At 45.9% G+C, this 144,179-nt stretch overlaps 2 protein-coding genes and 1 long non-coding RNA gene across 4 annotated transcripts in view; all 3 read left to right on the forward strand.

Annotated features, from left to right (window-relative positions):
- The first annotated feature begins 3,801 nt into the window (after positions 1 to 3,801).
- On the forward strand, positions 3,802 to 35,222 carry LOC139257015 (uncharacterized). Its single transcript, XR_011592216.1, has 3 exons — positions 3,802 to 3,885; positions 15,466 to 15,622; positions 34,978 to 35,222. It is a non-coding gene; the product is annotated as an uncharacterized lncRNA (long non-coding RNA).
- A 1,882-nt stretch (positions 35,223 to 37,104) lies between these two features.
- LOC139257014 (uncharacterized) lies at positions 37,105 to 108,460 on the forward strand. 2 transcript variants are annotated; one of them, XM_070874362.1, is made up of 4 exons: positions 37,105 to 37,218; positions 42,652 to 42,763; positions 105,077 to 105,256; positions 107,108 to 108,460. In XM_070874362.1, the coding sequence occupies exons 1-4, from the start codon at positions 37,128 to 37,130 to the stop codon at positions 107,361 to 107,363; spliced, it is 639 nt and encodes a 212-aa protein (XP_070730463.1). In that variant the 5' UTR covers positions 37,105 to 37,127; the 3' UTR covers positions 107,364 to 108,460. The 2 variants fall into 2 exon arrangements, with proteins under 2 accessions (XP_070730463.1, XP_070730462.1); XM_070874361.1 differs by lacking the exons at positions 37,105 to 37,218; positions 42,652 to 42,763 and adding an exon at positions 100,588 to 100,995.
- Positions 108,461 to 143,368: 34,908 nt separating this feature from the next.
- Positions 143,369 to 144,179, forward strand: part of LOC139257016 (cytosol aminopeptidase-like) — a gene marked incomplete at its 3' end in the record, with an annotated part of 31,840 nt that continues 31,029 nt past the window's right edge. The window contains exon 1 of the mRNA XM_070874363.1: positions 143,369 to 143,494. Within this exon, the coding sequence (XP_070730464.1) occupies positions 143,384 to 143,494 (111 nt within the window). The remainder of the gene's footprint in view (positions 143,495 to 144,179) is intronic.

Consider the following 144,179-nt stretch of genomic DNA (forward strand, 5'->3'; position numbering starts at 1 on the left):
TCATCAGTCATTGAAAGCTGGCATACAGGTGCAGCAGGCGGTGAAGAAGGCAAATGGCATGTTGGCCTTCATAGCTAAGGGATTTGAGTTTTGGAGCAGGAAGGTCTTACTGCAGTTGTACAGGGCCTTGGCGAGGTCTCACCTGGAATATTGTGTTCAGTTTTGGTCTCCTAATCTGAGGAAGGACATTCTTGCTATTGAGGGAGTGCAGTGAAGGTTCATCAGACTAATTCCCGGGATGGCAGGACTGACATATGAGGAGAGACTGGATCGACTGGGCCTGTATTCACTGGAGTTTAGAAGGATGAGAGGGGATCTCGTAGAAACGTATAAACTTCTGACGGGACTGGACAGGTTAGATGCGGGAAGAATGTTCCCGATGTTGGGGAAGTCCAGAACCAGGGGACATAGTCTTAGGATAAGGGACAGGCCATTTAGGACCGAGATGAGGAGAAACTTCTTCACTCAGAGAGTTGTTAACCTGTGGAATTCCCTGCCGCAGAGATGCCAGTTCACTGGATATATTCAAGAGGGAGTTAGATATGGCCCCTACAGCTAAAGGGATCAAGGGGTATGGAGAGAAAGCAGCAAAGGGGCACTGAGGGATTGATCAGCTATGATCTTAGCAAATGGTTGTGCAGACTTGAAGGGCCAAATGGCCTGCTCCTGCACCTATTTTCTATGTTTCTATGTTTCTGTCAGACATCAAGGCAAAGAAATAACTTGCATGTGATTGGGATCAAAAGTCTGCAATGTTTGCAGTGCATTTAGGGTGTGATTAGAGTGGGCACGTTGGATTTTGGGGTTGGACCCAGTTCTGCCATGTGTTTGACACATTTTGACTGTGCCAGAGTTTGCTGAGCCATTTGGAGGCAGGCAGTTTTTGTGTCTGCCCAATTTCCAGACGCTGTTAGCAAAAGAAGAGAGAATTCCCAACAGTTCGACTTCTGTTGCTCCAGTATCATATACTCATGCATGAAGTTTTTTTCTACTCCATGGAAAATTGAATCATACCATATTATAGAGACAGTACAGATTTGTAGAACATCAGAAATCGGTCAGATTAAATACTTACACCAGTCAAAACCTAATCACTAAATTGATATATTTCATTACAAATTATTTTCATAAAACCATACAGCCCATCATGTCTAAGCCGGCTCTTTGAAAGAACTATGCAATTAACCCCACTCCCCTGCTCTTTTCCCATAACGCTGCAGGTGTTTTCTTTTTCCAATATAGATCCAATCCCCTTTTGAAAGTTATTATTGAATCTGCTTCCACCACCCCTCCAGGTAATGCATTCCAGATCATCATAACTTGTTGCATAAAACTATTTTTCATTTCCTCCAAGGATTTTTCTCAATTATCGTAAATCTGTGTCCTCTGGTTACCGACCCCCCTGCCAGTGGAAACAGTTTCTTCCTATCGACTCTATTAAAATTGCTCATAATTTTGAACACCTCTATTAAATCTCTCCTTAAACTTCTCTGCTTTAAGGAGCACAATTCCAGCTACTCCAGTCTCTCCACATAACTAAAGTCTCTCATCCCTGGAATCATTCTGGTAAATCTCCTCTGCACCCTCTCCAAGGCCTTAACATCCTTCTTAAAGTGTGCTGCCCAGAATTGGACCCTCACTGAGGCTGAACCCGTGCTTTATAAAGGTTTAGCATAACCTCCTTGCTTTTGTGCTCTATGCCTTTATTTATAAAGTAAAAGGATCCAGTATGCTTTTTTAACATCTTGCTCTCCCTGTCCTGCCACCTTCAAAGATTTGTGTCTGTGAACCCTGGTAAAACATTTTTGCATTGCAGGTTCTATTGTGGAGAGGCTTATTTGCACTGTGCTTCTGACTGATTGGCACTCCATTATCACATGACCTGATTATTGATGGTACTCTTGGAGGATAAGCCACACTCAGAAGTTTCTCTGGAGTGTGTAATTGGAACCGCCCAGCCCAAGTTCTGAGTGACCTTGCAAAATGTAATTCGAGCCATTTTGACTTCAGAATCATCTGCAAGCAGTCACAGAGAGGATAGAACTCCCAGCAAAAGCTTCCCAAACTCCTGTCCCACCCGAAGTGCATGCATCTCAAAGCCGAAGTTCCTTACCCCAGTACAGGTGCATGATCTTGCCGCCCCCGCCCTGCCATAGATGGGGCATTGTGTGTGGGTCACGGATTGTTAACAGGCTTATTGATTATGAGTGAATAGTGACAGTGTCATGATTTCCGGATTTCATCCACTGTGGTGTAAAGGGGATTGGAAGTACGTGATACGTCTTCCCTGAATTCCCTCCGATCCCCCTTCCCGCTTCCCCATCTCTCTCACCCCCCCATGTCTCTCCCTCCCCCCGCCCGTCTCTTTTTACCCCCGTGTCCCTCTCTCTCTTCCCCCCACACATGTCTCTTGCTCTCTTCTCCCCTCCGTGTCTCTCTCTCTCTCTCTCCCATGTCTCTCTCTCTCTCCCCCCATGTCTCTCTCTCTCCCCCCGTGTCTCGCTCTCCCCCCCATGTCTTTCTCTCTCCTCCCCCCGTGTCTCTCTCTCCCCCCACCGTGTCTCTCTCTCCCCCCCATGTCTCGCTCTCTCCTCCCCCCGTGTCTCTCTCTCTCCCCCCCCGTGTCGCTCTCTCTCCCCCCGTGTCTCGCTCCTCCCCCCGCCCGTGTCTCTCTCTCCCCCCCGTGTCTCTCTCTCCCCCCCATGTCTCTCTCTCTCCTCCCCCCGTGTCTCTCTCTCTCCTCCCCCCGTGTCTCTCTCTCTCCTCCCCCCGTGTCTCTTTCTCTCCCTCCCCCCCGTGTCGCTCTCTCCCCCCCCCCCGTGTCGCTCTCTCTCCCCCGTGTCTTGCTCTTCCCCCCACACATGTCTCGCTCTCCCCCCGTCCCTGTCTCCCCCCCCGTGTCTCTCTCTCCCCCCCATGTCTCTCTCTCTCCTCCCCCCGTGTCTCTCTCTCTCCTCCCCCCGTGTCTCTCTCCCTCCCCCCCGTGCCGCTCTCTCCCCCCCCCGTGCCGCTCTCTCCCCCCCCGTGTCGCTCTCTCTCCCCCGTGTCTTGCTCTTCCCCCCACACATGTCTCGCTCTCCCCCCGTCCCTGTCTCCCCCCCCCGTGTCTCTCGCTCTCCCCTTACTCGGCGCCTCTCCCCCCCACCACCTGTCGCCTCTCTCCCCCGCCCTCTCTCTCCCACTAGCTCCGATGTTTTCTCTCCCACAGAAGCCTGCAATAATGCAAAGGCTGGAAGCAATGTTTCAGCAGCAGACTACATGCGGACTCGTCAGGGCCCCACTTCCGGTTCCAGTTCCGGGTCCGAGGAGTCTGCGCATGTGCGAGAAGTGTCGGGGGCGGAGTCCAGAGGTCGCTGGCGCTGAAAAACCACAGTGCATTTCGACACTCTGTTCTATTATAGTAAAGCATTAGATTGTCGACTGCGGAAGGCCACTGGTTCAGAATGTCAGCTAATATTTGCATTTCATGTTACCTGACAGGAAGAGTTTGAGTGTCAGTCAGGTGATATGGATGTTGGTTGGGGAAAGACTGAGTAAATACAGAAAGTGCTGGAATACTCAGCAGGTCAGGCAGCATTTGTGGAGAGAGAAACAGAGTGAACATTTCAGGTCGATTACTTTTTGAAATGTTAACTTTGTTTCTTTCTGCACAGATGTTGCCTGACCTGCTGAGCATTTCCAATACTTTGTTTATATTTCGGTTTTCCAGCATCCGTAGTATTTTGCTTTTGTTAAAGTTCTGAGTAGTTTTGTTATGTAGAACATACTTTTATTGGAAACCTACATCTTATTGTTTACTTAGGTGTCCAAAGACCTTAAATCGACTGTAACAAAAGCATTTGGAATCTTTGAGTCCAAGCTTGAATTTGACCTTCATGAAAAGAGGTAAGAATCCAGAATCACAAGGTAAATACTGATGAGGACGGCCATTTAGCGCACCTTATCTCATCCATCTTATAAACTTACAAATCCCCAATCACAGCCTTCAACCGTCTCTTACATTGCCAGATTTTCAGAGGAAAGCTCTGCTCTCAGCATAGAGTCTCACATGATTGCAGCACAGATTGGAGAATCAGGCACGGAGGTTAGCACATTCAGTTTGTGCACTTCCGATTCTCCAGGCATTGAAACGATGGCTGGAAAATCCAGATTGATGACCTCTTCATTATTGCCATTCAAAAATGACACAAATCTGTAAGAACCTCTGCTGGTAAGGAATAGCGGTGAAATCTCTATACTAATTTCTAATTGGCAACGTGAAGCTAAAATCAAACCCTTTTAATCAAACCCTTCATATATTAAGTTTAAATATTAGAGTAATGTTTACCCCCAAGTAAATAGAAATATTATGTGTACTATTTGGGATCAAACCCCCTCTCTCGGATTATGTGTGACAAAAGCTTTTCCTGTGGAATAGTGGAATTTAAAATTCTGCCCACAATTTATTTCCATGAGACAAAAGTAAATTTGGGGGGATGTAATCTATGACTCATAGATAATGTAAGTATAACCAAATTACGTAACTTAGGGTCATATTTTCTTCTGTTCTCAAAAAAAGTGTTTAATGCCCTTTTTTCCCATGAATTAAAACCTGCTAAAAAGTGGCAGATACGTGCTGTTTTCAAACATGCAATCTCATTGAACAACAACTTGTATTTATATAGAACCTTTAACGTAGTGAAACGTTCCAAGGCGCTTCACAGAAGTATTATGCGCGAAAGATTTGACACCGATCCGCATAAGTAGAAATTAGTGCAGGTGATCAAAAGCTTGGTCAAAGAGGTGTGTTTCAAGGAGCATCTTCAAGGTGGAAAGAGAGGTAGATAGGCGGGGAGGTTTTGGCCGGGAGTTCCAGAGCTTGGGGCCTAGGCAACAGAAGGCACGTCCACAATTGGTTGAGCAATTATAATCAGGGATGCTCAGGAGGGCAGAATTAGAGGAGCACAGACATTTCTGCAGGGTTGTGGGGCTGGAGGAGATTACAAAGATAGGGTGGGGTGAGGCTATGGAGGGACTTGAAAATAAGGATGAGAATCATAAAATTAGGCATTGCTTAACTGGAAGGCATAGTAGGTCAGCGAGCACAGGGATGATGGGTGAGTGGGACTTGGTGCGAGTTCGGACACGGGCAGCCGAGTTTTGGAACACCTCTAGTTTACGTAAGGTAGAATGTGGGAGGCCAGCCAGGAGTGCGTTGGAATAGTCAAGTCTAGAGGTAACAAAGGCATGGTGAGGGCTTCAGCAGCGGAAAGGCTGAGGCAAGGGCAGAGACGGGCGATGTTACGGAGGTGGAAATAGGCGGTCTTAGTTATGCTGCGGATATGTGGCCGAAAGTTCATTTCAGGGTCAAATATAGCACCAAGGTTGCGAACAATCTAGTTCAGCCTCAGACAGGAGCTGGGGAGGGGGATGGAGTCAGTGTCTAGGGAATGGAGTTTGTGGTGGGGTCTGAAAAGAATAGCTTCGGCCTTCCCAATATTCAATTTGAGAAAATTTCTGCTCATCCAGAACTGGATGTCGGACAAGCAATCTGACAATTTAGAGACCGTGGACGGGTCGAGAGAACTGATAGTGAGGTTGAGATGGATGTCATCAGAGTACAGGTGGAAACTGACGCTGTGTTTCTGGATGATGTCATCAAGGGGCAACATGTAGATGAGAAATAGGAGGGGGCCAAGGATAGCTCCTTGGGGGACACCAGAGGTAACGATGCAACACAAATTTATTTGTGGGAGCGACAAAAAAAGCCATTCATGGTGCGATTATAGGAATAAATCCTGTAACATTTCTCAGTTAATGAGTCACTTAATTGGTACAAATTATGCAAATGTTGATAATCCAGCTAAAGAGGTGAAAAATTTCTCAGAAACACTGAGCAGCAACTTTGAAAAGCTCCTTTTTCCTGTGAGATTCCCAAATACTGGTGAATTGTGTAATGGAGAAATGTCAGACCTTTTAGTGCCGAAGACGGGTAATCATGCTGCAGAGGAGGCAAGTATGGCAATATGTCTCTAACCACCAACACCACAGACCATGAGCTGAATTGGACCAGACACATCAACACCTTGGCTACAAGAGTACACAAAGGCTGGTTACTCTGCAACGAATGGCTCATCTTCTGATCCCTCAAAGCCTATCCATCATTGGGAAGGTACTTCCTCCTTGAAATTGGTTTTCTTTTTATCGTGCCATGGAATTGCTTTTTTACATAGAAACATAGAAACATAAAAAATATGTGCAGGAGTAGGCCATTCGGCCCTTCGAGCCTGCACCGTCATTCAATGAGTTCGTGGCTGAACATGCAACCTCAGTACCCCATTCCTGCTTTCTCGCCATACCCCTTGATCCCCCTAGTAGTAAGGACCTCATCTAACTCCTTTTTGAATATATTTAGTGAATTGGCCTCAACAACTTTCTGTGGTAGAGAATTCCACAGGTTCACCACTCTCTGGGTGAAGAAGTTTCTCCTCATCTCGGTCTTAAATGGCTTACCCCTTATCCTTAGACTGTGACCCCTGGTTCTGGACTTCCCCAACATTGGGAACATTCTTCCTGCATCTAACCTGTCTAAACCCGTCAGAATTTTAAACGTTTCTATGAGATCCCCTCTCATTCTTCTGAACTCCAGTGAATACAAGCCCAGTTGATCCAGTCTTTCTTGGTATGTCAGTCCCGCCATCCTGGGAATCAGTCTGGTGAACCTTCGCTGCACTCCCTCAATAGCAAGAATGTCCTTCCTCAAGTTAGGAGACCAAAACTGTACACAATACTCCAGGTGTGGCCTCACCAAGGTCCTGTACAACTGTAGCAACACCTCCCTGCCCCTGTACTCAAATCCCCTCGCTATGAAGGCCAACATACCATTTGCTTTCTTAACCGCCTGCTGTACCTGCATGCCTACCTTCAATGACTGATGTACCATGACACCCAGGTCTCGTTGCACCTCCCCTTTTCCTAATCTGTCACCATTCAGATAATAGTCTGTCTCTCTGTTTTTACCACCAAAGTGGATAACCTCACATTTATCCACATTATACTTCATCTGCCATGCATTTGCCCACACACCTAACCTATCCAAGTCACTCTGCAGCCTCATAGCATCCTCCTCGCAGCTCACACTGCCAGCCAACTTAGTGTCATCCGCAAATTTGGAGATACTACATTTAATCCCTTCGTCCAAATCATTAATGTACAATGTAAACAGCTGGGGCCCCAGCACAGAACCTTGCGGTATCCCACTAGTCACTGCCTGCCATTCTGAAAAGTACCCATTTACTTCTACTCTTTGCTTCCTGTCTGACAACCAGTTCTCAATCCATGTCAGCACATTACCCCCAATCCCATGTGCTTTAACATTGCACATTAATCTCTTGTGTGGGACCTTGTCGAAAGCCTTCTGAAAGTCCAAATATACCACATCAACTGGTTCTCCCATGTACACTCTACTGGAAACATCCTCAAAAAATTCCAGAAGATTTGTCAAGCATGATTTCCCTTTCACAAATCCATGCTGACTTGGACCTATCATGTCACCTCTTTCCAAATGCGCTGCTATGACATCCTTAATAATTGATTCCATCATTTTTATATTATATCAGCCAAGTTTTGTCGTGACAGCACTCATGAGTGCATGTTGGGCACATGGTTCTCTGAATTGTACCACAGGTTGGTAGGGTATGGGTTTGCCTCCACAATTTCATAATGTAAATTTTTAATCTCACAGACCAATGCCACACGATATCCAGCTGGACAGTGATTCAGGTCAACATTACAGATAAGCAGGCAGATATACTTCCCACACAACTACTTGTGTGGGAAGTGTATCCACCTGCAGCACCTGACAGACTGCATTGCGGCACTGGAGCTGCAGGTGGATTTACTCTGGAGTATCCACGATGCTGAGAATGACGTGAATGACGTTTCGTGAGTTGACCACACCGCAGGTAAAGTGTACACACCCTGATAGGGGATGGGTGGCCAACAGGAAGAGCAGTGGAAGGAAGGTAGTGCAGGGGGCCCCTGCGGTCATGCCCCTGCAAAACAGATACATCGCTTTGGGTACTATTGAGGGGGATGACTCATCAGGGGAGAGCAGCAGCAGCCAAGTCCATGGCACTGTGGCTGGCTCTGCTGCACAGGAGGGGAGAGCTAGAGTGATAAGGGATTCAATTGTAAGGGGAATAGATAGACGTTTCTGCGGCTGCAATTGAGACTCCAGCTTGGTATGTTGCCTCCCTGGTGCAAGGGTCAAGGATGTCTCGGAGCGGGTGCAGGACATTTTGAAAAGGGAGGGTGAACAGCCAGTTGTCGTGGTCTATATCGGTACCAACGATATAGGTAAAAAACGGGATAAGGTCCTACAAGCTGAATTTAGGGAGCTATGAGTTAAATTAAAAAGTAGGACCTCAAAGGCAGTAATTTCAGGATTGCTACCAGTGCCACGTGCTAGTCAGAGCAGGAATCACAGGATAGCTCAGATGAATATGTGGCTAGAGGAGTGGTGTAGAAGGGAGGGATTCAAATTACTGGGACATTGGAACCGGTTTTGGGGGAGGTGGGACCAGTACAAACCGGACGGTCTGCACCTGGGCAGGATCGGAACCAATGTCCTAGAGGGAGTGTTTGCTAGTGCTGTTGGGGAGGAGTTAAACTAATATGGCAGGGGGATGGGAATTTATGCAGGGAGACAGAGGGAAGTAAAATAGGGGCAGAAGCAAAAGATAGAAAGAAGAAAAGTAAAAGTGGAGGGCAGAGAAACCCAAGGCAAAAATCAAAAAGGGCCACATTGCAGCAAAATTCTAAAAGGGAAAAGTGTGTTAACAAGACAAGCCTGAAGGCTCTGTGCCTCAATGCGAGGAGTATTCATAATAAGGTGGACGAATTAACTACACAGGCAGCAATTAATGAATATGATACCATTGGCATCATGGAGGCATCGCTCCAGAGTGACCGAGGCTGGGAACTCAACATCCAGGGGTATTCAACATTCAGGAAGAATAGACAGAAAGGAAAAAGAGGTCGGGTAGCGTTGCTGGTTAAAGAGGAAATTAACACAATAGTAAGGAAGGACATTAGCCTGGATGTTGTGGAATCTGTATGGGTGGAGCTGCGGAATACCAAAGGCCAGAAAACGCTAGTGGGAGTTGTGTACAGACCACCAAACAGTAGTAGTGAGGTTGAGGACAGCATCAAACAAGAAATTAGGGATGCATGCAATAAAGGTACAGCAGTTATCATAGGCGACTTTAATCTACATACAGATTGGGCTAACCAAACTGGTAGCAATACGATGGAGGAGGATTTCCTTCAGTGTATTAGGGATGGTATTCGAGACCAATATGTCGAGGAACCAACTAGAGGGCTGGCCATCCTAGACTGGGTGATGTGTAATGAGAAAGGACTAATTAGCAATCTTGTTGTGCGAGGCACCTTGGGTAAGAGTGAGCATAATATGGTAGAATTCTTTATTAAGATGGAGAGTGACACAGTTAATTCAGAGACTCGGGTTCTGAACTTAAGTAAAGGTAACTTCGATGGTATGAGATGTGAATTGGCTAGAATAGACTGGCAAATTATACTTAGAGGGTTGACGGTGGATAGGCAATGGCAAACATTTAAAGATCACATGGATGAATTTCAATAATTGTACATCCCTGTCTGGAGTAAAAATAAAACAGGGAAGGTGGCTCAATCGTGGCTAACAAGGGAAATTAAGGATAGTGTTAAATCCAAGGAAGAGGCATATAAATTGGCCAGAAAATGCAGCTGAGGACTGGGAGAAATTTAGAATTCAGCAAAGGAGGACAAAGGGTTTAATTAGGAAGGGGAAAATAGAGTATGAGAGGAAACTCGCCAGGAACATAAAAACTGACTGCAAAAGCTTCTATAGTTATGTGAAGAGAAAAAGATTAGTGAAGACAAACGTAGGTCCCTTGCAGTCAGATTCAGGTGAATTTGTAATGAGGAACAAAGAAATGGTGGACCAGTTGAACAAATACTTTGGTTCTGTCTTCACGAAGGAAGACACAAATAATCTTCCGGAAGTACTAGGAGACCAAGGATCTATTGAGAAGGAGGAACTGAAGGATATCCTTATTCGGCGGGAAATTGTGTGAGGAAAATTGATGGGATTGAAATCCCAGGGGCATGATAGTCTGCATCCCAAAGTACTTAAGGAAGTGGCCATAGAAATAGTGGATGCATTGGTGATCATTTTCCAACATTCTATCGACTCTGGATCATTTGCTCTGGACTGGAGGGTAGCTAATGTAACACCACTTTTTAAAAAGGGAGGGAGAGAGAAAACGGGTAATTATAGACCGGTTAGCCTGACATCAGTAGTGGGAAAAATGTTGGAATCAATTATTAAAGATGAAATAACAGCACATTTAGAAAGCAGTGACAGGATCGGTCCAAGTCAGCATGGATTTATGATGGGGAAATCATGCTTGACAAATCTTCTGGAATTCTTTAAGGATGTAACTAGTAGAGTGGACAAGGGAGAACCAGTGGATGTGGTGTATTTGGACTTTCAAAAGTCTTTTGACAAGGTCCCACACAAGAGATTGGTGTACAAAATTAAAACACATGGTATTGGGGGTAATGTACTGACGTGGATAGAAAACTGGTTGGCAGACAGGAAGCAGAGAGTCAGAATAAATGGGTCCTTTTCAGAATGGCAGGCTGTGACTAGTGGGGTACCGCAAGGTTCAGTGCTGGGACCCCAGCTATTTACAATATACATTAATGATTTGGATGAAGGACTTGAGTGTAATATGTCCAAGTTTGCAGATGACACTAAACTGGGTGGCCTTGTGAGCTGCAAGGAGGACGCTAAGAGGCTGCAGGGTGAATTGGACAGGTTAGGTGAGTGGGCAAATGCATGGCAGATGCAGTATAATGTGGATAAATGTAAGGTTATCCACTTTGGGGGCAAAAACACGAATGCAGAATATTATCTGAATGGCAGCAGATTAGGAAAAGGGGAGGTGCAACAAGACCTGGGTGTCATGGTACATCAGTTATTGAAAGTTGGCATGCAGGTACAGCAGGCGGTGAAGAAGGCAAATGGTATGTTGGCCTTCATAGCTAGGGGTTTTGAGTATAGGAGCAGGGAGGTCTTACTGCAATTGTACAGGGCCTTGGTAAGGCCTCACCTGGAATATTGTGTTCAGTTTTGGTCTCCTAATCTGAGGAAGGACGTTCTTGCTATTGAGGGAGTGCAGCGAAGGTTCACCAGACTGATTCCCGGGATGGCTGGTCTGACATATGAGGAGAGACTGGATCGACTGGGCCTTTGTTCACTGGAGTTTAGAAGGATGAGAGGAGATCTCATAGAAACATATAAAATTCTGACGGGACTGGACAGGTTAGATGCAGGAAGAATGTTCCCGATGTTAGGAAAGTCCAGAACCAGGGGACACAGTCTAAGGATAAGGGGTAAGCCATTTAGGACTTAGATGAAGAGAAACTTCTTCACTCAGAGAGTTGTTAACCTGTGGAATTCCCTACCGCAGAGAGTTGTTGATGCCAGTTCGTTGGATATATACAAGAGGGAGTTAGAAGTGGCCCTTATGGCTAAAGGGATCAAGGGGTATGGAGAGAAAGCAGGAAAGGGGTACTGAGGTGAATGATCAGCCATGATCTTATTGAATGGTAAGTACTGTCTCGAAGGGCCGAATGACATACTCTCGCACCTATTTTCTATGTTTTTATGGTTCTAATTCCATTCTTCTCAGCTGCAGCCTGAAAACCTTTGCTCTACATTACATTTTCCAGCTTACATATTGCCTGGTATCTGAGTAATTCTGAAAGTTTGGAGATGGCAATATGAAAGCTTAAAACAAATTAAACATGTAAATAATTCGTAAACCACAACACCCAAATTCTTTATAAAATATAGCTTTGTTTTCTCTTTGGTTTGTTTCTATCTATATATTTTCAAATCGGTCAGAGGGACGATTTTGCCAATGGGGGAAAGTTGGGTGCAGGCGGCATTGGTGGTGTGCACTGTAAGTGGTTTTGCCCCTGGTGGTTTCGAATCACCCCTCTTACAGTATTTCTAGACACAGGTGTTATAGTCGTGAACAGTAATATACAGTCACATACAAATCTTTTCGGTCGCCACCATCACAATGCTTTTATTCAAGTTAAAACACACCTGCACCCAGTAAAAAGATACCCTGGTAATGTAATACAAACAAACACAGTACAACACACAGTCTGGCCTGTCTAAAATGACCCATAACGCGAAGTACCCATATCTGAAACACCCCTGCTCAGATTCAAAATAGCACCACTGGATCTGTGCAACAGAATGTGCATATGCTTATGATCCTTGCAAAAACCTCCCCACTAAAACCCCTAAAGCTTGATTGGACACACGACACCCTTTCACACTATGCGGTGGTCTTAAAGATGTGTGGACTGGGGTAAATGCTCACCAATTACCCTTCTGGCTTACTCGCTGCTTCTCCCGCTGAGGCGTATCTTCTGGGTCTTCAAGTCCAGTCTCAAGGTCAGCTTCCCAGTCGAAGTAGCAAGGCTCTCTGGTGTTTCTTCTCTCCATCCCAGATGGAGTGCTCAGTCCTTGTGCATTGCAAGCAGGCTTAAGAGAGGGGGAGAGAGAGAGAGATGGCAGCCAAAACTGCCTCTCTTATACTTGCAAAAATGCTCCTTTTTACGCCAAAAGTCCACCTGTACTTCCCCTGAGGCTGTCCAACTGAAAAGCAAACTCAAGTCTGTGGCTTGTTCATTTGTCAACTGGGCTGTACCACGATGTGTGGCTCCGATGGGTCTGTGGTCGAATAACTTTCCTTTGTCTTTCGATGGCCTGAAAACGCAGCCACTTTACTTAATGTCGCATTGATTGCTTCTCATTCCATGACAAAAGGCACCCATCAACCATGATGTTCCTGCTTTTAGCCATTCTCATTCCCGCCCAGCTGATGTGTATTCAAGTTAAACATGTTTGGACCTGCCCCAGGTCAGTGCTGTCCGCTCTCTGCAGTAACAGAAAATGTTACCAAGCAATTTAAGTTTTTGCTGTCGATGTTTGCTGAATCTTATAGCACTCCCAGCTGCAGCCCACCCTCTGATAGCAATCTTCCATTAATGGGCTTGTTAAGCCCGCCCTGCGAGGTTCCCAACCAATTAACAGGAAGCTGGTCTGATGATGTCATCTAATGACATATCATCAGCTGGTTTTCTTAAAGGGACCATGGCCACATTCATTTTGACAGTTCTTCTGTCAGTGTTCTACAGCATTGAACTGCTGCAAACACTGAGAAACACTGCACAAAGGTATACGGCTGGACCCAGGCTCTCCCATGACTCCCTCCAGATGCTTATAGAGGGAGTCACAGCACGCAGAGAGGTTCTCTTCCCTTCCAATGTATGGAAAAGACCTCTCCAGGACACCAACGCAGCCACATTGCACAGGAGGGCACAAGCAGGGATGTCGTCAGGTGCTGGTTACAGTGGCACAAACCTTTCAATGATCTTAGTGGATCACGAAACGTTACTGCAAAGCCAAACTCAGCCTCATCCTGCTGTGCCATTCATCACATCCCCATCACTCTGCATTCCGTACCCTACTCCTGCACAAACTTACTCACACCAATTTACCTTGCACCTCCACCCATCCCGCTATCCACATTATCACTTCCCCATCTCACTAGCCACCATTCACTCTCACCCTCATCCTTGTCCAATCATACCAACTAATAACTCGCAAGGCTAGGCACTTGGGTTTTAGCCAATCTTCATGTAAAGTTTCTGCTAATGTGTTGTCAAACATTGAAATCTTTATTTTGAACACTTCGTGTTCTTGGACAGATTTGTGTGCACCTTTGGAAGTGGCTTAGTGAGTTGTAGTGAATGGTAAGACATAACGGTACCCTTCACAATGGTGATGAGTGTGAAAGGAATGGTTTGGGCATTGCAGGAATGCTCTATGGAGCTGGTGTGGGGCCAAGGTGCACAGCATCAAATGAAGTAAATGTAGCCATGGTGTGGCCATCCCTGGCAGCAATGTGGTTGGGTGCTGATGCCCCGTGTTCTGTGCAGCACCAGGTGATTGCGGAGAAGGTTGGTGTTATTGTTGGCGACGCTCGTGTGCCTGGTGATTTTGGTGTTGGTGCTGATCGTGGTGGGATTCCATGGACCAAGGTGAGATTTTTTCAAGGGCACCAATGCTGTTGGAGTAGATGGCAGGTGAGGTTGAAATGACAGAAGAGATCTGTCAATGGTAAGAGAGATTGTTCCAAGGAGATGACAGTGAATGGACAGTTCACTGCAAACACTTCCAACTGCATTCGGCTCAAAAGTTTCTTCCAGTTCCTGAAGGCTTCAGATTCTGACATTGGAAAGTGAACAGCTGTGAAATTATAACTTTTGTCCCACTTCTTCAGCTGTCAACTTGCCAAAGCAATAGAGTCATTGAGAACCTGACTCCACTTACCCCTGCCGTGTTCCCCGAGGTACGGCAAACCCGTCAGAAGGTTGGTAAGATTGTAAGTGCCTGCTTTAAATGCTCTTAAGTAGCATTCAACTACCCCTTAACGACTTTAATTAACTGACCTGCCGCTTGCTGTCAGGTCTGTGATCCGCACGCAGACTTGTCAGGTCAGAAACTCACACAGAGGCAGGTTTAGAGCAGGATCCCGACCCGCTGTCAATCAGAGCCGCCTCCAAATCTGCACTCGCAGGGCTGGGAAGATGCCGGCCAGGGTGTGGGTGTTGCACTACATGCTCTATTTGAATCATTGTCGTGGAGTATTTAAAATAAATACTCAACACCAGATCTGGGTTTGAAGATTCAAATAGTCTTTATTTTACACCGGTGGGGAACTTGCCTGCTGGTTGTCTGTTGCCAGGCCTCTCCAATGATACAAAGTTCCAAGAAACCTTTTATACACTTAATGATACATGTCAGCCTCGTGCACGGCCCCCCTGTGCCGTTTAATTGGCCCAAAGCCCGTGTGCACAATTGTTGCTTGACGAATTCCCTTTCGCATCACACAATCAGTCGCCTTTGTCTCATACTAAATGGAGTTTTTCCAACATGAGACTTTTGACCTCTTGCCCTGTTTAGCTGCCCTTCTGGACCTCCTGTGGTTCAACAGTTTGGCTATTTGTGGTTCAATAGTTTGGCCTCCTGTGGTTCAACAATTTGGCCTCCTGTAATTCTTAACCCTTTAATTATAATAGAGCTCGAAAGCCCCACTTCATACTTTACACTATGTTTTAAATAATTTTGTAAAGAAGCTGTCATCTAGTTTTTGCATAAAGCAAAAGGAAATAACACACATCTATCCAGCCTTATCTGCCAACCTACTTATAGTTTATTTATGGGTAAACAGATATGTTAATTACGATCTGATCATTAATAAACTTAAATTTTGTCCTGTAATGCTCCCCTTTCATTATGTAAAATATGCTAACTCAATTTATTTTTCATTTTAGATGGAAGTCCTTCAGAGGAAAGATTAGAACTCAGGGCAAGAATCCAAAGCCAAGAATATGGCAGCTGGTGACCACATCTCTGAAAAATTAATTAAAGATAAAGCAATTTGAGGAAAACAAAGAATTAAAGTCTGACTTCAGCAATATGATCAAAATGGTATGTTAGAATTTCATATTTAGAACTAAAATTTCCACTTGGTGGGAACACTCTTACTATCACGAGCTGGTTGTGTAGTAACTGGGAAAACCAACATCCAGTGATGTCATCCGACCCCATTCATTTTTTGACTGGGCTTAATCCTTCAATTAGACATCTTGGGGGTAATGTACTGACGTGGATAGAAAACTGGTTGGCAGACAGGAAGCAGAGAGTCGGGATAAACGGGTCCTTTTCAGAATGGCAGGCAGTGACTAGTGGAGTGCCGCAGGGCTCAGTGCTGGGACCCCAGCTCTTTACAATATATATATTAATGATTTAAATGATGGAATTGAGTGTAATATCTCCAAGTTTGCAGATGACACGAAACTGGGTGGTGCTGTGAGCTGTGAGGAGGACGCAAAGAGGCTGCAGGGTGACTTGGACAGGTTAGGCGAGTGGGCAAATACATGGCAGATGCAGTATAATGTGGATAAATGTGAGGTTATCCACTTTGGGGGCCTTTATACACTGGAGTTTAGAAGGATGAGAGGGGATCTCATAAAAACATATAAGATTCTGACGGGACTGGACAGGTTAAATGCGGGAAGAATGTTCCCGATGTTGGGGAAGTCCAGAACCAGGAGACACAGGATAAGGGGCAGGCCATTTAGGACTGAGATGTGGAGAAACTTCTTCACTCAGAGAGTTGTTAACCTGTGGACTTCCCTGCCGCAGAGAGTTGTTGATGCCAGTTCATTGGATATATTCAAGAGGGAGTTAGATATGGCCCTTATGGCTAAAGGGATCAAGGGGTATGGAGAGAAAGCAGGAAAGGGGTACTGAAGGAATGATCAGCCATGATCTTATTGAATGGTGGTGCAGGCTTGAAGGGCCGAATGGCCTGCTCCTGCACCTATTTTCTATGTTTCTATGTTTCCTCATTCACTAGTGAATGCTTGCTTAATAAAATCTCTGAGCGGGAGTTTAGTTAAGTTGCATCCTACTTGCTAATAAGGGCCTGCAGTAGTATTGAAGGATTTCCAAATCTTTGGGCAGAAATCTCACCCAGCATTACTTCCACCCGTTTACATTGCACATTAAAGGTAAGCTGTATGTGGAAGGGAGTTCTTAATGTGACAAGAGAGGTTTGCTTGGGTTTTTGGGGAGGGTTGTTATCTTTTGTTTTTATCAGAACAGGTATGGTGTTTATGTTGATAGGAAAGCAGCCAAATGAATGTTTTGAAAATCACCAGAAAGCCGACTGAAGATAAATTATTTGTAAAAGTTCAACAGAACAGGAAGATCTTTAAAGAAGAGATCTGTGTGAGACGGCTGTTAGAATACAAACTTTCACTGCAGTTCAGGGAGCAACAGGTATCTAATTTCAAACTAAAAATTCCAGCGGTCACATTTTCAGCTGCCTTGGCCCTACGTTCTGGAATTCCCTCTCTAAACCCCTCAACTTTCCCTCCTCCTTTAAGACCTTCCTTATAACCTACCTCTTTGACCAAGCTTTTAATCACCCCTCCTAATAGCTCCTTTTTTGCCATCGTGTTGCTTTTTGTCCAATTATGCCTCTGTAAAGTACCAAGGGCCAATTTTCTATGTTAAAGGAGCTATATATTCTCAAGCTGTTGTCCTTAGTTGATTCTTCCATAATTCGATTGATACCATAAAATGCCAGAAATTATGGTGGAATTTGTGGAATAACGCTGGGAATGTGCCAAAAAGGTCAATAATTTTTGGATCGAATGATAGGTGGAATAGGAAGCAGAAACATTTATACTGGTGCATCCTTTGAGGTTGGAAATAGCCTCAATGTTGGAGCAAAGTAGGAGGAGCTTTATTCTACAGCTGGCCTGTGTTACAGCTGCCCTTTAGTGTATGATGTTGACAATGGGGAAATTATTCCATTCCACAATATTAACATCTCTTACCTGGATGAGCCCAAAATAAAATAGAAAACAAAATATGAAATATTAAGATACTCGGAATGTGGCCACCCTTTGCCCAGTATATAAATTCACTGAGTGCATTGTGCAATGCAAATCATTAGATTCCAGGTTTGATTCCTGGTTTATGCTGAAGGCAAATTCAGCCAAGGTGCGAGTGAGGTACCACAATTTTCCTCGTTATTTATAGGTGAGGGAAGAGAAAAATCGATCACTAATCAACATCTCCTGTTGGATGTGCATGTGTCGATTTCAGGCAAAGATAGGATCAGGAAGGGCTCCAATGACCCGATAGCGAACCATCCCCAAAAGCCATGGCAGGATATGCAGCCTTGTGTAAGTGATAGGATGCTCCCACCCAGGACTTGTCCTGCTGACCCTGCCAAGGAGAAATTTGTTGATTTAAATACTGCCAAAGGAACCGGCCTGCCCCAGAGGCTGCATACTGCAGTGGAAGAATCTTACCCCCTCCCCAGAAAGTGGCAGTAACTACCTGCCAGGCCACAATTCAGGCCTGGACTCCAGGTCGACCTCACTTGCGCCATCTGCTCCGCCACTGAGAGGCCACGGACAATGGGAACTCACTCGCCAGATGTCCCAGATCCCTCACTCTCCTATGCCATTGGAATTTAGATTAAGGTGTGATCTGTTCGAAGTTTTCAAGATATTAGGAGAACAGATAGGGTAGATGGAGAGAAACTATTTCTGCTGGTTGGGGCAACTAGGACTAGGGGACATAGTCTAAAAATTAGAGCCAGACCTTTCAGGAGTTAAATTAGGAAACACTTCTACACACGAAGGGTGGTAGAAATTTGGAACTCTCTTCCACAAATGGCAAATGATGCTAGATTAATTGTTATTTTTAAATCTAAGATCGACACATTTATGTTAACCAAAGGTATTAAGGGATATGAGGCAAAGGCAGGTATGTGAAGTTAGATCACAGATCAGCCATAATCTCATTGAATGGCAGAACAAGCTTGAGGAGCTAAATGGCCTACTTCTGTTACTATGTGTTGTGTATGGAGAAAGAGTCAGGCTGAACACTGTGAGCTCAAAGTAACGTATGACCTTAGTCTTTTATTGCAGGTCTCCAGAGTGCCTCTCCAACCTATGAAGCCTTCTTAAAGACCTGTGCTCCCAAGGGATTATGGGATTCCTTGGGATTCCCAGGGATGAGCCCTCTGGTGGCTGTACAGAGTAAATACAAGTTTACATATATAACAACACTCCCCCCCGCACAAAGTCAATACTGTAACTATTTACAATGTGAGTCGATCTGGGGCCCTTCTTGCCCTGGTTGATCATCTCGGTGTGAAAACTGGTGTTGTTGAATCATTTGTTGGGCCCTCGCTGGGCTGTTATGCAGCTGGCCTTGCTGGGCTGCCTGGTGTGTTATCCCCTGCTGGGCTGCTTCCTGGTCAACCGTGGTGCCGGTTGCCACTGGTGTGTATGTTGGGGGATCAAAAAAGGTAGGGTCCAAGGTGGGTTGCTCAGGAAAGTCCGTGAATCTGAGTTTGATTTGGTCCAAGTGTTTCCGGTGAATGAGTCCATTTGAAAGTTTGACCCGAAACACCCTGCTCCTCTTTTGGCCACGACAGTGCCGGGAAGCCACTTGGGACCTTGTCCATAATTTAATACAAATACAGGATTATTGATTTCAATCTTGCTTGACTTATTTGCGCAATCATGGTATGGACTTTGTTGAAGCCGCCTGCTCTCTACCTGTTCATGTAGATCAGGGTGAACTAACGAGAGCCTTGTCTTAAGTGCTCTTTTCATGAGCAGTTCAGTAGGTGGGATTGCAGTGAGTGAGTGAGGTCTCATGCGGTAGCTAAGCAGGACTCGGGATAGGCAAGTCTGCAGTGAGCCTTCAGTTACCCTCTTCAAGTTTGCTTGATGGTTTGCACTGCTCTCTCTGCCTGACCATTGGACGCTGGTTTAAACGGGGCAGATGTGACGTGCTTGATCCCGTTACGGGTCATGAATTCTTTGAACTCAGCACTGGTAAAACATGGCCCATTGTCGCTCACCAGGCAAACATGGCTCGCAGGCTTTCAGTAGTGGCAGCGGACGTGCTAGCCGACCTTATCTCACATTTAATCCATTTGGAGGACGTGTCGACAACCACAAGGAACATTTTACCCAAGAACGGGCCTGCATAGTCGACGTGTACCCTAGGCCATGGTTTGGAGGGACAAGACCATAAACTTAGCGGCCCCTCCCTGGGTACATTGCTTAACTGCGAGCATGTATTACATCTGTGAACGCAGGACTCTAAGTCCGCATCGATACCGGGTGACCACACGTGGGATCTGGCTATCGCTTTCATCATTACGATGCCTGGGTGGGTACTCTGGAGGTCCCCTTCTTGGAGACCACTACTCGATTGACCCACAGAAGGCAGTCTGCCTGAATAGACATTTCATTTTTGCGCCGTTGGAACGACTTTATCTTATCCTGCATTTCCACTGGGACACTGGATCAGCTCCCGTGATGCACACAGCTTTTGACTAGAGATAATAAGGGGTCCTGGCTTGTTCTGGTTTTGATCTACCGGGCAGTGACAGGTGATTGCTCACTCAAATTCTTCCATAACCATGGCTAGATCTGCGGACTGCGCCATTTCCACCCCTGTGGTGGGCAATGGCAGCCTACTAAGAGCATCGGCGCAGTTTTCTGTGCCTGGCCCGTGGCGGATGGCGTAGTTGTATGCGGACAACGTGAGTGCCCATCTCTGGATGTGGGCCGATGCGTTGGTATTTATCCCTTTACTCTCGGAAAACAGGGATATAAGTGGCTTATGGTCAGTTTCCAATTCGAATTTTAGCCCAAACAGGTATTGATGCATTTTCTTTACCCCATAGACATTAACGTTAACGCTTCTTTCTCAATCATGCTGTAAGCTCTCTCAGCCTTAGACAGACTCCTGGATGCATAAGAAGACAGACTGTAGTGTAACAAAATTTGCAGATGACACAAAGATTAGTGGGAAAGCGGGTTGTGTAGAGGACACAGAGAAGCTGCAAAGAGATTGAGATAGGTTAAGCGAATGGGCTAAGGTTTGGCAGATGGAATACAATGTCGGAAAATGTGAGGTCATCCACCTTGGAAAAAAAACAGTAAAAGGAAATATTATTTGAATGGGGAGAAATTACAACATGCTGTGGTGCAGAGGGACCTGGGGGTCCTTGTGCATGAATCCCAAAAAGTTAGTTTGCAGGCGCAGCAGGTAATCAGGAAGGCGAATGGAATGTTGGCCTTCATTGCGAGAGGGATGGAGTACAAAAGCAGGGAGGTCCTGCTGCAACTGTACAAGGGATTGGTGAGGCCACACCTGGAGTACTGCGTGCAGTTTTGGACACCTTACTTAAGGAAGGATATACTAGCTTTGAGGGGGTACAGAGACGATTCACCAGGCTGATTCCGGAGATGAGGGGGTTACCTTATGATGATAGATTGAGTAGACTGGGTCTTTACTCGTTGGAGTTCAGAAGGATGAGGGGTGATCTTATAGAAACATTTAAAATAATGAAAGGGATAGACAAGATAGAGGCAGAGAGGTTGTTTCCATTGGTTGGGGAGACTAGAACAAGGGGGCACATCCTCAAAATACGGGGGAGCCAATTTAAAACCGAGTTGAGAAGGAATTTCTTCTCCCAGAGGGTTGTGAATCTGTGGAATTCTCTGCCCGAGGAAGCAGTTGAGGCTAGCTCATTAAATGTATTCAAATCACAGATAGATAGATTTTTAACCAATCAGGGAATTAAGGGTTATGGGGAGCGGCCGGGTAAGTGGAGCTGAGTCCACGGCCAGATCAGTCATGATCTTGTTGAATGGCGGAGCAGGCTCGAGGGGCTAGATGGCCTACTCCTGTTCCTAATTCTTATGTTCTTATGTTCTTTTGTTGCAGTTTCCCGAAATCATTAGCTTGTTCAATACACACCCGACGCCATATGATGATGCATCACATGCTAGTACCAAACGCTTACATGGATAGAAATATAGACACATAGAAAATAGGTGCAGGAGTAGGCCATTCGGCCCTTCGTGCCTGCACCACCATTCAATAAGATCATGGCTGATCATTCACCTCAGTACCCCTTTCCTGCTTTCTCTCCATACCCCTTGATCCCTTCAGCCGTAAGGGCCATATCTAACTCCCTCTTGAATATATCCAATGAACTGGCATCAACAACTCTCTGCGGTAGGGAATTCCACAGGTTAACAACTCTCTGAGTGAAGAAGTTTCTCCTCATCTCAGTCCTAAATGGCTTATCCCTTATCCTTAGACTGTGTCCGCTGGTTCTGGACTTCCCAAACAATGGGAACATTCTTCCTGCATCTAACCTGTCCAGTCTCCTCAGCATTTTATATGTTTCTATGCGATCCCCTCTCATCCTTCTAAACTCCAGTGAATACAGGCCCAGTCGATCCAGTCTCTCCTCATATGTCAGTCCTGCCATCCCGGGAATCAGTCTGGTGAACCTTTGCTGCACTCCCTCAATAGCAATAACGTCCTTCCTCAGATTAGGAGACCAAAACTAAACACAATATTCCATGTGAGGCCTCACCAAGGCCCTGTACAACTGCAGTAAGACCTCCCTGCTCCTATACTCAAAACCTCTAGCTATGAAGGCCAACATACCATTTGCCTTCTTCACCGCCTGCTATACCTACATGCCAACTTTCAATGATTGATGTACCATGACACCCAGGTCTCGTTGCACCTCCGCTTTTCCTAATCTGCCGCCATTCAGATAATATTCTGCCTTTGTGCTTTTGTCACCAAAATGGATAACCTCACATTTATCCACATCATATTGCATCTGCCATGCATTTGCCCACTCACCTAACCTGTCCAAGTCACCCTGCAGCCTTTTAGCGTCCTCCTCATAGCTCACACCGCACCGAGCTTAGTGTCAGCTGCCAACTTAGAGATATTACACTCAATTCCTTCATCTAAATCATTAATGTATCTTGTAAATAGCTGGCATTCCAGCACTGAGCCCTGCGGCACCCCACTAGTCACTGCCTACCATTCTGAAAAGGATCTGTTTATCTCGACTCTCTGCTTCTTGTCTGCCAACCAGTTCTCTATCCACATCAGTACATTACTCCCCATGCCATGTGCTTTAATTTTGCACACCAATCTCTTGTGTGAGACCTTGTCAAAAGCCTTTTGAAAGTCCAAATACACCACATGCACTGATTCTCCCTTGTCCACTCTACTAGTTACATCCTCAAAAAATTCCAGAAGATTTGTCAACCTTTCATAAATCCATGGTAACTTGGACCAATCCTGTCACTGCTTTCCAACTGCGCTGCTATTTCACCTTTAATAATTGATTCCAACATTTTCCCCACTACTGATGTCAGGCTAACCGGTCTATAATGCCCCGTTTTTTCTCTCCCTCCTTTTTTAAAAGTGCTGTGATATTAGCTACTCTCCAGTCCATAGGAACTGATCCAGAGTCGATCGACAGTTGGAAAATGATCACCAATGCATCCACTATTTCTATGGCCACTTCCTTAAGTACTCTGGGATGCAGACTATCAGGCCCCTGGGATTTATCGGCCTTCAATCCCATCAATTTCCATAACATAATTTCCTGCCTAGTAAGGATTTCCTTCAGTTCCTCCTTCTCACAAGACCCTTGGTCCCCTAGTATTTCCGGAAGATTATTTGTGTCTTCCTTCGTGAAGACAGAACCAAAGTATTTCTTCAACTGGTCTGCCATTTCTTTGTTCCCCATTACAAATTCACCTGAATCTGACTGCAAGGTACCTACGTTTGTCTTCACTAATCTTTTTCTCTTCACATAACTATAGAAGCTTTGGCAGTCAATTTTTATGTTCCTGGCAAGCTTCCTCTCATACTCAATTTCCCCCCTCCTAATTAAATCCTTTGTCCTCCTCGGCTGAATTCTAAATTTCTCCCAGTCCTCAGGTTTGCTGCTTTTTCTGGCCAAATTATATGCCTCTTCCTTGGATTTAACACTATCCTTAATTTCCCTTGTTAGCCACGGTTGAGCCACCTTCCCCGTTTTATTTTTACTCCAGACAGGGATGTACAATTGTTGAAGTTCATCCATGTGATCTTTAAATGTTTGCCATTGCCTATCCACCGTCAACCCTTTAAGTATCATTTGCCAGTCTATTCTAGCCAAATCACGTCTTATACCATCAAAGTTACCTTTCCTTAAGTTCAGGACCCTAGTCTCTGAATTAACTGTGTCACTCTCCATCTTAATAAAGAATTCTACCATATTATGGTCACTCTTCTCCAAGAGGCCTCGCACAACAAGATTGCTAATTAGTCCTTTCTCATTACACATCACCCAGTCTAGGATGGCCAGCCTTCTAGTTGGTTCCTCGACATATTGGTCTAGAAAACCATCCCTAAAACACTCCAGGAAATCCTCCTCCACCGTATTGCTAGCAGCTTGGTTAGCCCAATCTATATGTAGATTAAAGTCGCCCATGATAACTGCTGTACCTTTATCGCACGTATCCCTAATTTCTTGTTTGATGATGTCCCCAACCTCACTACTACTGTTTGGTGGTCTGTACACAATTCCCACTAGCATTTTCTGCCCTTTGGTATTCCGCAACTCCACCCATACAGATTCCACATCATCCAAGCTAATGTCCTTTCTTACTATTGTGTTAATTTCCTCTTTAACCAGCAACTCTACCCCACCTCCTTTTTCTTTCTGCCTATCCTTCCTGAATGTTGAATACCCCTGGATGTTGAGTTCCCAGCCTTGGTCACCCTGGAGCCATGTCGCCGTGATGCCAATTTTATCATATTCATTAATTGCTGCTTGTGCAGTTAATTCATCCACTTTATTACGAATATTCCTCGCAGTGAGGTACAGAGCCTTTAGGCTTGTCTTTTTAACCCACTTTGCCTCTTTAGAATTTTGCTGTAATGTGGCCCTTTTTGATTTTGCCTTGGGTTTCTCTGCCCTCCACTTTTACTTTTCTTCTTTCTATCTTTTGCTTCTGCCCCCATTCTACTTCCCTCTGTTTCCCTGCACAGGTTCCCACCCCCCTGCCATATTAGTTTAACCCCTCCCCAACACACTAGCAAACACTCCCCCAGGACATCGGTTCCGGTCCTGCCCAGGTGCAGACCGTCCGGTTTGTACTGGTCCCACCACCCTCAGAATCGGTTCCAATGTCCCAGGAATTTGAATCCCTCCCTTCTGCACCACTCCTCAAGCCACATATTCATCTGAGCTATCCTGCGATTCTTACTCTGACTAGCACGTGGCACTGGTAGCAATCCTGAGATTACTACCTTTCAGGTCCTACTTTTTAATTTTACTCCTAGCTCCCTAAATTCAGTTTGTAGGATCTCATCCCGTTTTTTACCTATATCGTTGGTACCTATATGCACCATGACAACTGGCTGTTCACCCTCCCCCTCCAACATGTCCTGCAACCGCTCCGAGACATACTTGACTCTTGCACCAGGGAGGCAACATACCATGCTGGAGTCTCGATTGCGGCCGCAGAAACGTCGATCTATTCCCCTTCTTTTTCCTGCCTTCCTGTGCAGCAGAGCCACCCATGGACTTGGCTGCTGCTGCCCTCCCCTGATGAGTCATCTCCCCAGCAGTACCCAAAACGGTGTATCTGTTTTGGAGGAGGATGACCGCAAGGGACCTCTGCACTACCTTCCTTCCACTGCTCTTCCTGTTGGTCACCCGTTCCCTATATGTCTGTGTAACCTTTATCTGCGGTATGAACAACTTACTAAACGTGCTATTCACGGCATCCTCAGCATCACGGATGCTCCAGAGTGAATCCACCCACAGCTCCAGTGCCGCAATGCAGTCTGTCAGGAGCTGCAGCAGGATACACTTCCAGCACATGTAGTCGTCAGGGACACTGGAAGCGTCCCTGAGTTCCCACATAGCACAGGAGGTGCATGACACGTGTCCGAGCTCTCCTGCCATGACCTAACCCCTAGATTAACTTAATTTGGCAACAATAACAATAAAGGTTATCTACTGATAAAGGAAAAGAGAAAGAAAAACTACTCACCAATCACCAGCCAATCACTTACCCCATTGGCTGTGACGTCACCTTTCGATTTCTTTCTGCTTCTTTGTTTACCTTCTGTCTCTGCACCAGCTGGCCTCTCCGACGCCTCCTTGACTCTCGGACCTTTTATAGGCCTCCGACTTCCCGGACTCCCACTGCTCAAACTCCCGCCTCCTGAATTCTCGAGCTTTTTATAGGCCTCAGACTCCCCGGACTCCCGCTGCTCGAACTCCTGCCTCATCGACTCTCCGGCCTTTTATAGGCCTCTGACTGCCCGGACTCCCGCTGCTCGAACTCCCGCCTCCTCGACTCTCGGGCCTTTTATAGTCCTCCGACTCCCTGGACTCCCACTGCTCGAACTCCTGCCTCCTCGACTCTCCGGCCTTTTATAGGCCTCTGACTGCCCGGACTCACACTGCTCGAACTCACACCTTCTCGACTCTCGGGTCTTTTATAGGCCTCGGACTCCCCAGACTCCCGCTACTGATCATACAACACAAGCAATTTGTTTGAGCATAATAATTTTCTTGCTTTTACAAAGGCATTTTCTTGGCTTTTGCCCCTTTTTGCCCCTTTTTGTAGTAAGACATGTAGTGGTTCTAAGAGTGTGCTGAGATCCGGTAAGAGGTTACCAAAGTAGTTCAAGAGTCCCAGAAACGACCGCAGCTCCATCACGTTCTGTGGCCTCGGTGCGTTCTCAATTGCCTCTGTCTTTGCCTGATGCCGTCCGCCGCAATCCTCCTTCGCAAGAACTCCACTTCAGGCACCAGGAAAATGCACTTGGAGCATTTTAATCTGAACCCCATGCGGTTGAGTCAACTAAGAACCTCCTCCAGGTTCTGCAGATGCTCGACTGTGTTCCGAACTGTGACCAAGATGTCGTCCTGGAAGACCACATGTGTGCGGGACCGACTTCAGTAAACTTTCCACATTTCTCTGGAATATCGCCAAATGGGCATCTATTATAAACAAAAAGATCTTTGTGCGTGTTGATGCAGGTGAGGGCCTTCGATGATTCCTCCAGTTCCTGCGTCATGTCGGCTGAAGTCAGATCCAGCTTCGCGAATGTCTTTCCTCCCACCAGCGTAGCAAAGAGGTCATCGGCCTTTGGTAGTGTATATTGGTCCTGCAGGGAAAAACGATTGATAGTTACTTTGTAATTGCCACAGATTCTGACGGTGCCGTCTCCCTTTAGGACTGGGACAACAGGACTGGCCCACTCGTTGAACTCGATCGGTGAAATGATGCCCTCTTTTTGCAGCCGGTCTAGCTCAATCTCTACCCTTTCTCTCATCATGCACGGTACTGCTCTCGCCTTGTGATGAATGGATTGCGCCCCCAGAATTAGATGGATCTGCACTTTTGCTCCTTTGAATTTCCCGATGCCTGGTTTGAACAGCGAAGGAAATTTGTTTAAGACCTGGGCACACGAAGTGTCATCAGCAGGCGATAGCGCTCGGACGTCGTCCCAGTTCTAGCGTATCTTTCCCAGCCAGCTCCTGCCGAGCAGCGTAGGACCATCGCCCGGTACCACCCAGAGTGGTAGCTTGTGCACCACTCCATTGTAGGAGACCTTTGTGGTAGCACTGCCAATTACAGGAATCAGTTCTTTTGTGTAAGTTCTTAGTTTCGTGCGAACTGGAGTTAAGACTGGCCTTGAGGTCTTGTTGTACCACAACCATCGAAAGTCTTTTTGCCCATGATGGATTGGCTCGCGCCCGTGTCCAGCTCCATTGACACTGGGAGTCCATTTAGTTCAACATTCAGCATTATCGGGGGACAATTCGTGGTGAATGTGTGTACCCCATGTACCTCTGCCTCCTCGATCTGAGGCTCTGGTTCATCGTGATCCTCCGTGGATCTGTCCTCCTCTGCAACGTGGTGGTTTTCAGGTTTAACAGGCTTTGCAGTTCGCCTGCACACTCGTTGGAGGTGTCCCATTGTTCCACAGCCCTTGCAAATGTACTCTTTGAATCGGCATAAATGGAAACGATGATCACCCGCGCAGCGCCGACAAGGTATTAATGGCCTTGCATTCATCACCCTTGATGGTGGACTCAGACATCTGTGGATGTGCAGCTGCAGGTATGTGTGACTTTTTCGTACGTTACGATTTGAAAACAACATCACTTTGTTCACAGTACTTGTAGCAGCACTTGTGTACTGAGAGATTTGCTTTGTATTGTCACTGGTGGCAACGAATGCCTGGGCTATCGCTATGGCCTTACTCAAGGTTTGGGTCTCCCCAGTCAAAAGTTTGCGAAGTATGGTTTCATGGCCAATGCCAAGTACGAAAAAGTCTCTGAGCATGTGCTCCAAATGTTCTTCAAATTCGCAATGTCCTGCAAGGCGCCTTAGCTCAGTGACATAACTCACCACTTCCTCACCATCAGAACGCTTTCCTTCGGGTTCAAATGCTCTCAGACCAGTGTGCACAAATTGTTGTACGATTTCTCCGTGGGTTTCGCTGGAGTGAGCAGATTCTTCATGAGGCCATACATTGGTGGCCCACAGAAGGTGAGGAGGATCGCCCTTCGTTTGGCAGCACTCTCTTCCCATCTAGCTCGTTGGCCAAAAAGTATTGGTCGAGTTTCTCCACAAAAGTTTCCCAGTCATCTCCCTCCGAGAATTTCTCCAGGATGCCCACTGTTCTCTGCATCTTTGGGTTCACTATCTGTATCTCGTTGCCAGTTGTTTGTATGGAGAAAGAATCAGACTGAACACTGTGAGCTCAAAGTAACGTGTGACCTTAGTCTTTTATTGCAGGTCTCCAGAGTGCCTCTCCAACCTGTGAAACCTCCTTAAATATCTTTGATCCCAAGGGATTATGGGATCCCTTGGGACTCCCAGGGATGAGCCCTCTGTTAGCTGTACAGAGTAAATACAAGTTTACATATATAACACTATGTTCCTCACATCATCATAGGCAGTCCCTTGATATCAAGGAAGACTTGCTTCCACTCTAAAAGTGAGTTCTCAGGTGGCTGTACAGTCCAATGTGGAAATTACAGTCTCTGTCACAGGTGGGGAAAACAATGATTTAAAGAAAGGGTGGGTGCTGCATATGGTTCACCGCACGCTCCTTCCGCTATCTGCGCTACGGGACTCGAGGTGCTCAGTACCCTCCGGAATGTTCTTCCTCCACTTTGGATGGTCTTGGGCCAGGGATTCCCAGCTGCTGGTGGGGATATTGCACTTTTTCAAGGCGGCTTTGAGGGTGTCCTTGAAACATTTCCTCTGCCCACCTGGGGCTTGCTTGCCGTGTAGGAGTTCCAAGTAGAGCACTTGCTTAGGGAGTCTCGTGTCGGGCATGTGGACAATGTGGCCTGCCCAACGGAGCTGGTCGAGCGTGGTCAGTGCTTCGATGCTGGGGATGGCCTGAGCAAGAACACTGATGTTGGTGCGCCTATCCTCCCAGTGAATTTGCAGGATCTTGCCGAGGCAGCGTTGGTGGTACTTCTCCAGCGCTTTGAGATGCCTGCTGTATATGGTCCACGTTTCTGAGCCATATAGGAGGGCGGGTATTACTACTGCCCTGTAGACTATAAGCTTGGTGCCAGATTTGAAGCCCTGGTCTTCGAACACTCTATTCCTCAGGCGACTGAAGGCTGCGCTGGCACACTGGAGGCAGTGTTGGACCTCCTCATCGATGCCTGCCCTTGCTGATACTCGGCTCCCAAGGTATAGAAAATGGTCCACATTGTCCAAGGCCTCACCATGGATTTTGATAACCGGGGGACAGTGCTGTGTGGCGGTGTCAAGGTTGGTGGAGGACCTTTGTCTTACGGATGTTTAGTGTAAGGCCCATGCTTCATACGCCTCGGTGAAGGTGTTGATGATGGCTTGGAGTTCGGCCTCTGAGTGTGCGCAGAGGCAAGCGTCGTCCGCGTACTGTAGCTCGTGACAGAGGATAGGGCGACCTCAGTTCTAGCCTGGAAGTGGGGAAGGGTGAACAGGTTCCCATTGGTTCTATCGTTTCATTCCACTCCAGCGGGGAGCTTGTTGAGAGTGAGATTAAGTATTGCAGCAAGGAAGATCGAGAACAGCGTTGATGCGATGACCAGCCCTGCTTGACCCCAGTCCAGATGTGGGTTGGGTCTGTGGTGGATCCGTTGGTCAGGATCATGGCTTGCATGTCATCATGGAGCAGGCGGAGGATGGTGACAAACTTTTGGGAGCAGCCGAAACGGAGGAGGACCCTCCATAGTCCCTCGCGGTTGACAGTGTCAAAGACCTTTGTGAGGTCAAAGAAGGCCATGTACAAGAGTTGGTGCTGTTCCCAGCATTTCTCTTGTAGTTGTTGCGCGGTGAAGATCATGTTCGTTCTATCCCTTAGTGGGCGGAATCCGCATTGCGACTCTGGGAGGAGCTCTTCAACCACAGGGAGAAGACGAGATTGAGGAGGATTCTTGCAATGACTTTCCCAGTGGCCGACAGCAGGGAGATTCCTCTGTAGTAACTGCAGTCGGACTTGGCCCCCTTTTTAAAGATGGTCACGATTACGGCATCTCTGAGATCTCCTGGCATGCTCTCCTCCTTCCAGATAAGAGAGATGAGGTCATGCATTCGTGCCAATCATGTTTCTCCACCATACTTTAGTACCTCGGCTGGGATTCCATCTGCTCCTGATGCCTTGTTGTTTTTGAGCTGACTTTTCTACCTTGTGCAGGGCTGGGGTTTTGCTGAGATGGTGGCGGATTGCATGCTGCGGGATGGAGTCAAGGACACTTGTGTCAAAGGCAGAGTCTCGGTTAAGGAGATCTTCGACGTGCTCCTTCCAGCAGGCCCTGACTGCCTCGGTGTCCTTAATGAGTGTCTCTCCGTTGTTTGCCAGCAGTGGGATCGGGCTTTGGGTGCTTGATCTGTAGGTGGGCTTGACTGCGCTGAAGAATCTTCGCATGTCGTGGTTGTTCCTATGGATCGGCTGTCATGTTGGTCTGAAGTTGTGGCCTTCTGTTGTTTCCCGTTGAGCTGCTCTGGGTTGCTGCCCATGGTGATATCACAGATCCCCAGTGCAGAGCAGAAGCCTCATCTCACAGGCCTTCCAGCAGATAACGAAATTGATCTTTTTATAAAATAAATCATAATTTGATGTTAAATCCGATTTTGATGAGTGCTTCTTTTTCAGTTTAGGTTAACAAAAATTTTCAGACATTTTTTTCAGTGGTTTTACATTTTTCAAAAGAGAGTATAACTTTTTTTAACACACAATGTGGAGGTACTATTGTTTTATTTTTAATAACACAGAGTAGCGATAGTAATTGTGATGCTATGAACATTTCTCTGTGACTGTGTGGCAAGGAATCGTTTTTATTATAGTAGTAGGCGGGTTTTGGAATGTAATGTCTGATTGCTAAAACATCATAACCCAATGTACAGCTTCAAAAATACTGCTAAGGCAGCGTAATTTTCGTTTAAGTTTGGAGGATTTTTTGCTGTCACAGTGAGCAAGATTTCACAGAATTACACAGATAATGTTCATCATAGGAACAGACCATTCGGCCCAATTGGTTCCATGCAGGTTTTTATGCTTCACATGAGCTTCCTCCCACCCTACTACATTGAACCCCATCAACATATCCTTCCAGGATAGAGATTTATGACAACATAAATGTCAAATGTTAAGCTTTCCTGCTGGTGGCCAAAACTAGTGGGAGGACAGAAGATTGAAAAGCTTTAAAAAGCCAGCAAAGAATGACTAATAAAATGATTAAGAAAGGGAAGATAGACTATGAAAGTAAACTAGCACAAAATATAAAAACAGATAGCAAGAGTTTCAATAGGTATATAAAAAGGAAAAGAGTGGCTTAAGTAAATGTTGGTCCCTTAGAGGACGAGACCGGGGAATTAGTAATGGTGAACATGGAGATGGCAGAAACTCTGAACAAATACTTTGTATCAGTCTTTATGGTAGAGGACACTAACAATAACAACAGTGGATAGTCAAGGGGTATGGGAGGGAGGAACACAATCACAATCACTAAGGAGGTGGTACTCAGTAAGATAATGGGACTAAAGGCAGATAAATCCCCTGGATCTGATAGCTTGCATCCTAGGGTCTTAAGAGAAGTGGCGGCAGGGATAGTGGATGCACTGGTTGTAATTTACCAAAATTCCCTGGATTCTGAAGAGGTCCCAGCAGATTGGAAAACTGCAAATGTAACGCCCCTATTTAAAAAAGGAGGCAGACAAAAAGTGGGGAACTATAGATCAGTTAGCTTAACATCTGTGGTTGGGAAAATGTTGGAGTCCATTATTAAAGAAGCAGTAGCAGGACATTTGGAAAAGCATAATTCAGTCAGGCAGAGTCAGCATGGATTTATGAAGGGGAAGTCATGTTTGACAAATTTGTGGAAATTCTTTGAGGATGTAATGAACAGGGTGGATAAAGGGGAACCAGTGGATGTGGCGTATTTGGACTTCCAGAAGGCATTTAACAAGGTGCCACATAAAAGGTTACTGCATAAGATAAAAGTTCACGGGGTTTGGGGTAATATATTAGCATGGATAGAGGATTGGCTAACTAACAGAGAGTCAGGATAAATGGTTCATTCTCGGGTTGGCAATCAATAACTAGTGTGGTGCGGCAGGGATCAGTGCTGGGACCCCAACTATTTACAATCTATATTAACGACTTGGGAGAAGGGACCGAGTGTAAAGTAACCAAGTTTGCTGACGATACAAAGATGGGAGGAAAAGCAATGTGTGAGGAGGACACAAAAAATCTGCAAAAGGACATAGACAGGCTAAGTGAGTGGGCAAAAATTTGGCAGATGGTGTATAATGTTGGAAAGTGTGAGGTCATGCACTTTGGCAGAAAAAAAAGAGCAAGTTATTATTTAAATGGAGATAGATTGCAAAGTGCTGCAGTACAGTGGGACCTGGAGGTACTTGTGCATGAAACACAAAAGGATAGTATGCAGGTACAGCAAGTGATCAGGAAGGCCAATGGTATCTTGGCCTTTATTGCAAAGGGGATGGAGTATAAAAGCAGGGACGTCTTGCTACAGTTATACAGGGTATTGGTGAGGCCACACCTGGAATACTGCGTGATGTTTTGGTTTCCATATTTAAGAAAGGATATACTTGCTTTGGAGGCAGTTCAGAAAAGGTTCACTAGGTTGAGTCCGGAGATGAGGGGGTTGACCTTTGAGGAAAGGTTGAGTAGGTTGGGCCTCTACTCATTGGAATTCAGAAGATTGAGAGGTGATCTTATCGAAACGTATAAGATTATGAGGGGGTTTGACAAGGTGGATGCAGAGAGGATGTTTCCACTGATGGGGGAAGACTAGAACTAGAGGGCATAATCTTAGAGTAAGGGGCCTCCCATTTAAAACTGAGATGAGGAGAAATTTATTTTCTCAGAGGGTTGAAAATCTGTGTAATTCGCTGCCTCAGAGAGCTGTGGAAGCTGGGACATTGAATAAATTTAAGACAGATAAACAGTTTCTTAACCGATAAGGGAATAAGGGGTTATGGGGAGCGGGCAGGGAAGTGGACCTGAGTCCATGATCGGATCAGCCATGATCGTACTAAATGGCAGAGCAGGTTCGAGGGACCGAATGGCCTACTCCTGCTCCTATTTCTTATGTTCTTATGTTCTTATGTAATATGCATACACCCCTGGAATTATATTTGATTAATTAAAACAAAAATATTGAGTTATTGTTACATGGTGTTTAAAAATAAACCACTGTGCTTTCTTTGTTTGATGACTTTCTGTATCTGTGGTCCAGCTTCTCAAGGGTGACTAGAGATGGATAATAAATGTCGGCATTGTCAGCGATGCTCACATCCCAAGAATGAATTATAAAAACTCCTGTAATCTGAAATTCATAGGAACGCTGGGTGCTCTAAATCCAGGGAGTAATTTTGCAAATCTCCACTGCTATCATGGAGACTCACTAGAGAGACTCACTAGAAACTCAGTTGAGATGTCTAGAAATCATGGGGCTGATTTTCATTATTGTCAGAACAATGGTGTCACCAGTCCGATGCGGAGCCAGCATTCGCAGGCAATTTGGCGATTGAGGGAGGGGCAAAATCTTGTAGCTCCCCCTTCATGGGACCTCAATTCTCCTGCATTAATGAGGTGCCACCTGAAAGCAGGTTAGAAAATAATATTCTTAAAGCCACAGGATCAATCACCTGCCCATCCACTTCAAATTTATGAAGCATGGGCAATGTTTTACAGTGAGGAATAAGCGTGTTGTGTAAAACATATAAACAAATAATAGGAAAAATTATACTCATGTTAACTGTCGATCTTTTTAACTTGTAGCTAATAATGGATATTTGTAGCTTAGTAAGATTTTTTAAATATTTCTGTTTCTACATTTTTTATATAAAGCAAGCAATTATGAGTCTAGATTTTTACCCATATTATAGCGTGAATACACACTGAAGACATACACAGTTTTTCTTACTCAATAAGGAAACATTGGCCCTGAAATTGCGGCCTCTCCGGGTGCGTATGATGTGTGCAAGTGCCCAAAGAGGCCCCGCAAGTTCCGGGTTTAGGCACACGAGCATGCGCCTGAACCCGACACATGCGATTGCATGCACCCCTGGGAGAAGGGCCTTCACGGGCTGAGATTTGAGTTATTTGCTCAACTGTTGCCCAGCAAATTTCCTTCAAATTCTTATGCCTGGTAAAAGCAGGCATAAGGTCTGCTTTTACCACGTATGAGTTTTAATAGATAGAAAAATAAATGTTGTTACTTATCTTTATATTAAAAACACTGTCTATGATGGTAAGTTTATTTTTAACACTATTAAAACATTTTTCTTTTAATTAAAAAAAAATGAAATTTTCTCTAAAACATTTAATGCAATCTCCCTTAATTTTTAAAAAGTAGTGTTTTTTTTATTTATGTTTGTGGGTGTTATTTATTTTTAGGGGTATTCTCATTGAGAGTAATGGGAGCTCGGAGCTGCTATTACTATGAATGAGAATACTACATTGTGATTGCTGGTCTAGTCCCACGTGATCCCAGGATGCACATATCCTCCTGGAATAAGTGGGCCTCTGCACTGGGCTGTGCATCGAGGCCGCGGGGTAGAAGTCTTTGTTCCTCCGGGACATTTGTAAATATTTTTGTGGTCGGCGGCATCCACCCGCGGGAAGCCTCCGACCGCAATTTCAGGGCCATTACTAATTCATTTATAAATTGTGAGATTTGTACAATGGCAGAGAGCTTCATCCACTGTCAGCGCAAATGATAAAAAATTGTAGGTCGTGCATGCACAAATTTTCAATTTGCTCTGCCCGTTGGCGAGGCTCCCTGCAGCACCAATAGTTAACACCCACCTGATGTCCAGATTATGTTATCAATGATGACTGACAGTGGATGTATTTATTTTCAGGTTGACGCTGCACTGAAGGGTACAAGAACCACATCTTGAGCCACATTCAGGATGTGGGCGATGGTGGCAAGGCTGCATTTATTACCCATCGCAGGTTTCCCTGAGAAAGCCTTTTCTTTCAGTACTGCACTGAAGTCTGAGCCAAGACTATGTGCTGCACTCATTAGGCCCAAGTTTCCACATGATTCACGCCTGATTTTTAGGAGCAACTGGTGGAGAACGGACTATTTTAGAAATCGCAATTCTCCACATTATTTTTTCTGCAGTTCTAGTCAGGTAGAACAGTTCTAGTTTGGAACAGAATTTTTTCTTCAAAAGGGGGTGTGTCCGGCCACTGACGCCTGATTTGAAAGTTTCCACAGTGAAAATGTACTCCAAAGTAAAGTAGAATGGAGCCAGTGAAGATTTTTGTAGAACTGAAAAAACCTGTTCTACACATTAAAAAATCAGGCGCAGGTTACAAATTAGGCGTCCAGAACGAGGTGGGGGGAGGGAGGGGGAAGGGAACTCATTAAATTCGACAATAAATCCTTATTTATACTTCTACAAATATTATACAAATAAATCCAACCTGAATAAACATTTATAAGCCAAGAAAAGATTAAATAAACCATCTTCCTACCTGTGTGAAAGTGCTTCAGCCAGGGAGAATTCTGCAGCTGTTCGTGCCGCTGAGCAAGAGAGGGAGGGAGAGAGAGGGAGGGAGGGAGGGAGGGAGAAGAGAGACGGGGGGGGAGAAGAGAGAGGGGGGGAGAGAAGAGAGAGGGGGGGAGAAGAGAGAGGGGGGGGAAGAGAGAGGGGGGGAAGAGAGAGGGGGGGGAGGAGAGAGGGGGGGAAGAGGGGGGGGAAGAGAGAGGGGGGGGAAGAGAGAGGGGGGGAGGAGAGAGGGGGGGAAGAGGGGGGGGGAAGAGAGAGGGGGGAAGAGAGGGGGAGGTCGGGGAAGAGAGGGGGGTTCGGGGAACAGGAGCGGGTGTCAGGTCGGGGGGGGAGCGGGTGTCGGGTCGGGGGGGGAGCGGGTGTCGGGTCGGGGGGGAGCGCGTCTCGGGTCGGGGCGGGGGGGGGGGAGCGGGTGTCGGGGGGGGAGCGGGGGTCGGGTCTGGTCGGCGGGGGGCGGGGGGGAGCGGGTGTCAGGTCGGGGCGGGGGGGGGGAAGAGCGGGGGTCGGGGGGGGAGCGGGTGTCGGGTCGGGTCTGGTCGGCGGGGGGCGGGGGGGAGCGGGTGTCGGGTCGGGGCGGGGGGGTGAGAGTAAGGGTCGGGGGGGGGAGCGGGTGTCGGGTCAGGTCTCGGGTCGGGTCGGGTCGGGGGGGGGGTGCGGGCCTTGGGTCGGGGCGGGGAGCGGGTCTCGGGTCGGGGCGGGGGGGGGGAGAGCGGGGGTCGGGGGGGGAGCGGGTGTCGGGTCGGGTCTGGTCGGCGGGGGGCGGGGGGGAGCGGGTGTCAGGTCGGGGCGGGGGGGGGAGAGCGGGGGTCGGGGGGGGGAGCGGGTGTCGGGTCGGGTCTGGTCGGCGGGCGGCGGGGGGGAGCGGGTGTCGGGTCGGGGCGGGGGGGTGAGAGTAAGGGTCGGGGGGGGGAGCGGGTGTCGGGTCGGGTCTGGTCGGCGGGGGGCGGGGGGGAGCGGGTGTCGGGTCGGGTCTGGTCGGCGGGGGGCGGGGGGGAGCGGGTGTCGGGTCGGGGCGGGGGGGGGGGAGAGCGGGGGTCGGGGGGGGAGCGGGTGTCGGGTCGGGGCGGGGGGGGAGAGTAAGGGTCGGGGGGGGGAGCGGGTGTCGGGTCGGGTCTGGTCGGCGGGGGGCGGGGGGGAGCGGGTGTCGGGTCGGGGCGGGGGGGTGAGAGTAAGGGTCGGGGGGGGAGCGGGTGTCGGGTCGGGTCTGGTCGGCGGGGGGCGGGGGGGAGCGGGTGTCGGGTCGGGGCGGGGGGGTGAGAGTAAGGGTCGGGGGGGGAGCGTGTGTCGGGTCGGGTCTGGTCGGCGGGGGGGGCGGGGGGAAGTGAGTGTCGGGTCTTGTCGGGGGCGGGGAGCAGGAGCTGGCCGTGGGAGGAGCCTCATTCACGCAGACCCAGTGAGGCCATTGGGTCAGGGCTAGGGGCTGCGTGCTTCGGGCCCCTCCCACACAGTTCGGCGCCTGGAGCTACTGCACTTGCGTGCCGACTGTAGCGCGCATGTGCAGAGGTCCCGGCACTGTTTTCAGCGCCGGGACCTGGCTCCGCCCCCCCACAGCTCGTGCTGGCTGCGCCGAGTGCTACAGGACCTGTAAGTAGGTGGAGAATACTGAGGATTTTTTTAGGCGCCGTTTTAGGCGCGAGAAATGGGCGCCCAGCTCGGAGGGGCGCCCGTTTTTTTTCTTGTGGAAACTTGGGCCCCTAGAGTGGGACTTAAACCCGCAACCTTAGATGTAATCACATGCTGTAAAAAAGATTTAAATTGCGATTATTTCCTCCAAGTTTGGAATTTTTAATATGAACTAGCTAGAAGTACTTTATATTGAATGTACTTTTCCTTTGCGCTGCTTTGCTTTAGGATTTTTTAATTTTTATACGGCAAGAGAGACTGAAAGTTTGCAGATTAAAGAGACTTGGTTGATAGGAGACTGGAAATTGTTCATTCCCTATTGAGCAATGGAATATTAATCACTTTTTTGGACTGGAAACAGAGAATTCAAATTTACACAACTTATAAGAGCACTTGTAGCTACAAGTTTTCAGTTCGACAGCGATGGCAAAGCTTGCTTTACTTACTGTGGGTGTGATCTTTGTATTTGTTTTCTTTTGGTCCTGATAATCAAAGATTTAAAAATGTTACTAAATGTGGACGTGCATTTTTCATATACAATGGATCAGCGACACATTATGAAATGTCTTTTTATTATTCATTTCGATTTCTTAAGTAGTTTAGATGTCAGAAGAAAGGCAAGCGAGAAGACTGCAATACCAAGGATTTAATGTTAACAGGATGTGACTCATCCTAGGTTTGCAATTCAGGGGAGCAGAAGTTCTGTTACAAGATTTTTCACTGAAGTGAATAAAGGAAATCACAAAGCTTCTGCTGATTTATATTGTTTTACTAAAACATTATTACTTTATATAGAATGCTTTCAGTTTCATCAATGATATCAGGAAAATGGTGATCATTGTATGCCTGGCTTATTTTTTCTGTTAACAATAAAAAAAATCTACCTTAAGCATGGATATCTGTCTTTCACTTAGAAATTCAAATAGTGCGTGCCATTCTGAAGACATTTTTTATATTTATATATGGGATGTGGGTCACACTGGCAAGACTGCATTCATTGCCCATTCCTAGTTATCCTGAGACAGTGATGGTGGGCATTTTCCTTGAACTGCTACAGTCCTTGTGGTGATGGTGCTCCCACAATGGTTTATATAGGGATTTGCAGGATTTTGACCCAGTGATTTTGAAGGAACAGCGTTAAATGTCCAAGTGTGACTGGGAGCCAATAGTTTAATTGGTCATTTATCTCATTGCAATTTGTGGGATCTTACTGTGTAAAGAATGGCTGCTGTGTTTCACTGCAACAGCCACTGTACTTCAAAAATTGGCTGTGAAGTGCTTTGGGACATCCTGAGGTCGTGAAAGGCGCTATATAAATGGGGGGAAGGTGAACAGTCATGTCGTTGTCTATATTGGTACCAATGACATAGGTAGAAAGCGGGATGAGGTCCTGCAGGCCGATTTTAGGGAGCTAGGAAAGAGATTGATAATCAGGACCTCAAAGGTAGTAATCTCTGGATTACTCCCAGTGCCATGAGCTAGTGAGTGCTCGGAGGATAGAACAGATGAATGCATGGCTGGCGGGATGGTGCAGGAGGGAGAGCTTTAGATTCCTGAGGCTTTGGGACTGTTCTGGGGGAGTTGGGACTTGTACAAGCTGGACGGATTGCACCTTAACAGGGCCGGGACCAATTTCCTCACAGGGAGGTTTGTTAGTGCTGTTGGCAGAGGGATGGGAACCTAAGCATAGATTCAGAAGGGAAAGCAGTTTGGAAAGCAGAGGAAACAAAAGCTAGAAAATAGACAACAAAGCGGTTTGGCAATGCTTAATGGTATATACTTCAATGCAAGGAGTCTAGTAAAAAGGCAGATGAACTGAGAGCACAGATAGACACGTGGAAGTATAATATCATAGCTATTACTGAATTCTGGCTGAAAGAAGGGCAGGGATGGCAGCTAAACGTACAAGATTCTGAGGGGGATTGGCAGAGTAAATGCTGGGAGGTTGTTTCCCCTAGCTGGAGAGTCTAGAACTAGGAGGAATAGTCTCAGTATAAGGGGTCAGTCATTTAAGACTGAGATGAGGAGGAATTTCTTCACTCAGAGGGTTGTGAATATTTGAAATTCTCTACCACAAAGGGCTGTGGATGCTGAATCGAGTATATTCAAAACTGAAAGAGATAGATTTTAGGACTCTAGGGGCATCAAGGGATATGGAGATCGGGTGGGAAAGTGGTTCTTATATAGGCCATGATCTTATTGAATGGTGGAGCAGGCTCAAGGGGCTGTATGGCCTACTCCTGCTACTAATACTTATGTTCTTAAATATTCTTGGTTTCAGGGCTTTCGGACGAGATAGATAGTGGGATAAAAACAGAGGAGGTATCACAATATTGGTTAATAGGCAATTACAATTGTGAGGAGGGTGACATGTTAGAAGGATCATCAAATGAGGCCATATGGGTTGAACTGAAGAACAAAAATGAGACAATCACATTGCTGGGAGTGTACTATAGACCCTCAAATAGGCAGAGGGAGATAGAAGAGCAAATATGTAGGCAAATATCTAAGAGCCAAAGCAATAGGGCAGTAATAGTAGGGAATTTCAACTACCCGAATATTAACTTGGATAGAATCAGTGTAAAAGATATAAGGCTAGACTTTCCATAAGTTTTGCATCACTACCGCCCACTTAATATCCATTTTAACACTGAGATGAGGTATAACGCCCAGATAGTGCCCATTTAGCAAAAAAATGGAAACTTACACCCATTTATCGCTCACTTATCGCCCATCATTACTTTCGGCATATAGTTAACGCCGAGAATTAATAATACTGCCCGCCCAATTTTTTTTGCCGTAAATGTCAGAAAAATGGAAACTAATGCCCATAATATCGCCGAGTGTTACTTTGAATCTCGCCCACATATCGCCGAAAATATCGCTTGTCGAAACAAATGCTGAGAAAAAGCTGCTCTCTCCTGACCTTGACCCTGCGGTATGGACGCACTTTTGTAAATCGGAGGACTTTTCATATAAAAGGCTGCTTCAACTTCTGGGGAGTTTTGATGTAATCTGCAGTTATTTTAAGGTGATTTGAATATCTGAACAAACATACAAACATCTTATACAATGGACGAATTGAACGGGGTAGCATAAGGCAAAAAAGGGAAGTATATGTCAAATACCGAGAGCTAAATACTGCAGAAAGCTTAGAAGAGTATAGAAAGTGCAGGGGAGAAATTAAAGAGAAAATTAGGAAAGCAAAGAGAGGGCATGATTGGCTAGTTAAATCAAGGAAATCCCAAAGATGGTTTATAAATACATAAAGATCAAGAGGATAACTAAAGAAAGTGTAGGGCCTATTAGAGACCAAAAAGGTAACATTGGTGTGGAGGCAGAGATGTGGATATGGTTCTGAATGAATACTTTGCTTCTGTCTTCACAAAAGGGACAATGCAGCATTGTAGTTAAAGAGGAGGGGTGTGAAATACTAGATGAAATAAACATAATGAGAGAGGAAATATTAAGGGGTTTAGCATCTTTGAAAGTGGATAAATCCCCAGGCCCGGATGAAATGTATCCCAGGCTATTATGAGAAGCAAGGGAGGAAATAGTGGAGGCTCTCTCCATCATTTTCTAATCCTCTCTGGCTAGAGGTGTGGTGCCGGAGGACTGGAAGACTGCTAATGTTGGACCATTGTTTGAAAAAGGAGAAAGGGATAGACTGAGCAAAGACAGGCCAGTCAGTCTAACCTCAGTGGTGGGCAAATTGTTGGAAAAAATTCTGAGAGACACTATTAATTGTCATTTTGAAAGGCACGGATTAATCAAGGGCAGTCAGCATTGATTTTTTAAGGGAAGGTCATGTCTGACTAACTTGATTAAATTTTTTGAGGAGATAACAATTCGATGAGGGTAGCACATTTGATGTAATCTACCTTGATTTTAGAAAGGCTTCTGACGAGATCACATATGGCAGATTGGCCAGTAAAGTAAAAGCCCAGGATCCAAGGGAACATGGCAAGTTGGATCCAAAATTGGCTCAATGGCATGAACCAAAGTATAATGGTCAATGGGTATTTTGTGACTGGAAGGCTGTTTCCAGTGGGGTTCTGCAGGGCTCAGTACGAGGTTCTGGTGAGGGAGTATAAACAGATAGGGACTAAATTAAAAAGCAGAACCACAAAGGTAATAATTTCTGGATTATTACCTGCTCCATGAGTAAATTTGCATTGGGTAAATAAGATCAGAGAGACGAATGCGTGGCTCAAAGAATGGTGTGGAAGAAATGGGTTTCGATTCATGGGGCACTGGCACCAGTACTGGGGTAAGAGGGAGCTGTTCTGTTGGGACAGGCTTTACTTGAACCGTGCTGGCGAATCGAATAACTATGTCTGTAGAGAGGGCTTTAAACTAAATAGTGGGGGGGGTGGGGGGAAGGGTTCAGGTGAGCGGAAATTTAAAAAGTCAAAGAGAAAGGAGAAGACAATAGAGCAGGGTAGCGATGGGAGAAATTATAACCAGAGTGGTGACAGGAAGAGACAGAATGTATAAAAATAAGAGTGCATCAGAAAGTGGGGTCAAAGCAGGGGAAAATGGTAAAAAGACAAAATTAAAAGCCCTTTATCTGAATGTACGCCGCATTCGTAACAAGATAGATGAGCTGACAGCATAAATAGATATAAATAGGTATGATCTGATAGCCATTACAGAGACGTGGTTGCAAGGTAACCAAGGCTGGGAACGAACTATTATGGGGTATTTGACAATTCCGAACGATAGACAGAAAGGAAAAGGAGGTGGGGTAGCTCTGTTAATAAAGGATGAGATCAGTGCAGTAGTGAGAAATGATATTGGCTCAGAAGATCAAGATGTAGAATCAGTTTTGGTGCAGATAAGAAATAATAAGGGGAAGAAGTCACTGGTGGGTGTAGTCTAAAGGCCCCCTAACAGTAGCTACACTGTTGGACGGAGTATAAATCAAGAAATAATGGAGGCTTGTAAGAAAGGTACGGCAATAATCATGGGCGATGTTAATGTTCATATTGATTGGACAAATCAAATTGGCCATGGTAGCCTTGAGGAAGAGTTCATAGAGTTTATCCGGGATGGTTTCCGTGAACAGTACATTGTGGAACCAACTAGGGAGCAAGCTGTCTTAGATCCGGTTCTGTGTAATGAGACAGAGTTAATGAATGATCTCATAGTAAAGGATCCTGGATCCTCTAGGAAAGAGTGATCATAGCATGGTTGAATTTCAAATTCAGTTGGAGGGTGAGAAATTTGGATCTCAAACCAGTGTCCTGATCTTAAATAAAGGCGATTACAAAGGTATGAAGGCAGAGTTGGCTAAAGTGGACTGGGAAAATAGATTAAAGGATAAGACAGTTGATGAGCAGTGGCAGACATTTAAGGAGATATTTCATAACTCGCAACAAAAATATATTCCAGTGAGAAGAAAAGACTCTAAGAAAAGGAAGAATCATCTGTGGCTAACTAAGGAAGTAAAGGATGATATCAAATTGAAAACAAAGGCATACAATGTGGCCAAGATTAGTGGGAGGTAAGAGGATTGTGAAATTTTTAAAAACCAATGAAGAATGACTAAAAAAAAATAAAGAGAAAGAAGATGGATTATGAGAGTAAACTAGCAAGAAATATAAAAACAGATAGTAAGAGCTTCTACATGTATATAAAAAGGAAGAGAGTAGCTAAAGAAAATGTTGGTCCCTTAGAGGATGAGACTGGGGAATTAATAATGGGGAACAGGGAAATGGCAGAGTCATTGAACACATAATTTGTATCGGTCTTCACGACAGAAGACACTAAAAACATCCCAATAATGGATAATCAAAGGGCTATAGGGACGGGGGAACATAAAACAATCACCAAAGAAAAAGTACACAGTAAAATAATGAGACTAAAGGTGGACAAGTCCCCTGAACCTGATGGCCTGCATCCTAGGGTCTTAAAAGAAGTGGCTGCAGGGATTGTGGATGCTTTGGTTGCAATCTACCAAAATTCCCTTGATTCTGGAGAGGTCCCAACAGATTGCAAAACCACAAATATAACGCCCCGATTTTAAAAAGAAGGCAGACAGAAAGCAGGAAACTATAGCCTAACATCTGTCATTGGGAAAATGCTGGAGACCAATATTAAGGAAGCAGTAGCATGACATTTGGAAAAGCATAATACTGTCAAGCAGAATCAGCATGGTTTTATGAAAGGGAAATCATGTTTGCCAAATTTGCTGGAGTTCTTTGAGGATGTAACGAGCAGGGTGGATAAGGGGGAACCAGTGGATGTGGTGTATTTGGATTTCCAGAAGGCATTCAATAAGGTGCCACATAAAAGGTTACTGCACAAGATGAAACCTCACAGGGTTGGGGGTAATATATTAGCATGGATAGAGGATTAGCTAACTAACAGAAAACAGAGAGTCGAGATAAATGGGTCATTTTCCCATTGGCAAACGTTACTAGTGGGATGTCACAGGGATTGGTGCTGGGACCTCAACTATTTACAATCTATATTAATGACTTGGATGAAGGGACAGAGAGTAATGTAGCCAAGTTTGCTGATGATACAAAGATGGGTGGGAAAGCAAGTTGTGAGGACACAAAGAATCTACAAAGGGCTATAGACAGGCTAAGTGAGTGGGCAAACATTTGACAGATAGAGTATAATGTGGAACAGTGTGAGGTTATCCACTTTGGCAGGAAAAATAAAAAAGCTAATTATTATTTAAATGGAGAGAGATTAAAAAATGCTGCAGTACAGAGGGACCTGGAGGTCCTTGTGCATGAAACACAAAAAGTTAGTACGCAGGTACAGCAAGTAATCAGGAAGGCAAATGGAATGTTTACCTTTATTGCAAGGGGGATGGAGTATAAAAGCAGGGAAGTCTGGGGTGTAGTTAATCGAAGAACTTTTTATTTAATTTGATTAGGTTTGAGGTACTTAAGTGACAAACAATGCAATTATGATGTGTATATAAGTCTCAATTGAATTAGATTATTTCAAGTTGTACAGATTGAAATGTTTAAAGACTATGTTTATATCTGTTTTGGAGGACCATGCACTGTACCATTTCATTTTGACTGCAGTGTGATTTATTTCTTGTTTTTGAATTTACAGAATATTGGTGAGACCACACCTAGAGTACTGCATACAGTTTTGGTCTCCTTAATTAAGGAGGGATATACTTGCATTAGAGGCAGTTCATAAAATGTTTACTAGGTTGATTCCTGTGATGAAGGGGTTGACTTATGAAGAATGGTTGAGCAGGTTGGGCCTCTAGTTATTGGAGCTTACATAAATGAGAGGTGATCTTATTGAAACATTTAAGGTACTGAGAGGGCTCGACAAGGTAGATGCAGAGAGGATGTTTCCCCTCATGGGGGAATCTAGAACTAAGGGGCATAGTTTCAGAATAAGGGGTCACCCATTTAGAACTGAGATGAGGAGGAATTTTTTCACTCAGAGGGTTGTAAATCTGTGGAATTCTCTGCTGCAGAGAGCTGTGGAGGCTGGTCATTGAATATATTTAAGGTGGAGATAGACAGATTTTTGAAGGGTTATGGGGAGCAGGCATGGAAGTGGAGCTGAGCCCAAGATCAAATCAGCCATGATCTTATTCTTATGTAATGGCGGAGCAGGATCGAGGGGCCAATTGGCCTACTCTTGCTACTATTTCTTATGTTCATATGTCCCTTGCTTTTTGTGGTATATATGTCAATGATTTAGACTTCAATGTAGGGGGCATGATTAAGAATTTTGCAGAATTTTAGGGTAAAAAGGAGGCTTCTCTCCTTCAAGGTGGACTAACTGATATAGTTAATTGACACCTTGCCCAGATTCCCACTGTATAACGACCACGGAAGTAAACAAACGAAACCTCAGTTTTACCGGTTTTATTACGAGCAATGCACGGGAAGGTTCAGCCTAAATCCTCCGAAATACAAGAGTTTTCAAGTACAATTTATACAGGTTTTGGAGAGGAGCTATTCTCCTACAAAATCATCGATAGGTCTATTGCTATCAGCGAAGTTACATTGATTTGTCGACTCTTATCAGACGGACTCTGAGTGGTAAATGCAATTGTCCATCTCTCATCATTGTTTTGTTCCATCTTGCCCTCTACCCCAGTCTATCCGATGCCTAGGGTGGTTGTACTGGCTTCTTTATCTCTTCCTCAGGGACTTTTAAACAAACTGCTGACTTCGGCTGTTTAAGTATTACTAAGGTTAAGCTATAGTTTAATGTGAATAATTCTGCTATACCTAAACAAGCAAGTGTTACAGATATAGGCAATTTATAAGTTCACTACCTTCAGCATAAATCTGACCCCCTATTTGCATCCCCTACAATTTATCCCTTATAATTCCCCCCTAATGGCCCTTGGCTATATGCCGAAGATAGGCCATTTCCCAATTAATTTCTCATGGGTGGGCTTCCAGGGTTGTCCTTTCGCTTGGGAAGCGCTACTTCCCGAGCTGCAGGATCTACCTGTTGGATTTCCCATCAAGGTGATACTGAGTAAGTCCTTTCTGCCAGACTGTCCGATTTTCCTTTATTCAATGTTTTAACTGTAGTACGGGCTAGGGCCTGCCTCTTACGTCGGTTACACCTTTTTGCAGGATAATACAACAAGGTGAGTTCCCTTGCACTACAACCAATACATTTAGTCCAGCATAGTTTGTGTATAAGCCCTTTTTAGCCAACATTTTCTTGGTGTTCGAATCTTTCCTCCACTTGGGGTCTTCTCTATTCTGCCGAATCAATTTCTCTTTTGCCCCAGCGTTCATAGTTGGACACGTTTGTGGTGCTGGGGGTATGATGGTCGAGGTCCTGGTAGTGCTCACTGTTGCTAAAGTTGTTGTGTATGCATGCCTGCTTACTGTGTGATGTCTGTAACACTGTTATGCCACACTGAATGTACCCTTATACTGTACACGCCTTACCTGTACACCAGAGGGTGCTGCTGCTGGAGACCTAAGGGTTACCTGCACACTGCAGTATAAAAAGGAACTCACAGCTTGTTGTCCTCACTCAGGAGCTGCTAATAAAGGACTACAGGTCTACACAGTTTAAGTATCATACCCTGCCTCGTGGAGTCATTACTAAAGGTGCGCACATACACTACAAAAGTAGTGGGTGGGGTCGTGGTGGTGCGTCTATCTCGGGAGATATCCCTCCACCACCATTCAGAGATGTTGAGTGAAACCTGCACCCACTTCCCCCGGGGGCAGTATCTCTGTCCCTCCGGATTATGAAACACACCGTGGTCTTATTCCCACTAATTATTGGTCCCGTATTCCTGGCCCATCCCCAATGTTGTTTTGTTTCCTTGTTACGTTGTTTTATGCCCGTTATTTAAGTCTACTGTTGCTCCGTCTGTCACCATCAGTGTTATTGATTCTTTTTAAACTAATGTTGCCCGAGTCCCTGTAATACAGGCCTTGCCGTCCCTCAACCTGTTGTCCTTGATATGAGGTTACGTTACCCCACGTTGTTTCCACAAGCACTAGAATCCTGCAAAAAAACAATATTTCCCGGTCGTCACCAGTTAGTTAGTGACCATTCTTTTTTAACTGGGTCCAGTGTTTCCACTTGCCGATACCCCTTACAACTACCATAATTTACCATTATTACCTGATAGGGTCCGGTCCATTTGGGTGCAAGCCCGGACCTCACTGGAGTAATCACCTGACTGCCTATTTGGGGTGTTTGGACCTTCTGTTTCTTAGTGTCGTTCTCTAAGTCCTTGATTAAACTACTGTTAGCCTGTACCTTTAAATCATGTAACTGTTCAGAGAGTTCCATTCCAAATTTCCGTATTCTGTCTTTATATGGTCCTGCGTCCTCGCTTCCTGAAACCAAGACTTCTGGCAGTCTCATTGCCCTTCCAATCATTAGTTCAAAGGGTGTCAGTCCTGTCGTCCGACTTGGGTTTGCCCTGAGCTTCATCAGTACTCGGGGTAACATCTCTACCCAACCTTTTCCAGTTTCCTCGATTGTTTTAGCTAGGGCTGTTTTTAAGGTCCTATTCATTCATTCCACCAATCCGGAGGATTCTGCATGGTATGGGATATGGAACCTTTGCCTAATCCCTAGTAAAGCGCAGGCCTGTTTCATCAACTGCCCAGTGAAGTGTGTACCTTGATCTGAGTCCAGCCGTAGTGGCATTCCCCATCGGGGTAATATTTCTTCTACTCGGATCCTGGCCACGGTTTCTGCTGAACAATTTCAAGTGGCGAAAGCTTCTACCCACTTCGTAAACTGGTCTGTTATAACTAGGCAATATGTCTTCGCCTTGTTGCTGGGCAACGGTCCAGTAAAATCTATCTGCAAGTTTTCCCAGGGTCCTTTCGGTCGGGGCTGATTTCCCATTCTGACCTTTACTTTCCCCCCTGGGTTGCATTTTGCGCATATCACGCACCTCCTACATTGGTCCTCTATATCTCAAACCATTCCTTTCCACCACCAGCATCTGGACATCGAGCTTATCATGTTGGTTCTACCTGTATGGACATACCCGTGGTATAAATTTAGTAGACTCCCCTGGATGCATTCCAGGGCCACCACATTCCCATCTTTCCTCCATATCCCGTCGGTCCCTTGTTGGTCCCCTCTCTGCTTCCACCTCTCCTTTTCCTGTGGAGGGGCTTCTCCCTGTACTTTAAGCATGTTTACTTCCTCAGGCCCAATTGTACCTACTCCGACTTAGGCTTCCCTGGCCAGTGTACCTGTCTCTGCCACTCACTTGGCTGCTTCATCTGCCCATCCATTCCCCTGTTGATGTTGATCGCACCCTCTTGGGGTAGGAGGGAGGCTTCCACTAATTCTTTAACAATCTCCTCATCTTTAATCGTCCCTCTTCCTGAGGACAAGTATCCCCATCTGCTCCAGGCTATCATATAATCATGCACTACTCCAAAAGCATATCGACTGTCTGTATAGATGTTTACATAGAAACATAGAAACATAGAAAATAGGTGCAGGAGTAGGCCACTTGGCCCTTCGAGTCTACACCACCATTCAATAAGATCATGGCTGATCATTCACCTCAGTACCCCTTTCCTGCTTTCCGTACCCCTTGATCCCTTTAGCCGTAAGGGCCATATCTAACTCCCTCTTGAATATATCCAATGAACTGGCATCAACAACTCTCTGCGGTAGGGAATTCCACAGGTTAACAACTCTCTGAGTGAAGAAGTTTCTCCTCATCTCGGTCCTAAATGGCTTACCCCTTATCCTTAGAATGTGTCTCCTGGTTCTGGACTCCCCCAACATCGGGAACATTCTTCCTGCATCTAACCTGTCCAGTCCTGTCAGAAATTTATATGTTTCTATGAGATCCCCTCTCATCCTTCTAAACTCCAGTGAATACAGTCCCAGTCGATCCAATCTCTCCTCATATGTCAGTTCTACCATCCCGGGAATCAGTCTGGTGAACCTTTGCTGCACTCCCTCAATAGCAAGAACGTCATTCCTCTGATTAGGAGACCAAAACTGAACGCAATATTCCAGGTGAGACCTCACCAAGGCCCTGTACAACTGCAATAGAACTTCCCTGCTCCTATACTCAAATCCCCTAGCTATGAAGGCCAACATACCATTTGCCTTCTTCACCGCCTGATGTACCTGCATGCCAACTTTCAATGACTGATGTACCACGACACCCAGGTCTCGTTGCACCTCCCCTTTTACGAATCTGCCGCCATTCAGATAATATTCTGCCTTTGTGTTTTTGTCACCAAAGTGGAAAACCTCACATTTATCCACATTATACTGCATCTGCCAAGCATTTGCCCACTCACCTAACCTGTCCAAGTCACCTTGTAGCCTTTTAGCATCCTTCTCACAGCTCACACCGCCACCCAGCTTCGTGCCATCTGCAAACTTGGAGATATTACACTCAATTCCCTCATCCAAATCATTAATGTATATTGTAATGAGCTGGGGTCCCAGCACTGAGCCCTGTGGCACCCCATTAGTTACTGCCTGCCATTCTGAAAAGGACCCATTTATCCCGACTCTCTGCTTCCTGTCTGCCAACCAGTTCTCTATCCACGTCAGTACATTACCCCCAATACCACGTGCTTTAATTTTGCACACCAATCTCTTGTGTGGGACCTTGTCAAAAGCCTTTTGAAAGTCCAAATACACCACATCCACTGGTTCTCTCTTGTCCACTCTACCAGTAACATCTTCAAAAAATTCTAGAAGATTTGTCAAGCAGGATTTCCCTTTCATAAATCCATGCTGAATTGGACCGATCCTGTCACTGCTTTCCAAATGTGCTGCTATTTCATCTTTAATAATTGATTCCAACATTTTCCCCACTACTGATGTCAGGCTAACCGGTCTCTCTCTAACACGTTTTCTCTCTCCCTCCTTTCTTAAAAAATGGTGTTACATTATCTACCCTCCAGTCCATAGGAACCAATCCAGAGTCGATAGACTGTTGGAAAATGATCACCAATGCATCCACTATTTCTAGGACTAATTCCTTAAGTACTCTGGGATGCAAACTATCAGGCCCCAGGGATTTATCGGCCTTCAATCCCATCAATTTCCCTAACACAATTTCCTGCCTAATAAGGATTTGCTTCAGTTCCTCCTTCTCACTAGACCCTCGGTCCCCTAGTATTTCCGGAAGGTTATTTGTGTCTTCCTTCGTGAAGACAGAACCAAAGGATTAGTTTAACTGGTCCGTCATTTCTTTGTTCCCCATTATAAATTCACCTGAATCTGACTGCAAGGGACCTGCGTTTGTTTTCACTAATCTTTTTCTCTTCTCTTATCTATAGAAGCTTTTGTAGTCAGTTTTTATGTTCCCAGCAAGCTTCCTCTCATAATCTATTTCCCCCCTCCTAATTAAACCCTTTGTCCTCCTCTGCTGTATTACAAAATTCTCCCAGTCCTCAGGTTTGCTGCTTTTTCTGGCCAATTTATATGCCTCTTCCTTGGATTTAACACTGTCCTTTATTTCCCTTATTAGCCACGGTTGAGCTACCTTCTCCATTTTATTTTTACTCCAGACAGGGATGTACAAGTGTTGAAGTTCATCCACGTGATCTTTAAATGTTTGCCATTGCCTATCCACCATCAACCCTTTAAGTATCACTCGCCAATCTATTCTAGCCAATTCACATCTCATATCATCGAAGTTACCTTTCCTTAAGTTCAGGACCCTAGTCTCTGAATTAACTGTGTTACTCTCCATCTTAATAAAGAATTGTACCATATTATGGTCACTCTTCCCCAAGGGGCCTCGCACAACAAGATTGCTAATTAGTCCTTTCTCATTACACATCATCCAGTCTAGTTGGTTCCTCGACATATTGGTCAAGAAAACCATATTAATACACTCCAGGAAATCCTCCTCCACCGCATTGCTACCAGTTTGGTTAGCCCAATCAATAGGTAGATTAAAATCGCCCATGATAACTGCTGTATCTTTATTGCATGCATCCCTAATTTCTTGTTTGATGCTGTCCCCAACCTCACTATTATTGTTTGGGGGTCTGTACACAACTTCCACTAGCATTTGCCACACGCTCCTTTCGCTGCCCGCATTTGATTTCTGCATGATCTCGGCGACGATACTCGAAGAGCTCAGCGCCCTCCCGAATGCACTTCCTCCACTTAGGGCGGTCTGTGGCCAGGGACTCCCAGGTGTCAGTGGGGATGTCGTACTTTATCAGGGAGGCTTTGAGGGTGTCCTTGTAACGTTTCCTCTGCCCGCCTTTGCCTCGTTTGCCGTGGTCGTGTTCCGAGTAGAGCGCTTGCTTTGGGAGTCTCGTGTCTAGCATGCGAACTATGTGGCCTGCCCAGCGGACCTAATCAAGTGTGGTTAGTGCTTTCATGCTGGGGATGTTGGCCTGGACGAGGACGCTAATGTTTGTGTGTCTGTCCTCCCAGTGGATTTGCAGGATCTTGCAGAGACATCGCTGGTGGTATTTCTCCAGCGATTTGAAGTGTCTACTGTACATGGTCCATGTCTCTGAGCCATACAGGAGGGCGGGCATTACTACGGCCCTGTAGACCATGAGCTTGGTGACAGTTTTGAAGGACTGGTCTTCAAACACTCTTTTCCTCAGGCGGCCGAAAGCTGCACTGGTGCACTGGAGGCGGTGTTGGATCTCGTCGTCAATGCCAGTTCTTGTTGATAGGAGGCTCCCGAGATCGGGGAAGTGGTCCACGTTGTTCAGGGCCACGACATGGATCTTGATGTCTGGAGGACAGTGCTGTGAAGCGAGGACAGGCTGGTGGAGGACCTTTGTATAGCAAGGTGCTTAACCCGGGTAGGAAATTACCAAAATAATTGAGGAGTCCCAGGAATGACCGCAGCTCCATCACGTTCTGTGGTCTCGGCGCGTTCTTGATGGCCTCCGTCTTGGCGTTGGTTGTTCTGATGCTGTCTGCCGCGATTCTTCTCCCTAAGAACTCAACCTCTGGTGCCAGGAAAACACACTTCGAGCGTTTCAACTTAGTCCCACACAATCTAATCGACTTAGAACCTCTTCCAGGTTCTTCAAGTGTTCGATGGTGTCCTGACCTGTGATCAATATGTTGTCCTGGAAAACCACGGTGAGCGGAACCAACTTTAGCTGGTTCTTCATGTTCCTTTGAAAGATAGCCGCGGATGCTCGAATCCCAAACGAGCATCTATTATAGATGAACAGACCTTTGTGCATGTTGATGCAGGTGCGACCTTTCGAAGATTCCGCCAGCTACTGCGTCATGTAAGCTGAGGTCAGATTCCACTTGGCAAACGTCTTTCCTCCTGCCAGGGTCGCAAATAGGTCGTCTGCCTTGAGTAGCGGGTACTGGTCCTGCAGCGGAAAACAGTTAATCGTTACCTTATAGTCCCCACAAATTCTAACTGTGCTATTGCCCTTGACGACCGGAGCAATCGGACTGGCCCACTCGTTGAACTCCACCGGCGCGATGCTGCCTTCTCGTTGCAGCCTGTCCAGCTCGATCTCCACTTTCTCTCGCATCATGTATGGCACTGCCCGTGCCTTGTGATGGATGGGTCGTGTACTGGGAACCAAGTGGATCTGCACCTTCGCCCCCAAGAAACTTCCAATACCTGGCTCAAACAACGACGGAAACTTGCTCAGAACCTGGGCACATGAGGCGTCGTCGATAGACGAGAGCACTCGGATGTCGTCCCAGTTCCAGCGGATTTTCCCCAATCAGCTTCTGCTGAACAGTGTAGGGCCATCTCCTGGTACAATCCATAGTGGGAGTTCATGCACTGCTCCATTATAGGAGACTTTTACTGCTGCGCTGCCAATTACAGGGATCAGTTCTTTGGTGTAGGTTCTCAGCTTGGTATGAATGGGGCTAAGCTTGGGTCTGTGTGCCTTGTTGCACCACAGCCTGTCAAAGGCCTTTTTGCTCATGATAGACTGACTCGCACCCATGTCCAGTTCCATGGATACTGGAATTCCGTCCAGTTCGACTTTTAACATGATCGGTGGAAATATGTGGTGAAGGTGTGTACCCCGTACACCTGCCTCCTCGGTTCGAGTCTCTAGTTCAGTTTGATCTGCCATGGATCGATCTTCCTCTGCAATGTGGTGGTTTGCAGCCCGTCTGCACATTCGCTAGAGGTGTCCAATTGTTCCACAGCTTTTGCACACATAGTATTTGAAGTGGCATTGATGGGCTCAATGATCACCTCTGCAGCGCCAACTAGGTGTTAACTGCCTCACATTAACATTTGATGGCTCTGGGTCATCTGAGGTCATGCAGCTGCAGGCATGTACATTCTGCCATATGCATTCCTGCCTGAAAACTATGTTACTTTGTGTACAGTAATTGCCGAAACCCCTTTATGCAGCTATCATGTATCTCACACTACTATACATAACTGTATCTTACCATGCTATACATGACTGTAACCAGAGATGACCTGTAACCATAAGCTTACCTTACCACCAGGGGTGCACTTGCAGGAGACACTGGATACCTGTCCCAGACAGGTATATAAGGACAGGTCTCAGGCAAGTGAGGCATTCGAGAGCTGTGTAATAAAGGTGCAGGTCCTGAGTGACCTTGACTTCAGCATGTGCCTCATGTGAGTCTGTACTGCGGGAACAGGACTTTACAGTGGCGACGAGTTACGGGATTACAGAATCCACAGAATGGCGAACAATGGCACAGATGAAAAATACAATGCTGGAGATAATTGGGAGGACTTTATAGAAAGGCTCCAGCAAAGCTTTGTAACCAAAGACTGGTTAGGCGACGACAAGGCAGACAAGAGAAGAGCCCAACTCTTGACCAGCTGTGGCTCAAAAACATACGTTTAAATGCAGGACCTGCTGGCACCCGAGAAACCAGCAAGCAAGTCGTTTGAAGAGTTGAGCACACTGGTGAGAGACCACCTGAAGCCAGCGAGCAGCCTACACATGGCCAGACACAGGTTCTACAACTACAGACGCTGTGTGGGCCAGAGCATACCCGACTTCGTGGCGGAACTTCGGAGGTTGGCTAGCTTATGTGAGTTCTCCGATGAACTAAGGAGAGAAGTACTGAGAGACTTTTTTATTGAAGGAATAGGCCAAGCAGGCATATTCCGAAAGCTCATCAAAACCAAGAACTTGACCCTAGAGGCAGCAGCACTGGTTGCACAGACATTCTTGGCAGGAGAAGAAGAAACGAGGTTGATCTACACTGTGGGTACGACAACTAACGAAACATCGGAACAAGGGGTTCACAGCGTGAAACAAGCCGCTACCCCCACACACAGATAAAGGCAGGAGAGCAGGCCCTCAACAGCAGACAGTGGCGGCAGAAGCCATCAAGGGCCACATGAATGGCCGTTCACACCTCATCAACCCACAATGCGAGCAATCGACTACAAACTGAGAGAAGCTCAAGAGAGATCAGCCAGACGCAGCTCATTCTTTGGAAACAATGGAAGCAGTCTGTGCTGGAGATGTGGGGGAAGGTACTCATCAAGGGGGTGTCGATTTCAGCATGCTGTTTGCAGAAACTGCGACTATACAGGGCATCTGGCCCACATGTGCAGACAAATGGCAGCTCGGCTGGTATACGAATCGGAAGGGTCGGAAAGCGGACCAGAAGACGGTGGGGACAGTACCTGGGACACCGATGTACAGCGGGTCAACACGATCAATGGCCACTGCTCCTACAACAAGATGCCTCCAATAATGATGAGGGTCTTACTCAACGGGATACCCATCAACATGGAGCTGGATACGGGAGCGAGTCAATCTCTCATGAGCGCTCAACAATTTGAACAGCTGTGGCCGCACAAAAGAGACAGACCAAAATTCACAAGGGTCGACACCAAACTAAGGATCTATACCAAAGGAATCGTCCCAGTCCTCGGCAGCGCCATGCTCTCAGTCACACACAAAGGGACAGTGAACCGACTTCCCCCGTGGATTGTCCCCGGAGACCCCCCAGCACTGCTGGGGAGAAGCTGGCTGGCAAAACTAAACTGGAAATGGGATGATGTTCACGCCATTTCGTCAGAGGAACGGACCTCCTGCTCAACAGTTCTAAGTCAATTTGAACATCTCTTTCAGCCAGGTGTGGACACCTTCAAAGGGGCTAAAGTCAAAATCTACATCACAGAGGATGCTAGACCAGTCCATCACAAGGCTAGAGCTATGCCCTATGTGATGAGGGAAAAGATTGAACATGAACTGGACCGGCTTCTGCGGGAAGGCATTATCTCACCTGTGGAATTTAGCGATTGGGCAAGTCACATCGTCCCAGTCATGAAGCCTGATGGATCCGTACGAATCTGTGGGGACTACAAATCTACCATAAACAGAGTCTCCCTACAGGACCAATACCCGCTGCCCAGAGCGGAGGACTTATTTGCCACATTAGCTGGAGGAAAACTTTTCTCAAAACTAGATCTCACATCTGCGTATATGACGCAAGAATTGACCGAGGAATCCAAGCTACTCACCACCATCAACACACATCGAGGCCTTTTCATGTACAATCGATGCCCATTCGGCATCAGGTCGGCAGCTGCCATATCCCAGCACAACATGGAGAGTCTGCTCAAGTCCATCCCGGAGACGGTTGTATTTCAAGACGACACACTTATCACGGGCAGGGACACCGACTCCCATCTCCGCAATGTGGAGGAAATACTAAAGCGGTTGGATCGGGTAGGCCTAAGAGTTAAGAAATCCAAGTGCCTGTTTCTCGCGCCTGAGGTTGAATTTTTGGGCAGAAGGATTGCCGCTGATGGAATCCGCCCAACAGAGTCCAAAATAGAAGCAATTCGCCTGGCACCCAGGCCCCGGAATGTCTCAGAACTGCGCGCCTTTCTCGGGCTACTCAATTACTTTGGGAACTTTATGCAGAACTTAAGCACACTGCTGGAGCCTCTCCATGTGCTACTCAGGAAGGGGTGCGATTGGTTTTGGGGGGACGCCCAGGAACACGCCTTCAATAAGGCACGCATCCTTCTGTGTTCCAACAGTGTTTTGACTTTCTTTGATCCAGGTAAAAAGCTAGTTCTTACATGTGATGCGTCAGCATATGGGGTCGGGTGCATTTTGCAACATGTCAATAGCACGGGTAAATTACAACCCATAGCTTATGCCTCCAGGTCACTTTCGCGGGCGGAGCGCGGGTACGGAATGGTGGAGAAGGAGGCGCTTGCGTACGTGTACGGTGTCAAAAAGATGCACCAATACCTTTTCGGGGCCAAGTTCGCGTTAGAAACCGACCACAAGCCCCTCATGTCCCTACTATCTGAAAGCAAGGCAATAAACGCCAACGCCTCGGCGCACATTCAACGGTGGACACTCATGCTGGCGTCTTACGATTATACTATAAGGCACAGACCAGGCACAGACAACTGTGCCGACGCGCTTAGCAGGCTACCCCCTGGCCACCATAGAAGGATCTGACGAACAGGACTGTGAGATAGTCATGGCAATCAATGCCTTTGAGTCCACAGGTTCGCCCATGACGGCTCGCCAAATCAGACCCCATGTTATCCCTAGTAAAAAGATGTGTCCTAACCGGTGACTGGGCAGAGGCTCGCGATGCCTGCCCCGAGGTGCATGCCTTTCCATAGGCGCATGCATGAGCTGTCACTTCAAGCAGACTGCCTAATGTGGGGCAGCAGAGTAGTTATGCCTCTGCGAGGCAGAGAGGCATTTGTCCAGGACCTCCACCGCGAGCACCCGGGGATCGTTCTCATGAAGGCCATAGCCAGATCCCACGTCTGGTGGCCTGGCATTGACGCAGACTTGGAGCTCTGCGTCTGACGGTGCACCATTTGTGCCCAACTCAGTAATACCCCCAGGGAGGCCCCCCGAGCCCCTGGCCCTGGCCCACCAAACCGTGGTCGCGGGTACACATCGACTATGCGGGCCCATTCATGGGCAAAATGTTCCTCGTAGTTGTAGATGCATTTTCTAAGTGGATCGATTGCACCATTTTAAACTCAAGCACCACCTCCACCACTATGGTGAGCCTTGGAACTATGTTCGCAACGCACGGCATTCCTGACATATTGGTCAGTAATAATGGTCCGTGCTTCACCAGCGCAGAATTCCAAGATTTTGTAAGTGACCACGGTATAAATCACGTTAGGACAGCACCGTTCAAGCCGGCCTCCAACGGCCAGGTGGAGCGAGCAGTGCAGATCATTAAACAAGGCATGCTCAAAATCCAAGGTCCCACGCTGCAGGGCCGCCTGTCGCGACTGCTGCTGGCATACAGATCTCGCCCGCATTTATTGACTGGAGTTCCCCCCACGCAACTATTAATGAAATGTACCTTAAAGACAAGGCTCTCATTAATCCTCCCAGACATGCATGAAATCGTTGAGACAAAGCGCCGTAAGCTAACCGAGTACAATGACCGAAATTCGAGGGGGAGGTGGAATGAGATAAGGGACAAAGTGTTTGTGCTAAACTATTGCAGGGGTCCCAAATGGTTTGCAGGGACAGTAACAGGCAAGGAAGGAAACAGGCTACTGGTGGTACAAATGGACAGCATGTAGACCAAGTCAAAAGTAGATTTACCAACAACACTGCTGAACCAAAGGCAGACTACAATGTGGAACTCACACCACGCCTGGTGGACAGACAGAGGGAACAACCTGAGGAAAAGGCAATCCAAACAGATAGTCCAGGCGAGACACCAACAATCACACTGAATGAAACAGACAGCCCAGGCGAGATACCAGCAATCACCCCGAAAGAACAACAGGCACCAAGGCAAACAACTGAACCACAACTAAGACGCTCCACGCGAGAGCGTAGACCACCTGAGAGACTGAACCTATAAAGACAATAAGACCTTGGGGGAGGGTGATGTCATGTATCTCACACTGCTGTACATAACTGTATCTTACCATGCTATAAATGACTGTAACCAGAGATGACCTGTAACCACAAGCTTACCTTACCACCAGGGGTACACTTGTAGGAGACACTGGATACCTGTCCCAGACAGGTATATAAGGACAGGTCTCAGGCAAGTGAGGCATTCGAGAGCTGTGTAATAAAGGTGCAGGTCCTGAGTGACCTTGACTTCAGTATGTGCCTCGTGTGAATCTGTACTGAGGGGACAGGACTTTACAGCGGCAACATTTTTTTGGTGTTATCACTGGTGGACATAAATGCCTGGGCTATTGTTATGGCTTTGCTCAGGTTCGGTGTTTCAACAGTCAATAGTTTGCGAAGGATAATCTCATGGCCAATGCCAAGCACAAAAAAGTCTCTTAGCATTTGCTCCAGGAATCCATCGAATTCGCAATGTCCTGCAAGGCGCCTTAGTTCGGCGACATAGCTCGCCACTTCCTGGCCTTCAGACCGTTGACATGTGTAAAATTGATACCTTATTATCAGAGCACTCTCCTTCGGATTTAGGTGCTCCCAGACCAACGTACACAGTTCTTCATACAATTTGGTTGTTGGTTTCACCTGAGCAAGAAGGTTCTTCACGAGGCCATAGGTTGTTGCCCCACAGACGATGAGGAGGATCGCCCTTCGTTTGGCAGCGTTCTCATCCTCTTCCAGCTCGTTGGCCACGAAGTATTGGTCGAGTCACTGCACGAAGGCCTCCCAATCGTCCCCTTCTGAGAATTTCCCCAGGATACCAACAGTTCACTGCATTTTTGTGTGATGGTTCGTTATTTTGACGCCAGTTATGTTCATAATAAAGTAATGTAACTGAGTACTGTAGATGTGAGTAAGTGTGACCTTAGTTCCTTTATTCTAACTCCAGAGTGCTGGTACAGCATGGGCGACCTGCTTATATACAGTGCTCCCAAGGGATGCTGGGATCCCTTGGGACTCCAACAGGTACTCCCTCTGATGGTGGTATGATACTGGTTACATAGGGTTGCATACATAACAGGCCCAAAATTCATTCGCTATATCCAGCACGGTGAATATCTTATGTTCTGGATCCAGGCCATTAAAAATTGTGGCCGGACTTGCCACTATTGGGTGTTCTCGGGGAGTCACCTTATTCAGGGCGGTATAATCGATAGTTAGTCGGTAAGACCTGTCGGGTTTCTTTCCTGGCCACACAGGTGAATTAGTGGAGGCTATTGCCTGTTTCACTACCCCTTGCTTCTCTAATTCCTGCACTATCTGACAGACCGCTTCCTCAGCTTCGGATCTTAATGGGTACTGTCGGTGAGCTTTGTGTTCGGGTCCGTAAATTTTGATGGGTGGTATCTCTGCTAATCCACAATCTTGCTTGTATTGTGCCCACAGAGTCGGGTATAATTGACACACGCTACCCCATACACCCTTTGTTTCTCACTCAGGCTGGATTGGGGGTATTCCGGCCACTCGTTGCTGCTGGTGTCCCGGGTGTTCGAACTTAATTCGGTTTTCGTGCTTATCCCCCAAAATTATCCGGTTACGTTGGGGATCTATCAGTACTCCTATCTCCCTTAAAGTATCGATGCCCAATATGGTGCCTTCTGTGTTCTGACAGCACCAGAACTGAGTAGGTAACATTACCCCCTGTACTTCTAATAACACCATCTCACTTAGAGTTGCTTTCTAATATCGCCCACCTACTCCTTGTATGTTTGCAGTCCTGCGGATCCGGGGCAAATCTAAGTTGGTTATGGAAATAGACGCTCCTGTGTCTACTAGCATATCCCAGTGCGGCCCCCTAACACTGCACTAATAAACATCCTTGGATACCTCCGCCGTGGGCCGGCAACCCCTAGCGTGTACTTGCTAATCGGAGCATATTGATGATATCCTCGTTAGAGGGTGTCTCAGGTTGGGGCTGTGGTGGCAGTGGTGCTGGTACCTGTCTGAGCATGTCCATCAGCTCTTCCCTGGTTAATGGTGTTCCTTTCTTTGCCTGTTGGGGGCCTCATCTTCCCGCGCCTCCTCCCTTACTCCAGCAATCTTTGGCCAAATGTCCAAGTTTACCATAATTTTGACATCTCCCTTTAGAAATTCCGTAACCTCTCCTTTTCTGCAGGCAATCCCTACTGAAGTGGCCTTCAGGATTGCAGTTAAAACATATCAGGGGAGCTGCGCTACCGCTGTTGCTGCTATTTTTGCTATTTTCTCCCTTTGTTCTAACTTCAACTCCTCTACATGTTCTGCCCATTCCAAAGTTTCATCGTAATCATCTCCTATCTTAAATCCTAACTTAATTATCTTTTGATGTGCCTCTCTTAGTCCATCTTTAAACATTTTCAAGAATGCTGCATCATTTTTGTCGGGGTCATCAGTCCCAGAGTGATCTTTGTATTCAATCCACTTTCGTTCCCCGTACTCCCCTACCCTTTCACCTGCCTTTTGAGTCACATTCAGTATTCTACTCCAATTGGTCCTAATTGGTCCCCAGCATCTTTCCATCCCGTATTTGAGGAATTCCCATCTTTGCATTTTGCTAGATCCGCTCTTCCATTATTCTGCCATTCCCCATTTTATACCTCTGGTGTCGCTTTATGCCAATTTATCGGACCCGTTTTGGCTTTTACCAGATTATGAATGTCTACTAAGGTTAGGTTATGGGCGTCTAGCAGTTCTTCCACCTTTTGCCAGAATTTTGTATTCCTACTATTTGCTTTAGGGGTTGGTAACTCATTCAATAGAATTTGTCTCTCCTGTGGGCTGAGGGTACCTTCTGTGTGGTAATCTGGGCTGCTTTACATCCATTGGAGGGAATGGTGGTAGTGCATATCGGTGCCGCTGATACATAGCCATTATCATGTGCTGCGGGCCACTCTACTCTGCACTCGTTATCCCAGACTGGTTTACTGTTAGGTTGGGCTTGTGGATTACACTTACCCACCATGGGGTGTATTGGCTCTATTGCCGTAGGTGATGGTGCTATGGCTGTGCACTGCACTATCCATCTGGTGCTGTCTTTATCTCTTCCAACTTATTTATCTTAGCTTCTAACTCTTGAATTTGTTTTGTTTGAGTATCTATCTGTCCTCTGTAGCAGGCGAGTATTATTACATAGGCTTTCTTCGTTTTATTTTTATTCTGACTATCCCACCATTTCCTCTGTCTGTCAGGTGAGTATTTTTTCTTTTATTAATAAATCCAAATTAATAATGTCCAGTATAAAACAGCTGTCAATGGAAAGGGTTAACTCCTTTACAGGTTTGTAAGAAAGCCTGACGTTATTACGTGGCTTTGCGTAATCATTCAAAAACATTTTCCCAAGGGCTAAACTTTCCACAAGGTGGCTAAGGCACCAAAAAATGGGCCTTGTTCCAGCGATATGGGACGTCTCGGCCTTGCTGATCGCCGGCACAAGACCCATTTTTTTTTTTGCGATTTTCCACTCGGCCTTACCCCGGTGATATCAAATGGGCGATGTGATTTTTCGGCGATCTCACGATCGCCCACCGAAAACAAAAGTTTAAAAAAAAACTTCCCTATCAATGCTATTCTGCGTATGTGTGGGATTTTATTTTTGGTTGAGTTTCTTTGCTGCATTTTGAGAGGTCATCACACATACTCAAAAGGCACAGGGAGGGTCAGAGAGAGAGAGTGCAGACAGAGCGAGTGAAGGAAGGAAGAGAGGAAGAGGAGATTTGTTGGTCTGGTTGGAGTGTAGCAATCCTGAAAATAGTTGTTTGGAGTAAAAAATACTTAATATTATCTTACTTTACAGTGTTTTATTGCACTGAAATTACAGAAAATATGTTTGAAATTCTAATAGTGTACTATATATACATACTTTAAAATGGAGGGTGAGAGTGAGAGGAAGAGGGCAAAACCCTTCAGCGAGGAGGCCAAAAGACTCTGGTAAATATTGTCCGGGGCAGGTGGGCCGACTTGTCACGGGGTGGGCAAGGGAAACCTCCATCCTGTGCGTACAGCAAAATATGGATGGAGATTGCCGATGTCGTGACATCGGCATCAAATGAAGTAAGGACACCTGACCAGTGCCAGAAAAGATGGAACAACTTGTTTGCAGCAGCGAGAGTAAGTTGCATGTTATATTTTAAATGTTACATATGTAATATTTTAATGATGCATGCAAATTTTAATTGGAATCTTGAATGTCATTTCTTTATAGAATTAATTAATTCAATTATGAATTAATTTATGCATCCTAACAGTAAGTTGAATTTTATATTATGAAATATTGTTCATATGCAATGCAATGCAAATTTTTAATCGAACATTGCATCTCTGGCATTGAATTTAAATCTGTCATTCTTAAATGTGTATTAGCATGTCCATTAGCTTATGCCATGCCATGTTCTCTTATCATTTGCAGAAGAAGATATCTATCAATCAAGCAGAGCAGCAGCTCTGTTCATATACAGCCGCTGTCAGAATATGAGGAGCTTGCGGTTGCTTTAGTGGGACCTGACAGCCGTTTAGTCACGACCCTTGGTGTGGCCGAACCCATCCTTGAGTCTTGTGAGTAATGGGAACTGTGCAATGTGTCAAACATTATGAAAGACATTTTAAAAATCTATATTAGTTACGCATGTAATGTCCTGCAATTATAATGCAATATGCAATATACTTTTGATGTACTCTTGATGTACGAATGATGTCATGGCAGCCCTGGTGGACCCTTGTGCATATGGGGTATTGAAAATTATTGTTATGTTATAGGTTATTGAAAAATATTGATATGTGTGTTTACTATTAATGAGCACAGTTAATGTCCTAATAAGTTGTTTAGAAATGTCATTCATCTTTTTAAGGTCGAGTTGTGTCAGTGGAGCCATCCACTCCTCCTGCACCATCTGCAGCATCAACTACCTCGGAGGAGGAAGAGGAGGAACATGAGGCAAGAGTTAGTGTGGAGGAAGAGCAGGAGGTGGAGGAGGAGAAGGAGGAGGAGGAGGAGGAGGATAGAAAATTTTTTGTGGGGGGGGGGAAATAACCTGCGGCCATCTCTATTGAGATAGATGAGGCACTGGGACCAAGCGGTGTGCAGGTGGCAACGCCAAGGCATGAGATTTTGCACATGCCAATGACACGGAGGTTAGGTCAGCGAGGTGAGCAATCGCCTACCTCGGGGGGGCAGGTGGAGTGCTTGATTTCCCTGTGCAGGGAGATGATCGTGATCGGTCGCGGCCTTATCCAGGGGTTCGAGGGTTTCTTCACAAACTGGAGCCAATTCTCCACAAACTGGAGCCAGTTCCCAACAACCTGGAGCCAGTTCAGCACAAACTTCTCCAACTGGTCTTCCGTGCAAACCCAGATAGTACGGGAAGCGCTGGAGGCGATCTGCGAACAGACCGCCGCAACCAATGCCCTTCGGCATGCGTTGCTGGCTGGACATGGCGCTGCACCCCAAGGCGTCGTGTTGGCTCGCAACGAGACCCCTAGCACTCAAGTGAGTATGGAGGACACAGTTCCTCCTGACTCAGAAGTGGAGCCTCAGGCTTCTGTTTCCACTCCTTCACCTCCACCACTGCAGGAAATCTTGCCGTCCCATGCTGCACAACGCATTCGTGTCGGTCAGCGTAGACCAAAACGGGCGGGTGGAGTAAAAACACGGGGTGGGAAAAGACCTGGAGGGAAACGTGGCCACAGGAAGGGAGGGTGGTTTGTTTACATTGTTAAATTGTGTTTTGTTCATGGTTGTTTGAAAATTGTTAACGTTTTTTTCATGGTTGTTCGGGGTTTGGGAGAAGGGTGGGTTGGGGGCAGGAGTGGGGGGAGGGAGGGTGTTGTTTACTAATTTTTTTTAAATTCATTCGTTTGTTGTGTTAATAAAAAAAATTATTTAATTCAACAATTGTTATGCCTTCTCTCTTAGTTACATTAAGGATAACATTTTCATATAATATATTTACAGTTGTTCATCATTATTTGTTTAGTCTTTTATTGTAGCCGGACTTTACTTAAACTTTACTTAAACTAAGCATTAATACCGATGCCAGGCCAGTGCAGGCAAGACAAAAATGAAACCCCATGCAAATGAAACTTTTGATTAACACTAACTGTAAATGAACTATTGAATATCCACAATGTAAGTTCATGCAAAGCATTCATTAATGAGTTGCTATCGTAACAGCTTAGCAGCCGTGTAACTGCCACTGAGTACTGGTCTTCAGGAAGGAGGTGGTGGTACCGATGCTAGATCGCCAGGCTGATTGCGCTCCATTTGGTCCTCGCCTGCATCCTCTTCCGCCTCTTCCTCCTCTTCATCCTCGCCGGCTGGCTCTTCTGTCTCCCCTTCTTCTGGAGGTGAACCTGCAGCCCGATCTGGCATTACTTGTCCTCTCCTTATAGCTAGGTTATGCAGCATGCAACATGTTGTGTATGGTGAAAGAGTCAGACTGAACACTGTGAGCTCAAAGTAAAGTGTGACCGTAGTCTTTTATTGCAGGTCTCCAGAGTCCCTCTCCAACCTGTGAGGCCTCCTTAAATACCTGTGCTCCCAAGGGATTATGGGATCTCTTGGGACTCCAGGGGTGAGCCCTCTGGTGGTTGTAAAGTGTAACTACAAGTTTACATACACAACAACACTCCCCCCAAAGTCAACAGTGTAACTATTTTACAATGTGAGTCGATCTGGGGCCCTTCTTGCCCTGGTTGATCATCTCAGTGTGAAGGCTGGCATTGTTGAATTAGTTGTTGGGCCCTCGCTAGGCTGCTGTGCAGCTGGCCTTGCTGGGCTTCCTGGTGTGTTGGGCCCTGCTGGGCTGCTGTAGATGATGGATTCTGCTTCGTGGTCAACCGTGGTGTCGGTTGCCACTGGTGTGTATGTTGGGGGATCAAAGATGGTAGGGTCCAAGGTGGGTTGCTCAGGATAGTCCGTAAATCTGAGTTTGATTTGGTCCAAGTGTTTCCGGTGAATGAGTCCATTTGAAAGTTTGACCCGAAACACCCTTCTCCCCTCTTTGGCCACGACAGTGCCGGGAAGCCACTTGGGACCTTGTCTATAATTTAATTCAAATACAGGATCATTGATTTCAATCTTGCGTGACACATTTGCGCTATCATGGTATGTACTTTGTTGAAGCCGCCTGCTCTCTACCTGTTCATGTAGATCAGGGTGAACTAACGAGAGCCTTGTCTTGAGTGCTCTTTTCATGAGCTGTTCAGCAGGTGGGATCCCAGTGAGCAACTGGGATCTCGTGTGGTAGCTAAGCAGGACTCAGGATAGGCGAGTCTGCAGTGAGCGTTCAGTTACCATCTTCAAGCCTTGCTTGATGGTTTGCACTGCTCTCTTTGCCTGACCATTGGACGCTGATTTAAATGGGGCAGATGTGACATGTTTGATCCCGTTGTGGGTCATGAATTCTTTGAATGCAACACCGGTAAAACATGGCCCGTTGGCGCTCCATCTTATTTCTCATTTCTTTTTATGGTTATATACCTTTTATAAAGTCTCACGTTTTACTTAAAAGGTTATGAGGGAGGCAGTTCAACTCTCAGTTTACAGCAAATTGTTGTGGCAAACATGGCCCGCAGGCTTTCAGTAGTGGCAGCGGATGTGCTAGCCGACATTATCTCACATTCAATCCACTTGGAGTACGCATCTACAACCACAAGGACATTTTACCCAAAAACGGGTCTGCATAGTCGACGTGTACCCTAGACCACGGTTTGGAGGGCCAAGACCATAAACTTAGCGGCGCCTCCCTGGGTGCATTGCTTAACTGCGATCATGTATTACATCTGTGAATGCAGGACTTTAAGTCCGCATCGATATCGGGCCACGACATGTGGGATCTGGCTATCGCTTTCATCATTACGATGCCTGGGTGGATACTGTGGAGGTCACTGATGAAGATGTCTCTGTCCTTCTTGGGAACCACTACTCGATTGCCCCACAGAAGGCAGTCTGCCTGTATAGACATTTCACCATTGCGTCGCTGGAACATCTTTATCTCTTCCTGCATTTCCACTGGGCCATTGGACCAGCTCCCATGAAGCACACAGTTTTTGAGGGGTCCTGGCTCGTCCAGGTTTTGATCTGCCGGGCAGTGACGGGTGATTGCTCACTGTCAAATGCTTCCATAACCATGGCTAGATCTGCGGGCTGCGCCATTTCCACCCCCGTGGTGGGCAATGGCAGCCTACTGAGAGCATCGGCACAGTTTTCTGTGCCTGGCCTGTGGCGGATGTCGTAGTTGTATGCGGAAAACGTGAGTGCCCATCTCTGGATGTGGGCCGATGCATTGGTATTTATCCCTTTACTCTTGGAAAACAGGGATATGAGTGGCTTATGGTCAGTTTCCAATTCGAATTTTAGCCCAAACAGGTATTGATGCATTTTCTTTACCCCATAGACACACGCTAACGCTTCTTTCTCAATCATGCTGTAGGCTCTCTCAGCCTTAGACAGACTCCTGGATGCATAGGCAACCGGTTGCAGTTTCCCGAAATCATTAGCTTGTTGCAACACACACCCAACGCCATATGACGACACATCTCATGCTAGTACCAAACACTTACATGGATTATACAACACAAGCAATTTGTTTGAGCATAACAATTTTCTCGCTTTTACAAAGGCATTTTCTTGGCTTTTGCCCCAAACCCATTCGTCCCTTTTTCACAGTAAGCTATGCAGTGGTTCTAACAGTGTGCTGAGACCCAGTAAGAAGTTACCAAAGTAGCTCAGGAGTCCTAGAAACGACCACAGCTCCATCACGTTCTATGGCCTCGGGGCGTTCTCGATTGCCTCCGTCTTCGAATCAGTGGGCCTGATGCCGTCCACCGCGATCCTCCTCCCCAAGAACTCCACTTCAGGCACCAGGAAAACGCACTTCGAACATTTTAACCTGAGCCCCATGCGGTTGAGTCGACTAAGAACCTCCTCCAGATTCTGCAGATGCTCGACTGTGTCCCAACCTGTGACCAAGATGTCGTCCTGGAAGACCATGGTGCGCGGGACCAACATCAGTAAGCTTTCCACGTTTCTCTGGAATATCGCCACCGCTGATCGAATTCCAAACGGGCGGCTGTTATAAATGAAAAGACCTTTGTGCATGTTGATGCAGGTGAGGCTCTTCGATGATTCCTCTAATTCCTGCGTCATGTAGGCTGAAGTCAAGTCCAGCTTTGTGAACGTCTTTCCTCCCACCAGCGTTGCATAGAGGTCGTCGGCCTTTGGTAGTGGGTATTGGTCCTGCAGGGAGAAATGATTAATTGTTACTTTGTCATCGCCACAGATTCTGACGGTGCCGTCTCCCTTCAGGGCAGGAACGATTGCACTGGCCCACTCGTTGAACTCGATCGGTGAAATGATGCCCTCTCGTTGCATCTGGTCTAGCTCGATCGCTACCCTTTCTCTCATCATGTATGGTACTGCTCTCGCCTTGTGATGGATGGGTCGCGCCCCCGGAATTAGGTGGATCTGCACTTTTGCTCCTTGGAATTTCCCGATGCCTGGTTCGAACAGTGAAGGGAACTTGTTTAAGACCTGGGCACACGAAATGTTGTCAACGGGCGATAGCGCTCGGACGTCGTCCCTGTTCCAGTGTATCTTTCCCAGCCAGCTCCTGCTGAGCAGCGTGGGATCATCGCCCGGTACCACCCAGAGTGGTAGCTTGTGCACCGCTCCATCATAGGAGACCTTTACGGTAGCACTGCCGATTACGGGAATCAGTTCTTTTGTGTACGTTCTTAGTTTCGTACGAATTGGAGTTAAGACTGGCCTTGAGGACTTGCTGCACCACAATCTTTCGAAAGTCTTTTTGCCCATGATGGACTGGCTCACACCCATGTTCTGTTCCATTGACACCGGGAATCCATTTAGTTCAACATTCAGCAATATCGGGGGGCAATTCATGGTGAATGTGTGCACCTCATGTACCTCGGCCTCCTCGGTCTGAGGCTCTGGTTTGTCGTGATCCTCTGTGGATCTGTCCTCCTCTGCAACATGATGGTTTGCAGGTTTAACAGGATTTGCAGCTCGCCTGCACATACATTAGAGGTGTCCCATTGTTCCACAGCCCTTGCAAACGTACCCTTTGAATCGGCATGAATGGAAATGATGATCACCCCCGCAGCGCCAACAAGGTGTTAATGGCCTTGCATTCATCACCCTTGATGGTGGACTCAGACATATGCGGACGTGCAGCTGCAGGTATGTGTGATCAGCCCTGTACGTTACGATTTGAAAACAACATCACTTTGTTCACAGTACTTGTAGCAGCACTTGTGTGCTGAGAGATTTGCTTAGTATTGTCACTGATGGCAATGAATGCCTGGGCTATAGCTATGGCCTTACTCAAGGTTGGGGTCTCTACAGTCAAAAGTTTGCGAAGTATGGTTTCATGGCCAATGACAAGTAGAAAAAAGTCTCTGCGCATGTGCTCCAAATGTCCTTCAAATTCGCAATGTCCTGCAAGGCGCCTTAGCTCGGCGACATAACTCGCCACTTCCTGGCTTTCAGAGCTTTTGTAGGTGTAGAACCAGTACCTTGCCATCAGAACGCTTTCCTTCGGGTTCAAATGCTCTTGGACCAGTGTGCACAAATCATCGTACGATTTCTCTGTGGGTTTCGCTGGAGTGAGCAGATTCTTCATGAGGCTATACGTTGGTGCCCCACAAACGGTGAGGAGGATCGCCCTTCGTTTGGCAGCATTCTATTCCCCATCCAGCTCGTTAGCCACGAAGTATTGGTCGAGTCGCTCCACAAAAGTTTCCCAATCATCTCCCTCTGAGAATTTCTCTAGGATGACCACTGTTCTCTACATCTTTGTGTTGGCTATTAGTATCTCGTCGCCAGTTGTTGTGTATGGAGAAAGAGTCAGACTGAACACTGTGAGCTTAAAGTAAAGTGCTTTATTGCAGACCTCCAGAGTGCCTCTCCAACCTATGAGGCCTCCTTAAATACCTGTACTCCCAAGGGATGAGAACACAATACACCACAATAAACTCAGTGACCTGATCAGGGTGGTACTATAGGCTGCCTCCAGAATGATCCAGGCATCTGAAGTGCTGCTTTAGGACTCCAATTGTCTTTTTGATGATGTTGCGTGTGGCTATGTGACTTCCATTGTAATGCTTCTCTGCTTCAGTGACAGGATTACGCAGAGGGTTCATGAGCCAACTGTCAAGGTCATATCCTTTATCCCCCAGCATCCAACTGTGACCTTCTGGCTGATTGACAAACAGGTCAGGGATAGCACTCTCACATAGGATGTGCGCATCATGGATGCCACGAGGAAATGTAGCTTTTACTGTAATGAATGTTTGGTTGTGGTCGACAACAAGCTGCACATTTAGGGAGTGGAACCCCTTTCTGTTATGAAACACCTCTGCGTTCTTTAAAGGGGTTTTCAGGGCAATGGGCAAGCAGTCTATTGCTCCCTGTACCTTGGGGAAGTGTGATATTCTGTAGATACCCAAAGCCCTCTCGGTCTGTGCCTCCCTGGTCATTGGGAAGCTTATGAAGTCCATCCTGCGAGCGTAAAGGGCTTTAGTCACCTGTCGAATGCAGCAGTGTGTAGCGTGCTGAGAGATATGGCAGAGGTCGCCAGCTGAAGCCTGAAAAGATCCCGATGCAGCAGTAACCTTCATCTCAACGGACAGTGCGGTTCTGATGGTGCTGGAAGGCTGCAGATCATCCTTCACGAGTTGGCATATCTCATCGATGACCTCCTTCCGGAATCGCAGCCTCCTAAGCCAAGCGTTTTCAGACAAGTTCAGGTAAGATTGCTTTTCCAAGTACCTTCGTTGGCTGGACGGTCGCCTCCTCTGTCTTCGTCTCAGTCTACGCATTACTCTGCCACCTCTTCGATTGATCCTTTCAGTAACCAGTGTGTGAGCTGTTACAAGTAATGGCAGGGAAAGCACAGGCCCCATCACTATCAATAATTACTTTTGATTACTTTTGATTACTTTCACTAAATTAAACTAATCTCTCTACTCTCTAATCACTGTACTCTCTGTACTCTCTACACTGTATACCAGTCAGTTTAATAGGCCCCAACAATATCAGTAATTCATTTCACTATATATAAAAGCACTTTTCAAAAAAAAATGCCGATACAATACCTAATTATTATTTATACCCTTATCTAATATTCTGAGTTGAATTATTTTTAAATAACTCTCTAAATAACTCACAACTATTTAGCTCCTTCTTTTCTGTTGCCTCCACCCTTCCTACGATCTTCAAAATGGCGTCCGTAGTGCCCATTTCCTTCTGTTAAGCCCAGTAAAAGCAACTATTTCTCAGCGATCTTTTGGGCCTTGCATCAGCCCAGCGAAGTGCATGCTAGGTGCCGAAACTTGGGATGGGCCTTGTGTGGGCGACCAGTTCGGCAATCATTTTGGCGAAGTGAGCCGAAACTTGGGCACTTGTTTTTTCAGTGATGTTTTGGGCCTAGTTTCCACTTTTTCCTCAAAATGGGCGACAGAGGTCCGTTTTGGGCGATAGATGGGCCTTAGATGGACGATGTGAAGTGGAAAGTCTAACCTCAAGTCTTTGTGCCTTCAAAACTTGCTTAGAGATTAGGAATCTGTTAAAACAGCAGAAATCATATGTAAAGTTGTCAGAATAAAACCTTCTCATCAGGAAAAACAGCATGTTAGATTAAACTCCAATTTCTCTAAACTTCTAATTCAAATACTTGCCAAAGATTTTTTCATTGATTTAAAATGAGACCACACATTTTTAATAGCTATTTTGTTTACTGAAATCCAATTTTCACACAAGCTATATACATTCCAGCATTTCATATTTACGGTCCCGTTCACTGAGCAAATCTTGTGTTTTATTTCTCTCGGCACAAAATCTAAACTTCCGTGCCGGTTCCATCTTTTTCAAGAATTCTCTAATTTCCAGTTTTTTCCTTCCTTTGCTGAGTTCTGATAGCTTAGATTTTTTTTTCCCTTTTGAATCCGAACTCAATCATTTTTTTTTGATGACCTTCCTCTAGTCCATAGTTAAACACCTTTGTTTATCTTTCTTGGCACAAAACTTCTGTGTCGGGTTTAACTCGTAAGTTTTTATATTTAAACCAGTATCTTTTTCACAGCCAATTTAAATCGCCTTTCTTCAAATTAGGTTTTGTATTTTGATCATCTTCCTCCAGTCCATTTTCCTAAACAACTTTGTTTCTCTTTTTAGCAGTTGCAGCTTTCAAGGTCACATTTTTATCTTTTGATAAACTGTCCTTTGTAAATTCAATGTGTTTTTCCAGCATTTTTCTTTTCTTTTATTAATTTTCCACTTTTCTCAGCCAGCATTTTCTCCCACTGGCCAGTTTTCCTAGGATCCTGGGGTCCCATCCCACTTTTTAGGTTGTATTCCTTCTTTATTTGTGCTGCGCACGATCAAAACCGGCTTCTCCGTGTTATTACTGTGTCACGCTTCGGGACATTATTTTTCCTCTAACGATCGCTGAGGTTCTCTCCCCCTTAGGTTGTATTCCTTCTTTTTCAGGCATTACATCTATCCCACCCTTGGTTTTCATCCTTCCATGGTTCGCCATAACTTGTTCTACAGATTATCCCTTCTAATTCTTTTTACCGATTACCTCCTTCCCCGTCAATGCTACAGCTGTGGGTGGTATTGTAAAGTCCTGTCCCCTCAGTACAGATTCACACGAGGCATGTAGTGAAGTCAAGGTCACTCTGGACCTGCACCTTTATTTCACAGCTCTGGAATGCTGCACTTGCCTGAGACCTGTCTCTTGCAAGTGCACCCCTGGTGGTAAGGTATGCTGGTGGTTACAGGTCATATCTTATTACAGTCATGTATAGCATGTTAGGATACAGTTATATATAATAATGTAAGATACATGACCACCCTCCCCCAAGGTCTTATTGTCTTTATAGGTTCAGTCTCTCAGGTGGTCTGCGCTCTCGCGTGGAGCGGCTGAGTTGTGGTTCAGTTGTTTGCCTTGGTGTCTGTTTTTCTTTGGGTGTGGTTGCTGGTACCTCGCCTGTGCTGTCTGTTTCGATTGGTGTGATTGTTGTTGACTCGCCTGGGCTGTCTGTTGGGATTGCCCTTTCCTCAGGTTGTTCCCTCTGTCTGTCCACCAGGTGTGGTGCGAGTTCCACATTGTAGTCTGCCTCTGGTTCCACAGTGTTGTTGGTAAATCTGCTTTTGACTTGGTCTACATGCCTCCGGCAGATTTTGCCATTATCCATTTGTACTACCAGTAGCCTGTTTCCTTCCTTGCCCGTTACTGTCCTTGCAAGCCATTTGGGATCCCTGCCATAGTTTAGTACAAACACTTTGTCCCCTATCTCATTCCATCTCCCCCTCGAATTTCTGTCATGGTACTCAGTCAGCTTACGGCGCTTTGCCTCAACGATTTTGTGCATGTCTGGGAGGATTAATGAGAGCCTTGTTTTTAAAGTCCTTTTCATCAACAGTTGCGCGGGGTGATCCCAGTCAATGAGTGCGGACGAGATCTGTATGCCAGCAGCAGTCGCGACAGGTGACCCTGCAGCGTGGGACATTGGATTTTAAGCATGCCTTGTTTAATGATTTGCACTGCTCTCTCCGCCTGGCCGTTGGAGGCCGGCTTGAATGGTGCCGTCTTGACATGATTTATGCCGTGGTCAATTATAAAGTCTTGGAATTCTGCGCTGGTGAAGCACGGACCATTGTCACTGACCAATATGTCAGGGATTCCGTGCGTTGCAAACATGGTTGCGAGGCTCTCCACAGTGGAGAAGGTTGTGCTCGAGTTTAAAATGGTGCATTCGATCCACTTTGAAAATGCATCTACAACTACGAGGAACATTTTGCCCATGAATGGGCCTGCATAGTCTACGTGCACCCGCGACCACGGTTTGGTAGGCCAGGGCCAGGGGCTCAGTGGAGCCTCCCTGGGGGCATTGCTGAGTTGGGCACAAATGGTGCACCTTCGGACGCAGAGCTCCAAGTCCGCGTCAATACCAGGCCACCAGACGTGGGATCTGGCTATGGCCTTCATGAGAACGATCCCCGGGTGCTTGCGGTGGAGCTCCCGGACAAATGCCTCTCTGCCTCGCAGAGGCATGACTACTCGGCTGCCCCACATCAGGCAGTCTGCTTGTAGTGATAGCTCATGCATGCGCCTGTGAAAGGGTTTTAATTCCTCGGGGCAGGCATCGCGAGCCTCTGCCTTGTCACCGGTTAGGACACATCTTTTTACGAAGGATAATGTGGGCTCGCTGGCCGTCCAGGCTCTGATTTGGCGAGCCATCATGGGCGAACCTGTGGACTTAAAGGCATTGATTGCCATGACTATCTCACAGTCCTGTTCGTCAGACCCTTCCGTGGTCGCCAGGGGTAGCCTGCTGAGCGCATCGGCACAGTTGTCTGTGCCTGGTCTGTGCATTATGGTATAGTCTGTACCTGGTCTGTGCCTTATGGTATAGTCGTAGGACGCCAGCATGAGTGCCCACCGTTGAATTCGCGCCGAGGCATTGGCGTTTATTGCCTTGCTCTCGGATAGGAGAAATGTGAGGGGCTTGTGGTCGGTTTCTAATGCGAACTTGGCCCTGAAAAGGTATTGGTGCATCTTTTTGACACTGTACACGCATGCGAGTGCCTCCTTCTCTACCATTCCGTACCTGCGCTCCGCCCACGAAAGTGACCTGGAGGCATAAGCTGTGGGTTGTAATTTGCCCGCACTATTGACATGTTGCAAAATGCACCCGACCCCATACGCTGACGCATCGCATGTGAGAACTAGCTTTTTACCTGGGTCAAAGAAAGTCAAAACACTGTTGGAACACAGAGAGTTGCGTGCCTTATTGAAGGCGTGTTCCTGGGCGTCCCCCCAAAACCAATCGCACCCCTTCCTGAGTAGCACGTGTGCTTAAGTTCTGCATAAAGTTCCCAAAGTAATTGAGTAGCCCGAGAAAGGCGCGCAGTTCTGAAACATTCCGGGGCCTGGGTGCCAGGCGAATTGCTTCTGTTTTGGACTCTGTTGGGCGGATTCCATCAGCGGCAATCCTTCTGCCCAAAAATTCAACCTCGGGTGCGAGAAACAGGCACTTGGATTTCTTGATTCGTAGGCCTACCCGATCCAACCGCTTTAGTACTTCCTCCAAATTACGGAGATGGAAGTCGGTGTCCCTGCCCATGATAAGTGTGTCGTCTTGAAATACAACCGTCCCCGGGATGGACTTGAGCAGACTCTCCATGTTGCGCTGGAATATGGCAGCTGCCGACCTGATGCCGAATGGGCATTGATTGTACATGAAAAGGCCTCGATGTGTGTTGATGGTGGTGAGTAGCTTGGATTCCTCGGTCAATTCTTGCGTTATATATGCAGATGTGAGGTCTAATTTTGAGAAAAGTTTACCTTCAGCCAATGTGGCAAATAAGTCCTCCGCTCTGGGCAGCGGGTACTGGTCCTGTAGGGAGACTCTGTTTATGGTAGATTTCTAGTCCCCACAGATTCGTACGGATCCATGATGCTTCATGACTAGGACGATGGGCCAGTCACTAAATTCCACAGGTGATATAATGCCTTCCCACAGAAGCCTGTCTAGTTCATGTTCAATCTTTTCCCTCATCACATAGGGTACAGTTCTGGCCTTGTGATGGACCGGTCTAGCATCCTGTGTGATGTAGATTTTGACTTTGGCCCCTTTGAAAGTGCCCACACTTGGCTGACAGAGATGTTCAAATCGCTTTATAACTGTTGAGCCGGAGGTCCGTTCCTCTAATGACATGGCATGGACATCATCCCATTTCCAGTTTCGTTTTGCCAGCCAGCTTCTCCCCAGCAGTGCTGGGGGGTCTCCGGGGACAATCCACAGGGGAAGTCGGTTCACTGTCCCTTTGTGTGTGACAGAGAGCATGGCGCTGCCGAGGACTGGTACGATTTCTTTGGTGTAGGTCCTTAGTTTGGTGTCGACCTTTGTGAGTTTTGGTCTGTCTCTTTTATGCGGCCACAGTTATTCAAATTGTTGAGCGCCCATGAGAGATTGACTCGCTCCCGTATCCAGCTCCATGTTGACAGATATCCTGTTGAGTAGGACCCTCATCATTATAGAAGGTGTCCTGTTGTAGGAGCAGCGGCCATTGATCATGTTGACCCGCTGTACATCGGTGTCCCAGGTACTGTCCCCACCATCTTCTGGTCCGCTTTCCGACCCATCCGATTCGTATACCAGCCAAGCTGCCGTTTTTTTGCACATGCGGGCCAAATGCCCTGTATATTCACAATTTCTGCAAACAGCCTGCTGAAATCGACATCCCCTTGACGAGTGCCCACCCCCACACCTCCAGCACAGACCTGTTCCATTGTTCAAAGTGTTCCCAAAGAATGGGCTGCGTCTGGCTGATCTCTCTTGAGCTTCTCTCAGTTTGTAGTTGATTGCTCGCATTGTGGGTTGATGAGGTGTGAAAGTACGTTCCTGTGGCCCTAGATGGCTTCTGTTGCCACTGCTTGCTGTCGAAAGCCTGTTCTGCCGGTTTTGTCTGTGTGTGGGGGTAGCAGCTTTTCTAATGCTGTGAACTACTTGTTCCATTATTTCGTTTGTTGTCGTACCTGCATTGTAAATCAACCTCGTTTCTTCTTCCCCTACCAAGAATGTCTGTGCAACCAGTGCTGCTGCCTCTAAGTTCAGGTTCTTGGTCTCTATGAGCTTTCGGAATATGCCTGCGTGGCCTATTCCTTCAATGAAAAAGTCTCTCAGCATTTTTCTCCTCAGTTCATTGGAGAACTCACATAAACTAGCCAACCTCCGAAGTTCCGCCACGAAGTCGGGTATGCTCTGGCCCACACAGCGTCTGTAGTTGTAGAACCTGTGTCTGGCCATGTGTAGGCTGCTCGCTGGCTTCAGGTGGTCTCTTACCAGTGTGCTCAATTCTTCAAACTACTTGCTTGCTGGTTTCTCGGGTGCCAACAGATCCTTCATTAAAGTGTATGTTTTCGAGCCACAGCTGGTCGAGAGATGGGCTCTTCTCTTGTCTGCCATATCATCACCTAACCAGTCTTTGGTTACAAAGCTTTGCTGGAGCCTTTCTATAAAGTCCTCCCAATTTTCTCCCGCATTGTACTTTTCATCTGATCCGTTGTTCGCCATTCTGTGGATTCTGTAATCCCGTAACCCATCGCCGCTGTAAAGTCCTGTCCCCTCAGTACAGATTCACACGAGGCATGTAGTGAAGTCAAGGTCACTGTGGACCTGCACCTTTTATTTCACAGTTCTGGAATGCTGCACTTGCCTGAGACCTGTCCTTATATACCTGTCTCTTGCAAGTGCACCCCTGGTGGTAAGGTATGCTGGTGGTTACAGGTCATATCTTATTACAGTCATGTATAGCATGTTGGGATGCAGTTATATATAATAATGTAAGATACATGACAGTTTGGGAGGTACTGGTGGTCCGAGAATTTGGGAGGCCCGGAGGTCCGAGAGTTTGGGAGGCCCGGAGGCCCGAGTTTGGGAGGCCCGGAGGTCTGAGAGTTCGGGAGGCTCGGAGGTCTGAGTGTTCGGAAGGCCCAGAGGCCTGAGAGTTTGGGAAGCTCGGAGCTCCGAGAGTTCTGGAGGTCAGGAGTCCAAGAGTTTGGGAGGCCCGGAGGTTGGCAAGGAGTTCACTTCAGGTGAGGAGCTCACAGCCCTTGTCTGGGCAGCTAAGTCATTGGCTGTTTGATTGATAAGTATCTTTCTTTCTCAGCCTTAAACAACAACCCAACTTGGGAGCAGCAAGGCAGCATCACAGACAGCGTAAGGCTGAGGTCCAACAAAAAACTGGGACCTAAAGAACAGGTGGTGGATGGAGAAAGCACAGGAGATACAACAGATGGCTGACAGCCATGACGTGCGAGGATTCTTCATCGCAGTCTGTTATGTATGCAATAAAGGTACAAACTGAGTACTGTTTAACTAAGCAAGGTACAACCTTGCTTCTGCTTTATTACGGCCCAAAGTGCCTGATTCACAAAATGGCTGGCCTTTTATACCAGAGCAGCACCATGTGCGTACTGCTCAGTGCCCTCCAACAATGACACCATCTGCTGGCTACAAACACCATGTACATACTTGACAATACCCTCCTCTGAGATCTTATCACAGTCTTTCACAGGTTGAGACGGTCTGGTGCTTTACGTTCCTGGGTTGACCGTCTCAGTTCGATTCCGGCATTGGATGAATGTGTGGAGTCTGTTGTGGCTGGTGGCTGGATGGCTGACTTGTTGGGGGTGGCAGTGGCCATGTCAGGAATTGCAAGTCCATTTGTATTGAACAAGTCTGTGATGGAAATCCTGGGTTCACTGATGACCTTTGAGTCCACTGAAGGTTGCTAGTAGGTTGGTTGGTCGTCGACGGTTTCTTCGTCCGACTGTTCTGGCTTATCTGTGTGCCTCAGCTTTGTTTGATTCATGTTTCCTGCAAGTTTGCCCATTCTTGAGCTTAATAACAAATACTCTGTTGCCCTCCTTGGCCATGACCGTACCAGCGATCCATTTGGGACCCTGACCATAATTCAACACATATACAGGATTATTAACAGAAATCTCGCATGACACAGTTGCACGATCGTGGTAACCTTATTGACTCTATCTTCTGTATTCAACATGATTACTTAAATCCGGGTGTACAAGGGATAACTTGGTCTTTTCATCATGAGTTCAGCAGGCGAAACCCCTGTGTGTGTGTGGGGTCTTGTCCTGTAACTCAACAGTATGCAAGACAAGCGGGTCTGCAGTGATCCTTGGGTTACTCTCCTCATGCTTTGCTTGATAATTAGTACTGCACGTTCTGCTTGCCTGTTGGACGCAGGCTTGAACGGTGCTGACCTTACATGTTTTATGTCGTTAAGTTTTACAAACTCCTGAAACTCCTGACTGGTGAAACATGACGCATTGTCGCTCACCGCTATGTCAGGCAGACCATGTGTCGCGAACATGACATTGAGATTCTCTACGGTTGCCGTGGACGTACTGGATGACATGATTATGCATTCTATCCATTTTGAATAAGCATACACCACCACTAAAAAAATCTTGCCCAGGAAGGGACTTGCAAAATCTATGTGGATCCTGGACCAAGATTTGGATGGCCATGACCACAGACTCAGCGACGATTCCGCTCGTACTTTGCTGAGCTGCATGCAAGTGTTGCACTGATGCACGCATGATTCCAGCTCAGAATCAATTCCTGGCCACCATACATGGGACTTTGCGATGTTCTTCATCATCACTATACCAAGATGTGTACTGTGTAACTCACGCACGAACTTCTCTCTCCCTTTCTTGGGCATTGCAACGCAATTGCCCCACAATATGCAATCTGCTTGAATAGGCAGTTCGTCCTTGCGACAACTGTATGGTTTGGCCTCCTCGCACATTTGCTTAGGTATGGCAGACCAATCCCCTTTGAGGATGCAACCCTGTACCACCGATAAAATCGGGTCCTGGCCAGTCCAGGTCTTAACTTGTTGAGCCGTGACAGAGGTTCTTTCACGCTCAAAAGCATTCATGATTAACATTAGATCCGCTGGTGTGGGCAACGGCAACCGGCTCAAAGCATCGGCACAATTCTCTGTGCCAGGTCTGTGGCAAATGACATAATCATAGGCAGATAATGTTAGCGCCCACCTTTGGATGCAGGATGAAGCGTTGGTATTGATACCTTTGCTCTCGGAAAACAATGAAATGAGCGGCTGGTGATCAGTCTCTAATTTGAACCTCAGACCGAACATTGATGCAGCTTTTTAACACCGTACACACACGCTAAAGCTTCTTTTTCTGCCGTGTTGTAGGCTCTTTCTGCTTTAGACAAACTTTTGGATGCATACGCTACAGGTTGAAGTTTCCCCGACCCATTGGCTTGTTGGAGTACGCAACCAATTCCATATGACGATGCGTCACAGGCCAAAACGAAACATTTACATGGGTCATAATGTACCAGCAGCTAGTTCGAGCAAAGCAGATTGGTGGTTTTCTTGAAAGCTCTGTCTTGCAATGCGCCCCACACCCAGTTGTTGCCTTTTCTCAATAGCATGTGCAGTGGTTCTAGAAAGGTGCTCAATTTAGGTAGGAAGTTACCAAAGTAGTTGAGTAGACCCAGGAATGAACACAGCTCCGTCACATTCTGCGGCTTGGGTGCATTCTTGATGGCCTTGGTTTTCACGTCAGTCGATCTGATGCCATCAGCGGCGATTTTCCTCCCGAGGAATTCGACCTCCAGTGTCACGAAGACGCACTTCAAGCATTTCAGTCTGAGTCCCACTCTGTCCAAAAGCAGTCGAACCTCTTCCAGGTTGTTCAGATGTTCCGTGGAGTCATGACCGGTGATCAGGATGTCATCTTAGAACATGACGGTTCTGGGAACAGACTTTCCATATTCCTCTGGAATATTGCTGCAACCGAGCGAATTCCAAAAGGGCACCAATGGTAAATAAACAGTCCTTCGAGCGTGTTAATGCATGTAAGTCTCTTCGATGTCTCGACCAACTCCTGTGTCAAATAGGCCGACGTCAAGTCCAGTTTTGTGAACGACTTCCCTCCAGCTAGCGTCACAAACAAGCCATCGGGAACGGGTACTGATCTTGTTTCGAAACCCTGTTGATCGTAGCCTTGTAGTCTCCACAGCTTCTGTCTGTGAAATTACTTTTCAGCACAGGAACAATGGGGCTGGCCCATTCATTAAATTGGACCGGTGATATGATCCCTTCACGCTGGAGTCTGTCCAGTTCAATTTCAACCTTCTCCCTCATCATATATGGCACTGCCCTTCTTTATGATGGATGGGACTTGCATCTGAGTCCATGTGGATCTGGACCGTGGCTCCCGTGAAGTTGCTGATACCCAGTTCGAACAGTGAGGGGAACTTGCTCAATACTTGGGCACATGTACCTTCCTCCAGTCGCATCTGATTTTCTCCAAACAGCTCCTGCCGAGCAGCGTTGGGCCATTACCTGGAACAATCCACAGCGGTAACTCGTGAACCACACCGTTATACAATACAATAATTTGTACACTGCCAATCACCTTTATCAGTTCTGTGGAGTATGTGTGCAGATTGACGTTAACATGGCTCAGCCTGGGCCTCACAGTCTTAGTATCCCACAGCTTATTAAATGCCCTCTCGTTCATGATCGATTGACTCACCCCTGTGCCCAGTTTCATCGATACCGGTATCCCGTTAAACTTCACGTTAATCAAAATTGGTTTACTCTTGGTTATGAAAGAGTACAGTCCATACACTTCCTCCTCTGGCATCTCAGATTGCGTATCCAGATCCGCGCTAGTCTGACTCTCATCCTCCATGTGGTATGTCGCAGCACGCTTGCTCATCTGTGGACACTTGCGCTGGAGATGCTCCACTTTCAGACAGCCTTTGCAACTGTATTGCTTAAATCGGCACTGCTGGTGCCGATGATTTCCCCTACAACGCCAACACGGGAGAAGTCGGATACATTCCCGCTGGTGGACTTTGGGCAGCCACAGGTTTTGCGAACGCAGCCAGATCGGCCCTGCCATGTGCCGCTCTGCCGAACGCCGAATTAATCGCATTTACAGTACTTGCCGAGTGTTGTGGAGTATTAAAAATATAACACTCACATGAAAGGTCTTTTATAGAGAATAGAGTTGTTTATTAAAACCTGATTAATCAAGGGACATCCGGCCTCATCAGTACCGTTACTGAGTGCTCTCAATGCCGATCTCATGGGACAAGCTATGCAGTTACATTCTTATACAGTTCAGATACAGTCAAAATGGTGGAATTACACTGGGAAGTGTTCCATTGGTTATTTGCCACCAGTCCCCGCCCACCTGCTACGAATACATTGGTTAATACAGGTTACAGACAATTGGTTGCAGTAATTTCTAATGATTCTATTGGTTACAGTGATTTCTAATTGGTACATCACTGTTGTTACAGGAAAAGCCCTCTAAGGTTATGTGTTACATTTCTGGGAACGTCTTCCCAGGCTAATTCTCAGACTAATGTCCCTGGCAGACATATAGCTACCCTCTGCTTAAAAGAGGCTTTGTGTCTGTTATCTCATGTGACTGGAACATTGCGGTCTTCTCTCATTATATCTGTGAGCTGTCTAATTATTTTAATTACACCGATTTACTTTACCCCGAATTAAGGTTTTTCGTTCTTACAATCCCCCATTTGATCAGGTGGTAACCCCTAATACCCACCATGAAGAACAATTTTTCTTTCCCTGCCTTTTCCTGTCTTGATTCGTGTGCCTCCCGCCTCGGTTTCGTTGATCAGGCGATAAGATTGGGACACTCACGACTCATATCAGGTATTCATGCCATCTTTGTGTTTGATTACCCCTCTTTGGATCTAGCAAAGGCTTTCTGAATTCTTGGTTACGGGCCTTGGCCAGCGTCTTTGCTCTGCGTCTCTTGTATCTACCTGCACATTCTCCCCGGAGTATCAGCACCACTATCAGCTGCACTACGACTAACACATGAGATATAATTCTAATCCCTATCTTGTATCTTTACTCAGGTATGCCTCTCCTGTCTTTGTACTTGTTACATAACCTCACCAACTAACTCAAGGCTATTCCTATCTGTACTGCCACTAGGGTATGTGAAAGGATCCTTATCCACGGATGTAGAATCTCAAGTATCAAGGCAGGTTTTTCAGGTTATCCTTTATTTCATTGTTCAGTTCTTTTGCCTTTATCCTTTAGCTCATAATATCGTTTAATGTTATTTCTTAATAGTCCTTTGAGCTCAGTTAAATCTTCAAGTAACAGGGGAATTGGTGGTGCTTGCCGTTCCATGTAATCATCAATATCTTGCTTAATCTCATCGCTTATATTTAATGTCATTGTCTTCCTGGCGGATATATATGTCATGCGTGCTCTTCCCACTGCCACCGACACTCTGGGAGTAAAGCAAAAGTTAGGCATTGTAATGTTACAAGTCAAGCCTCCGTAATCGGAAGTTCCCAGGCTAGTTACCACACAGTATTCTCCTCGCCCTTGATAGGCGTAATGTGTGGGTTCGGTCCGGGCATGGCTTATTCCAATGACACATCCTTCCGTAGTATTGTCAACCCCGCAGCTATCCTTGCTCCCATTTCCCACTGGATGAGGGCATATAGTTAGGTTTTCTTCTCTCCGGCACCCGGATAAAGATATTCCCCTTATATTTCCATTCTTTTTGATCTCAAACTGGTCCATCACGGATGTACTCTTCCCCTCGTATTATCCCTATGTTTTCAACTTCATATTGAAGATACGGGTATAAGCCTTGGTTTGTTACGGGGATCACTAGTATTATCCCTGCCATAGGGGTTTGTTTCCCCTAAAATACTCTTGTAACCGCATAAACCCTAGTCATTGCTTTCAGGATGCAGGCGTCTAATAGCCCAGTGTGCTGTGCCATTTCTTTCAACTGGGTGCTAGTTATCCAATCTGGAACTTGCCCGGTTTGTATCTGATCCACATTGTGTCTTACCTGACCGATCATCCATCTCCCATCGGCATGACATGTGTCTCTTTTCCTGTCCTTGGCATCGACCTCTCATTCCTGTTTATTTAGCTCGTTAATTGTTCGTGCATGCCCTTCCAATATGGATATACCCTCTACCAGTATTTTGGATGTTTTAGATCCTAACTGAAGATTCTATCCCTATCCCGGCCTGTTTCCTCATCATACCTCCATCGTTCCCCTCAAACTATCTACTCCTACTTGGATCACCTGTATATCTTGTGCATCTACTAGAGAGGTCCCTGTACTTGCTCCATTTAATATGTCATTCCCTATAGATCTCCTCTGTCTTCCTCCTTTGTGTCTCAGCTGCTTGTGATACTCCCTTGCTCCTGATGTGTCACTAGCTTTTCTCAGGATTGTATCCAGCAATCATGTGTACAACGCTTTAGTCTTGGGGCTAAACTTTTCTGACAGGTATTGGGTTGTTAAATTTATGCTCACAGGTGATATTTCATGCTGCACATTTTCAAATAACAACATTACTTCTGTTCCAGATTTAACTATCACAAGCTTTCCCAAGGTTAATTCCCCTGGTTTACAATATTCAGGTAACATTTTGTTACCCACTTATCTTGTGACTTCAAGATAAATGCTCCTGACACTTGGATGCCGCCCACAGGGGCTACTTTATATAGTTGTTGTACCCTCCGTTTATATTCTGTTGATAAAACACATCCTGGATATTCCAGGTTTTTAGTTAGCGTCTTACCATCTCTATTTCAACCGGATTGTTTGCACCATTTCTCCAATTGTTTGTACCGTTTCTCCGGGCATGTGCCCTTTTCCAGATCCATTTTATTATAGCCAGTACCTCTAATATTGCAAATATCCATTCTAATCCTCTAAAAAGTCCATCTGTCGTACCTTTATATTCTTTCTGCTGGGACGAGTGTTTCCATCGACCCCTACCTTTCATATTCACACAAGCACACGTATCTCCATTAATTAATACCTCATATGGTCCGCTCCACCTAGGTGCGAACCCTGGTTTCTCTGCCACCTCCTTAACCATTACCTTCGCCCCCACCTCGGGGATTATAGCCGAGGCGGTTATCTCACCGCCTTCGTCCTCCTCCTTCTGCCTTTCTCAGACCTCCTGTCACATACCTTTCAACTGCTCACTCAATTCCCTCACATACTTTCTGATTCTGTCTCGTAGGGGGCCTAAGTCGACTTCTCCTGTCACTATTCCTTCTGGTAACCTCATTGCCTTGCTCAAGGCGGTTTTAAGGGTCCAATTCATTCTCTCTACCATCCCTGAACTCTAGGGGTGATATGAGATGTGAAACTTCTGCTTAATACTGAATATTCTACAAGTTTCTTTCATCACTTGACCTATGAAATGAGTCCCTTGATCCAAGTCAATCACGTGGTAATAGGACTGCCACCCATTTAGCATTTCCACCAGTGTGTGTTTTTTATGCAGTATTGTTTCTCCTGTCATTATGACAGGTTCATTAATTTTGACTGCCCAAATGGCACAATCCAGTGCGGCCACGCATCTGGACAGACTGGCATCCACTAGTGATTGCTGTGTCGAGTAGTAAGCTACGGGTCTCATCCTATCCCCATGCATTTGTGTTACCACGGCTCCGTAGAAGCCTCCCTGGTTCTCACAATATATATGGAATGAGAAATCCATATTCGGGAGTCCCAGTCCTGGAGCTGACATTAGGGCTTCCTTCAGATTTCCACATGCCGCTTCTTGTTCAGGGCCCTATTCTATGGTTTCTAAGGATGGTCTTCCCTCTTTCACTAGCCGCTGTATTGGTTCTGCAATTGCCGCGAAGTTAAGTTCAAAATTCCTGCAATAGTTAAAGAACCCCAGTACCTTACGCATCCCTCGGACTGTTTTTGGTTGGGGCATAATCCTAATGGCCTCCTTCCTGTCATTGGACACGGTCCTAGTTCCTTGGGATATTTCGTGTCCCAGATACTGTACCACAGCTTATCCGAGTTGTGCCTTTTTGGGATTTACTTTAAATCCTGCTTTCCGTTATCTCAAATGTCTTTTCCATAACTAGAACAGAGTCTAGCACGTAGGCTTTGAAAGCTGCTTTCCGTTATCTCAAATGTTCCAATTTCAAGGCCATTACATCTCACTTTCTGTGGTTCTTCAAACACCGTATCTGAAGTCACAAGTTCAACTTTGTTTTAAACTGCTAAAGCCTGCCGTTTTAACATTTTAATTTTTCCAAAGTCCCTTTTACACTTTCGCACAGCTCTCCACTTGCCCAGGAGTTTGACCTGATCCCTGAAGGCATTTCTAGATTGTTTCCAAAACTTTTAGCTTTATTTCTTTTTTTTTTAAGAGATCAGATTTAACTTTTTATTTTAAATGTATCTCATTTTGTTGTGCCTTTTCTTAACCAATGGTACTTGAAACCTTCACAATAAAATTAACTTTTCACTGTTCCCATCCTAATTTCTGCTCCCCTTTTGTAGTATTTGTATTTATTGTTGGATTACAAAATGTCAAATATGGTAATACTGTTTTTTTTAATAGCGGACTTCTCATTTATGCTTATAGTGATTCACTGATCACAGAATGCAAAGTTCTTGTTTTATAATTATGTGCCTAACTTCTGTTTTAGAAGCTGAACATCAAAATCTCTAATCTTTTGCTCTATAAGTTCAATTTTGTGATACGGTATCTCAGAAATTACATCTTTTTAAGCTTCAACTTCTGATGCAGTAGTTGTGTAATTTTATTAAAAAGGCTTCCAAACCCAAGATTTTCCAATACAACCAAAATGTTTATCAAGGAAAATCAGCTGAAATATCTCAAAATCCCAATTCAAATATTGTATTGCCAATCTTTTATTTTAAATTCTTTTTACTGAGCTAGAAGCTTTCACGGCAAGGTTTTGCACAAAGGAAAATAGGGGCGTACCTCCACAGCCCACAGCCTCGAGAGACCCACGCAGGCTTTTTTTAAAGGCATTACAATTTCCCATCTCTATTCTTTATCTCATTCCTAGACTAAATTTATTGTCTTTCAACCCAATGTAATCAATGATTATGTGTTTTCTTTTGACAAGTAAGTGAGCGTGTCGAAATTTTTTAAAAAACCAACGGGACCATGCATTTTTTATCTTTTGCTCAACAAACCTATTCTTTGTGCACTTCCTAGCTCCGTAACTTATCATCCGAATAAATCCGCATCTGCGTTTCTAACTTAAAATGTATTTCAATTCTAGTTTCACACTTTCTTAAAACTTCCCACATTCAGGACAATACTACAAAGGGTTAAAAAAAAAAATTCACTCTGCCTGAAAAAGTGGGTGGAGCTAAAACAAACAGCTCCACCATTTTTTCAAACAGGCCTTCAGACACATGAAAAATTCATTAATTCCCACCTCAAATATTCCGCAGTCAAAAATCACACAAGCACTTTCATTCAAAGACAGACATTCACAAAAGTCACTTTTCATTCAACAAAGCTTATTAATTGTTTGGCCGGCTCTATTTTTGGATCCATACGTCACTTAAGATAGTTACTATCAGGTTTTTTATGGTTGTCCGAAAAATATCCCAGCCCCCCAATAAGGGAGCAGTGTCCAGCATATCTTTCCACGTCATACTCAGTTTTTGGTACATCTACCCTTACATCGGTTTCACTGTATTCTCAGATACTGACCGTCTTCCTATTTGTATCACCTAACCCCGGTGTCTACGGTCTCACCGACTTTATCACCTAACCCCGGTGTCTACAGTCCCATTTTATTGGCCCTGAAGTACTGGTTCAAAGAACTCACAAAGTCTTCCCAATCTTCTCCCTCCACGAACCACTCTAAAAATCCAATCGTGCTCATTTTGCAAACAAAGGTTCTTGTATTCTCATCGCCAAATGTTATGTATGCAATAAAGGTACAAACTGAGTACTGTTTAACTAAGCAACGTACAACCCTGCTTCTGCTTTATTACGGCCCAAAGTGCCTACTCACAAAATGGCTGCCCTTTTACACCAGACCAGCACCATGTGTGTGCTGCTCAGTGGCCACCAACAATGACACCATCTGGTGGCTACAAACAGCATGTACATACATGACACAGTCAAGGCCACCTACAGTCCAAACACCCAAGGTCCCACCCCACTGCTGGCCAAGAACGGGGAAACACTCATCAAGGACCCCGAGGGAGACAGGGCCCGCTGAAAGGAGCATTTCGAAGATCTCCTCAATCGAGACTCTGCCTTTGATTCAAGTGTCCTCGACTCCATCCCACAGCGTGTTACCCGCCACCACCTTAGTAAAACCTCAGCACTGCATGAGGTAGAAAAAGCCATAAGACAGCTTAAGAACAATAAGGCTACGGGAGTGGATGGAATCTCCGCTGAGGCACTTAAGTATGGTGGAGAGGCACTGTTGGCGCGAATACATGACCACACCTCTCTCATCTGGAGAGATCTCAGAGATGCAGTGATCGAGACCATCTTTAAAAAAGGGAACAAGTCCGACTGCGGCAACTACAGAGGAATCTCCCTACTATCAGCCACTGGGAAAGTCGTTGTTAGAGTCCTCCTCAACCATCTTAATTGGGAATTAAATATTCAGGGGTACTTGACAATCCGGAAGGACAGACAGAAAGGAAAAGGAGGTGGGGTAGCTCTATTGACAAAGGATGAAATCACTGCAATAGTAAGAAATGATATTGGCTCAAATGATAAGGGTGTTGAAACAGTTTGGGTGGAGATAAGGAACAAAAACAGCGTACTAAGCTTAAATAAAGGAGACTATGAAAGTATGAGGGCAGAGTTGGGTAAAGTGGACTGGGAAAATAGATTAAAGTGTAGGACGGTTGATGAACAGTGGTGTACATTTAAGGAGATATTTCACAACTCTCAAGAAAAATATATTCCAGTGAAGAGGAAAGGGTGTAAGAGAAAAGATAGCCATCCATGGCTAACTAAAGAAATAAAGGACGGTATCCAATTAAAAACAAGGGCATACAAAGTGGCCAAAACTACTGGGAGGACAGAAGACTGGGAAGCTTTTAAAAGCCAGCAAAGAACAACTAAAAAAATGATTAAGAAAGGGAAGATAGACTATGAAAGTAAAGTAGCACAAAATATAAAAACAGATAGCAAGAGTTTCTATAGATATATAAACAGGAAAAGTGTGACTAAAGTAAATATTGGTCCCTTAGAGGACAAGACCGGGGAACTAGTAATGGGGAACATGGAGATGGCAGAAACTCTGAACAAATATTTTGCATCAGTCTTTACGGCAGAGGACACTAACAATATTCCAACAGTGGATAGTCAAGGGGCTATAGGGAGGGGAGGAACTTAACACAATCACAATCACTAAGAAGGTGGTACTCAGTAAGATAATGGGATTAAAGGCAGATAAATCCCCTGGACCTGATGGCTTGCATCCTAGGGTCTTAAGAGAAGTAGCGGCAGGGATTGTGAATGCATTGGTTGTAATTTACCAATATTCCCGGGATTCTGGGGTCCCAGCAGATTGGAAAACTGCAAATGTAATGCCCCTATTTAAAAAAGGAGGCAGGCAAAAAGCAGGAAACTATAAGTTAGCCTAACATCTGTGGTTGGGAAAATGTTGGAGTCCATTATTAAAGAAGCAGTAGCAGGACATTTGGATAAGCAAAATTCAGTCAGGCAGAGTCAACATGGATTTATGAAGGGGAAGTCATGTTTGATAAGTTTGCTGGAGTTCTTTGAGGATGTAACAAACAGGGTGGATAAAGGGGAACCAATGGATGTGTCTATTTGGACTTCCAGAAGGCACTTGACAAGATGCCACAAAAAAGGTTACTGCACAAGATAAAATTCACGGGGTTGGGGGTAATATATTAGCATGGATGGAAGATTGGCTAGGTAACAAAAAACAGAGAGTCAGGATAAATGGTTCATTCTCTGGTTGGCAACCAATAACTAGTGGGGTGCCGCAGGGATCAGTGCTGGGACCCCAACTATTTACAATCTATATTAACGACTTGGAAGAAGGGACTGAGTGTAACGTAGCCAAGTTTGCTGACGATACAAAGATGGGAGGAAAAGCAATGTGTGAGGAGGATACAAAAAAATCTGCAAAAGGACATAGACAGGCTAAGTGAGTGGGCAAAAAATTTGGTAGATGGTGTATAATGTTGGAAAGTGTGAGGTCATGCACTTTGGCAAAAAAAATCAAAGAGCAAGTTATTATTTAAATGGAGAAAGATTGCAAAGTGCCGCAGTGCAGCGGGACCTGGGGGTACTTGTGCATGAAACACAAAAGGATAGTATGCAGGTACAGCAAGTGATCAGGAAGGCCAATGGCATCTTGGCCTTTATTGCAAAGGGGATGGAGTATAAAAGCAGGGACGTCTTGCTACAGTTGTACAGGGTATTGGTGAGGCCACACCTGGAATACTGCGTGCAGTTTTGGTTTCCATATTTAAGAAAGGTTATACTTGCTTTGGAGGCAATTCAGAGAAGGTTCATTAGGTTGATTCCAGAGATGAGGGGGTTGACTTATGAGGAAAGGTTGAGTAGGTTGGGCCTCTACTCATTGGAGTTCAGAAGAATGAGAGGTGATCTTATCGAAACGAATAAGATTATGAGGGGGCTTGACAGGGTGGATGCAGAAAGGATGTTTCCACTGATAGGAGAGACTAGAACTGGAGTGCACGATCTTAGAATAAAAGGCTGCTCATTTAAAACTGAGATGAGGAGGAATTTCTTCTTTCAGAGGGTTGTAAATCTGTGGAATTTGCTGCCTCAGAGTGCTGTGAAAGCTGGGACATTGAATAAATTTAAGTCAGAAATAGATAGTTTCTTGAGCGATAAGGGGTTATGGGGAGGGGCGGGGAAGTGGAGCTTCCAAGGATGTAACATTCCAAGGATACCTTCAAAGCCTCCCTGATAAAGTGCAACATCCCCACTGACACCTGGGAGTCCCTTGCCAAAGACTGCCCTAGAAACATAGAAACATAGAAACATAGAAAATAGGTGCAGGAGTAGGCCATTCGGCCCTTCTAGCCTGCACCGCCATTCAATGAGTTCATGGCTGAACATTCAACTTCAGTACCCCATTCCTGCTTTCTCGCCATACCCCTTGATCCCCCTAGCAGTAAGGACCTCATCTAACTCCTTTTTGAATATATTTAGTGAATTGGCCTCAACAACTTTCTGTGGTAGAGAATTCCACAGGTTCACCACTCTCTGGGTGAAGAAGTTCCTCCGCATCTCGGTCCTAAATGGCTTACCCCTTATCCTTAGACTGTGACCCCTGGTTCTGGACTTCCCCAACATTGGGAACATTCTTCCTGCATCTAACCTGTCTAACCCCGTCAGAATTTTATATGTTTCTATGAGGTCCCCTCTCATTCTTCTGAACTCCAGTGAATACAAGCCCAGTTGATCCAGTCTTTCTTGATAGGTCAGTCCCGCCATCCCGGGAATCAGTCTGGTGAACCTTCGCTGCACTCCCTCAATAGCAAGAATGTCCTTCCTCAGGTTAGGAGACCAAAACTGTACACAATACTCCAGGTGTGGCCTCACCAATGCCCTGTACAACTGTAGCAACACCTCCCTGCCCCTGTACTCAAATCCCCTTGCTATGAAGGCCAACATGCCATTTGCTTTCTTAACCGCCTGCTGCACCTGCATGCCAACCTTCAATGACTGATGTACCATGACACCCAGGTCTCTTTGCACCTCCCCTTTTCCTAATCTGTCACCATTCAGATAATAGTCTGTCTCTCTGTTTTTACCACCAAAGTGGATAACCTCACATTTATCCACATTATACTTCATCTGCCATGCATTTGCCCACTCACCTAACCTATCCAAGTCGCTCTGCAGCCTCACAGCATCCTCCTCGCAGCTCACACTGCCACCCAACTTAGTGTCATCCGCAAACTTGGAGATACTACACTCAATCCCCTCATCTAAATCATTAATGTACAGTGTAAACAGCTGGGGCCCCAGCACAGAACCCTGCGGTACCCCACTAGTCACTGCCTGCCATTCTGAAAAGTACCCATTTACTCCTACTCTTTGCTTCCTGTCTGACAACCAGTTCTCAATCCATGTCAGTACACTACCCCCAATCCCATGTGCTCTAACTTTGCACATCAATCTCTTGTGTGGGACCTTGTCGAACGCCTTCTGAAAGTCCAAATATACCACATCAACTGGTTCTCCCTTATCCACTCTACTGGAAACATCCTCAAAAAATTCCAGAAGATTTGTCAAGCATGATTTCCCTTTCACAAATCCATGCTGACTTGGACCTATCATGTCACCTCTTTCCAAATGCACTGCTATGACATCCTTAATAATTGATTCCATCATTTTACCCACTACCGATGTCAGGCTGACCGGTCTATAATTCCCTGTTTTCTCTCTCCCTCCTTTTTTAAAAAGTGGGGTTACATTGGCTACCCTCCACTCCATAGGAACTGATCCAGAGTCAATGGAATGTTGGAAAATGACTGTCAACGCATCCACTATTTCCAAGGCCACCTCCTTAAGTACTCTGGGATGCAGCCCTAAGTGGAGGAAGTGCATCCGGGAGGGCGCTGAGCACCTCGAGTCTCATCGCCGAGAGCATGCAGAAATCAAGCGCAGTCAGCGGAAAGAGGGTGTGGCAAACCAGTCCCACCCACCCCGTCCCTCAACGACTATCTGTCCCACCTGTGACAGAGACCATGGTTCTCGTATTGGACTGTTCAGCCACCTAAGGACTCATTTTTAGAGAGGAAGCAAGTCTTCCTCGATTCCGAGGGACTGCCTATGATGGGATTGATAAGTATCTCTCTTTTTTTTTTATAATCATATAAGCCTAATTAGAGGGATGGCAGGACATCTCAGTCCTAGGGAGTGCAAATCCCGTGGCACCTGGGAAATCCTGGACGCTTCGTGCGGCCTAGACAACCATGTGTGCAGGTGGCGTCTCCAGCTTCAACTACTCGAGCTCTGCGTTTTGGAGCTTGAGCGGCGGCTAGAGTCAATACGGTAGCGAGGATGTGGGTGAACACCAGATGGAAAAAGAACTTTAGGTAGGTAGTGCAGGATTCCCCCTTGAGTCCATCTTGCTTTCCAACCAATATTCTCTGCTGAGGGTGATGGTGCCTCTGGGGAGTGCAGCCAGAGCCAAGACCAAGGCACCACAGGTGGTTCAGCTGCACAGCGGGGAGGGTCACAGAATAAATGAGCTGTAGTGGTAGGGGATTCAATAGTTAGGGGCATAGAGAGGTGTTTCTGTGGCTGTAGACGTGACTCCAGGATGGTATGGTGCCTCCCTGTGCCAGGGTCAAGGATGTCACAGAGCGAACGTGGGGCATACTGGGCGGAGTGGGTAAACTGCTAGAGGTCGTGGTCCATATCGGGACCAATGACATAGGTAGAAAGAGGGATGAGGTCCTTCAGGCAGAATTTATGGATTTATGAGAAAAATTAAAGGGTAGGACCTCAAAGGTAGTAATCTCTAGGTTACTACCATGTGTTAATGAGTACAAGAATAGGATAAAGAGGATGAACGCATGGCTGGAGAGTTGGTGTAGGAGGGAGGGAGGGCTTTAAATTCGTGAGGCATTGGGACCGCTTCTGGGGGAGATAGGACCTGTACAAACTGGATGGGTTCCACCTCAACAGTGCTGGGACTAATATCCTCATGGGGAGATTTGCTAGTGCTATTGGGGAGTGTTTAAACTAGCTTGGCAGGGGATGGAAACACGAGAACAAATTCTATATGGAAGGAAGCTGAAAATAGAAAGCAAGAATGTAGAAAGTGAATCTGTAAGACAGAGGAAACAAGGGTTAGTAAGTAGTAATCAAGGAGGTCTTCCTGTGCTAAATGGTATATACTTCAATGCAAGGAGTACTTAGCGAATAAGGTGGATGAGCTGAGAGCACAGATAGACAATTAGGAGTGTGACATTATAGCCATTACAGAGACATGGCTGAAAGAGGGGCAAGTTTGGCAGCTAAATATTCCTGGTTACAGGATTTTTAGACAAGACAGAGAGGGGAGTAAAAAGGGAGGGGGTGTCACGGTATTGATTAAAGAAACTATTACAGCTGTGAGGAGGGATGATATGTTAGCAGGATTATCAAATGAGGCCATATGGGTCAAACTGAAAAATAAAAAAGTGGCGATCATACTACTGGGCATGTATTATAGACCCCCAAACAGTGGGAGGGAGATAGAAAAGCAAATATGTAGGCAAATTTCTGTGAAGTCCAAAAACAATAGAACAGTAAGAGTAGAGGATCAACTATCCTAGTTGTTATGTATTTAACCCCTTGTAACCTGCATGACACCTGTCCACCAGAGAGCCTACCTGTTGGAGTCCCAAGGGATCCCAGCATCCCTTGGGAGCACAGTATATAAGCAGGCCACCCACGAGGTACCTGCACTCTGGAACTACAATAAAGGAACTATGGTCACACATGCTCATTACACACAGTACTCGGTCTCAACATTTATTATGAGTGTAACAATTGGCGACGAGGTAACGAACAACCGCACGAAAATGTAAAGAACAGTTGGCATCTTGGAGAAGTTCTCAGAGGGGGATGATTGGGAGACTTTCGTGGAGAGACTTGACCAAAACCTCGTGGCCAACGAGCTGGAAGGGAACGAGACCATGACCAAACGAAGGGCGATCCTCCTAACTATCTGTGGGGCAACAACCTATGGCCTCATGAAGAATCTCCTGGCCCCGGCTAAACCAGCAGAGAAATCCTACGAAGAACTGTGTATGCTGGTCCGGGAGCACCTAAATCTTAAGGAAAGTGTTTTGATGGCGAGATATCGGTTCTACACGTGTCAACGATCGGAGGGCCAGGAAGTGGCGAGCTACGTCGCCGAACTAAGGCGCCTTGCAGGACATTGTGAGTTTGAGGGATTCCTAGAATAAATGCTCAGAGACTTTTTTGTACTGGGCATCAGACATAAGACAATCCTTCGCAAACTGTTGACTGTAGAAACTCCGAATCTGAGTAAAGCCATAACGATAGCCCAGGCATTTATGTCCACCAGCCACAACATCAAGCAGATTTTGCAGAACAAAGAAGTTTCAGCCAGTACTGTGCATGAAGTAATTTAGGTTTTGAGCAGAAATGTACAGGGCAGAACGTACACGCCGGCTGCTGTGGCCCGACTCAATTGACCCAGAGTCCGCCATCATCTGTTAATGCGAGGCAGTTAACATCCTGTTGGCACTGTGGGGGTGATCATCGGCCCCATCGATGCCGCTTCAAGCACTATGTGTGCAATGGCTGCAGAACAATGGGACACCTCCAACGACTGTGCAGGCGAGCTGCAAACCACCATGGAATTGGAAACTTGTACGGAGGAGGCAGAGGTGTACGGGGTACACACATTCATGACGAAATGCCCACCAATAATGTTGAAAGTTGAACTGAACGATATTCCAGTGTCTATGGAGCTGGACACGGGGGCAAGCTAGTCCATAATGAGTAAAACAGCCTTCGACAGTCTGTGAGGGAAGAAGGCACACAGGCCCAAGCTCAGCCCCATTCACACCAAACTAAGGACTTATACAAAGGAACTAATCCCTGTAATTGGCAGTACTGAAGTCAAAGTCTCCTATGATGGAGCAGTATACGAACTCCCGCTGTGGATTGTGCCAGTGGATGGCCCCACGTTGTTTGACAGAAGCTGGCTGGGGAAAATCCGCTGGAACTGGGACGACATCCGAGTGCTCTCGTCAGTCGATGACACCACATGTACCCAGGTTCTAAGCAAATTCCCTTTGTTATTTGAGCCAGGCATTGGAAGTTTCTCGGGGGCGAAAGTACAGATCCATTTGGTTCCCGGTACCCAACCCATCCACCACAAGGCTCGGGCGGTACCGTACATGATGCGTGAAAAAGTGGAAATTGAGCTGGACAGGCTGCAACGTGAAGGCATCATCGCGCCGGTGGAATTCAACGACTGGGCCAGTCCAATTGTTCCGGTACTCAAGGAGGACGGTACGGTTAGAATTTGCGGGGACTATAAAGTAACGATTAACCATTTTTCGCAGGACCACTACCCGCTACCCAAGCAGACGACCTATTCGCAACCCTGGCTGGAGGGAAGACATTCACCAAGCTGGACCTGACCTCGGTCTATATGACGCATGAGCTGCATGAGTCTTCGAAAGGCCTCACCTGCATCAACACGCACAAAGGTCTGTTTATTTACAACTGGTGCCACTTTGGGATTCGGTCGGGTGCAGCGGAACATGGAAAGCCTGGTAAAGTCAGTTCCTTGCACAGTGGTTTTCCAGGATGACATATTGGTTACAGGTCGGGACACCATGGAGCATTTGAAGAATCTGGAGGAGGTTCTTAGTCGGTTGGATCGCATGGGGCTCAGGTTGAAACGCTTGCAGTGTGTTTTCCTGGCACAGGACGTTGAATTCCTTGGAAGCAGGATCGCAGCAGACAGCATCAGACCCACCAATGCCAAGATGGAGGCCATCAAGAACACGCTGTGACCACGGAACGTGACAGAGCTGCGGTCGTTCCTGGGACTCCTTAACTACTTCGGTAATTTCCTATCTGGGTTAAGCACCCTGCTAGAACCCCTGCATGCGCTACTGCGCAAGAGAGACGAGGGGAATTCACAAGAAAGCCAGAAATTTACTGTGTTCTAACAAACTGCTTGTTCTGTATAACCCATGTAAATGACTAGTGTTAGCTTGCGATGCGTCATCATACGGGGTCGGGTGTGTGTTACAACAGGCTAATGAATCGGGAATTTTGCAACCAGTTGCGTATGCATCCAGGAGTTTGTCCAAGGCCAAAAGGGCCTACAGCCTGGTTGAAAAAGAGGCTCTGGCGTGCGTTTACAGGATAAAAAAAATGCACCAGTACTTGCTTGGCCTCAAGTTCGAGCTTGAAACTGACCACAAGCCGCTATTCTCGGAGAGCAAATAAATTAATACCAATGCCTCTGTCCGCATCCAAAGATGGGCGCTCACGCTGTCGGCATACAACTATGTAATTTGCCACAGACTGGGCACAGAGAACTGTGCAGATGCTCTCAGTCGGCTACCATTGCCCACCACCGGGGTGGAAATGGCACAGCCAGTGAACTTGCTTATGGTCATGAAGGCATTTGAGAACGAGAAATCCCCCGTTACGGCCCGCCAGATCAGGACCTGGACCAGCCAGGATCCTTTACTGTTCCTGGTAAAAAAACTGTGTCCTCCATTGGAGCTGCTCCAGTGTCACAGTGGAAATGCAGGAAGCGATTAAGCCATTCCACAGACGCAAAGATGAGCTGTCCCTGCAGGTGGATTGTCTCTTGTGGGGCAATTGTGAGTTCTTGCCCAAGAAAGGCAGGGACACATTTATTTGTGAACTGCACAGCACCCACCCAGGCATCGTGATGATGAAAGCCATAGCCAGATCCCACGTGTGGTGGCCAGGCATCGACTCAGATTTAGAGTCATGTGTGCGCCAGTGCAACACTTGCTCTCAGTTGAGCAATGCACCCAGCAAGGCACCGCTAAGTTTATGGTCCTGGCCATCCAAACTGTGGTCAAGGATCCATGTAGAGTATGCGGGCCCATTCCTAGGCAAGATGTTCTTGGTTGTCGTGGACGCTTACTCAAAGTGGATTGAATGTGCAACAATGTCTGTAAGCACGTCCACGGCCACCATTGAAAGTCTATCAGCAATGTTTGCCACGCACGGCCTGCCCGATATCCTAGTCAGCGACAATAGGCCGTGCTTCACCAGTGCCGAATTCAAAGAGATCATGACCCGCAACGGGATCAAACATGTCACATCTGCGCCGTTCAAGCCTGCATCCAACTGCCAGGCAGAACGGGCAGTTCAGACCATCAAACAAAGCTTGAAACGCGTGTCGGAAGGCTCCCTGCAGACCCGGTTGTCCCGAGTACTGCTCAGCTACCATACCAGACCCCACTCACTCACAGGGATTCCTCCAGCCGAGCTGCTCATGAAAAGGGTGCTTAAAACAAGGCTCTCTCTGGTCCACCCTGATCTACATGATCACATGGAGGACAAGCGGCATCAACAAAGTGTGTACCATGACCGTGCAAACTTGTCACGCAATATTGAGATCAATGATCCTGTGTTTGTGCTCAATTATGGACATAGTCCCAAATGGTATAGAGGGTGCGGAATTCTTAAAATGCATCCAAGAGAACTTTTTTAGTCAGTATGTAATAGGAGGGGGTGGTTCTAGGTTTCGTTTTGGGGAATAAAGCTGGGCAGGTAGAAGGAGTTTCAGTGGGAGAGCACTTGGGTGCCAGTGACCATAATTTAGTCAGAATCAAAGTAGTTATGGATAAGGACAAGGAGAGACCAGGAATAAAAGTCCCAAATTGGGGAAAAGCTAACTTTGCTAAGTTAAGAAGTGATTTGGCCACAGTGGGCTGGAAACAGTTACTTGTAGGTAAATCGGTGTCGGAACAGTGGGAGGCATTCAAGGAGGAAACATAGAAACATAGAAAATAGGTGCAGGAGTAGGCCATTTGGCCCTTCGAGCCTGCACCGCCATTCAATGAGTTCATGGCTGAACATGCAACTTTAGTACCCCATTCCTGCTTTCTCGCCATACCCCTTGATCTCCCTAGTAGTAAGGACTACATCTAACTCCTTTTTGAATATATTTAGTGAATTGGCCTCAACAACTTTCTGTGGTGGAGAATTCCACAGGTTCACCACTCTCTGGCTGAAGAAATTTCTCCTCATCTTGGTCCTAAATGGCTTACCTCTTATCCTTAGACTGTGATCCCTGGTTCTGGACTTCCCCAACATTGGGAACATTCTTCCTGCATCTAACCTGTCTAAACCCGTCGGAATTTTAAATGTTTCTATGAGATCCCCTCTCATTCTTCTGAACTCCAGTGAATACAAGCCCAGTTGATCCAGTCTTTCTTGATATGTCAGTCCCGCCATCCCGGAAATCAGTCTGGTGAACCTTCGCTGCACTCCCTCAATAGCAAGAATGTCCTTCCTCAAGTTAGGAGACCAAAACTGTACACAATACTCCAGGTGTGGCCTCACCAAGGCCCTGTACAACTGTAGTAACACTTCCCTGCCCCTGTACTCACTATGAAGGCCAACCGGAGGGCTCAGACCAAACATGTGCCTTTAAAGAAAAAGGGTGGGAATTACAATTTTAGAGCCTCCTGAATGTCTAGGGACTTACATTTCTTTATCCTCTAGGGAGGATAAAGAAATAAGGGAGGCGTGTGTCAAATACCGATGGCTAAATACTGTAGAATCTCTGGAGGAATATAGAAAGTTCAGAGGTAAAATTAAAAGGAATATTAGGAATGCTAAAAGAGAGTATGAAAAATTCTTGGCAAGTAAAATTAAGGAAAACCCAAAGATGTTCTATAAATATATTAAAAGTAAGAGGATAACTAAAGAAAGGTTAGGGCCTATTAGAGACCATGAGGGTAATCTCTGTGTGGAGGCAGAAGATGTGAGTATGGTTCTTAATGAATACTTTGCGTCTGTTTTCACAAAGGAAAGGGACAATACAGATACTGGTATCGAGGAGACGTGCGAAATTCAGGATGAAGTAAACATAGTGAGAGGTGAGGTATTAAGGGATTTAGCAGCTATGAAAGTGGATAAGTCCCCAGGCCCGGATGAAATGCATCCCAGGCTGTTGAGTGAAGCAAAAGAGGAAATAGCAGAGGGCTTGACCATCATTTTCCAGTCCTCTTTTGATTTAGGCATGGTGCCAGAAGAATGCTAATGTGGTACCCTTGTTTAAGAAGGGAGAAAGGGCTAGGCCGAGTAATTACAGGCCTGTCAGCCTAACCTCAGTGGTGGGAAAATGATTGGAAAAAATCCTGAAGGACAGGATAAATCTACATTTAGAAAGGCAAGGTTTAATCAGGGACAGTCAGCACGGATTTGTTAAGGGAAGATCGTGCTTGATTAACCTGAGTGAATTTTTCGAGGAGGTAACCAGGACGGTAGTGTGTACGATGGACTTTAGCAAAGCCTTTGATAAGGTCCCACATGGCAGACTGGTCACGAAGGTAAAAGCCCATGGGATCCAGGGCAAAGTGGCAAGTTGGATCCAAAATTGGTTTAGAGGTAGGAAGCAAAAACTAATGATTGATCGATGTTTTTGTGACTGGAAGGATGTTTTTGTGACTGGAAGGATGTTTCCAGTCGGGTTCCGCAGGGCTCAGTATTGGGACCCTTGCATTTTGTGGTATACATCAATGATTTAGATTTGAATATAAGGGGTATGATTAAGAAGTTTGCAGATGAACTTAAATAGGTTGTGTGGTTGAAAATGAAGAGAAAAGTCATGGACTGCAGGAGGATATCAATCTACTGGTCAGGTGGGCAGAACAGTGGCAAATGGAATTTAATTCGGAGAAGTGTGAGGAAATGCACTTGGGGAAGGCTAATAAGGGTATACACATTAAATGGTAGGCCACTTAGAAGTGTAGATAAAGGGACCTTGGAGTGCTTGTCCACAGATCCCGGAAAGTTGCAGGCAAGGTGGATAAGGTGGTTAAGAAGGCATACGGAATGCTAGCCTTTATTGGCCGAGGCATAGAATACAAGAGCAGGGGGATTATGGTTAATTTGTATAATACTCTGGTTAGCCACAGCTGGAATACTGCACTTAGTTCTGGTCGCTGTAATATAGGAAGGACGTGATTGCACTGGAGAGGGTGTAGAGGAGATTTACGAGGATATTGCCTGGAATGCAGAATCTTAGTTATGAGGACAGATTGGATAGGCTGGGTTTGTTCTCCTTGGAACAGAGGAGGCTGAGAGGAGACCTCATTGAGGTGTATAACATTTTGAGGGGCCTGGATATAGTGGATAGCAAGGGCCTATTTCCCTTGGTGGAGGGGTCAATTATGAGGGGGCATAATTTTAAAGTGGTTGGTAGAAGGTTTAGAGGTGATTTGAGGGGAAGCTTCTTCACGCAGAGGGTTGTGGGGGTCTAGACTTCACTGGGTGGTAGAGGCAGAAATCCTCACCTCATTTAAAAGGTGCTTGGATGGGCACTTGAAGTGCCGTGACCTGCAGGGTTACGGACCTGGAGCTGGTATATGGGATTTGACTGGATAACCTCTTGTTGGCTGGCGCAGATACGATGGTAAGTACTTAAGGGAATCTAATACGGCCAGAGTGATCTCCTGGACTAGTTTCGATCGCATGGATGGGTTGGAGAGGAATTTTCCCAGATCTTTTCCCCCCAAATGGCCTGGGTTTTTAATCTGTATTTTTGCCCCACCCAGACTGCATGCCTCCGGTTGGGGTGGAGTGTAAAATGTTGTGATGCATGGAGTATCGCAGTTGTGTGGGGCAGACGGGTTGGGACGGATACTCTTTATCTTTCTGCCGTTGTTCATAGGTTTATATGTAACCTTCAGGGCTGCTGATCGAGGGCCTTGTGGCTCTTTGTCAGCCGGTGCGGACACAATGGGCCAAACTGGCCTCTTTCTGCGCTGTGGATTTCTATGTTCCTATAAGGTTGACAGCCGCGGAGGGAATATCCCCAGAGGAGATGAGGTCAGTGACGGTCTTGGAAACAATGGCTTGGTGTTTGGTAGTGGGGTCATGGTTCAGGGGAAGGTAGTAGGAGGTATCAGAGTTGGTGTTCAGCCTTCATACAGTAAAGATCAGTTCACCAAACAACAGCACCACCCTTGTCAGCAAGTTTAATGACAATGTTGGGGTTGGATCTGAGAGCACAGAGTGCTGCAAGTTCAGAGGGAGGTAGGTTGGAGTGAGGGGAAGCAAAGAAATTGAGGCAACTGATGTCACGTCAGCAGTTAGCATTCAAAAGATCTAGAGAGGGTAATAGGCCAGAGGGAGGGGTCCAGGTAAAACAAGAATTCTGAAAGCATGAGTTAGGCCACAGCTAGAGTATACGTGCAGTTCTGGTCACCACATTACAGGAAAGATGTGATTTACAAAGATGTTGCCAAGACCGGAGAATTTTAGCTATGAGGAAAGATTGGATAGACTGGGATTGTTTTCTTTGAAACAGAGGAGGCTGAAAGGAGATTTAATTGAGATATATAAAATTATGAGCAGCCTAGAGTGGTTAGGGAGGACATATTTCCCTTAGCAGAGGGGTCAATAACTAGGGAGCATAAATTTAAAGTAATTGGTAGAATGATTAGAGGGGTGTTGACGAGAACCTTTTTCCACCCAGAGGGTGATGGGAGTCTGGAACTCACTGCCTGGAAGGGTGGGAAAGGCAGAACCCCCCCCTGCATTTAAACAGTACTTGGATGTGCACTTGAAGTGCCATAACCTACAGGGCGACAAACCAGGAGCTGAAAGGTGGGATTTGGCTGGATAGCTCTTTGTCAGCCGGCAGACACAATGGGTCGAATGGCCACCTTCTGTGGCATAGATTTCTATGATTACATAGGAATTATCGCCAAAGCCCGACCCTCCCCATCAACACTGACGGACCTGCTAAATATTTCATGTTTGAAAGACGAGTTGCTCTAACGGTCCTTGCATAGTCCTCCGCGCGCAAGCGCCGTTTTAAAACCCTCTTCGAACAACATTCAATGACGCACTTCCGGATATGAGAACCAATCAGAGCGTGCAGTGGAGCCGCCGGTTATCCAATCGGATGAGGAGAAATTCAAATAGCGGGGCGGTAACCCAATTGGCCGATACACTCTGCTCCCCAGGCTATCGTGGTGCCGGCTGCGGCCGCAGGCCCTGAGCTTTACAGTCAGGAGAGAGTGCCGTGCTTTCTCTGTTAAGACAGGTTGTGTCTCCCTCCACACCTCCCCAATTGCTCGGACAGGATGATGAGGCAACAGCTACGGGGTGGCCGCCTGGCTACGGTGCGCACATACGGTAAATACAATGTGCGGACGGTGAAGGCCCACAAGTGGTTGAGCCCAGAGGCGGGCAGGGAGCATCTCTTCTCGTCTTCGGACTCTGTGAACACCACCCGTTCCCGGAGCACCGACAGCAGTAACCCGTCCTTCACCATCGGCAAGAAAAGGTGCAGAAACTCATTTGTGTTTCATTGAGAACGATCGTAATCGTCCTAAACTGGTAACGTCATTTTACAAACCGGATTGTGAGTTGTGTGAGTGCATATTATCCTCTTTGTAAAAAGCAATATGCCGTGGATCATCATCATCGGCAGTCCCTCGAAATCGAGAAAGGTTTGCTTTCACTCGAAATATGAGTTCTTGGGTGACTGAACAATCCAATACGGGAATTATAGTCTCTGTCACAGGTGGGACAGTCGTTGAAGGAAAGGGTGGGTGGGACTGGTTTGCCGCACGCTCCTTCCGTTGCTTGTGGTTGTTTACTGTATGCTCTTGGCGATCAGACTTTAGGTGCTCAGCGCCCTCCCGGATGCACTTCCTCCACTTAGTGCAGTCTTTGGCTAGGGAGTCCCAGGTGTTGGTGGGGATGTTGCATTTTATCAAGGAGGCTTTGAGGGTGTCCTTGAAACATTTCCTCTGCCCACCTTGGGCTCGCTTGCCGTGTAGGGGTTCCGGTAGAGCGCTTGTTTTGGGAGTCTTGTGTCGGGCATGTGAACAGTGTGGGCTGCCCAACAGAGCTGGTCGAGTGTGGTCAGTGCTTCGATGCTAGGGATGTTGGCCTGATCACCAACGTTGGTGCGTCTGTCCTCCCAGGGGATTTGCAGGATCTTGCGGAAACACCATATACAGTAGACACCTCAAATTGCTGGAGAAATGCCATCAACAATGTCTCCGCAAGATCCTGTTATGGATATCCTGTGCTATTCCACACGGTAAGTCAAGGAAGTGCGGTCTCTTTCTCTTGCCTTATGTCTTGATGCTGTTTCTCAATGTGTATCGTCTTTTCTCTTAGCATGTTGTTTTGCTTCTCTCCCTGTCTTCTTTCCTTGCAGGTGCTTAAAACCTTATTTTGGATGCTAGAAATTTGTTACTGGGAGAGGTGGGGCACAATCAAAAATCTTCATAAAGCTTTTTGAGTGATTTGTGTGGAAAATACAGTGCCAAGTGGTGGTTGTACCGGGAGCTGAGTGCTCAGATTAATTTTTGGAAGTGGTATTAGAGTGCCACCTACAGGGGTTCCAGGAGAATTAATGGGTGAGTGGCCTGGGATTTGCAGTCAGCGGGCAAAGCGAAGTAGACTTAGCACAAGGATCTTGCAATCCCTGTGTCAAGAACTTTGGGTTTTCCTATCTTCAATTCAAATCATCAACGGAATCCCTTGTGCAAACTGCTGTGATGACAACAGGCTGGCTATGCAGCTAATCAAAAGGCAGAATTCTTACACAGCAAACAAGGAAGTGAGTAAGCTCTGAAAATTCTAACTTTTTACGCTATTTAGAGAGAGCAATATAAAGATTGGGGCTACCAGATGGGGACTTGAGGCCATGATCGGATCAGCCATGATCATATTAAATGACAGAGCAGGCTCGAGGGGCCGTATGGCCGACTCCTGCTCCTATTTCTTGTATTCTTCTGAGAAGTTTGGCTTTTTCAATGTGCAATTGAGATCAGTGCAGTGTAGTAGGAATTCCTAGTGCGAGCTGGTGTGACAGCAACATGCTGTCTAAGCAGCTAATCACACTGCAGAATTCTCACAGACAGAGAACCAGGAAGTGAATAAGCTTCTTTTATTCTGACTTTTAAAAAATGTTATAGGGAGCAAAACAAAGATTGGGGTTCTCACCTGGGGAAAAGGTAAACCTAAAATAAATATGAACAACCTTTTAAAATATATAAGTTTCTTTTAAAGTTTCTTAAAAATGTGATTTTTATTATAATGGAGAAATTTGACACCCCGCAAAACTAAAATTAGTTTTTCAGGGCCATAACATTTATTTAGCAGGCGAGACACTATGAAAACGCCAGTTACACCTAATCCAACAAGGATGAACTTTTAATGGGGTATTTCACAGCAATATTACCGAGGAAGAACTGATTTCCCTGATTGCACTGATTGCCGACTATGGGGAAGTGGTGGAGGGACACAGCGCAGCCAGTGTCGAAGCAGTGAATGACTGACAGTAACTTCAGGACTTCTGCGTTGGGATGTGCATGCGCTGACCTGTGGTCAGTTTCAAAGAGGTAATAACAGCAAATGTGGTTCGTTCGCTGTTATTACCCACCACAAATTCCGGGCCTTAGTCTGCTTTTTCTACTTTTCCTGCAGTAATCCATTCATACCCCAGCCAGGAACTGGTAAAATAGGTTACTGTCAGCTTTTTTTTATGTCACCTATGTTACAGCAGTTACACAGAATTTATAAAAAAATGTTTTTTAGGAGTGGGAATCCTGATCAATTTTTCTCGCAACCTATGACAGTAAGCCCTCTAGTTTGAAGATCTCTAGTGCTGCTCCAGCTAAGAGCAGCCAGCTCAGCACAGATGATGGATCAAACCCGATACCTTCTTGTTCTAGTATATCTTTCACTATTTATTGGCTAAAATCACTGAGCTATTGGAGGAACAATAGGCAGTTATGTGAAAAAATATTTTGAAATTAATGAAATGAATAGTTCTAATGTTAATAAAAACAGAGAATGCTGGAAATCTCAGCAGGTCAATCAGCATCTGTGGAGAGAAGCAGAGTTAACATTTCAGGTCTGTGATCCTTCGTCAGAACTGGAAAAGTTTGAGATGTAACAGATTGTTAAGGAAGTGCAGGGCCAGTGAAAGGGGAAGGGGAGGGAAGAACAAAAGGGAAGGTCTATGATAGGGTGGAAGGCAGAAGAGATTAAGAGACAAAAGGAATGATGGGCAAAAATGAGATGGTGATGGAATAAGATAAGAAACAAAAGATGAGACTAGATGAGGTATGAATGGCGGATTCAACACCAGCTGCTATAGGAAAGAGAAAAAAAGGGAGAGGGTTTGTAAAAAAAAAGGGAAAAAATACGGGCAGAGGTTATGTTCTGAAATTGTTGAACTCGATGTTGAGTCTAGAAGGCTGCAAAGTGCCTAAACGAAAGATGAGGTGCTGTTCCTTGAGCATGCATTGAGCTTCTTTGGAACAGTGTAGGGCGGTGATGTCGGAGTGAGAGTTGAGCAGAGAATTAAAGTGACAGGTGACTGGAAGCTCAGGGTTACGCTTACGGACTGAGCGGAGGTGTTCTGCAAAGTGATCACCCAATCTGCGTTTGATCTCCCCAATGTAGAGGAGACCACATCGTGAGCAGCGAATACAGTATACTAAATTGAAAGTAAATCACAGTTTTACCTGGAAGGAGTGTTCTGGGCCCTGGACAGTGGGAAGGGAGGATGTAAAAGGGCAGGTCTTGAATCTCCTGTGCTTGCACGGGAAGGTGCCGTGAGATGGGGAGGGGGTGCTGGGGGTGAGTGGACCAGGGTGTCGTGGAGGGAGTGGTCCCTTTGGAATGCTGAGAGGGGAGGGCAGGGGAAGATGTATTTGGTGGTGGAGGTGGTGGAAGTGGTGGAGGATGATCTTTTGAACATGGAGGTTGGTGGGGTGAAAGGTGTGGACAAGGGGAACCCTGTCGTGGTTCTGGAAGGGAGGGGAAGGGGTGAGAGCAGGAGTGTGGGAAATAGAACGGACACAGTTGAGGGCCATGTTAATCATGTTGGAGGGGAATCCTCGCTTGAGGAAAAAGGAAGATATATCAGAGGCACAGTATGGAAGGTGGCGTCGTCAGAATAGATGCGACGGAGACGGAGAAACTGGGAGAATGGAATGGAGTCCTTATAGGATGCAGGGTGGGAGGAAGTGTAGTCCAGGTAGATGTGGGAGTCAGTGGGCTTATCGTGAATGTTTGTCAATAATGACAATGTCGGGGTTGGATTTGAGAGAGCGGAGTGCTGCAAGTTCAGAGAGTGAAAGGTTGGAGAGAGTGAGGGGAGCAGAGAAATTGAGACGGCCGATGTTCCGTCGACAGTTCGCAATATAGTTCTAATGTTAACCTAGATAGGAAAGAAAAATGAAAATGGTAAAGAAATTTAACTTTAAATGCCATAGGCAACGATATTCAATTTGAATATTCAGACATTGTCACGAGCATGACAGACTCCACATACATGTTAATGTAAATGCTTTTCCACTTTTGTTTTTTCTATAATGTTTTCTGATCTATACTTTCAGTTTTTCCACAGTTGGTGAAATCGCTGAATGCAGCTGTTCATGTTTTGGTTATATTTTTTATCTGCCTAGCGATTGCATTTGCTTTGGTCAGTTTTGGGTTTTGTATTTACAATGCAATGAAAATCCCTTACCAAGCCATAAAAGGACCAATGGGCATCTACCTCTGGAACTTGATTGCAAGTAAGTGTGTAGAACCTACTTTTGTTAGTGTTCATTTACTGTTATATCATGTTTTTAATGTGACTAAATCCCATTAACACCAAGTGTTTCATTTATATTCATTTAAAAACAAATCATTCAAATAATCTTTGAAATTGAGGGTTTGTAACAAAATATTCTATAAACTGAAGTGCATAAATAATTAGGTAATAAGAAACATCTGCATAAATCATCCATCCTTAAATAAAGTAGTTTTAATGTTTCAATCTAATATTACATATATCAAAGAAACTCTTTCAGAGATTGAAATGTTCCTGATATAATGCAGTATTTACATCCTGGCTGTACTAGTTCATGACATTGTGATTGGAATAAGTTGCTAGTGTCACCGTAATCTCAATATTTTGCATGTCTTACACAGAAAAAATATAATTCTTTCCATTATAAATACAATCAAATTGTAGAATTGTTTTTAAACTTAAACTGTTTCATAGTGCAGATCTCCATTTAACGGCTGATTTTATTTTAAAGTTAAGAAGCAAATTGATTTAGCAAAGATTAACTAACTGTATAGTCTATACAAGAAATATTTTAAACTTTAAAAAACATTTCAGAAGCTTCGTATCATCATGCCTTCAACATATATATCACTGTTCCTTTATTGTTGCTGGGTCAATATGTGAGAGCACCACCATCACAAATACTGCGGCGGGTTAAGGGCAAGGCCCGCCCCCACCTTCTCAGGGCAACTGGGATTGGGCAATAAATGTGTGCTTGCGAGTTTTGGCTAGATCCTGAGAACAAAACATATTCTGGGTATTTTAAACACTTTTTAATATTTTCTGAGGTTGCAGATTAGGTCTTGATAACCAATGGGATTTCCCTTAGATCACTCCATATTATTTTACTGTAAGGTGGAAGTGGATGAGGATCAGAAAGACCACTACAGAGATGCGAGGCTGACTAGGCACCAAAGGCAGCATCTGTCCTGTGCCAGCTGGGACCCACGACTTTTTATCTATAGATCCACATGGGGCTATTTCACAAAGACCTTTCAGAAAGCTGCATCTTCCTCACACATCAGTAACTGAAGTGGGCCAGCTGGCAGGCAGTTATGGCTGCAATTTAAACTCATGCCAGCATCCATCTATTACTGGATATTATACATACATACAGCTTGGCAGAGGAAAACATTTTAACTAGTAACAAAATAAACTATTATTGAATATGCTCACCCTAGCCTAGCAGAGAGAAAAACATGTTGAGGTTCTTAAGATTCAAACAAGACTGATCTTCAGTTCCCCACTTCTTTCCTGAAGGCATTGACTCCATGCTGGCCTTTAGCTCCATAGATGCTGCTCGCCCTCTGATATTGTTCCCAAGTGGCCATTCCTAATGTGTGAACCTAGTTTGAAGACTATTTAACTGTACAGGCATCTTAGCCAAGTCTAAATACTGATAATCATACATGCACACCTCCACCAAGGGTTACTGGAAAGCAGACAGATGCAGGAGCACTGGCTGAATTCATCACCCTAATCCGTGAAGTGCTGAGGTCCATTGTACACACCTAACATCCATCCAGCTAAGATTTTCTAAATCAGCACATATGTTCGTATTGAATCTGGGATATTCCTGGTCTATTTGGGTCATCTACTCATTGGCTTAACTGGCTGAGCTATTCTGTGCACTACTAAAGCAGTCTCAGCAAAATATGATTCCAATCTTTGATGCTCCATTTCGACTAATCTTATTAGATCATATTAATGTTATATATTATACTTGATTTTCAGAATCTATAGAGAGGGAGATATTCTATATCAGCCAAATCTTTTAATTCTATCTTGCAATTACACTGGTTTCCTTTTGCAGGTATATGTGGATTGTTTGCTTTATTGCTGCTGTGAAGCTTCATCACCATACAGAACAAATTGCCAATTTTCACGAACATGTTTTTAAGTTCATTATCCTTCAGGAATACTTTGACTACTCCTTCTGGTTGTGTGTCGCAAGTGCTGTTGTGCATGTAGTAAACATGTTAGTGGTCCGCATCAGCGGAGTACGTTTCCCCACATTAAAGACCAAAACAGAGGAAGCAAATGTCACACCTGAAGACCTAATGTATTAGTCAACAGACGTTATAGTTATATCACAGAGAAGCACATTGTTGGAGACCTTACCAAGATTAAACAGCTTCTGAGGGCCATATGCATCTTGTTTACATTGTAACAAAGTGTTATACTTGGTATAAAAATGGAGGTGGTATTGTTCCAGTAATGTTTAAAGCAAGCATGTACCCTATTTTTGTTACTGAGGTAAAGTGTTTTCAGTATGTCATTACTGTATAAATGTTTAAAAGTTAAATGCTTATTATCTTCATATAAAATTCAGTTAGTATTCAAATACGTTATTTGCTAGGGTAAGTATTTTTAAGTCTTTCTTTACATATGAATAGTGTTTTGTCCTTGCTGAAATATATGTAATTGCAGACTGTAATATAGAATTTTAAGAGTCACAAATGAGACATTTGATGTTAAGAATTCTCAGTGTCTGCTTGTGCTGAGTAAAAGATCAGCATTGTAGTGTTACAAGTCAAAATTCCACCTAAATAAAGCCTGTGCCATTATACATTGTATATTTTTCATTCTAACTTATCGAACACGACCTACTGTTTGTTCAATGTAACCAGGTCTGTTCTGCCAATGAGCAATTAATATTTGCATTGCACTATTCGCACAGAAACGGGTCCAATCTGAGACCCCAAATCAAATCTAATATTAACTGGGATAGAATTAGTGTGATAGGTATAGAGGGAGCAGAATTCTTAAAATGCATTCAGGAGAACTTTTTTAGTCAGTATGTAGCTAGTGTTCTGGACTTAGTTTTAGGGAATGAAGCTGGGCAGGTGGAAGGGGTATCAATGGGAGAGCATTTTGGTTGTAGTGATCATAATTCAGTTAGATTTAGGGTAGTTATGGAAAAGGACAAATAGACCGAGAATAAAAGTTCTCAATTGGGAAAGGCTCATTTTACTAAGCTGAGATGTGATTTAGCCAAAGTGGACCAGAAACAGCTACTTGAAGATAAATCAGTGTCAGAGCTGTGATGTATTCAACTGTCATTGTAACCCATGTATAAACTGACCTAAGTTGTACACCGTGAGAACACTGAACACTGAACTTGTGGCTAATAAAGGTTATTGGTCACAGAGTGACTTTCTCTCAAGTATGGGCCTCGTGTGTATTTGTACTGTATAATAACGACATATCATTGGTGACGAGAAACTGGAATTTAAAGCACGCGAGCATGTGTTGGTGATGATTGGGATGATTTTATTGAGAGACTACAGCAAAGTTTTGTCACTAAGAAATGGCTGGGACAGGATTCGGCCGACAAATGCAGGGCTCATCTCCTGACGGTTTGTGGATCCAGGACGTACTCCCTGATGAAGGACCTTCTAGCGCCAGAGAAGCCGGCAGACAAGACTTTTGAAGAGCTCAGTAAATTGATCGGGGAACACTTTAAACCAGCGATCTGCATGCACATGGCGAGACACCGGTTTTACACGCACCGGCGGCGAGAAGGGCAAAGCGTTCCAGACTTCGTGGCAGACCTCCGGCGACTGGCGAGTCTATGTAAGTTCCCAGATGCATGCAGAGCGAAGATACTGCGAGACCTTTTTTATTGAGGGCATCAGGCACGCTGGGGTTTTCAGGAAACCGATTGAGACCAAAGACTTGACCCTGGAAGCTGCGGCTTTGATGGCCCAGACATTTATCTCAGGGGAGGAAGAGACCAGAATGATATTTGACAAAAATCTTGGTTTAAATGCAGCAAATGGACAGGGAGTCAACATTGTTAACGCGGCACACAGTTCTCCAGGCAGAAAGGGGTAATCGGACATGCCCGAGCATGTAGTCGAACCCAAAGGAGGAATTCAACAGAGACAATGGCTAGCTGAATGGTGATTCATGCCATCGCAAGGGACAATGCGGCCAGTAATGGGGCCATCAACACCTGTCAATGGTGTGCTTAAGGACAGTTATAGAGACAGTCAGATACGATCGACTGGTAATGGACCTTTTGTTTCCAACAATGGCTCATGTTGGAGGTGTGGAGGCAAACACACAGCCAGAGCTTGCAGGTATCAGCAATATACCTGCAGAAACTGCAACGTCAGCGGTCACTTGGCGCGTATGTGCAGGAAGCCTGCAGCCAGGTTGATGTATGAGGAGGATGGGCCCGAAGTAAGCCCTACGAGGCGAAATGGACAATGGGGGAAATCGCTGGAAGCTGAAGTTCAGCGAGTTCCTGTGGAGCACATATGCAGTTCATACACCAGGACGCCACCGATAATGATGAAAGTGCTCCTCAATGGCATCCCACTATCAATGGAGTTAGACACAGGGGCCAGCCAGTCCCTGATGAGTATCAAACAGTTCGACAAGTTGTGGGCGTCCAAGGCCAGGAGGCCAAAATTAGTGCCGATTGACGCACAACTATGGACATATAAAAAGATCATTCCAGTGCTCGGCAGCGCCACGGTAGTCGTGACCCATAAAGATTCGGAGAACAGGTTGCCACTCTGGATTGTCCCGGGGGACGGTCCCGCACTACTGGGGAAGAGTTGGCTTGCTGTCATGAACTGGAAATGGGGCGGTGTCAATGCAATTTCTTCTGTGGAGCGAATATCATGCTCACAGATCCTGGACAAATTTGACTCACTATATCAACCCAGCATTGGCACTTTCATGGGGACCAAGGTAGTGATTCACATAAACCCGGACGCCAGGCCAGTACACCACAAGGCCAGAACGGTGCCGTACATGATGCGGGAAAAGATAGAAGGCGAATTGGACCGCCTGCTGAGGGAAGGCATCATCTCGCCAGTCGAATTCAGTGACTGGGCGAGCCCGATTGTGCCGGTGCTCAAGGCGGATGGGTCGGTCAGGATATGTGGTGATTACAAGGTCACCATCAATCGGGTGTCACTCCAAGACCAGTACCCGCTACCGAGAGCGGAGGACCTCTTTGCGATGCTATCCGGTGGCAAACATTTTTCAAAATTGGACCTGACCTCAGCTTACACGACCCAGGAGCTGGCAAGTGAGTCGAAGAAGCTGACCACCATCACGACACACAAGGGATTGTTTGAGTACAACAGATGTCCATTCGGGATTCGCTCGGCCGCCGGGACCTTTCAACGAAACATGGAAAGCCTCCTCAAATCGATTTCGAGGACGGTGGTTTTTCAAGACGACACTGAAGAACACCTCCACAACCTGGAGGAGGTGCTACGCAGACTGGATCGGGTAGGTCTGCGACTGAAAAAGGCAATGTGTGTCTTCCTAGCTCCAGAGGTAGAATTCCTGGGGATGAGGGTAATAGCAGACGGGATCAGGCCTACTGCATCCAAGACGGAAGCGATCCAGAGAGCACCCAGACCCCGTAACACGATGGAGCTGCGTTCGTTCCTGCAGCTCCTGAAATATTTTGGTAACTTTCTTCCCAAATTGAGCACGCTGTTAGAGTCGCTACACGTGCTCCTACGCAAAGGTCGTGAATGGGTCTGGGGGGACAGCCAGGAAAGGGCTTTTGGTAGAGCACGCAATTTGTTATATTCCAATAATCTGTTAACACTATATGACCCATGTAAGAAACTTGTTTTAACGTGCGATGCGTCGTCCTATGGGGTCGGGTGTGTGTTGCAGCATGTTAATGCCAACGGTCAGTTGCAGCCAGTAGCTTATGCCTCCAGAAGTCTGTCCCAGGCAGAAAGGGGCGACGAGATGGTAGAAAAGGAAGCGTTTGCATGTGTATATGCAGTAAAAAAAATGCACCAGTACCTGTTTGGCAGAAAATTTGAGCTGGAGACAGATCACAAACCTCTAACGTCCCTTTTGCTCAACAAAAACGGCATAAATGCAAATGCGTCGGCCCGCATACAGAGGTGGGCACTCACGTTAGCTGCCTATGACTATACAATTCGGCACAGACCGGGCACTGAAAACTGTGCCGATGCATTCAGCAGGCTCTCACTAGCCACCACCGAGGAGGCAACCGAGCATGCTGCTGAGATGGTCATGGCTGTTGAAGCTTTCAAAAGCGAAGGCTCACCCATGACAGCCCATCAGATCAAAGTCTGGACAAATAGAGACCCGCTACTGTCTTTAGTCAAGAAATGTGTCCTGAATGGGGACTGGGCAGCCACGTATGGGGCATGCCCTGAGGAATTCAAACCATTTCACAGGCACAAGGATGAACTCTCGATTCAGGCCGATTGCCTACTATGGGGAAACCGAGTACTCATGCCCCAGATGGGCAGAGAGGTGTTCATCCGAGAACTCCACAATGAGCACCCGGGCATTGTCATGATGAAGGCAATTGCCAGGTCACACGTTTGGTGGCCAGGGATAGATGCAGACCTGGAACTTTGTGTTCGCAGGTGCAACACGTGTGCCTACTGGGCAATGCGCCCAGGGAAGCCCCCCTTAGTCCCTGGTCCTGGCCCGCCAAGCCATGGTCACGCATCCATGTGGACTATGCAGATCCTTTCATGGGAAAAATGTTTTTGGTTGTAGTAGAAGCCTACTCCAAATGGATCGAGTGTGACATACTCAATTCAAGCACATCCTCTGCCATGGTAGAAAGTCTACGAGCAATGTTCGCCGCCTATGGTCTACCGGACGTCTTGGTCAGCGACAATGGCCCGTGCTTTACAAGCATTGAATTCCAGGACTTCATGGCAGGAAATGGTATCAACCATGTCAGAACGGCACCGTTCAAGCCGGCCTCAAACGGCCAGGCGGAATGAACAATGCAGATAATCAAACAGGGGATGCTCAGAATCCAAGGGGGTTCCCGACAAAGCCAGTTATCATGCCTCCTGTTGGCCAATAGATCCCGACCACACTCGTTCACAGGGGTTCCACCCGCAGAGCTACTAATGAAAAGGACGCTCAAACCCAGGTTATCCCTTATACACCCCACCATGAAATAAATTGTTGAGAGCAGGCGCCGGTCACAATGTGACTACCACGACGGGAATGCGAGGGCGCGATGTATTGATGTCAATGACCCTGTTTTTGTCCTCAACTGCGCTGCAGGGCCCAAATGGCTCGCAGGCACTGTGATTGCTAAAGAGGGGAATAGGATTCTGATAGTTAAACTTACCAATGGACAAATCTGCCGCAAACACGTGGATCAAACAAAAAGGAGGTTCAGTAACCCCATAGAAGAAGCAGAGGAAGAACACGATGTAGTGTTCACTCCACCACAGGTGACCGAACACCAGAACCAAGTGGAGGAGAGCCCAGTCACTGTGGGCAGTCCAGACAGGCCTGAGGCACCGTAAACAGCAGACACTCAGGCCAGCGCCCAACTCAGGCACTCCACAAGGGAGCGTAAACCACCAGAGAGACTTGACCTGTGATCCCAATAAGAGTTTGGCCGGGAGGTGATGTTATGTAGTCAACTGTCATTGTAACCCATGTATAAACTGATCTAAGTTGTACACCTTGAGAACATTGACCACAAGGGGGTGAACTTGTGGGAGATACTCCTAACCTGGACTTTCAGGTATAAAAGGGAAAGCTCCACCCACCTTCTTCACTTCAGTGCTGGCTAATAAAGGTTACTGGTCACAGAGTGACCTTCTCTCAAGTATGGGCCTCGTGTACATTTGTACTGTATAGTAAGGACATATTAAGAGCAGTTGGAGGCATTCAAGGAGGAGATAGTGAGGGTTAAGAGCAAGTATGTTCCCTTAAAGAAAATGGGTGGTACTATCAAATCTAGAGCCCCCTTTATGTCAAGGGGCATACAGGGTAGGATAAAGAAAAGAAGGGAAGCTTATGACAGATCTCAATACTGCAGAAACCCTAGAGGAGTAAAGAAAGTACAAGGGTGAAATTAAGAAGTAAATTAGGAAAGCAAAGAGAGGGTATGAAAATATATTGGCAAGTAAAATCAAGGAAAACCCAAAGATATTTTATAAATACATTAAGAACAAGAGAATAACTAAACAAAGAGTGGCGCCAATAGGGACCATAAAGATACCCTGTGTGTGGAGGCGTAATGGTTCTTAATTAATACTTTGCATCTGTTTTCACAAAAGAGAGGGACGATAAAGACATTGCAAGCAGGGAGCAGGAATGTGAAATATTACTATGAAAAAAGAAAGCTGTAGACTGCAGGAAGATATCAATGGACTGGTCAGGTGGGCAGAACAGTGGCAAATGGAATTCAATCTGGAGAAGTGTGAGGTAATGTATTTGGGGAGGGCTAACAAGGCAAGGGATTACACAATAAATGGTAGGACACTGTGACATGTAGAGGAACAGAGGGACCTTGGAGTGCATGTCCACAGATCCCTGAAGGCAGCAGGACAGGTAGATAAGATGTACGGGATACTTACCTTTATTAACCGAGGCATAGAATATAAGAGCAGGGAGGTTATGCTTGAACTGTATAAAACACTAGTTCGGCCACAGCTCGAGTACTGTGTACAGTCTGATCACCACATTACCACATTACAGGAAATATATGATTGCACTAGAGAGGGTACAGAGGAGATTTACGAGGATGTTGCCTGAACTGGAGAATTTTAGCTATAAGGAATGATTGGATAGACTGGGGTTGGTTTCTTTGCAACAGAGGAGGCTGAGGGGAGAGCTAATTGAGGTGTATAAAATTATAAGGGGCCTAGATAGAGTGGATAGGAAGGACCTATGCCCCTTAGCAGAGGAGTCAATAACCAGGGAGCATAGATTTAAATTGTGGTCGGATGTTTAGAGGGGATTTGAGGAGAATTTTTTCACCCAGAGGATGGCGGGGGTCTAGAACTCACTGCCTGAAAGGGTGGTAGAGGCAGAAATCCTCATCGCATTTAAAAAGTACTTGGATATGCATTTGAACTGACGTAACATACAAAGCTACGGACCAAGAGTTGGAAAGTGGGATTAGGATGGATAGCTCTTTGTTGGTTTGAATGGACACAATGGGCTGAATGGCCTCCTTCTGTGCTGTAAATTTCCATGATTTTATGAATCAAACAAAATGAATGTGTTTTATACTTTGCATTCGGTCAAAAATCACAGCTCCATCCCCAATGCAATTCTTCGCGCAATATTAACCGGTGGATGCACAAACTCAGTATCATGCAGAACTGCAGTGGAGAATTAGCCTCATTGAGAATTGGGCATTCAATCAGGGTAGAGTCCGAGTGCGGGAGAGAGAGAGTACGAGAGTGGGAGAGAGAGAGTCCGAGTGAGTTCGGGAGAGAGAGAGATTCCAGGAGAGTTCAGGAGTAGAGAGTCCGAGAGAGTGGGAGTCCGGCTAAACACAGGCAGAAACTCAAAAGTGACACCACAGGACAGCAAGTAGGTGATTGGTTGGTGAGTATTAAGGTTTTTTACTCTCTAAACTAGGTCAGTGGTTTAAACTAGGACTGGGAAACTATACTAAAAACGAGTCAATAATCTAATAAATAGAGGCATGGCAAGGCAGCTCACTCCCGTGGAGTGCATATCCTGTGCCATGCGGGGAGTCATTGATACTTCTCGCGGCATGGGCGACCACATGTTCGGGAAGTGTAGCCAGCTACAGCAGCTCGAGCTCCATGTTTCGGAGCTTGAGCGGCGGCTGGAGTCACTGCAGTGCATCCGCGAGGCTGAGAACTACTTGGATAGCAAGTGTCTAGAGGTGCTCACCCCGCAGCTTAAGAGTGTGCAGGCAGAGAGGGAATGGGTGGCCGCCAGACAGACAAGACCAGGCAGGTAAAGCAGGAGTCCCCTGAGTGCATTCACTTGCTAACCGGTTTTCAGTTCTCAATACTGGTGAGGGCAATGGTTCCTTTGGGGAATGCAGCCAGAGCCAAGTCTATGGCAACATGGGTGGCTCAGCTGCACAAGGGGGAGGAAGAACTGTGTAAGAGCAATAGTGGTAGGGGATTCAATAGTTAGGGGAACAAACAGGCGTTTCTGTGGCTGCAGCTGTGACTCCAAGATAACATGGTGCCTCCCTGGTGCCAGGGTCAAGGATGTAACTGAACAGCTACAGGACATTCTGAGGGAGGAGGGTGAACAGCCAGAGGTCATAGTCCATATTGGTACCAACAACATAGGTAGAACGAGGGATGAGATCCTGCAGGCAGATTTTAGGGAGTTGGAATGAGATTAAAAAGCAGGACCTCAAAGGTAGTAATCTCCGGATTACTCCCGGTGCCACATGCAAGTGACTACAGTAATAGGAGGATAGAGCAGATGAATATGTGGCTGGAGAGACAGTGCAGGCGGGAGGGCTTTAGATTCCTGAGACATTAGGATCATTTCTGGGGGAGGTGGGACCTCTACAAGCCGGACAGGTTGCACCTCAGCATAGCCGGGACCAATATTCTCGCGGGTGGTTTGCTCGTGCTGTTGGGGAGATTAAAACTAGCTCGGCAGGGGGATGGGAACCTGAGAGTAGTTTACAAAGGAACATAAGAACATAAGAAATAGGAGCAGGGGTAGGCCATTTGGCCCCTTGAGCATGCTCCACCATTCAATAAGATCATGGCTAATCTGATCTTGGCTGCCCGCTCCCCATAACCCATGACTCCCGATAGTTGAAAAATCTGTCTATATCCACTTTAAATATATTCAATGACTCAGCCTCCACAGCTCTCTGGGGTAGAGAATTCCAAAGATTTACAATGTTCTGAGAGAAGAAATTCCTCCTCATCTCAGCTTTAAATGGGTGACCCCTTATTCTGAAACTGTGCCCCCTAGTTCTAGATTCCCCCACGAGGGGAAACATCCTCTCTGCGTCTATCCTATCAAGCCCAGTCAGAATCTTTTTTTTCAATAAGATCACCTCTCATTCTTCTAAACTCCAATGAGTAAAGGCCCAACCTACTCAACCTTTCTTCATAAGACAACCTCTTCATCTCAGGAATCAACCTAGTGAACCTTCTCTGAACTGCCTCCAATGTAAGTATATCCTTTCTTAAATACGGAGACCAAAACTGTACGCAGTACTCCAGATGTGGTCTCACCAACACCCAGTACAGTTGTAGCAAGACTTCCCTGCTTTTATACTCCACACCCTTGCAATAAAGGCCAACATTCCATTTGCCTTCTTAATTACTTGCTGTGCCTGCATGCAAACATTTTGTGTTTCAGGTACAAGGATCCCCAGATCCCTCTGTACTGCAGCATTTTGTAGTCTCTCTCCATTTCAATAATAATTTGCTTTTTTATTCTTTCTACCAAACTGGATAACCTCACATTTCCCACATTATACTCCATCTGCCAAATTTTTGCCCACTGACTTTATCTATATCCCTTTGCAGGTTCTTTGTGTCCTCCTCACAACTTGCTTTCCCATCAACTTTGTATCATCAGCAAATTTGGTTACAGTACCTTCATCCAAGTCATTATCATAGATTGTAAATAGTTGAGTTCCCTGCACTGATCCATGTGACACCCCACTAGCTACAGTTTGCCATCCTGAAAATGACCCATTTATCCCCACTCTCTGTTTTCTGTTAGTTAGCCAATCCTCTATCTCTGCTAATATATTACCCCCAACCCTGTGAAATTTTATCTTGTGCAGTAACCTTTTATGTGGCACCTTATCGAGTGCCTTCTGGAAGTCCAAATACACCACATCCACTGGTTTCCCCTTATCCACCCTGCTCGTTACATCCAAGAATATATCTTTGCTGAGAGTTATGAAATATCTCCTTAAATATCTGCCACTGCTTATCTACTATCTAACCCTTTAATCTTTTTTCCCAGTCCACTTTAGCCAACTCAGATTCCATACCTATGTAATTGGCTTTATTTAAGAACATAAGAACATAAAAATTAGCAGCAGGAGTAGGCCATTCGGTCCCTCGAGCCTGCTCAGCCATTCAATAAGATGGTTGATCTTCTACATCAACTCTACTTTCCTGCACTGTTCCCATATCCCTCGATTCCCTTAATATTCAAAAATCTATTGATGTCATCTTGAATATACTCAAAGACTGAGCCTCTGGAATAGAGAATTCCAAAGATTCAGTATTCTCTGAGTGAAGACATTTCTCCTCATCTCAGTCCTAAATGGCCGATCCATTATTCTGAGACTGTGACCCTGGTTCTGGACTCCTCAGGCAGAGGAAACAATCTCCCTGCATCTACTCTGTCTAGCCCTGTAATCATTTTGTATGTTTCAATGAGATCACCTCTCATTCTTCTAAACTCTAGAGAATATGGGACTTGTCTACTCAATCTCTCCTCATAGGACAATCCCCCCATCACTGAAATCAATCTGGTGAACCTTTGTTGCACTCCCTCTATGGCAAATATATCCTTTCATAGGTAAGAAGACAAAAACTGTGCACAATAACCCAGGTGCAATCTCACCAGAGCCCTATTTCATTGCAATAAGAAATCTTTATTTTTATACTCAAAGCCTCTTGTATTAAAGGCTAACATATAATTTGCTTTCTTAATTGCTTGCTGTATCTACATGTTAACTTTCAGTGATTTGTGTACAAGGACATCCAGGTCTCTCTGAACACCAACATTTCCCAATCTCTCACCATTTAAAAAATATTCTGCTTTACTATTTTTTCTACTAAAGTGGATAACCTCACATTTCTCCACATTATATTCCATTTGCCAGGTTCTTGCCCATTCACTTAGCCTGTCTATATCCCCTTGAAACCTCTTTGCATCATCCTCACAACTTACATTCCCACCTAGCTTTGAATCACTAGCAAACTTGGGTATATTACATTTGGTCCCATCATCCAAATCATTGATATATATTGTGAATAGCTAGGGCTCAAGCACTAATCCCTGCGGCATCCCACTAATTACAGCCTGCCAACCCAAAAATGACCGGTTTAGTCCTGCTCCCTGTTCTCTGTCCATTAACCAATCCTCAATCCATGCTTGCATATTACCCCAATCTCATGAGCCCTAATTTTGTTTACTAACCTCTTGTGAGGCACCTTTTCGAATGCCTTCTGGAAATCCAAATACACTACATCTACTGGTTCCCTTTTACCTACTCTGCTTGTTACATCCTCAAAGAACTCTAGCAAATTTGTCAAACATGATTTCCCTTTCAAAAAACTATGCTGACTCTGCTTGATTGTATTATGATTTTCTAAATGTCCTGCTACGACTTCCTTAAACATTTGCGGTTTTCCAATCCGCTGGGACCTCTCCAGAATCCAGGGAATTTTGGTAGATTACAACCAATGCATCCATTATCTCTGCCGGCACTTCTTATAAGATGCTAGGATGCAGGCCATCAGATCCAGGGGACTTGTCCCATTAATTTGCCTAATACTTTTTCTGCAGTGATAGTGATTGTTTTAAGTTCTCCCTCCCTATAGCCCCTTGATTATCTATTATTATTGGGGTAATTTTAGTGTCTTCTACTGTGAAGACTGATGCAAAATATTTGTCCAAAATCTCTGCCCTTTCCCTGTTTCCCATTATTAATCCTCCAGCCTCATCCTCTAAGAGACAAACATTTACTTTAGCTAATCTCTTCCTTTTTATATACCTGTACAAGCTCTTGCTGTTTGTTTTTATATTTCTTGCTAGTTTATTCTCATAATCTATCTTCTACCTCTTTATTATTGTTTTAGTCATCCTTTGCTGGTTTCTAAAAAATTCCCAAACCTCTGGCCTACCACTAATCTTCGCAACATTGTATGCCTTTGTTTTCAATTTGATACCATCCTTAACTTCCTTGATTAGCCACGGATGGTTCATCATTCTCTTAGAGTCTTTCTCACTGGAATATATCTTTGCTGAGAGTTATGAATATCTCCTTAAATGTCTGTCACTGCTTATCTACCATCTTACCCTTTAATCTTTTTTCCAGTCCACTTTAGCCAATTCTGTTTCCATACCTTTGTAATTGGCTTTATTTAAGAAGATAAGAACATAAAAATTAGCAGCAGGAGTAGGCCATTCGGTCCCTCGAGCCTGCTCAGCCATTCAATAAGATGGTTGATTTTCTACATCAACTCTACTTTCCTGCACTGTCCCCATATCCCTCGATTCCCTTAATATTTAAAAATCTATTGATCTCCGTCTTGAATATACTCAAAGACTGAGCCTCTGGAATAGAGAATTCCAAAGATTCAGTATTCTCTGAGTGAAGACATTTCTCCTCATCTCAGTCCTAAATGGCCGATCCATTATTCCAAGACTGTGACCCCTGGTTCTGGACTCCTCAGGCAGAGGAAACAACCTCTCTGCATCTACCCTGTCTAGCCCTGTAATCATTTTGTATGTTTCAATGAGATCACCTCTCATTCTTCTAAACTCTAGAGAATATGGGACTTGTCTACTCAATCGCTCCTCATAGGACAATCCCCCCATCACTGGAATCAATCTGGTAAACCTTTGTTGCACTCCCTCTATGGCAAATATATCCTCTCATAGGTAAGAAGACAAAAACTGTGCACAATAACCCAGGTGCAATCTCACCAGGGCACTATATCATTGCAATAAGAAATCTTTACTTTTATACTCAATCCTCTTGCAATAAAGGCTAACATACTTTTTGCTTTCTTAATTGCTTGCTGTATCTACATGTTAACTTTCAGTGATTTGTGTACAAGGACATCCAGGTCCCTCTGAACACCAACATTTCCCAATCTCTCACCATTTAAAAATATTCTGCTTTACTATTTTTCCACATTATATTCCAATTTTGTTTGCTAACCTCTTGTGAGGCACCTTTTCGAATGCCTTCTGGAAATCCAAATATACCACATCCATTGGTCCCTCCTTATCTATTCTGTTAGTTACAACCTGAAAAAACTCTAACAGATTTGTCAAACATGATTTCCCTTTCATAAATCCGTGTTGACTCTGCCCAATCCTATTATTATTTTCGAAGTGCCCTGTTACCACATCCTTAATAATAGATTCTAGCATTTTCCCTACTACTGATGTCAGGCTAACTGGTCTTTCGTTCCCCATTTTCTCTCTTCCTCCTTTCTTAAATAACAGGGTTACATTAGCTGCCTTTCAATTTGCAGGAACCGTTCTAGAATCTATTCACTTAACCTTTGGAAGATGACAACCAATGCATCCACTATCTCTGTAGCCACCTCTTTCAAAACCATAGGATGTAGGCCATCAGGTCCAGGGGATTTATCGGCTTTCAGTCCAATTAATTTCTCCAGTACTATTTTTTTACTAATTTCTTTCAGTTTCTCATTATCACTAGACTCTTGGTACTCCACTATTTCCAGGAGGTTTTTTGTGTCTTCTTCCGTGAAGACAGACACAAAGTATTTGTTTAATTTCTCTGCCATTTCCTTGTTCCCCATTATAATTTCTCCTGTCTCAACCTGTAGGGGATCCACATTTACTTTTACTAATCTTTTCCTTTTTACATAGCTATAGAAGTCTGTTTTTATGTCTCTCGCTAGTTTACACTCATATTCTATTTTCCCTTTCTTTGTCAATTTCTTGGTTCTCCTTAGCTGAATTCTAAAATCTGTCCAATCTTCAGGCTTATTGCTCTTTTTGGCAACATTATAAGCCTCCTCATTTGATCTTTTACTCTCTTTAATTTCTTTTGTTGGACCACTTTTTCTGTGGGGTTTTTGTGCCTGAAAGGAATGTATGTTTGTTGTAAATTATGTATTAATTCTTTAAATGCTATCAATTGCTTGACTATCATCATACCTATTAATGTGGTTTCCCAATCTACCTGACACAACTCACCCCTCATACCTACGTAGTTTCCTTTTTGTAGATTTAAGACCCTCGTTTCAGATTTAACAAAATCACTTTCAAACTTACTGTAAAATTCTATCATATTATGGGGCTACACTTTGCTTTGCTGTCCAGATTGCCCAAAAATGGGCGATATTTCCGACGATAGTGATAATATTTTTTTTCGTGATCACCGGAATATCGCCCATTTTAAAACCCGCAAATTTCCACTTTTTTGGGGGGCATTAGCCGTAGCGATGTGAAATGGGTGTTAGCGATTTATTCCATCATGCAAGACTGTCTTCCATAGCAATGGGCTTTTCCCGCGATTCGGGAGGTCAGAGGTCATCTGCACATATGAAGAAGAGAGTGAGAGAGGAGCGAGAGAGAGAAAGAGAGAGGAGGTGATTGTAGAAGCTGGTGTCGAGTAGTATTGAAGAAATGGAGAGCATCGATATTGTAGAATAAGTAAATATGAATGATGTAGAGGTGGAGGAGGTGGCCAAAGTGGGCAAGGTGGGAGAGGAGATGGACGGACGAAGGCATGCCAAGCGCATAACTGAGGAGGCCAATGCTGCCTGGACTCTGAGGTAGAGAATCAATGGGCCCAATTGACCTGGGGTGGTCGTGGGAAACCACCCCCCCCCCCCCCCCCCCCCAGGGTGTATCAGAGGATCTGGTGCGAGATCGCAGAAGTGGTGTCCTCAACCACACACAAAGTCAAAGAGCCTAACCAATGCTGCAAGCGTTGGAATGACCTCGTTGGTTCCGGCAGAGTAAGTATTAAATTTATTTAATAAATTGTAATGATGCAATGATTAATTTAAATGTAGATATGCTGGATTGTAGTTAGGTTGGTAATCTTGGAGTCATGCGTTTAATCCTAACCTCGATCTTATTAAAGTTATTCTCAGATGGTAGATATAACCATGCATTCAATTGCATACGAAGCGCATTAGCATATAACGTTAACGATGAATAGCATGGGATGACTAATTGGGGATTGTCTGTGTGTTCTGTGTGTTGTGCTGTGTGTGTTGTGTTGTGTTATGTAATAGTAATAATAATAATCTGATATCTGTCAGTAATCTGATATCTGCCATATCTGTAATAGTACCTAGGCAACGATCTTATGCCATGCCATGCTCTTGTCACCTTTGCAGAAGAAGCTTTTGAAGAATCGATCGGAGCATCGATGTACTGGTGGAGGACCAGGAGATCTGACCCCGCTGTCGGACCTTGAGGACCGGGCATTGGCCGTAGTGGGGGTCCGCAACCGGTCGGCCACTCGTGGTGACGCTGAACCCGTTCTTGCGCTATATGAGTAATGTACAAACCATTGGTGATTTAAAGTAATTTAATGCCATTTCAGTATAAAATACTATTGATATAATGTAATGTTATGTAATTAATGATGAGATCATGAAATATCATTGTGATGCAAAGCAGGTTCTGTATTATCATGATGTTAATTATATGTGATGTCTCTCAGTATATTTATAGCAGTAGTGTTGCTCCTCGTATATATGCCTGTGTAGCATAAGCATTCTCAGATCACCCTGATGTCCCCTTCTCATCTACTAACCTCATTTATGTTTCCTAGGTCACCAGGCCTCACAGGCTTTCTAGGTTCCCCAGGCTCGTCAGCCTTCGCAGGATTCCCAGGTTCATAGAAGCATAGAAACATAAAAAATAGGTACAGGAGCAGGCCATTCGGCCCTTCGAGCCTGCACCGCCATTCAATATGATCATGGCTGAACATTCAACCTCAGTACTCCACTCCCGCCTTCTCTCCACACCCCCTGATCCCTTTAACCATAAGGGCCACATCTAACTCCCTTTTGAATATGTCCAACGAACTGGACTCAACAACTTTCTGTGGCAGAGAATTCCACAGGTTCACAACTCTCTGGGTGAAAAAGTTTCTCCTCATCTCAGTCCTATATGGCTTACCCCTTATCCTTAGACTGTGTCCTCTGGTTCTGGACTTCCCCAACATCGGGAACATTCTTCCTGCGTCAAACCTGTCCAGTCCCATCAGAATTTTATACGTTTCTATGAGAGCCCCTCTCATTCTTCTAAATTCCAGTGAGTATAAGCCTAACAGATCCAATCTTTCCTCGTATGTCAGTCCTGCCATCCCAGGAATCAGTCTGGTGAACCTTCGCTGCACTCCCTCAATAGCAAGCATGTCCTTCCTCAGATTAGGATACCAAAACCGCACACAATACTCAAGGTGTGGTCTCACCAAGGCCCTGTACAACTGCAGCAAGACCTCCCTGCTCCTATACTCAAATTCCCTAGCTATGAAGGCCAGCATGCCATTTGCTTTCTTTACTGCCTTCCGAACCTGCTTGCCTACCTTCAATGACTGATGTACCATGATATCCAGGTCTCGTTGTACCTCCCTTTTTCCTAATCTGTCACCATTCAGATAATAATCTGCCTTCTTGTTTTTGCCACCAAAGTGGATAACCTCACATTTATCCACATTATACTGCATCTGCCATGCATTTGCCCACTCACCTAATCTGTCCAAATCCACCTGCAGCCTTTTAGCATCCTCCGCGCAGCTCGCACTGCCACCCAGTCACCTGCAAACTTGGAGATATTACATTCAATTCCTTCGTCTAAATCATTAATGTATATTGTAAATAGCTGGGGTCTCAGCACTGAACCACTAGTCACTGCCTGCCATTCTGAAAAGGACCTGTTTATTCACACTCTTTGCCTCCTTCTGCCAACCATTTCTCTATCTGTTATGTATGGAGAAAGAGTCAGACTGAACACTGTGAGCTCAAAGTAAAGTGTGACCGTAGTCTTTTATTGCAGGTCTCCAGAGTGCCTCTCCAACCTGTGAGGTCTCCTTAAATACCTGTGCTCCCAAGGGATTATGAGATCCCTTGGGACTCCAGTGGATGAGCCCTCTGGTGGCTGCACAGAGTAAATACAACTTTACATATATAACACTATCCACGTCAATACATTACCCCCAATATCATGTGCCTTTAATTTTGCACGATAATCTTTTGTGTGGGACCTTGTCAAAAGCCTTTTGAAAGTCCAAATACACCAGATTTACTGGTTCTTCCTTATCCACTCTACTAGATGCATCCTCAAAAAACTCTAGAAGATTTGTCAAGCATGATTTCCCTTTCATAAATCCATGCTGACTTGGGCCGATCCTGTCACTGATTTCCAAATGCGCTGCTATTACACCTTTAATAATTGACTCCAGCATTTCCCTCACCACCGATGTCAGGCTAACCGGTCTATAATTCCCTGTTTTCTCTCTCCCTCCTTTTTTAAGAAGTAGGATTACATTAGCTACCCTCCAATCCATAGGAACTGATCCAGAGTCCATGGAAAATGACCACCAATGCATCTACTATTTCTATGGCCACTTCCTTAAGTACTCTGCGATGCAGACTGTCAGGCCCTGGGGATTTATTGGCCTTCAGCCCCTTCAATTTCCCTAACACCATTTCCTGACTAATAAGGATTTCCATCAGTTCCCCCTTCTCGCTAGACCCTCAGTCCCCTAGTATTTTCGGGAGGTTATTCGTGTCTTCCTTCCTTAGTGAAGACAGAACCAAAGTATTTGTTCAATTGGTCTGCCATTTCCTTGTTCCCCATTATGAATTCACCTGATTCTGACTGCAAGGGACCTACATTTGTCTTCACTAATCTTTTTCTCTTCACATATCTATACAAGCTTTTGTCGTCAGTTTTTATGTTCCCTGCAAGCTTACTCTCATACTCTATTTTCCCCTTCTAATTAAACCCTTTGTCCTCCTTTGCTGAATTCTAAATTTCTCCCAGTCCTCAGGTTTGCTGCTTCTTTTGGCCAATTTATATGCCTCTTCCTTGGATTTATCACTTTCCCTATTTTCCCTTGTTAGCCACGGTTGAGCCACCTTCCCTTTTTTTATTTTTATGCCACACAGGGATGTACAATTGCTGTAGTTCATCCATGTGATCTTTAAATGTCTGCCATTGCCTATCCACCATCAACCCTTTAAGTATCATTCGCGAGTCTATCCTAGCCAATTCACGTCTCATACCGTCAAAGTTACTTTTCCTTAAGTTCAGGACCCTAGTCTCTGAATTAAATATGTCACTCTCCTTCTTAATAAAAAATTCTACCATATTATGGTAACTCTTCCCCAAGTGGCCTCGCATGACCAGATTGCTAATTAATCCTCTCTCGTTACACAAGACCCAGTCGAGGATGGCCTGCTCTCTAATTGGTTCCTCGACATATTGGTCTCGAAAACCATCCCTTATACACTCCAGGAACTCCTCCTCCACAGTATTGCTACCAGTTTGGAAAGCCCAATCAATATGTAGATTAAAGTCACCCATGATAACTGCAGTACCCTTATAGCACGTGTCCATAATTTCCTGTTTGATGCCGTCCCCAACCTCCATACTACTGTTTGGTGGTCTGTACACAACTCCCCCTAACGTTTTCTGCCCTTTGGTGTATCGCAGCTCTACCCATATATATTCCACATCATCCACGCTGATGTCCTTCCTTACTATTGCGTTAATCTCCTCTTTAACCAGTAACGCTACCCCACCTCCTGTTCCTTCCTGTCTACTCTTCCTGAATATTGAATACCCCTGTATGTTGAGTTCCCAACCTTGGTTATCCTGGAGCCATGTCTCCGTAATCCCAATTACATCATATCCGTTAACAGCTATCTGTGCCGTTAATTCATCCACCTTATTATGAATCCTCCTCGCATTGAGACGCAGAGCCTTCAGGCTTGTTTTTTTAACACTCTTTATCTTTTTAGAATTATGTTGTAATGTGGCCCTTTTTGATTTTTGTCCTTGATTTCTCTGCCTTCCACATTTCCTTATCTCCTTTCTACCTTTTGCTTCTGCCCCCATTTTACTTCCCTCTGTTTCCCTGCATAGATTCCCATCCCCCTGCCATATTAGTTTAAACCCTCCCCAACAGCACTAGCAAACACGCCGCCTAGACTGTCGGTTCCAGTCCTGCCCAGGTGCAGACCGTCTCATCTCTCCCAGAACTGATTCCAATGTCCCAGGAATTTGAATCCGTCCCCCTTGCACCATTCCTGAAGCCACGTATTCATCTGAGCGACCCTGAAATTCCTACTCTCACTAGCACGTGGCACTGGTAGCAATCCTGAGATTACCACCTTTGAGATCCTACTTTTTAATTTAACTCCTAGCTCCCAAAATTCAGTTTGTAGGATCTCATCCTGTTTTTTTACCCATATCGTTGGTATCTATATGCACCACAACAGCTGGCTGTTCACCCTCCCCCTCCAGAATGCGCTGCAGCCGCTCCGACACATCCTTGGCCCTTGCACCAGGAAGGCAACATACCATCCTGGAATCTCGTTTGCAGCCGCAGAAACACCTATCTATTCCCCTTACAATAGAATCGCCTATCACTATAGCTCTCCCACTCTTTTGGCTGCCCTCTTGTGCAGCAGAGCCACCCCTGGTGCCATGGACTTGGCTGCTGCTGCCTTCCCCTGATGAGCCACCTCCCTCAACAGTACCCACAATGGTGTATCTGTTTTGGAGGGAGGTGATCGCAGGGGACCCCTGCACTAACTGCCTTCCCTTGCTTTTCTTGATGGTCATCCATTCCCTATCTGGCTGTGCAAGCTTTACCTGCAGTGTGACCAACTCACTAAATGTGCTATTCACGACATCCTCAGCATCGCGAATACTCCAGAGTGAATCCATCCGCAGCTCCAGTGCCGCAATGTGGTCTGTCAGGAGCTGCAGCTGGATACACTTCCCGCACACATAGTAGTCAGGGACACAGGAGGAGCATGATATGGATCTTGGCTCTCCTGCCATGACTTAACCCTTCGATTAACTTAATTTGTTATCTCCAGAGGTGAGGAGGCAAGAGCCTTTCCTGTCCTTCTGCAGGTCATCCTATCTACCAAGGATAGTGAGGAGGTGGAGGAGGAGCCTGCAGCCCTCTCAGCTCCTTACAGCAAGGCACCCCAAGTGGTTCCATGCCTGCGCTGACCCCACGGACATTGGTACGGCGAAGTCGCACTGCTCCAAGACCGGCTTATTTAAGTGTGGACATGGTGACTCTGTCTAGGACAAGCGTTGATATAGGTTGAGAGCTCCTCCAGGCAATGGATGGGTTAACTGGCCACGTTGTCGCACTGACCGCGCTAGTCTCGCAGGAGATGTCGCGGATGGTAGCGGTGATGGAGAGGATAGCCGAGTCCATGGATGCCAGAGGGCAGCCAGTGGTCCCAGAATACGGCACTGCACCCCAAGATGCCATCCCGCCATTGCCACCGACACATGTGAGTCAGGAGGAAGCTCTTGCTTCTGACTCAAAGGACCGCAGGAAGAAATGTTCTCCTCATCTCCAGCCCAATCTATTAATCTGCCGTCATCCCCCACACCGCAGCAGCGCTCGAGGTACCCTGCTACAAGGCGGCTTGGAATTGGTAGGGGCAGGGGAAGAGGTGGGGTTCAGATGAGGCTGGCGGGGCGGGGGGGAGGGTAAAGGAAAGAAGCGTGGTCGTAGGTAGGGAGGGTGGGGATTCTTATTATTGTTGTTAAAAAATTTGTTGACTGTTGGGGGGTGGGTGGGTGATTGGGTGTTTGTTATATTTATAATTGTTTTTTAAAGTTTGTTGTTGTTTTTATTGTAAATCTTATTTGTAATTTAAAACATTTTCCACTGTTGGGGTCGGAGTGGGGGGTACATGAGTGTTAACTGTTAATGGTGTTTGTTTTAAAAATACATTCTTGAAAACTTTTATAAACAGTAAAAAAAAGTTATTTAACTTAACATTGTTGTACAGTGTCTTCAAATAGCAGAAAAGTTAAGCATACACAAAGTTTGAAAACACTGGCGAGTCCAGGCCAGGAAAGGCAAAGATGACACGTAAGGTAACTGTCACCAACGTAATGCAAAGCGTTCATTTATGAGCTGCGGACACAACAGTCTTGCCGCTGCGTAACTACCACCAATGTTAGTTCAAGCAAAGCATTCATTTATGAGCTACTGACGCAACAGTCTTGCAGCTGCATAACTACCAGGAGGCATTTCCTGCAGTCTAGGGTGGGGTGAGCGTATGGTTTCAAGGCCAGCCTGATGGTCCTCCACAAGGTCCTCGTCCACCTCCTCATCCTCCTCTTCTGCCTCTCCTCTCTCCTGAGGTGGACCACCAGTCCCATCTGGCAATTGTTGTCCCCTCCTGATAGCTAAGTTATGCAACATGCAACACACCATAATGAACTGAGCGACCTGCTCAGGGTGGCATTGTAATTCACCTCCTGAGTGGTCCAGGCATCTGAAGCGCTGCTTAAGCACTCCAATTGTCTTTTCGATGATATTGTGTGTGGCGATGCGGCTTTCATTGTAGCGTTTCTCGGCTTCCGTCTGGGTCTTACGCAGGGGGGGTCATCAGCCAGCTGGCAACCGTGACCTTGTGGCTGACTCTTAAACAGGTCAGAGACAGTGCTCTCACACAAGATGTGCGCATCATGGATACTCCCCGGAAAATTTGCATTTACTGCCATGATTATTTGCTTGTGGTCAACAATGAGTTACACATTCTGTGATTGGAATCCCTTTCGGTTCCGAAACACCTCTGTACCCTGAAAAGGTGCTCGCATGGCGATGTGCATATAGTCTATTGCTCCCTGCACCTTGGGGAAGTTTGCTATTCTCGAGAAACCCGAAGCCCTCTCTGTCTCAGCCTCCCTGGCCATAGGGAATCTTATAAAGTCCATCCTGCATGCGTAAAGGGCTTCAATCACATGTCGAATGCAGCAATGTGTAGCGTGCTGAGAGATGTCGCCAGCAAATGTCGCCAGCTAGGCCTGAAAGAAGACCAATGCATAGAAGGAAAGTGCCGCAGTGATCTTGACCTCAACGGGCAGTGCTGATGGTGCTGTTAGGCTGCAGATCTCCCTTAAATCAGCTGGCATATTTCACTGATGATCTCCTTTCGGAAGCGCAGCCTCCCTAAGATACGTGTTATCGGCCAAGTCCAGGTATGACTGCTTATCCCTGTAAATGTGTTGGGTGTAAGGTCTCCTCCCCCTCAACAGTCTGCCACCTCTTTGATTGGCACATAATGCTCTTCAATGAATCTTCTCCCATCTCTAGTCTGCAGCATGTGAGCAGTCATCAATACTGGCTGAGAAATTATAGGCCCCTTTACTTTATAATGCCTGTAATGACTCAAGAGTCTGGTTAATATAAACTCATTCAGGTGCAACCTGACCCATCTTTATTCCAGCCCAAGAGTGCCTGCATGACAAAGACAAAGGCTTATATACAGGTGACCAAGCAAACATGCTACATGCGTACAGTCCTCCGACCGCGGTGCCCTCTGGTGTCTGGTGACCCCCAAGCATTAATACATAACAACATCCCCCTTTTAAAATCTTAACAACAGTCTTTTTACAAATTAAGATGGTCTGGGGCTTTCCTCTCACAAGTTGATCGTCTCAGTTCAACTTTGGCTCTGGGCGAGCGTTCTGAGTCCATTGAGACTGGGGGCTGAGTAGCCGATCTGATGGGAGTGGTCATGACCACATCAGAGACTGAAGGTTCAGAGTCAGTAATGTCAGCAGAGTCCTCTGATGAGTGAATAATGGTTGGTTGGTCACTGACTGCATCTTCCTCACTCAGTTCCAGTTCATCCGTGTGCTGCAGTTTAACCTGGTCAAGGTGTTTCCTGCATGTTTGTCCATTCTTGAGCATGACAATAAACACTCTGTTACCCTCCTTGGCTGTAACAGTGCCGGTGATCCACTTTGGACCTTGACCATAGTTCAGTAAATAAACTGGATCATTGACCGAGATGTCATGTGACACGGCAACACGATCATGAAACCATTGCTGACTTTGACGTCCGGTTTCAACACAATCATTCAAATCAGGATGAACAAGAGAAAGCCTGGTCTTGAGATTTCTCTTCATCAGTAGTTCAGCAAGAGGAACCCCAGTAAGTGTATGAGGTCTTGACCTGTAACTGAGCAATATACATGGCAACTGTCTCTGCAGTGAGCCCTGAGTTACACATTTCATACTTTGCTTAATCGTTTGAACAGCACGCTCTGCTTGATCATTAGAAGCAGGCTTGAATGGAGCTGATCTCACATGTCTGATGCCATTGAGTTTCATGAACTCCTGGAACTCAAGACTTGTGAAGCAAGGTCCGTTGTCGCTCACAACAATGTCAGGCAAACCATGAGTAGCAAACATGATACGAAGGCTCTCAATGGTAGCTATAGACGTGCTGGATGACATAATAACACACTCTATCCACTTAGAATATGCATCTACGACGACAAAAAACATCTTTCTTAGGAACGGGCCCACAAATTGACCATGGTTTGGATGGCCACGACCAAAGACGCAACGGAGATTCCGCTGGTACTTTACTTAGCTGCATGCAAGTATTGCATTGATGTACGCATGATTCCAGATCAGAGTCAATTCCAGGGCACCATACATGAGACCTAGCAATGGAATTCATCATGACAATACCAGGAGGAGTGCTATGAAGTTCACGTACAAATTTTTCTCTACCTTTCTTAGGCATGATTACAAGATTACCCCACAGCAAACAGTCTGACTGAATGGACAGCTCATCCTTGCGACTTTTGTAAGGTTTGGTCTCCTCACGCGTCTCCATAGGTATGGCAGACCAATTACCACTGTGTACACACCGTTTCGCAACTGATAAAATAGGGTCAGGGCTGATCCAGATCCTAACTTGTTGAGCAGTGACAGGGGTTCCTTCACTTTCAAAAGCATCCATTACTAACAATAGATCTGCAGGTTGAGGCATCTCCATCTCAGTTGTGGGTAAGGACAGACGACTCAGTGCATCAGCACAATTCTCAGTGTCAGGTCTATGATGGATGACGTAATCATAGGCAGACAATGTCAGCACCCATCTCTGAATGCGGGATGATGCATTGGTATTAATACCTTTGTTTTCTGCAAACAATGAAATGAGTGGCTTGTGATCTGTTTCAAAGTTTCAAAGCGAAGACCAAACAGGTACTGGTGCATTTTTTTTACCCCATACACACAGGCCAAACTCTACCATATTAAGCTCTTTCCGCTTTAGACAGACTTCTCGAAACATACGTAGCAGGTTGTAACTTGCCCGATTCATTTGCTTGTTGGAGTACGCAGCCAACCCCATATGATGAAGCATCACAGGCTAATACAAGACGCTTACACGGATCATAATGAACAAGCAACTTGTTTGAACATAGCAGATTCTTGGCTTTCTCAAAAGCTCTATCTTGAGACGCACCCCAAACCCAGTTGTCGCCTTTTCTATTTAACACATGCAGTGGCTCGAGTAAAGTGTTCAATCTGGGTAAGAAATTACCAAAGTAGTTGAGTAGCCCAAGGAACGAACGCAGCTCTGTCACATTCTGAGGTCTGGGTGCATTTTTGATGGCCTCAGTTTTTGAATCAGTGGGCCTGATGCCATCAGCAGCAATCTTCCTCCCAAGGAATTTGACTTCAGGTACTATGAATACACACTTCGAGCGTTTCAGCCTGAGTCCCACTTTGTTCAGACGCTGTAGGACTTCTTCAAGATTGTTCAGATGTTCAGCAGTATCGCGACCTGTGGCCAGAATGTCATCTTAAAACATGACAGTTCTAGGAACAGACTTCAGTAAACTCTCCATATTCCTCTGAAATATGGCTGTAGCTGAACGAATCCCAAAAGGACACCTGTTGTAGATGAACAGTCCTTTATGGGTGTTGATGCAGGTGAGTTTCTCTGAAGTGTTGACAAGCTCTTGTGTCATATAGGCCAACGTCAGATCCAGTTTCATGAACGACTTTCCACCAGCTAGCATGGCGAACAGGTCATCAGCCCTCGGTAATGGATACCGATCCTCTTTTGAAAATCGGTTAATTGTAACCTTGTAGTCTCCACAAATCCTGACGGTGCCATCACTCTTCAACACAGGAACAATGGGACAAGCCCACTCGTTAAACTCGACCAGTGATATGATCCCTTCAGTGAACATAAAAACTGACTGCAAAAGCTTCTATAGATATGTGAAAAGAAAAAGATTAGTGAAGACTAATGTAGGTCCTTTGCAGTCAGAATCAGGGGAATTCATAATGGGGAACAAGGAAATGGCAGACCAATTGAACAAATAGACTGAGGGTCTAGCGAGAAGTGGGAGCTGAGGTTAATCCTTATTAGTCAGGAAATGATGTTAGGGAAATTGAAGGGACTGAAGGCCAATAAATCCCCAGGGCCTGATAGTTTGCATCCCAGAGTACTTAAGGAAGTGGCCATAGAAATAGTGGATGCATTGGTAGTCATTTTTCAACATTCTATAACTCAGGTTCAGTTCCTATGGATTAGAGGGTAGCTAATCTAACCCCACTTTTTATAAAAGGAGGGAGAGAGAAAACAAGGAATTATAGACCGGTTAGTCTGACATCAGTATTGGGGAAAATGTTGGAAAAATTATTAAAGATGTAATAGCAGCGCATTTGGAAAGCAGTGACAGGATCGATCCAAGTCAGCATGGATTTATGAACGGGAAATTATGCTTGACGAATCTTCTGGAATTTTTTGAGGATGTAACTAGTAGAGTGGATAAGGGAGAACGGGTGGATGTGGTGTATTTGGACTTTCAAAAGGCTTTTGACAAGGTCCCATATAAGACATTAGCGTGCAAAATTAAGGCACATGGTATTGGGGGTAATGTATTGATGTGGATAGAGAACTGGTTGGCAGACAGGAAGCAAAGAGAGGGAATAAATGTTTGCAGATGACACTAAATTGTGTGGTGGTATGAGCCGTGAGGAGGATGCTAAGAGGCTGCAGGGTGACTTGGACAGGTTAGGTGAGTGGGCAAATACATGGCAGATGCAGTATAATGTGGATAAATGTGAGGTTATCCATTTTGGGGGCAAAAACACGAAGTCAGAATATTATCTGAATGGCGGCAGATTAGGAAAAGGGCAGGTGCAACGAGACCTGGGTGTCATGGTTCATCAGTCATTGAAAGTTGGCATGCAGGTACAGCAGGCGGTGTAGAAGGAAAATGGTATGTTGGCCTTCATAGCTAGGGGATTTGAGTATAGGAGCAGGGAGGTCTTACTGCACTTGTACAGGGCCTTGGTGAGACCTCACCTGGAATATTGTGTTCTGTTTTGGTCTCCTAATCTGAGGAAGGACGTTCTTGCTATTGAGGGAGTGCAGCGAAGGTTCACCAGACTGTTTCTAGGGATGGCTGGACTGACATATGAGGAGAGACTGGATCAACTGGGCCTTTATACACTGGAGTTTAGAAGGATGAGAGGGGATCTCATAGATACATATAAGATTCTGACGGGACTGGACAGGTTAGATGCGGGAAGAATGTTCCCGATGTTGGGAAAGTCCAGAACCAGGGGACACAGTCTTAGGATAAGGAGTAGGCCATTTAGGACTGAGATGAGGAGAAACTTCTTCACTCAGAGAGTTGTTAACCTGTGGAATTCCCTGCCGCAGAGAGTTGTTGATGCCAGTTCATTGGATATATTCAAGAGGGAGTTAGATATGGCCCTTGCGGCTAAAGGGATCAAACCATATGCAGAGAAAGCAGGAAAGGGGTACTGAGGGAATGATCAGCCATGATCTTATTGAATGGTGGTGCAGGCTCAAAGGGCCGAATGGCTTACTCCTGCACCTATTTTCTATGTTTCTATGTTTTCGCGCGGTTGTTCGTTATCTCGTCGCCAATTGATACGCTCATAATAAAGGATGCAACTGAGTACTGTGAACAATGAGTAAGTGTGACCTTAGCTCCTTTAATAAGACTCCAGAGTGCAGGTACCACGTGGGTGGCCTGCTTATATACAGTGCTCCCAAGGGATGCTGGAATCCCTTGGGACTCCAACAGGTAGGCCCTCTGGTGGTGGTGTGATACAGGTTGCCAAGGGTTAAATACATAACATTACCCTTGTTACATACACCTCTAACTTCCTGATTTATACTGTGCCCCACATTATCACTATTGTTTGGTGGCCTGTAAACAACTCTCACTAATGTTTTCTGCCCTTTGCTGTTTCTCAGCTCCACCCAAAGTGATTCTAATTCTTGATTTTCCGACCAAAGATCCTTTCTCTCTACTGTCTTTATCCCATCCTTTATTATCAGGGCTACCCCTCCTCCTCTTCCATTTTGCCTATCTCGTCTAAAAGTAAAGTATCCTGGAATATTTAGTTCCCAACCGTGGTCACTTTGCAACCATGTCTCCGTAATGACTATTAGAACAAACCTATTAATTCCTATCTGCGCTATTAATTCATCTTTTATGTTGCGAATGCTTCACACATTCAAATAGAGTCACTTTAGCTTTGACTTTTTTCTATTTTCCCTGATATCTCCTTCGACAGCAATGCCCCATTACCTTTATTACTCTCTCTGTCCCTACTCTGCTTATTTTTGCTCAAAACACTGCTCTGCTCTAGAGCCTTAACATTTCTCTTGTTGCTTTTAAATTAAGGGCTGGATTTTAGGCTTTTTTTCAGGGCAAAAACAGAAGCAAGGTGGGAAAGTTATCGGCCAGGAATAGTTTGCGCTTTAGTATGTTAGTTTGGGCATCTCGGCCCTGCGTCAAGGGGCACAATGCTAAGGGAGGCATTGTACAGTTTTCGTGGTGCAAGGATGGGAAACTCGCGAACTAAGGAGCCGGGCCATGTGCGCTCTCAGAGAGGGCCTGGGGCGAGAGGGGCGGTGGGGGCGCAGGGAAACAAAAAAACAGTGAAACATTCCTAAAACATTGCCCACACCACCGCAACAGACATTGCACAAAAATTAAATACAAAAAACACTCGCACTTACTTTTACAGCACATTGCCTTCCTCTGTACCGCTGGCATGGCTGGACCGCTCTGATTTGCTAGGCGATCATTGTGGGCGCACATCCAGGTGGACGGATCGGGCAAGAGTCAAAACTTGTTGGTGTCGCAACCAGGGGCCTTGCACACCCGGCGCAGCTCTTCCCGCCAATCTTGCTCAGTGCACCGCAAAATCCAACCGGAGGGTCGCGACGGGGCACAGGAGACCTCAACGCTGCCTTTCACGTCACTCCGGAGCGAAACCCAGAGTGCAAAGGATAGGAAAATCGAGCCCTTACTCTTTCCTGAATCCTCCCGCTCCCCAACCTCCCCTCATTAGTTTTTGGCAACATTATAAACCTCTTCCTTTGATCTAATACTATCTTTAATTTCTCTTGTTAGCCAGAGTTGGACCACTTTACCTGTGGCGTCTTTGTGCCTTAAAGGAATGTATGTTTGTTGTAAATTATGTATTCATTCTTTAAATGCTAGCCATTGCTTGACTACCATCATACCTTTTAATGTAGTTTCCCTATCTACCTTAGCCAATTCACCCCTCATACCTGCATAGTTTGCTTTGTTTAGATTTAAGACCCTAGTTTCAGATTTAACTAAATCACTTGCAAACTCACTATAAAATTCTATCACTCTTCCCTAAAGGTCCCTTTACTGCAAGGTTATTAATTAACTTTTTCTTATTGCACAATAGTAGATCTAAAATAGCCGGTTCCCCAGTTGGTTCCTCAACATATTGATCTAGAAAACCATCTTGTATACATTCCATGAATTCGTCCTTGACACTATTACTGCACATTTGGTTTGCCCAGTCTATAGTTAGGTTAAAGTCCCCCATGATTACTGGATTACCAGATACGCTCATAATAAAGGATGAAAGTGAGTACTGTGAGCAATGAGTAAGTGTAACCTTAGCTCCTTTAATAAGACTCCAGAGTGCAGGTACCATGTGGGTGGCCTGCTTATATACAGTGCTCCCAAGGGATGCTGGGATCCCTTGGGACTCCAACAGGTTATTGCTCTGGTGGTGGTGTGATACAGGTTGCCAAGGGTTAAATACATTACATCACTCCCTCGTAAATTTAACATTACACTTATTTACAGGGTGAGACGATCTGGGGTTTTTCGCCCCTTTGTCGATTGTCTCAGTACAAATGCGGGTGTGGGTGGGTCAGTTCTTCACTGGGCTGCTGGGCAGCCGGCCTTGCCGGGCTGCTGGGGATGGTAAGTTCGGCTTCATGGTCAACCATGATGTCAGTTGCCACTTGTGTGCATGTTGGAGGGTCAAAGTTGGTGGTGTCTTTTTTGGGTTGTTCGTAGTTGTTGGTGAACCGCAATTTGATTTGGTCCAAATGCTTTCTGCATGTTAGTCCATTTGCCAATTTGACCTGAAACACCCTTCTCCCTTCTTTGGCTATGACTGTGCCAGCGAGCCATTTGGGATCATGCCCATAATTGAATACAAACACAGGATCCTTGACCTCAATATCGCATGACAAATTTGCACGGTCATGGTACATACTTTGTTGATGCTGCCTGCCCTCCTCGTGATCATGGAGATCAGGGTGGACAAGAGAGAGCCTTGTTTTGAGTGCCCTTTTCATGAGCAGCTCAGCTGGGGAAACCCCGGTGAGTGAGTGGAGTCTGGTGCGGTAGCTGAGCAGCACTCGGGACAGCCGGGTCTGCAGGGAGCCTTCCGACACGTGTTTCAAGCTTTGCTTGATGGTCTGAACTGCCCATTCTGTTTGGCCGTTGGATACAGGCTTGAATGGGGCACATGTGATGTGCTTGATCCCATTGCTGATCATTAATTCCTTGAATTCAGCACTGGCGAAACACGGCCCATTGTCGCTGACTAGGACATCAGGCAGGCCGTGTGCGGCAAACATAGCTCGTAGGCTTTCGATAGTGGTCATGGACATGCTTACAGACATTATTACACATTCAATCCATTTTGAATAAGCATCCACGACAACCAAGAAACTTTTGCCAAGAAATGAGCCCGCATAGTCCACGTGGATCCTCGACCACGGTTTGAAGGGCCACGACCACAAACTTAGCGGTGCCTCTCTGGGTGCATTGCTCAGCTGAGAGCAAGTGTTGCACTGGCGCACGCATGATTCTAAATCTGAGTCGATGCCGGGCCATCACACATGGGATCTGGATATGGTTTTCATCATTACAATGCCTGGATAGGTGCTGTGTAGGTCACAAATGAACGTATCTCTGCCTTTCTTGGGCAAGACCACGCAATTACCCCACAACAGACAGTCCGCCTGCAAGGACATTTCGTCTTTGCGCCTGTGGAAAGGCTTAATCACCTCCTGCATCTCCACTGGGATGCTGGACCAGCTCCCATGGAGGACACAGTTTTTTTACCAAGGACAGTAAAGGATCCTGGCTGGTCCAGGTCCTGATCTGGCAGGCCATAACGGATGATTTTTCGTTTGCGAATGCATCCATTACCATGAGCAAGTCCGCAGGCTGTGCCATTTCTACCCCGGTGGTGGGCAATGGTAGGCCGACTGAGAGCATCAGCGCAGTTCTCTGTGCCTGGTCTGTGGCGGATTACATAGTTGTATGCCAACAGCGTGAGCGCCCATCTTTGGATGCGGGCAGAGGCATTGATGTTAATCCCTTTGCTCTCCGAGAATAGCAATATGAACGGCTTGTGGTCAGTTTCAAGCTCAAACTTGAGGCCAAAACAAGTACTGGTGCAATGTTTTCACCCCATAAATGCACGCCAGAGCCTCTTTTTCAATCATGCTGTAAGCCCTTTCGGCCTTGGACAGACTCCTGGACGCATAAGCGACCGGTTGCAAAATCCCCGATTCGTTAGCCTGTTGTAACACACACCCGACCCCGTATGACGACGCATCGCAAGCTAATACTAATTGTTTACATGGGTTTTACAGGACAAGCACTTTGTTTGAACACAACAGATTTCTGGTTTTCTCTTGTGAATTCCCCCATACCCAGTCGTCTCCCTTGAGCAGTAGCACAAATAGGGGTTCCAGCAAGGTGCTTAACCCGGGTAGGAAATTACCGAAATATTTGAGGAGTCCCAGGAACGACCGTAGCTCCGTCATGTTCTGTGGTCTCGGCGTGTTCTTAACGGCCTCCGTCTTGACGTCGGTGGGTCTGATACCGTCTGCTGCGATTTTTCTTCCCAAGAACTTGACCTCCAGCACCAGGAAAACAAATTTCAAGCGTTTCAACCTGAGTCCCACGTGATCCAACCGACTAACAACCTCTTCCAGATTCTTCAAGTGCTCAATGGTGTCTCAACCTGTAACCAGTATGTCGTCCTGGAAGACCACGGTGCGACGGACCGACTTTAGCAGGCTTCCATATTCTGTTGGAAGATTGCTGCGGCTGACCAAATCCCGAACGGGCATCTGTTATAGATGAACAGACCTTTGTGTGTGTTGATGCAGGTGAAGCCTTTCAAAGATTCCTCCAGCTCCTGCGTCATGTAGGCCGAGGTCAGGTCCAACTTGGTGAACGTCCTCCCTCCAGCCAGGGTCGCAAATAGGTCGTCTGCCTTGGGTAGCGGGTACTGGTCCTGTAGCGAAAAATGGTTAATCGTTACTTTATAATCCCCACAAATTCTGACCGTGCCGTCACATTTAAGTACTGGGACAATCGGACTGGCCCACTCATTGAATTCCACCGGCGCGATGATGCCTTCTTGCTGTAGCCTGCCCAGCTCAATTTCCACTTTCTCACGTATCATATATGGTAGCGCCCGTGCCTTGTGGTGGATGGGTCGCATACCGAGAACCAAATGGATCTGTACTTTCGCCCCCAAGAAGCTTCCAATGCCTGGTTCGAACAACGGTGGAAATCTGCTCATAACCTGGGCACATGAGGCGTCGTCGACGGACGAAAGCGCTTGGATGTCGTCCCAGTTCCAGCGTATTTTTCCCAGCCAGCTTCTGCCAAACAGTGTGGGGCCAACCCCTGGCTCAATCCACAGCGGGAGTTCATGCACTGCTCCATCATAGGAGACTTTGACCTCTGCACTGCCAATTACAGGGATAAGTTCCTTGGTGTAAGTTCTTAGCTTGGTGTGAATGGGGCTGAGCTTGGGCCTGTGTGCCTTGTTGCACCACAGCCTGTCGAAGGCCTTTTTACTCATTATGGACTGACTCGCACCCGTGTCCAGTTCCATGGATATTGGAATTCCATTCAGTTCAACTTTTAACATTATTGGTGGACATTTCGTGGTGAAGGTATGTACCCCATACACTTCTGACTCCTCAGTTCGAGTCTCCAATTCAGCCTGATCCACAGTGGATCAATCTTCCTTTGCAACATGGTGGTTTGCAGCATTTGCAGGGTTTGCAGCTCATCTGCACATTCGCTGGAGGTGTCCCATTGTTCTGCAGCCGTTGCACACATAGTGCTTGAAGTGGCATTGATGGGCCCGATGATCACCACCACAACGCCAACAGGGTGTTAACTGCCTCGCATTAACGATTGATGGCAGACTCTGGGTCATCTGAGGTCGTGCAGCAGCCGGCATGTACGTTCTGCCATGTATATTCCTGCTCGAAAACGACGTTACTTTATGCACAGTACTGGCCGAAACCTCTTTATGCTGCGAAATTTGTTTGTTGTTATCTCTGGTGGACATAAATGTCTGGACTATCGTTATGGCTTTGCTCAGATTCGGAGTTTCAACAATCAACAGTTTGCGAAGGATTACCTCATGGCGAATGCCAAGCACAAAAATGTCTTTCAGCATTTGTTTTAGGAATCCATCAAATTCGCAATGTCCTGCGAGGTGCCTTAGTTCGGCGATGTAGCTCGCCACTTCCTGGCCCTCCAACCGTTGACACGTGTCGAACTGATACCTCGCCATCAAAACACTTTCTTTAGCATTTAGGTGCTCCCGGACCAGTGTACACAATTCTTCATAGGATTTAGCTGTTGGTTTTACTGGAGCTCGAAGATTCTTCATGAGGCCATAGGTTGTTGCCCCACAGAGGGTAAGGAGGATCGCCCTTCATTTGGCAGCGTCCTCGAACCCTTCCAGCTCATTGGCCACGAAGTATTGGTCGAGTTTCTTCTCGAAGGCCTCCCAATTATCCCCTTCTGAGTACTTCTCCAGGATACTAACTGTTCTTTGCATTTTCGTGCGGTTTTTGTTATCTCATCACCAATTGATACGTTCATAATTAAGGATGCAACTGAGTACTTTGAGCAATGAGTAAGTGTGCCCTTAGCTCCTTTAATAAGACTCCAGAGTGCAGGTACCACGTGGGAGGCCTGCTTATATACAGTGCTCCCAAGGGATGCTGAGATCCCTTGGGACTCCAACAGGTAGGCCCTCTGGTAGTGGTGTGATACAGGTTGCCAAGGGTTAAATACATAACATTACCCTTGTTAGATATACATCTAATTTCCTGATTTATACTGTGCCCCACATTACTACTATTGTTTGGGGGCCTATAAACAACTCCCAGTAATGTTTTCTGCCCTTTGCTGTTTCTTATCTCCACCTAAACTGATTCTACTTCTTGATTTTCTGAGCTAAGATCTTTTCTCTCTACTGTCTTTATCCCATCCTTTATTGTCAGGGCTACCCCTCCTCCTTTTCCTATTTGCCTATCTCTGCTAAAAGTAAAGTATTGTGGAATATTTAGTTCCCAACCTTGGTCACTTTGCAACCATGTCTCTGTAATAGCTATTAGATCAAACTTATTAATTTCTATCTGCGCTATTAATTCATCTATTTTGTTGCGAATGCTTCATGTATTCAGATATAGTGCTTTTAGCTTTAATTTTTTTTCTAATTTTCCCTTATGTCCCTTTCGTTGGTGATGCCTATTACCTTTGTTACTCACTCTGTCCCTTCCTGACCCACTCTGCTTATTTTTTTACCCAAAGCTCTGCTCTGCTCTAGAGCCTTGACATTTCTCTTGCTGCTTTTACATTTACTCTTTCTTGAATCCTCCTAAGTTCAGGACACTAGTTTGAGACCCAAGTTTCTCACCCTCAAACTGAATTTGAAATTTTAACATGCTATGATCACTCTTCCCTGGAGAATCCTTCAACAACCAGGGGCATAGACTTAAATTGTTTGGTTGGAGGTTTAGATGGGATTTGAGGGGAATTTATTTTACTCAGAGGATGGTGGGGGTCTGGAACTCACTGCCTGAAAAGGTGGTAGTGGCAGAAACCCTCACCACATTTAAAAGGTATCTGGATATGCACTTGATATGCTGTAACCTACAAGGCTACCAAGAACTGGAAAGTGAGGTTAGGCTGGATAGCTCTTTGTTGGCCAGCGTGGATGCGATGGGCCGAAATGGCCTCGTTCTGTGCTGTAAATTTCTATGATTCTATTCTATGACTAAATCAACCATAGGCAGTCCCTCAAAATCGAGAAAGACTTGCTTCCACTCTAAAAGTGAGTTCTTCGGTGACTGAACAGTCCAATACGGGAATTATAGTCTCTGTCACAGGTGGGACAGACAGTCGTTGAATGAAAGGGTGGGTGGGGAGTCTGGTTTGCTGCACGCTCCTTCCGCTGCCTGCACTTACTTTCTGCATGCTCTCGGCAACAAGACTCGAGGTGCTCAGCACCCTCCCAGATACACTTCCTCTACTTAGGGTGGTCTTTGGCCAGGAACTCCCAGGTGTCGGTGGGGTTGTTGCATTTTATCATGGAGGCTTTGAGAGTGTCCTTGAAACATTTCCTCTGCCCACCTGGGGTTCGCTTGCTGTGTAAGAGTTCCAAGTAGAGCGCTTGCTTTGGGAGTCTTCTGTCGGGTTTGTGAACAATGTGGCCCGCCCAATGGAGCTGGTCGAGTGTGGTTAGTGCTTCGATGCTGGGGATGTTAGCCTGATCGAGGACACTAACGTTGGTGCGTCTGTCCTCCCAAGGGATTTGCAGGATCGTGCGGAGACATCATTGGTGGTATTTCTCCAGCGATTTGTGGTATCTACTATATATGGTCCACGTCTCTGAGCCTACAGGAGGGTGGGTATCACTGCAGCCCTGTAGACCATAAGCTTGGTGCTATATTTGAGAGCCTGATCTTCAAATACTCTCTTCCTCAGATGGCCGAAGGCTGTGCTGGCGCACTGGAGGCGGTGTTGAACCTCGTTGTCGATGACTGCCCTTGCTGGTAATAGGGTCAGTAAGGACACAAACCTCTGGGGAGGTGTGATCAGCAGAGAGGAAGTAGGGAAAACCAACTCCAGTGGTACCCTACTCCTGACAAAATGCCTAGAACATGACCTTGTCATCACTAACACCTTGTTCCGCCAGAGGGACAAGTACAAGGCATTGTGGCAACACCCTCGCTCCAAACACCAGCACCTGCTCGACTACGTCATCATTCGAGCCAGGGATCGCAAGGATGTGCGCATCACACGCGCCATGACAGGAGCTGACAACTGCTGGACAGACCACCGCCTAATCCGTTCCGTCATCAACATCAGTATAGTCCCAAAATGACGACAGCAGCAGAAGCAGTGCTGCAGAAAAATCAATGCCGGGGCACTCAAAGACCCAGCTAAGAGAGCCCTATACAGCCAGCGCCTCATTGCTCACCTGGCCCATGATGACCCCGAGATGCAGAATGTCCACAGCGCTTGGTCTGCACTCCAGGCCACCATAATCAGTGCCTGCGAAGAGACACTCGGTCACTCAACCAGGAAACACCAGGACTGGTTTGATGAGAATGACCAGGAGATCCAAGAGCTAATAAATCACAAGCGCAGAGCATTTCTGAACCTAAAACAACAACCCAACTCGGGAGCAGCAAAGCAGCTTTACAGACGGCTTAAGGCTGAGGTCTATGACTAAGCTAAGTCACTAAAGGCCATTAAGATTTAATTAATTGAGGGCAGCAGTTTACTGTATTGGGGCAGTTCACTTTGGGAGGGAAACTGGATTTAATGACCATGACTGAGGGACCAATTTATTTGGGACATAAATAATTATTAAGCTTGGGAGGAGAAAAGGGATGAAATATGAGTTTGAAGATTCAGGAATTTGTTAAATATAGCTTTTGGGACAATTTATTGAAATAATTCATTAAGTTATTTCGTGCAGTTTGGGGAAAGAACCATTAAAATAATTCATGAACTTATCAAACATGGCTCTGAGGATAATTTATTGAAGGGATTAAATATCCTATTTACTACAGTTCAGGAGTATTTATCGCAAAATTCAGAATTTCTCAAGGAAAGCTGCAGGAATTAGTTATCAATTACATTTCTTGGAGTTCAACATTGCGAGTAAATAATTTGAGCTCAGCTCTGAGATAAATGCCAGAAAATAGTTCTGACGCTAACTGGTGGGAGCTCGCTCTACACCAACGGAGCAAAACTCTGGGAAGCCAGGAGCCTGACATTAGAATCAGCTCGGCATCAGGGGTGCTGTCCGGGGAGCTAGGAGCATTGCAGTGAGCTCGCCATCAAGGGCATTGTCCTGGGGAGTCGGGAGCCTGAAGTAGTGCAGTTAGCTCGCCATTAGGGGCGCTGTCCGGGGAGCCGGGAGCACTTGCCTCCCTCCCTCGTTCGCTCGCTGTCAGACATGTCGCTCGGTGTGTGCACCAAGTCGCTGTTGCAGTCCATCCTGAGGGCGGGTCTGGCTGGGAACCTGGTTCACTTCTCCTCGCTGTCCCGGCGCAGCAGCGGCTCCAAGGTCCATATAACATTGACGGTCACTGTTGTGGGGCTCGGGGTTTATTATTAATGTTTATTATTCTCTGGTCTTTTGTTTAACCAGTTCGGCATTAAAGGGACGCGTGTATTTTCCTTTGGGCCGATAGTCTGTTACGTCTACCGTTGATGTCCAAATCATAGAATGAGACAGCACAGAAAGAGACCATTCGGCCCATCGAGCCTGTGCTGACCCTCTTGTAGAGTTAATCAATCCGTCTCACTTCCCTGCTCTTTCCCTGTAGTCTGGCACATTTTCCCCATAATATTTATCCAAGTCGCTTGAATTTTATGATTGAATCTGCTTCCACCACCCCTTCAGGCAGTGCTTTTCAGATCACCATAACTTGCTGTATAAACAAATGTTTCCTCATTTCACCTCAGGTTCTTTTGATACCTTAAATCTGTGTCATCACCGACCCCTCTGCCACTGGAAACTGTTTCTCCTTATTTACTCTTATCAAAATCTGTTCAATTTTGAACACCTCTCAATTTCTCCCTTAACATTTTCTGCTCTAAGGAGTACACCCCAGCTTTTCCAATCTCTCTACACAACTGAAATCCCTCATCACTAGTACCATTCTTGTAAATCTCTTCTGCACCCTCTCTAAGGCCTTGACATCCTTCCTAAACTGTGGTGCCCTGAACTGAATGCAATACTCCACCGG

This window comes from Pristiophorus japonicus, unplaced genomic scaffold, assembly GCF_044704955.1.
Source record: "Pristiophorus japonicus isolate sPriJap1 unplaced genomic scaffold, sPriJap1.hap1 HAP1_SCAFFOLD_790, whole genome shotgun sequence".
Taxonomy (NCBI): Eukaryota; Metazoa; Chordata; class Chondrichthyes; family Pristiophoridae; genus Pristiophorus; species Pristiophorus japonicus.

Coding starts and splice junctions, on each gene's coding strand:
- LOC139257014 (XM_070874362.1), top strand. CDS start 37,128: ATGTGCAGAGGTCCCGGCACTGTTTTCAGCGCCGGGACCTGGCTCCGC. Junction 37,219..42,651: donor CGCCGAGTGCTACAGGACCT/GTAAGTAGGTGG, acceptor AATATATTCCAG/TGAGAAGAAAAGACTCTAAG. Junction 105,257..107,107: donor CCTCTGGAACTTGATTGCAA/GTAAGTGTGTAG, acceptor TTCCTTTTGCAG/GTATATGTGGATTGTTTGCT.